Source organism: Cricetulus griseus, chromosome 4 (assembly GCF_003668045.3).
Source record: "Cricetulus griseus strain 17A/GY chromosome 4, alternate assembly CriGri-PICRH-1.0, whole genome shotgun sequence".
Classification (NCBI taxonomy): Eukaryota; Metazoa; Chordata; class Mammalia; order Rodentia; family Cricetidae; genus Cricetulus; species Cricetulus griseus.
Window position 1 is genome coordinate 207,630,544 of NC_048597.1, and position 143,284 is coordinate 207,773,827.

At 43.3% G+C, this 143,284-nt stretch overlaps 4 protein-coding genes, 1 long non-coding RNA gene and 1 pseudogene across 7 annotated transcripts in view; 3 read left to right on the forward strand and 3 right to left on the reverse strand.

Annotated features, from left to right (window-relative positions):
- The first annotated feature begins 2,735 nt into the window (after positions 1–2,735).
- Positions 2,736–3,519, forward strand: LOC100767372 (60S ribosomal protein L28). The gene is made up of 2 exons (XM_027414756.1): positions 2,736–2,867; positions 3,286–3,519. Exons 1-2 carry the CDS (start codon positions 2,736–2,738, stop codon positions 3,517–3,519), a joined length of 366 nt encoding a protein of 121 aa, XP_027270557.1.
- Positions 3,520–34,941: 31,422 nt separating this feature from the next.
- On the reverse strand, positions 34,942–45,214 carry Faim (Fas apoptotic inhibitory molecule). The gene is made up of 4 exons (XM_027414757.1): positions 45,089–45,214; positions 43,388–43,616; positions 39,316–39,365; positions 34,942–35,091 (listed from the first exon to the last, which is right to left on the reverse strand). Exons 1-4 carry the CDS (start codon positions 45,197–45,199, stop codon positions 34,942–34,944), a joined length of 540 nt encoding a protein of 179 aa, XP_027270558.1. The 5' UTR covers positions 45,200–45,214.
- A 9,747-nt stretch (positions 45,215–54,961) lies between these two features.
- On the forward strand, positions 54,962–99,811 carry Cep70 (centrosomal protein 70). 3 transcript variants are annotated; one of them, XM_027414262.2, is made up of 18 exons: positions 54,962–55,058; positions 56,657–56,758; positions 57,854–57,976; positions 61,060–61,150; positions 61,344–61,467; positions 62,315–62,495; positions 68,623–68,792; positions 70,290–70,346; positions 72,611–72,698; positions 72,790–72,878; positions 76,270–76,344; positions 87,201–87,306; positions 92,232–92,402; positions 95,988–96,134; positions 96,226–96,394; positions 96,801–96,915; positions 97,911–97,990; positions 99,169–99,811. In XM_027414262.2, exons 2-18 carry the CDS (start codon positions 56,750–56,752, stop codon positions 99,228–99,230), a joined length of 1,857 nt encoding a protein of 618 aa, XP_027270063.1. In that variant the 5' UTR covers positions 54,962–55,058; positions 56,657–56,749; the 3' UTR covers positions 99,231–99,811. The 3 variants fall into 3 exon arrangements, with proteins under 3 accessions (XP_027270063.1, XP_027270065.1, XP_027270064.1); XM_027414264.2 differs by lacking the exon at positions 95,988–96,134; XM_027414263.2 differs by lacking the exon at positions 76,270–76,344.
- Positions 59,673–60,376, reverse strand: LOC113835529 (annotated as a pseudogene).
- Positions 99,812–107,511: 7,700 nt separating the features above from the next.
- Esyt3 (extended synaptotagmin 3) overlaps positions 107,512–143,284 on the reverse strand; it is a 44,034-nt gene continuing 8,261 nt past the window's right edge. The window contains exons 2-23 of the mRNA XM_027414265.2: positions 133,086–133,127; positions 130,589–130,723; positions 128,630–128,706; positions 127,204–127,270; positions 126,066–126,155; positions 125,121–125,176; positions 123,261–123,381; positions 119,015–119,185; positions 118,313–118,395; positions 116,810–116,858; positions 116,298–116,387; positions 115,837–115,899; positions 115,692–115,754; positions 115,157–115,225; positions 114,736–114,822; positions 113,921–114,070; positions 113,004–113,497; positions 112,283–112,381; positions 111,678–111,809; positions 109,826–109,931; positions 108,634–108,683; positions 107,512–108,374 (exon numbers count right to left, since the gene is read on the reverse strand). Of these exons, the coding sequence (XP_027270066.1) occupies positions 108,338–108,374; positions 108,634–108,683; positions 109,826–109,931; positions 111,678–111,809; positions 112,283–112,381; positions 113,004–113,497; positions 113,921–114,070; positions 114,736–114,822; positions 115,157–115,225; positions 115,692–115,754; positions 115,837–115,899; positions 116,298–116,387; positions 116,810–116,858; positions 118,313–118,395; positions 119,015–119,185; positions 123,261–123,381; positions 125,121–125,176; positions 126,066–126,155; positions 127,204–127,270; positions 128,630–128,706; positions 130,589–130,723; positions 133,086–133,127 (2,331 nt within the window). The 3' untranslated portion in view covers positions 107,512–108,337. The remainder of the gene's footprint in view (positions 108,375–108,633; positions 108,684–109,825; positions 109,932–111,677; positions 111,810–112,282; positions 112,382–113,003; positions 113,498–113,920; positions 114,071–114,735; positions 114,823–115,156; positions 115,226–115,691; positions 115,755–115,836; positions 115,900–116,297; positions 116,388–116,809; positions 116,859–118,312; positions 118,396–119,014; positions 119,186–123,260; positions 123,382–125,120; positions 125,177–126,065; positions 126,156–127,203; positions 127,271–128,629; positions 128,707–130,588; positions 130,724–133,085; positions 133,128–143,284) is intronic.
- On the forward strand, positions 111,038–115,202 carry LOC118238708. Its single transcript, XR_004769728.1, has 2 exons — positions 111,038–112,713; positions 113,861–115,202. It is a non-coding gene; the product is annotated as an uncharacterized LOC118238708 (long non-coding RNA).

Genomic DNA, 143,284 nt, shown 5'->3' on the forward strand with positions numbered 1-143,284 from the left:
AGATGCGTTACATTTAGTTATGCCATGCAACATTTATTTAATGATGCAAAGATGTGTTGCATTCTTTTTTTTTTTTTTAATGTACATTGGTGTTTGACCTGCATCTATGTTTGTGTGGAGTTGTCAGATCCCCTGGAACTGGAGTTAGTGAGTGCTGAGTCTTCTGGAAGAGCAGCCAGTGATCGTAACCATTGAGCCATCTCCCCAGCCCTGTGTTGCATTCTTTTATATCACATTTGTTTAACTCTGCAAAGCTGTGTTACCTTGCCTGTTTAAAACATCTGTTTGGGGCTGGAGAGATGGCTCAGAGGTTAAGAGCACTGGCTGCTCTTTCAGAGGTCTTGAATTCAATTCCCAGCAACCACATGGTGGCTCACAACCATCTATAATGAGATCTGGTGCCTCTTTTCTGGGCAGAACACTGTATACATAATAAATAAATAAACCTTAGAAACGCCTGATTGGTTTAATAAGGAGCTGAACGGTCAATAGCTAGGCAAGAGAGGGATAGGTGGGTCTGGCAGGCAGACAGAATAAATAGAAAAAGAAAACTGCTAGGAGTGAGAAAAGAGGACAGCAAGATGTCAGGGGCCAGCTACACAGTCACACAGTGGGCCATGGAGTAAGAAGGAAAGTAAAATATATAGAATAAAGAGAGGTAGAAAACCCAGAGGGAAAACATGGTTAAAGGGAAACAGGATAATTTAAATTTTAAAAGTTGACTAGAAACAAGCCAAACTAAGGCCAGACATTCCTAAGTAAGAATAAATCTCCATGTATTTATTTGGGAGCTGTGTGGCAGGCCCCCAAAGAGTTAAAAAAAAAAAAAAACAATAAAATAAAATTAACTACAGACCTGAACCTGAAATTTTCTGGGAATCTCACACAAATATAATTTTTTAAAACAGCAAAAATGTATCAACTCCCCATGCAAACCATAAAGCTTGAATTTATCCTACTTTATGACCCACCCTATGATCTCATTTAAATTCCTCATTAGGGGCCGGCAGGATAGCTTAGTGAATGAAAATGCTTGCTGTGTAAATATGATGATGAGTTTCTTTCACGGAACCCATGGGGGGAGGAAAGTACAGACTCAAAACCTTAAAGCTGGTTCTGACCTCCCCATGTGTATCCTCTGACATGCGTGCACCTGCACACGATTTAAATTCCTTAGCAACCCCTTTGAGATGTTACTCCGGATGCTATCAGGTTCGATATAGCTATTGTAAAGACACTTAAGGGAGACAGACTCTTTGGAGACGTCCACACCCACAATCTTGGGTGTGTGCTCTCCTCTTAAGGTCCTCTGTGTTAACCCTAATGCTTAATCCACATTAAAGTGCTTCTCAATAAACCCCAGTTCTGCATCACATTAACTTCCCTGTAACTCTTTTACTGTGGGACAGCCAAAAATCCAGACTTCACCCAAGTGGCAGCCTCCGAAAAGAACTCAGGTCCTACACTTGGCAGACAGTGAGAAACTGTGTCTCTGGTTCCTGCTTGCCCCAACCTCTAGGATGCTGGGGGTTGTAAGCTTGTGCCACTTTGTCTAGTTGAATTTTTCTCATCACTTCTTGTCCCGAGCGATTGTCTCGCCAGCAAGAACAACACAGGACACTCGATCCTTCTGCAGTAAAGCTTTTATGCGTCTTGAGAGAGAGAGCATAAGCTTACAAAAGCGGAGACCCCGAGCCAAGAATCCTGTCCCCTAATAAAGGCTGGCAACCGCCGCCTGGGACATGTCACCCTATGATTGGCTGCAGCTCATCGGACCATATGACGCCACGGAATAGGCAGAGATCAAGGAATGGAAAGTTACCCAGCGCCTGTGCGCATTAACTTTACATTCGGTGCCTGCCGGGTGCAGGTGCCATCTTGTAATGGAGAATGCAGGGATGGCTCCCTACAACTTCTGGTTACCCCCCCCCATTCCAAGTCTTACCTCTGTTGCTAAAGTTCCATCCCAACAGGAGACATAAACAATAGCTACCCCTCCTCCTCCTGAGGTCCCAAGGACAAACAGAAACACAATCTCAGCAGAGTTCACTCTGGGGAACCAGTAAGTTTATTAGGCTTACTTACAGAGCCTAGATGAGGGGTTACCTAGGGTGTGTGGATGCACCTACCTCAAAAGGCCTTACTAGAACCTTTACCCAGTGGGGATGAGGGCTTTCCCATAGCTGCATTGTCTTCCTATAGCTGCATAGTCTTTCCATAGCTGTATAGTTGTAGAATCCCCAGTCTTCCCCAGCCTATACACCAGCCCTTCCCATTGGCCACATGCAGTTAGGGCAGAGTTGCCTATCACAGGTGTAAAGGATTAGCAGGTGAGGGTCTTATGTCTCTCCCTACTCCTCTATGAAGGGATGTAAATAGTCAATAAGCTCATCTAGGATGTTTAGCAAGTAGGCACAGCTGAACACCCAAAGATGGCAGTTGCTTCACTCAGAGGATAGTCCTGGATAGTCCTGCATAACCTCTCCTTTGGGTGACTGCACTAACATGCTTAAGAATCACATCCTTGGGCTGGAGAGATCGCTCAGAGGTTAAGAGCACCGGCTGTTCTTCCAGAGGTCCTGAGTTCAATTCCCAGCAACCACATAGTGGCTCACAACCATCCATAATGAGATCTGGTGCCCTCTTCTGGTGTGCAGATATACATGGAAGCAGAATGTTGCATACATTAAAAAAAAAAAAATCACATCCTGGTCCTCTTTCCGTCTCCGGCAGCCATGTCTGTGCATCTGCAACGGATGGTCGTTCAGAATTGCTCCAGTTTCCTGATCAAGAGGAATAAACAGACCTTCAGCACCGAACCCAATAATCCGAAGGTCCGCAACTTCTTCCTCTACAACCTCGAGACCGTGGTAGTGGAGCAGGGTGTTGGTGGCTCACGCCTTTAATCACAGCACTCGGGAGGCAGAGGCAGGCAGATCTCTGTAAGTTCGAGGCCAGCCTGGTCTACAAAGAGCTAGTTCCAGGACAGTCTCCAAAGCCACAGAGAAACCCTGTCTCGAAAAAAGCAAACAAACAAACAAACAAAAAACAAAAAAATACTATTTTTGTAGGCAATCGGGCAAGGTTTCTTTATTCAGATACATCAGCCAAGAGCAGGCCAAAGCGAGGAGGAGGGAGCCGGGACCAGGGCCAGAAGAAGGGGGAAGAGAGGGACCTTTAAGGGTCCTTTAAGAAGCCTTTTCTAGTCACCTTAGACTTCCCCTCACCCTGCCCTCACACAGCTGTCCAGATTACCTGGGGCGGGGCTAGAGTATCTCCCCACAGAAGACTGTGGGAGTGGAGCCCGTGGCCAACTGCAAAGGGGTCGTGGTGGTCATGAAATGCAGATCCTGTCAGCGAAAACCAGCCACCCTCAGCAGTATCGGGCACCTGATCCGGAAGAACAAGTATCGCCTGGATCTGCACATGGAGGCCATCCGCAGGAGCAGTGCCATCCTGCAAAGCCAGAAGCCCGTGGTGGTGAAGAGGAAACACACCCATCCCACCAAGAGCTCCTGAGCCCTACAACCCAGAAGCAATAGAGTTCATTGACTTTTTCGACCAGAAAAAAAAAAAAAATCACATCCTGTAGGAGCACAAAGAAAATGAATGAATGACTGAGTGCATGAATGAATGAAAAACATGAAGGAATACCAAGGCAAGGCTATGACTGGCTTGTGGTTAAGCTGAAGAAATCATGTCTTATTTTGGGAAAGAATAGGGAAGGAAATGTTGTTTGGGGGCATGAAATACTGTGGTAGTGAGGATGTGTGACAATCTAGGAGAGGTTAGTAGAATGTTGATTCTGGTTAGGTCTTTTTCTTAGGCATCATGCCATAACCATGAGGAAGTGACAAAGGGATAACTCTTTGTCATCCTATCATCCCATTCCTCAACAATATAATTCACTTACTTAATATATATTTTATTATATATCTAATCATTTATTTATTTTTGTTTTTCGAGATAGGGTTTCTCTGTGTAGACCTGGCTGTCCTGGAACACTCCCTAAAAACCAGGCTGGCCTCAAAGTCACAGAGATCCGCCTGCCTCTGTCTCCTGAGTGCTTGGATTAAAGGCATGCGCCACCACCACCCAGCATGTGTTTTATTTTTTAAAGATTTATCCATTTTATGTGAGTGTTTTGTCTGTGTGTATGTATGTGCACCACATACATGCCTGGTGCCCTTGGAGGTCAGAAGAGGGCATCAGATTACCTGGAACTGGAGTCCCACATGGCTGAGAGCCACCAAGTAGATTCTGGGAATCAAATCCAGGTCCTCTGCAAGAGTAGCAAGCACTCTTAACCTGAGTCATCCCTCCAACCCCTCAATATTTTCACCCCTTCTCAGTTGCTAGACTTGATTTTCCAGCATTTGTTGTACATCTTACTAGTTGATGGGCTTTCACTTTAGGGTTTACATTTCCTCCTTAAACAGCCAAAGCCCCTGAGCTAATTTCAATTGAATTTCTCCATTGTGTTATTAAGAAAACTAAAGTTGACAGAGGCCATATTAGCTTTGTGTGTGTGTGTGTGTGTGTGTGTGTGTGTGTGTGTGTGTGTGTGAGTGTGTGTGGCTGCTTTCATGAAATACCACAAGGCTAATGGCTTAAAACAATATAACCTTATTATCTTACAGTTATGGAGGCCAGAAGTTTGAAATGGGTCTCTTTGGACTGAAATCTAGTGAAGGTGGAATTGATCTTTTGAGGGGAGGTGGGGATGTCTTGGGGTTTTTTAGAGGAATCAGGCGTGTGTGTGTGTGTTGTTGTTGTTGTTGTTGTATGTGTGTTGGCTTAGAGTGATTGGAAGATAGGCAGCCCAGCCATGGCTGTTGAATGCTAGAGAGCCAGAGAACAGGAAGCTTCTCAGTATGAGAAGACTAGACTGGAAAATTCAGAGCAAGTGGGACCTGTGGTGCAGCCCTAGCCCAAGGCTGCCTGGAGAAGTGCTACCCTGAGCTTGTTTTGATTGGCTGAGGAAACTGGAGCCTGATACTCACATATGATGAGAGCACTGATAGACGCACCCAGGAAGCACAGATATTGCATCCACAGTTTCTCCTTTTTTTTTTTTTTTTTTTTTTTTTTTTTTTTTTTTTTTTTTTTGTCTATTGTATCATCTGGGCCCTGAAGCCTCAGTCTACTGAAGGGTGCTACACACACTCAGGATGAGACTTCCCTCAACAGCTGCTCTCACTGGTGGCCATCTTCTCCTTAATGACCTCACAGACACACCGGGGAAGTGGACTTTTCTGATGCCCTTAGAATCGCTCAATCTAGCCAGGTTGACAATCAAGATTAATTACTGCAGGGACTGGAGGTGGCTCAGCCATTAAGAACACTTGCTGATGACTCACGCCTTTAATTCCAGCACCCAGGAGGCAGAGGCAGGTGGGTCTCTGAGTTTGAGGCCAGCCTGGATGACACAGTGAGTTCTAGGACAGCCACAGCAAGTTCCAGGACAGATGGAGAAACCCTGTTTTGAAAAACAAAACAACAAAACAAACAAACAGAAAATAAAGAATACTTGCTGATTTTGTAGAGGACTTGGGTTCAGTTTTCAGTACCCACATCCATCTGTAACTCTAGTTCCAGGGGATTCAGACACCCTCTTGTGGCCTCCAAGCATGTACATTGCACATCGGCACACACACACACACACACACACACACACACACACACACACACACACACACACACACACACTTTATAAATATAGCCATGAAGTGGCAGCATAGCCTTTAAGCCTTTAATCCCAGCACTCGGGAGGCAGAGGCAGTCGGATCACTGAGTTCAAAGACAGCTTGGTCTACAAAGTGAGTTCCAGGATGGCCAGGACTACATAGAGAAACCCTGTCTCAAATAGATAGGTAGGTAAGTAGGTAGACAGACAGACACACAGGCAGGCAGGCAGGCAGGCAGACAGACAGACAGACAGACAGACAGACAGACAGACAGATCTTTTAAAAAAGAAGATACACTATCACAGGCAGGCATGTAGAAAATTTTCCTCACCTTTTCTAGGTTTTAGAGTCCACTTGTATTCCTTGGCTCATGCCTTCTTCCATCTTCAAAGCCTCAATAACAGGTCTTCTCACATAGGCTCACTCTGATATTTCTTCCATTGTAACAGTTTCTTCTCTGACTCGGGTCTCTTATACCACACCACCCTTCTTTTGAGACATCGTTTTCCTATATAGCCTAAGCTACTCTCAAAACTTTCATTACTCTTGCCTTAGCGTTCTGGGTTCTAGTTTTACGTGTGTGTCACCATAGTTAAATTCCACTCCTTGTCAAGGACTCTGACTGTGTTGGGTCTAGGAGATAACCAGGAACAATCTCCCTTTGTTAAAGTAGTCAATCAACTATCTTAATCCCAACCATAATTTGCCTTTGCTGTGGAACCTAATACACTCATAGATGCCAGGGGTCAGAGCAGGGTATCATTGACAGGGGAAGGGGTGGGGGACACGGACAGACGGACGGATGGACCCTCGGGAGGGACAGGGTAATTTATTCTGGCATCACAGTGAATTAGTAGCAGAGCCAGGGGAGCATGGGTCAGGCAGTTCCTCTAGCATACATACACATACACAGTTTGCTTCCAGCATATATACACATACATACATACACAAGTATGTGTGTGTATGTGTAGGGGGGAGGTCATGTGTCCTAGAATGGTCTCAAACTTGATAGGGCTTGATGACTTTGAACTTCTGGTCCTTCTATCTTCATCTCCTCAGTTCTGGGTTACAGACACAAACCACCATACCAATTTTATGTAGTGATGGCGATCAAACACAGGACTTCATGCAAGCTAGCCACATGCTCTACCAATTGAGCTACATAATAACCTATTTTATTTTATTCTTTATTTTTTTTTAATTCTTAGAATTTTTACATATATGGGCATTTTGTTTGTATTGTGTCTGTGTATTATGTGTGTGCCTGGTGCAGAGGCCAGAAGAGTGTGTCAGATCCCCTGGAACTAGACAGTTATGAGCAGTCATGTAGGTGCTGGGAATTGAACCCAGGTTCTCTGGAAGAACAGCCAGTGCTCTTAACTTCTGAGTCATCTTTCCAGCTCCATGTTATTCTATTTTCTGAGACACGATCTTACTCTTTATCTTAGACTGGGTAGGTTGTTTATGTAGCCTAAAACTTGTAGCAATCCTCCCGCCTCTGCCTCCAAGAGGCAAACCACTATGCCCAAATACAGCACATATTTTTACATCCCCATTCTGTGCTTCCTGTACATATGACTATGAAATGGTGTTTGAGTAACTTACTAATAATTTATTATCATTATGGCTTACACAAGACACCCCCTAGTTTCCCTCTACCCTTCATTTCACAAGCTATCATAAAATTCTCTATTACAATTTGGCTTCTCTTCAATATGCTGCTGAATCTAGAGTCTGAGGCCAGTTGGCTTGACTTCAGACCCCAGAAAAACTATTCATTTGCAGTATGGTTTGGGGATTCTTTTAAAGACAGGATCTTCTATGTAGCTCTGGCTGGCCGGGAGCACTCTATGTAGAGCAGATTGGCCTCCAGATCTCCTGCTCTGTTTCCTGAGAGATGAGACTAAAGGTCTATGTCACCACACTTGGCTTGGGTAAGTTATTGAAGGTCCTTGTGCTTCTGTTCCCATAGCTGTGATGTGAGGAAAATAAATAGTATATTATAAAGATGAAAAGTCATTGTAATAGAATCGAATAACCATACCTACCCAGATTGTTGCTCTTTCTCTCTGTCTCTCTGTGTCTCTATCTCTTTTTCTCTATTTTTCCCTTCTTCCCTTCTCTCTCCCATCCTTCCTGCTTTACTCTCATTTCTTTCTTGGGTTTTTGGAGCCAGGGTATCACTGTGTAGCCCTGCTTGCCCTGGAACTTGCTGAGTCCATGCTGGACTAAAACTTGGGGCAATTCTTACGTGTTTGGATCCCAAGCATGAGCCACTGTTGTGCCCAGACCAATTTGCCCTCCTCCCGCCCCCGCCACATTTTGGGTGTAGTTCTTGGTGTCGAGAAAAATGCCCCCAAATTCTGGTTTCCACATGCGCCTGTGGAGCTCAGCCTGGGACCAGTCTTCCATAGGTGGGCCAGGCCAAGTACAGATAAAGGGAACAGAATTTGCAAACGTGATCTTTAGCGCTTAGGCTATGATGACCCTGCAAAGGGGAAGCTGCTCAATGAGGCCCCATTCAGGTCCCTGTAGCCCACTCTGAAGGTCATGTCCCCAGTTTCACAATTCAATCTAAGCTATAGTGAAACCACCAAACTAGACCACTCCATGTGTAGAAAAAGTTTATTTGAGTAATCAAACTCCTGGAACAATGGGTAGCTGGAAGAGCCTGTCACCTTGTCAGTTTTATGGGGACGGGAAGCAGCAGAAGGAGAGGAGCAGCTAGGATGGCCTCGGAGTTAGTGCTGGCTGCTCAGGTTAATAGGGAACTAGAGGCTTTTGCCTGAGGTAGCTGACATTTGCGGCAGATAAGGGAAGTAGTGGCTTTCCTCTTAAACAGAAACCTGCCTTAGGAGAGGCATGCTGGGTTTAGGTTTCTGTTTACACACTAACAACTTTCTGTTTATCCAATCAGACTCCTTCTGTTAAGGAGTCACTAGCACTGCCTTTTTGGGGGCTTGCTTTGTACCCAACTGATACCATTGCAGATCTGCCTTCAGGGAACAGTGACAAGACTTTTAACCTCCTCTTCATTCATGGTCACCTGGTGAGGATGTCACGTAGGAAACATTCCTGTCACAAGGAATACAAAAGTTCAGCAGATGAAAGTGTCCCATGGCTACAACATTGACAGAAAGGTCCAGTGTTGTATTTTCACAATCAACTTGACCCTTTAAAAAGTTGTGTTCAATTTTATAATAATTTTGGAGAATATGACATCTTTGTAGCTTCAGTATGTCTCATTTTTTAAAAAGACATTAGGGCAGGATGGGCAGCAGCGGGTACCTTTAATCCCAACACTCAGAAAGGCAACTCTGTGAGTTCCAGAACAACCGTGAGTTTTAGAACAGCTGGAGCTACATGGTGAGACTGTCTCAAGAAAAACAAGAAAAGAATAGAAAAAAGAGCTTGGAGCTGGAGAGTGAAGACCAGAGGCTTTCTTCTCTTCCTTCCTTCCTTCCTTCCTTCCTTCCTTCCTTTTTTTTTTTGAGGCAGGATTTCTTTGGAGTCTGACCTGGAACTCACTCTCAAACTCACAGAGATCTGCCTGCCTCTTCCTCTTGAGTGCTGGGATTAAAGGAATGCATCACTACTGCCCAGCTTAGTTTTGGTTTTTCAAGACAGGGTTTCCTCTTTGTAGCCCTGGCTTTCCTGGAACTCAATCTGTAAACCAGGCTGGCCTGGAACTCAGAGAGCTGCCAGCACCACCTGCTAAAACTAGAACAAAGGCCTAATCCATCAAAGTTCATAATTCTGGGAAAGTCCCTAAATGTACTAGCCTTGCTTTTTGGCTTCTGTAGTTCTGTTTCTGGCTAACTGTTCTTGCTAACTGAGGTGTGTCCATCTGGGTGTTTGTGCTTAAAAGTTCACCCTGAGAAAGGCTCAGGATTGCACTTGGGTCTACACACAGTGTAGTCGATGGCCAGATAATAAAGACTGTCTGAGTGGTCTTTTCTGGTGGATACCTCACAACATTGTGAGGTATAGATAGCGAGACCAAAAGTTCAAGGTATAACAAACATGGGGCCAGCTCAGGCTACAGTATACCCTGTCTTAAAAACAAACCTCCAAGCAAACAACAAGTTACTTTCCCCATAGTTCCAGCCCACCTTTAGGGATACTGTAGTTTCTCATGGCTGTGGTAACAAGATGTCACACTGGTGGTAAATTTGTTCTCACGGTTCTAAACATAGATGGAACCCTTTCAAACCCACCCCTATTTAAAACAAAAACAAAAACAAAGGTGCTGGAGAGATGGCTCAGTGGTTGAGAGTACTGACTGCTATTCCAGAGTACTTGGGTTTAATTCCCAGAACCCGCATGACAGCTCACAAATGTCTGTAATTTCAGTTCCAAGGGACCCAACGCACATGGCAAAACACCAATGCATATAAAATAAAAACAAAAAATTGAAAAAAAAAACCGAATTTTTTCCCTTTAATTTTGAAATGTTTGCATATTGTTGACATTTTCCATCATTTGTTTCACAACTGAATTATTTTATTTTATTTTGAGACAGTATTCTCACTGTGTAGTTTTGGCTACCTCTGTAGACCGGAACTCACTATGTAAACCAGGCTGGCCTTAAACTTGTATAGGTGTTTTGATCGAATGTATGTCTGTGTACCATAAGCATACCTGATACCTGTGGAGTCAGAAGAAGGTGTCTGGCCTCCCCGACAGTTATAGAATGTTGTTAGTTGCCATGGGGGTGCTGTGTCCTCTGGAAGATTGGTCAGTGTTCTTAACTTGCTGAGCCATCCCTCTAGCCCCTTCAATTGAATTACTTAAAAAAGATTTATTTTTAATTTTGTGTGGGTATGTGCATTGTGAGTGCAGGTGCTCGTGGAGGCTAGAATGGTGTGTTATCAGCGGTTGTGAGCCGGCCAACATGGGTATTGGAAAGCAAAATCCGTATTCAGAATACAAGCTCTTAACCACTGAGCAATCTCTCCAAGCTCCTGAATTTTTTGTTTGTTTTTGTTTTTGTTTTTAAGATTTTATTTATTTATATTTTTTTATTATGTATACAGTGTTCTGTCTGCATGCCAGAAGAGGGCACCATATCTCATACAGATGGTTGTGAGCCACCATGTGGTTGCTGGGAATTGAACTCAGGACCTCTGGAAGAGCAGTCAGTGCTCTCAACCTCATCTCTCCAGCCCTTGTTTTTGTTTTTGGAGACAGGTTTTTTTCTATGTTACAGATCTAGCTGTCCTGAAACTCCCTTTGTTTTTGTTTTTGTTTTTGTTTTTTGAGTCTGGCATATCTTTATTTTTATTTTTTCTCCATTCTTTATTTAAATTAGAAACAAGATTGCAGATTGTTTTACATGTCAATCAAAGTTCCCTCTTCCCCTGTTCCCCCCCCCCAACTAACACCTTACCTATCCCATACCCTTTCTGCTCCCCAGGGAGGGTGAGGCCTTCTACAGGGTGTCTTCAGAGTCTGTTATATCCTTTGGGATAGGGTCTAGGCCCACCCCCGTGTGTCTAGACTGACAGAGTATCCCTCTATGTGGAATGGGCTCCCAAAGTCCATTACTATGCTAGGGAAAAGACTGATCTACTACAAGAGGCCCCATAGATTTCCGAGGCCTCCTCACTGACACCCAGGTTCATGGGGTCTGGATCAGTCCCATGCTGGTTTCCCAGCTATCAGTCTGGGGACCAAGAGCTCCCCCTTGTTCAGGTCAGCTGTTTCTGTGGGTTCTGGAACTCCCTTTGTAGAGCAAGCTGACTTCCAACTCACAGTTTTCTGCCTGCCTTTGCCTCCTGAGAGCTGGGCCACCACCGCCCGGCTCTCGGCTCTCGTTCCTTTTTTATTAGCTATTTTTTTTCCCTGTTTACACACTTTAGTTTTCTGTTTCTTAGCTTGAGTAGAAGATTTTCACCAATGCTGCATGTGTAAATGACAGTGACCAGAATCTTTGTCTTTTTTGGCTGTCAGTTAAGCTACTGGCAGTTCAGCTTGCCTGTTTTGAAATCTGCTTTAGTTTTTCTTTGGCTATGGCAGGAGCAACTCCTACTGAAGGTATAATTTAGCTCTCTTACCAAACTTTACAGTAGAAGCCCTCTGGCTCCAAGTCTCCACAGACTAGGCACAGCCAGTTAGCCTAACACACAATTAAAGAGATGAGCAGTGGTGAAGGAAACAGAAAGGAGGTAGAGTTAGTGTGCCCATGCTGGGAAGAACAGTTAAAGCAACTTGGTGACCTCATGTCTGTCCTCAAGGGATTGCCAGGAACTTTGTGAGCTCTAAGATATGTCAAATAAAGGAGGTGGGCGGGACATGACCAGGTGACAGACCTGGAGATTGCTGAGCTTCTAGTTCAGAAACAAGTGTTGAAGCTATGTGCTCATGAGAAACTGCAACCTGGCTATCATGGCAACTATGCCTGTGGAGTGGGTGGGAATCTGTCTTGCAGCTCTCACTGATGTTTGGGGGGAGTTTTGGTCCCTGGTTATAAACACGTTCATCCACGAGTTCTGTTGCTCAAGGAATCCAAGGTAAATGCAGCAGAGAGTGACTCAGTGTCTTATTTTTCTTGTTGCTGTGACAACATTTCTCACAAAAGCAACTCAGGCAAGGAAGGGTTCATTCTGTCTTACAGTTTGCAGGTGCACCTATCATGTCGGGGACAAGCATCCGGTCACGCTTGCATCTACAGTCAGGAGGCGGTGAGAGATGGGCACTGGCGCTAAATTTTGCTTTCTCCTTTTCCTTCAGTTTAGGACCCAGACTACATTTAGTATGTGTCTTCCCATCTCAACTAATCCAGGTTGCAAACATCATGGAGCTGCCCAGAGGTCTATGACTATGGTAACTCTTATAAGAAAATAGTTAGTTGTTGAAGGGGCTCCCTTACAGTTTCCGAGGTTCAGTCCCTTATCGTCATGGCGGAAGCATGGTGGCATGCAGGCAGATGTGGTGCTGGGAGTCCTACATCTTGCCGGAAACAGGAAGTTAACTGACACACTGGGTGGTATCCTGAGCATAAGAAACCTCAAAGCCCCGCCCCCACAGTGATACACTTCCTGCAACAAGGCCATGCCCACCCCAACATAGCCACACCTCCTAATAGTGCCACTCTCTATGAGATTGTGGGGCCAATTACATTGAAACTACCACACCCAGGAAGAAAATGTGGGCCAAAACAGAGCTGGAGATGCTAGGTGTGGTACGTGCCGGTAGTTTCAGTATCTAGAAAGCAGAAGATCACCACAAGTTCAAGGTCAGCCTGCTCTACAAAACTAGTAATTAAGTACAAAACTAGGAATTACATGTAGGGGAAGAGGTTGGCCTTTACTAGGGGAAGATTAAAATTCTCCGAATTTGGGACTTGGGTGATTAGTGAGCTTACTTGTTTCAGCTTTTTTCTCTTCCTCCTTCTCCTTCAATGCTTCTCTAAGACAGTCTCTCCAGGAGACTGCGTCGCTCCCCCAAACCCTCCCCAGGCTTGCAGATCTTCAGCGTCACCCCTAAACACTCTTATCTTCTCCCCATCTTACCTATGTGTGGAAATGATCAGCTGGCTTCTTCTGTCACAGCATGCCCTACCTGAGTAGTCTCCCTCTACAGGCCTGGGTTCAGTAATTCAGAAAGTAAGCCTTTCACAACCTCCTTTATTTTCCTTTTCATTCATCAATTAACTCCCCTCCTTCTCTTTCTAGTTGAGACAGTTTTGCTATCTAGCCCAAGCTAGCTGCCTCCCAAGTGCTGGAGTCACAAGCATGTACCACACACTATCACAAGGTTTTAGTGTTTTCTAATTTTAATCTGCACATAGTAACTGGGCATGCTTTTTTTTTTTTTTTTGGTTTTTCGAGACAGGGTTTCTCTGTGTAGCTTTGTAGCCTATCCTGGTGCTCGCTCTGAAGTACAGGATGGCCTCGAACTCACAGAGATCCACCTGCCTCTGCCTCCCGAGTGCTGGGATTAAAGGCGTGCGCCACTAACGCCCGGTGTAACTCGGCATGCTTATGGAGTGTGGTGTGACATTTCAATACAATGAGTAATAATCCGGTTAGAATAACTGACATTTCCATCACTTCACATGCCACACTTGTTTGTTGGGACATTCAGAATCCTCTCTATTTAAAATTCTTAGCTGTTTTAGGTAAAAACTTGTTAATTCTCTTTGCAATATTGCTGAGAGTAGTGACAAGAATTCTGGCCTGTTTTACCATTATCCAGATAAAGGTACACATGACCCTATTACCTGTCAGTTTTCAAAGTAGCTGCATTCAAAGAAGTACGTACCTATGTGAACCAGGAAATAAGTGACAAATACAGCCATTTCCCTTGCCATCGCCTCAGACTAGAAATGCTGTGTGTCCCATGGGAGAAAGGATGTAGAAATTACAGGATGTTCATAAAACAGTGTATTGTACGATGCTGACAACGAATGACAACAGCAACTACACCTCATGGCTAAACCTTGGATGTGTTGGATTCAGTGAAAGAAGACTGTCCCCCAAACTAGGCAACATCTTTCTAACATAAGGAAATAGATGGCTGACCAGAGAAGGGGGAAGAGGGAGGAGGTCCTGACCAACAGAGGGACATGTAGGGATACTCATGTGTGGACAATGTTTTGAATGTATGCTCTAGTTACATGAGTGTTTGTACTAGAATACATTGCTATTTATATGTTGTTAGTGGTTTGTGCACTTGGTGCCATCTGCTATTTTTCACAACAGAAAAAGTGTACTTGGTGAGTTCCAAGCCAGATAGAGGTATATTTTGAGAGTCTGTCTCGAAAAAACAACCCAAGCCAGAAAGTGGTGTCTTTAATCCAAGCACTGGGGAGGCAGAGACAGGAGGATATCTAAGTTGGAGCTTAGTCCACAGAGTAAGTTCCACGACAGCCAAGGCTACACAGGGAAACCCTGTCTGGAAAATCAAAGGGCAGGAGAAACCCCTTAAAGCCTGCAATCATTTAGTTCTTTCAGGGTGTGTAGTGAATTAATTTCTGTTTCCCTGATATATGAGTTACTTTTCTATTACTGTGATAAATACCATTTCCACAGCTACATCCAGAAGAAAAAGTTTATTTGAGCTTAAGGTTCCAGAGGGATAGGAGTCCGTCAGGTAGGGGAAGCATGGTGGCAGGAAGGCATGGTGATTGGAACAGGAAGGTGATGGGCCACATGTCAACCACAGAGCAGAGAGAGCAAGCTGGAAGTGGGGGAGTTTCCAAGCTCTCAAAGCCCACCCCCATCGATAACTTCCTCAGCAAGAACCGCCTCCACCTCCCCAGACAGCACCACCAACTGCTCAGAAACCACAAGCCCATGGGGGACATTTCTCATTTAGACTATCACATCTAATTAGTAGTAATTAGCTTTTCATATTTGTCTTTATCAACTTGGATTTTCTCCCTTCTGAAATGTCTCCTTAACTATTTTGTCCATTTATTTACTGGATTACCTGTCACTTTGGTGGTTTTAATGCTTGTTTTGAGGAAGGTCGGTCGGTCTCTCTCTCTCTCTCTCTCTCTCTCTCTCTCTCTCTCTCTCTGTGTGTGTGTGTGTGTGTGTGTGAGAGAGAGAGAGAGAGGGGGGATGAGGGTCTCAGGAATCATAGGCTAGCCTCAAACGTGGTATATAGCAAAGGATAAATTTAAACTTATGATCCTTCTGCCTTCACCTTCCTGGTGATGAGATGACAGGTGTGTGTCACCATGCCTAGCATGTGAAGTGTTAAGAATACAAATCCAGGGCTTTTTCTTTCAAGGCAAACTCTCTACCAATTGAGCTTCATCTTCAGCCCCTAATTATGACATCACAACACGGGCATAATGTATACTTTGCTCATATTTATCCTCCCACACTACCTACCCTCTTAGTTCTGTTTTCTCCTCTTCTGTTAGACAACCCCAATAACATGCTTTCCACTTTTCATGTCCCAGGATGTCACTATGTAGCCTTTGGCTGGCCTAGAACTCAGAGATCTGCCTCTGTAAGACTCTATGGGTCCTCCTGAGTGCATGGTTTTAGATTTAAATATGTGTTTATACTAAATTCCATATGTGATATTTGTCTTATGGCTTATTTCATTTAGCATGGTAATTTCTATTTCCAGCCACTTTCCTGATAATTACCCAATTTCACTTTTTTTTTCATTTTTATTTTTGTTTAGGTAGACAAGATCTCTCTATGTAGCCATGACTGGTCTAAATTTTTCTATGTAAACTAAGTTGATCTTGATCTTAGGATGATCTTCCTGCCTCTCCATTTTAAGTGCTAGAATTATAGGTGTGATCTGCCATGCCTAGTATAATACTGCTCTCTGTCTCTGTCTGTCTGTCTTTTTGATACAGGGTTTGTCTGTGTAGCCCTGGCTGTTCTAGAACTCACCCTGTAGATCAGGCTGGCCTATACCTCAGAGATCTGCCTGCCTCTGCCTCTTGAGTGCTGGGGTTAAAGGCGTGCATCACCACCACCTGGCAAATACTGCTATTCTTTATGATTAAATAAAACTTTATTATGTATGTCTGTGTGTCTCTCACATTCTTTATGTATGCATGTGTTGATAAATACCTAGTTTGGTTCCATATACTGGCTGTTTTGAATAGTGAAGCATTAAACATTGATGCACAGGTATCTCTGGTATGTTGATATGCTGGGTAGTTTTATGTCAACTTGACACAAGCTAAAGTCATATGAGAGGAGGGAACCTCAATTGAGAAAATGACCCCATAAGATCTGGTTGTAGGCAAGTCTGTAGAGCATTTTCTTAATTAGTGATTGATGTGGGAGGACCCAGCCCATTGTGGGTGGTGCTATCCCTGGCTGATGGTCCTGGGTGCTATAAGAAAGTTGGCTGATGAAGCCATGAGGAGTGAGCCAGTAAGCCGCACTCCTTCATGGCCTCTTTAATCAGCTCCTGCCTCCAGGTTCCTACAAGGTTTGAGTTCCTTCCTTGGCTTCCTTCAATGGACTGTGACTCAAGATATGTAAGCCAAATAAGCCCTTTCCTCCCCAAGTTGCTTTTGATCATGGTGTTTCATCATAGCAATAATAACCTTAACTAAGACAAGTTGATTTAGAGCCCTTTAGATATATACTGAAGTGGCACAACTGGCATGTGAGAATTCTGTTTTTAGATTTTTGAGTAATCTGTGCTAACTATATTCTTGCCAGCTGTGTGAAAGGCTTTTTGCATCCTCCACAGTATATTTCTCCCATGCTGGGATGTGAACCTAGGGCCTCATGCATGCTAGGCAATTGCTCTACCACCAAATTATATTCTCAGCCCATTTGACAGTATTTTTTTTTCCCTGATGATAGCCATTCTGACTAAAACCCAATGTCACTTTGATTTGCAATTCCCTGATAGCTAAGAATGCTTAACCTTGTTTTTTAATCATTTTTTATTTGAATTAGAAAGAAGATTGATTTACATGACAATCCCAGTTCCCTTTTCCCTCCCGTCCTCCCCTACCACCCCCCTCCAGCTAAAACCCTACCTATCACATACCCTTTCTTCTAATCTACACCTGATTCAACCTTTCTGCTCCCTCATGACCTCTGCATCCTTCCTCTTCTTCCCTTCTCATTCTTGTAGCTCCCTCCCCCCTCTTCCCGTGCTCCCAATTTGCTCAGGGGATCCTGACCCTTTCCCCTTCTCCAGGGGACCATGTATGTCTCTCTTAGGGTCCTCCTTGTTTACTAGCTTCTCTGGCAGTGTGGATTGTAGGCTGGTAATCCTTTACTCTAGAACATTTTTTTTTTTCATCTATATGTAGACCACTTCTACTTCTTGTGAGGCTATCTGTTCAAGCCATGAGCCCCTTAATGGATGCTTTTTTGAAGTTTAATCTTAATTTTTTGTATATTCTAGATATTAGTTCCTGTCAGACAGTATCTTGGTTTTGTTTCCTGTTGCTGTGATAGCATAGTCTGAGAAAATATTAATTTAATCTCCCAGTTCCAGGTTACGGGTAAGTCACAGCAGCAGGAACTTGAGATGACTGGTGACATCTTAACCTTGGTTGAGAAGCAGAGAGGAGGAGATTCATGCATGCATGATTGTGTTGAAGGGACCTGCTCCCTTTTGGCAGCCATAACGGCAGAACACGTGCTTCTATGACCTTGTCCTAGACACTAGAAAGTCAGATGCCTGCCTCGTGACAAGGAACCAATCAGAAGTTAGCTGGTGGCGCTATGCTTTACGACCCTGGGCGTGCTTTACGGACAAGTGCACAGCAATGACGCACAAAGTATAGCAACCACCCTGGGAGGACCTATGGGCCATAACAACCAGTTGGCCAATCAACACAGGGCAAGCCCCCAAGCCTGGAGGCACACCAATCGTGAGCCTGTGCATACCCCTAGACACTCCCCTTAGGCTGTCCTATAAGATCTCTCGGGAGCCCCTAGGAGCCGTCTTTTGCTAGCCATCCACCATGGCGGGTGGGTGAAAGACCCGAGCTAACATGGGGTTAGCTCGTTAAATTACAATAAAGCCTCGTGCAGTTTGCAGCAAGCTCTCGAATCCGCCTGGTGATTGGGGTGATCGCGAACGTGGCCTGGGACCCCGGGTACTTGAGTTTTCCAGGGGTCTAACAGTGTTCCATCCACCCATTCTCAACACTTATGCAGTTCAGGGTCTCATCACTGGTGCCACCCGAAGTGGTTGAGTCTTCTCACTTCAGTTAATAAATATAATTGAGATAACTCCTGGCAGACATGCCCACAGGCCAGCCTGATCTATCAGTCCCTCATTAAGACTCTCTCCTCAGGTGACTCCAGATTGTGTCAAGGTGACAATCACAATGGATAGCTGGAAGAATTTTCTCCCATTCTGTAGCCTGTGTTCTTTCTAATCAAAATTGCTTTAGACACCTGGAGTCTTTTATGGGTCCATATGAATTTTAGATTTTTTTCTTTTCCTAAGGAGAATGCCATTGAACTTTTATTGTTTTTATTTTTGTTTATCTTTTAAAATTATATAATTATTATACATTTTATTATTGCTATTATTATTGTTATTATTATTGGGGTGGTTTTTTTGTTATTTTTTCGAGACAGGTTTTTCTGTGTGACTTTGGCTGTCCTGGAACTTGCTCTGTAAATCAGGCTAGCCTCGAACTCACAAAGATCTGCCTGCCTCTGCCTCCTGCATGCTGGGATTAAAGGCATGAGCTACTACTGCCTGGCTAAAATTGTATTTTTAGACAAAGTCTCATGTACCCCAAGGAGGACTTGAACTCACTGTGTAGTCAAAGATGACCCTGAGCTTTTGATCCTCCTGCCTCTATCTCCTGAGTGCTGGGATTGCAGGCATGCACCGCCAAGCCCAGTTTGTGCTGTTTTGGAGACTGAACAGGACAGTGTGCATTTCAGACAAGCACTCTGTGAACTGAACTCTATCCCCGGCTCCTCCTATATTACCTCTGATAATACAGTAACTTTCACAATATCCATTCTGCTGATTCATAAACAGACACAGATATTTCCATCTTTTAGTGTCTTGTTTGATGTCTTCACCAATTATTTAAAGTTTTCATTTAGAGGCTGTTCATCTCCTGAGACAGGATTAACCCCAGGTATTTCTTCTTGAGGCTTTTGTGAATAGGAAGGCTTTTCTGATTTTTTTTTTTTTTTTTTTTTGAGACTGGGTCTCTCTATATAGCCCCAGCTGGCCTAGAACTCTCTTTGTAGATGGAGATCCACCTGCCTCGGCAACCCTAGTGCTGAGATCAAAGGTGTGTGCTAATATACCAGGCTTATACTCATGCTTTTAACTATGGGCCTTCCTTTGTTGTATTTAAGGTTCCTTTAAATGTCTCTGCAGAGCTGGCTTAGTGACCACAAGTCACTTCAGTATGTGGTTCTCTTGGGTGCTTTTTATTTGCCTATCAATTTCACAACATACTTTTGCCAGACATAGTAATATTGTGGGGGCAGTTACTCAGTTTCAGGGCATGACATATCTCATTCCGTGTGTTCTGGGCTTTAAGATTTTTGGAGAGAAGTCTAATGTTCTTCAGAGGTTGCCTCTGTGCGTTTAAAAATGCCTTTTGAAATATTATTCATTGTATTTTTAAGTCACATCACTTTAAGTATAAGGTGATTTTTGAGTATAAAGTTGTATGTAAAGTTCTCTTTTGTTTGTGTATATTTGGGACATCTGTGTCTCTTGCATTTGGATGTCCATGTCTTCCCCCAAGTTTGAACAATTTTCTGCTATAATTTCTCTAATTGTCTGTGCCTCTGGTTTGTATCCTAGCACCTCTTGTAGACTTCTTAGGTCTTTTGACTGTGTTCCCAGGGGTTTGAAAGATATGTTCATATTTGCTTACCCCCTTAATGATTTGTTCTCAATATAAATTTTCTCAGTTTCATCGTCCATCTGTAATCCACATTCCTCTGCTTGGTCTAGCCCACTGGTGATGCTCACTGCTTTGTTTTTATTTGATGAAGGTTTTCTCTTCCCAAATGTATTTTGTTTTTCAAAATATGGATTTCATTCATGCTAATGAAATTCTCATCCATGTTGCTGATTCGACATCTATTTTATCAATTGACTCCTTTACTTCATTTTTCTTTGCTTTTTGAGTCCGGTTCTTATGTAGCCTAAGCTGGCCTTGGACTCCTTATATGTAAAGTTCAAGGTAAGGGTGACCTTGAATTTATGATTCGCCTGCTCTCATCCTCTGAGTCCTGGATTACAGGCATATAGCACCATGTGTTTTTATATGGTACTGAGGCTGGAACACGAAAGCTTTGTGTGAGCCAAGCAAGCATTTAACTAACTGAGCCACATTCCAGGCTGTCAACTGGGCGTCTTAATCCTCTTTGAAGCCATTGATCATTTTGAAAACTAGTTGTTTATTTTGTGGGTATCTTGAGATAAGATCTCACTATGTCTCTGGCTTTGAATTTGTAGCAGTCCTTGTTCTGGGATTATACAACTAGACTTTTAGGTTTTTGTTTGCCACGTCTACAATTTCATTATCTTTGAATTGATGCTGTGACAGATTTTAGGCCTAGTCTCTACCGAATCCACACCAACATGCTGCTTTTCACTAAAAAACAAAACTGAAACATGAGTCACCCATTAAATCAAAACTACATTCCCACAGTGTGAGCGCAGGGAGATGTAATCAAACTGTCCTCCTGGTGTGTGCTGAGTTGCATGAGACTTGGGGGAAAGAAATCACAGGCTTTGATTCTAATAGCTAGAGTTCAACATAAAAATGTTTTTGTGGGTTTTTTTTTAATTGTTGTTTGGAATGTGAGGCAAAACACTTTTGTACCAGATAAAATATGGCCATTAAAAGAGAAAATATAAACAAGCCACAACATCCAAACACTTGAAAACAAATGCAAGTGAGTTTAATGTCACTCAGCATTGAACTTTGTTGTTCTCCTGGTTTCCAGGGGCAGAGAAGCAAAGGGAATAGCAGTTGGTTTTCTCAGTAAATTTGTTTGTTTGAGACAGGTTTGCATGTAGCCCAGGCTGTCCTTAATATATAGCCAAGGATAGCCTTTAAGTCCTGATCCTCCTGCCTCTACCTCTAGAATACTGGGGCTATAGGCCTGTGCCACAATGCTTAGCTTGGTAAATATAGATGTTTTTAGTGTAAGAGGAGGTATGTGAATGTGCCAGGACAAGTGTGTGTGTGTGTGTGTGTGTGTGTGTGTGTGTGAGTGTGTGTGTGTGTGAGTGTGTATGAGTGTGTGTGTGTGTGTGTGTGTGTGTGTGTGTGTGTGTTCTCGAATGTGTGTATTAAGATCAGAAGACAAGTTCAGGTGTCATCCTCAGGAACACTGTCTGCCTCCCTTGAGACTTGGTGTCTCATTGCCCTGGAACTCACCAATTAAGTTAGACTGGCTGTCTAATGAGCCCCAGGGAACCTCCCGCCTCCATCTCTCCAGCACTAGGATTTCAAGTGTGCCAGCACACTGACTGTGAGGGCTAATTTTAGTTGTCAGCTTGACTACATAGGGAATAAAACCCAAGCTGCTAAACATACCTGTGAAGGATATTCTCCCTTCCTTACTTCCTTCCTTCCTTCCTTCCTTCCTTCCTCCCTTCTTTTTTTCTTCCTTCTTCCTTTTTCTTCTTTTTTTTTGTTTTGTTTTTTTTGGATTTTGAGACAGGGTCTCACTGTCTTTATAGGTTTGGCTGTCTTGTAACTCACTTTGTAGATCAGGCTGTCCTGGAACACACAGAGATCTGACTGCCTCTGCCTAGGACTAAAGGCATACACCACCATACCAAGCAATGAGGGATTTTCTCTTTCTTTTTCTTCTTTCTTTCTTCCATTATTTTTTTTATGTACATTGGTGTTTCGCCTGCATGTATGTCTGTGTGAGGGTGTCAGATCTTGGAGTTATAGACAGTTGTTAGCTGCCATGTAGGTGCTAGGACTAGAACCTGGGTCCTCTGGAAGGGCAGTCAGTGCTCTTAACTGCTGAGGTCCACCCTCCGACTTCCATTCTTTTTTAAAATTTATTTATTTATTTTTGTTTGTTTGTTTTGCATGAGTGCTGTTTTCATGAACACCAGAAGAGGCCATCAGATCCCATTACAGATGGTCGTGAACCACCATGTGGTGGTTGGGAATTGAATTTAGGACCTTTGGAAGAGCAGCCAATGCTCTTACCCACTGAGCCATCTCTCCAACCTGAGGGATTTTCTTAATCATATTATTTGAAGCAGGAAGACCCACCCTAAATCTGAGCCACATCTGGTTGCAGCCCACATAAAAGAAGGACATGAAAGAAACTTAGCTTTTTTCCTGCTGCCTTTACTTTCTCTGGCAAGTTCATCTACCCTGTTCCTGCGGCCAGTGTTAAACAAAGCTTCTCCATGTTCTCAACACAGACTGAAGACCAACAGCTCTCCAGGAACCCTCCAAGACTCTAGTGTCCAATTGAGGAAGCTGAGACATCCAGCTCTGTGGCCCAAACAACCATGGAATTAATTCTAAGTCTTTCTATTGTCAACTGTTGCTAGACCACCCAGATCACGTCCTATAAAACAGTCTAATGAATCTCTCTCTCTCTCTCTCTCTCTCTCTCTCTCTCTCTCTCTCTCTCTCACACACACACAGTTGTGAAGACATCAAAATAAATGATGTTAGAGAAACAAGCAGTAAAGGCTCTTCACGTGTTCCTTTTCATCGTGTCCTGTCCAAGCAACCATCATCCTCACTTGTCTTCTGACTCTCACTTCCTCCTTCCTGGTGTTGGAATTTCTGTCTGCCTCATGTCTGCCCAGTCTCTCTTGGAACGATGTTAGTTCACTATAAAGTATTAAATGGTGTGGGTGGTAATGTCTGGAAACCCTGAGTTGCCACCCTCCTGGACAGTACTGAGCAACCCCCGAAGCCTGAGGCAGTGTCTGGACAGGCACTGTCCAGCAGAACTTGGGGTGGTGATTGGCCTCGTCTGCAGCTGCATCATCCACACACCTGGCCGCAGGTGACTGCTGAGTACCCGGAATGTGGCCAGAGTTGCTAACTAGATTCCTTTTCTTTTTAATTAGCATACAAAGTAACGGGTTTTATTACAGCATTTTTTTTTGTTTATAAATTGCCTGATCTTTGTTTTTTTTTAATTTATTTATTAGTTCTAGTTAGGGAACAAGCTTGTTTCACATGTAAGTCCCTTCTCCCTCTCCCTCCCCTCGCCCCCATCCCTCCTCTCCCCCACCCCATCCACCCACCACTCCCCAGGCAGGGTAGGGCCCTCAACGGGGGCTCTGCAAAGTTCACCAAATCTTCCTGTGCTGGTCCTGGGCCCTTCCCCATGTGTCCAGGGCCAGAGTGTATCCCTTCATGTGGGATGGGCTCTCAAAGTCCCTTCTTGCACCAGGGAAAAATACTAATCCACCACCAGAGGCTCCCTGGAGTGCAGAGGCCTCCTTATTGACATCCATGTTCAGGGGTCTGGATCAGTCTTGTACTGGCCTCCCCGACAGCATCTGGGGTCGATGTGCTCTCCCTTGTTCAGGCCAACTGTTCCTGTGGGTTTCTCCAACCTGGTACAGACCCCTTCGTTCTTCATTCCTCCCTCTCTTCAACTAAATTCCAGATTACAGCTCAGTGTATATCTGTGAATGTCTGTCTCTGCTTCCATCAGCCACTGGGTGAGGGCTCTAGGATGGCATAAAGAGAAGTCATCAATCTCATTTTAGGGGAAGGGCTTTTGGGTTATCCTCTCCACCATTGCCTGGATTGTCAGATCATGTCATTCTTGTAGGACTCTGGAGACCTCCCTGGTTCCAGATCTCTTCTCGGACCTATAGTGGCTCCCTCTGATATGGTATCTCTCATCCTGCTCTCTTTCCTCTATTCTTCCCCCAACTCAATATTTCTGCCCCTCCATTTCCTCTCCTCTACTCCTCTTCTCTTGCTCTTATTGTAGCATCTCCTTCCCCCCTACCCTCATGCTCCCAATTAGTTCAGGAGTTCATGCCACTTCCATTCCTGGGGACCATTTATCCCTTAGAGTCCTTCATGTTTCCTAGTTTCTTTGGTGAAGAGGATTATAGGCTGGTAATCCTTTGCTCTATGTCTAAAATTCATATATCAGTGAGTACATACCATGTTTGTCTTTTTGTGACTGGGTTACCTCACTCAGGATGGTTTCTTCTAGTTCCATCCATTTGCCTGCGAATTTCAAGATTCCATTGCTTTTTTCTGCTGAGTAGTACTCCATTGTATAAATTTTCTCAACCCATTCTTCAGTTGAGGGGCATCTAGTTGCTTCCAGGTTCTGGATATTACAAACAATGCTGCTATGAACATGGTTGAACATATGTCCTTGTTGTATGATCATGCACTATTTGGGTATATACCCAAGAGAGGAATGGTTGGATCTTGAGGTAGACTGATTCCCATTTTTCTGAGCAACCACCATACTGATTTCCAGAGTGGTCTTACAAGTTTGCACTCCCACCAGCAATGGAGGAGTGTTCCTTTTTCTCCACATCCTCTCCAGCATAGATTGTCATTGGTATTTTTTATTTTAGCCATTCTGACAGGTGTGAGGTGGTATCTCAGAGTTGTTTTGAGTTGCATTTCTCTGATGGCCAATGATTTTGAGCACTTTCTTAAGTGTCTTTCAGCCATTTCAGATTCCTCTGTTGAGAATTCTCTATTTAGTTCTGCACCCCACTTTTTAATTTCATTGTTTGGTGTTTTGGTGGCTAGCTTCTTGAGCTCCTTATATATTTTGGAAATCAGTCCTCTGTCAGATGTGGGATCGGTGAAGATCTTTTCCCATTCTGTGGGTGGTCATTTTGTCCTACTGACTGTGTTTCCTTTGCCTTGCAGAAGCTTCTCAGTTTCAGGAGGTCCCATTTATTAACTGCAGACCTCAATGTCTGTGCTACTAGCGGAATGTTCAGGAAGCGGTCTCCTGTGCCAATTTGTTCAAGGGTAATTCCCACTTTCTCTTCTAGAAGATTCAGTGTGGCTGGATTTATGCTGAGATCTTTGATCCATTTGCACTTAAGTTTTGTGCATGGTGACAGGTATGGATCTATCTGCAATTTTCTGCATGTCCGAATCCAATTGTACCAGCACCATTTGTTAAAGATGCTATCTTTTTTCCATTGTATAGATTTAGCACCTTTGTAAAAAATAAGGTATTCGAAGGTGCATGGGTCAATATCAGGGTTTTCAATTTGATTCCATTGGTCTATCTGTATTTTTGTGCCAATACCAAGCTGTTTTCAGAACTATGACTCTATAGTAGAGCTTGAACTCGGGGATGCTGATGCCTCCAGAAGATCCTTTATTGTAAAGAGTTGTTTTGGCTATCCTGGATTTTTTATTTTTCCATATAAAGTTGAGTATTGTTCTTTCAATGTCTGTGAAAAACTGTGTTGGGATTTTGATGGGGATTGCATTGAATCTGTAGATTGCTTTTGGCAGGATTGCCATTTTTACTATGTTAATTCTACCTATCCAAGAGCATGGGAGATCTTTCCATTTTCTGGTATCTTCTTTAATTTCTTTCTTTAAAGTCTCAAAGTTCTTATTGTACAGGTCTTTCACTTTTTTGGTTAGTGTTACCCCAAGATATTTTATGTTGCTTGTGGATATTGTGAAAGGTGATGTTTCCCTGATTTCTTTCTCATTGGATTTATCATCTGTATATAGTAGGGCTACTGATTTTTTTGAGTTAATTTTGTATCCTGCTACCTTGCTGAAGGTGTTTATCAGCCGTAGGAGTTCCCTGGTAGAGTTTTTCTGGTCACTAATGTAGACTATCATGTCGTCTGCAAATAGTGAAAGTTTGACTTCATCCTTTCCAATTTGTATCCCTTTGATCCCCTTTTCTTGTCTTATTGCTATAGCCAGAACTTCAAGTACAATATTGAAGAGATATGGAGAGAGTGGACAGCCTTGTCTTGTTCCTGATTTTAGAGGAAACACTTTGAGTTTCTCTCCATTTAGTTTGATGTTGGCTATTGGTTTGGTGTATATTGCGTTATCATGTTTAGATATGTTCCTGTTATTCCTGTTCTCTCCGAGATCTTTATCATGAAGGGATGTTGGATTTTGTCAAAGGCTTTTTCAGTGTCTAGTGAGATGATCATGTTGTTTTTCTTTTTCAGTTTGTTTATATGGTGGATTGCATTGATGGATTTTCGTATGTTGAACCATCCTTGCATCCCTGGATGAAGCCTACTTGATCATGGTGGATGATTTTTCTGATATGTTCTTGGATTTGGTTTGCCAATATTTTATTGAGTATTTTAGCATCGATGTTCATGAGGGTTATCTGTCTTTCTTAGTCATATCTTTGTGTGGCTTGGGTATCAAAGTGATTGTAGCCTCATAAAAAGAGTTTGGCAATATCCCATCTGCTTCTATTGTGCAGAACAGTTTGAGGAGTACTGGAATTAGCTTTTGTTTGAATTTCTGGTAGAATTTCTGCAGTGAAGCCATCTGGCCCTGGGCTTTTTTTGGTTGGGAGGCTTTTGATGACTGCTTCTATTTCATTGGGGGTTATAGGTCGATTTAAACTGTTTATCTGATCTTGATTTAATTTTTGTAAGTGATATTTATCCAGAAAGCTGTCCATTTCCTTTAGATTTTCGAATTTTGTGGAGTACAGGTTTTCAAAGTATGACCTGAAGATTCTCTGGATTTCCTCAGTGTCCGTTGTTATATCCCCTTTTCATTTCTGATTTTGTTAATTAGCATGCTCTCTCTCTGCCTTTTGGTTAGTTTGGCTAGAGGTTTGTCTATCTTATTGATCTTCTCAAAGAACCAACTCTTTGTTTCATTGATTCTTTGTACTGTTTTCCTAGTTTCTACTTTGTTGATTTTGGCTCTCAGGTTGATTATTTCCTGGCGTCTACTACTCCTTGGTGTGTTTGTTTCTTTTTGCTCTAAAGCTTTCAGTTGTTCTGTCAATTCTCTAATGTGACTTTCCTCCAGTTTCTTCCTGTGGGCACTAAGTGCTATGAACGTCCCTCTTAGCACTGCTTTCAGAGTGTCCCATAAGTTTGGGTATGGTGTGTCTACATTCTCATTAAATTCTAGGAAATCTTTAATTTCTTCCTCAACCCAGGAATGGTGCAATTGGGTGTTATTCATTTTCCATGCGAATGTAGATTTTCTGCAATTCGTATTGCTGTTAATTCTAGCTTTAATGCATGGTGGTCTCATAAGATACAGGGGATTATTTCAATTCTTTTGTAACTGTTGAGGTTTGCTTTGCTGCCAACTATGTGGTCAATATAGGTCGATTTAAACTGTTTATCTGATCTTGATTTAATTTTTGTAAGTGATATTTATCCAGAAAGCTGTCAATTTCCTTTAGATTTTCGAATTTTGTGGAGTACAAGGTTCCATGTGGCGCTGAGAAGAAGGTATATTCTTTTGTGTTTGGATGGAATGTTCTATAGATATCTGTTAAACCCAGTTGGGTCATAACTTCTGTCAGATCCTTTGTTTCTTTGTTAAGTTTCTGTCTGGTGGTCCTGTCAAGTGGTGTAAGGGGGGTGTTGAAGTCTCCTACTATAAGTGTGTGTGGTTTTATGTGTGGTTTGAACTTTAGTAATGTTTCTTTTACAAATGTGGGTGCTTTCGTATTAGGGGCATAGATATTCAGGATTGAGACTTCATATTGATGGACTTTTCCTGTGATGAGTATGAAATGCCCTTCTTCATCTCTTTTGATTGCTTTCAGTTTAAAGTTTGTTAGATATTAGGATTGCTACACCCACCAGCTTGTTTCTTGAGCTCATTTGACTGGAAAATTTTTTCCCATCCTTTTACTCTGAGGTATCGCTTGTCTTTGAAATTGAGGTGTGTTTCTTGTAAACAGCAGAAGGATGGATTCTGTCTTCGTATCCATTCTGTTAGCCTATATCTTTTTATGGGTAAGTTAAGACCATTGACATTTAGGGATATTAATGTCCATTGTTCATTGGTTCTTCTTTGTTTTGGATTTATTGTTGGTGGTGTCATTTGTAAGGAGCCGTCCCTGCATTCTCCATTACAAGATGGCGCCGGCATCCTGCGGACACCGAATGGTAAACAAGTTAGTGCGCAGGCGCTGGGTAACTTTCTATCCCTTGGTCTCTGCCTCTCCCGTGGCGTCATGTGGTCCGATGAGCTGCAGCCAGTCAGAGGGTGACACGTCCTAGGCGGCGGCTGCCAGCCTATATAAGGGTTGGGTTTTGGGTGTTCGGGGTCTCCGCTCTGTAAGCTTATGCTCTCCCTCTCAAGATGCATTAAAGCTTTACTGCAGAAGGATCCTGAGTGTGCCACGTCGTTCTTGCTGGCGAGACGGTAGCGCGGGACAGTCATTGCGTGTGGATTTTGCCCTCCTGTTTCTTTTTGTTTTTGGTAAAATTAGATTATCTATTGCCAGTGTTTTTATGAGTGTATTTATGTTCATTGGGTTGGAGTTTTCCTCCCAGAACCTTCTGTAGTGCTGGATTTGTGGATATGTATTGTTTAAATCTGTTTTTGTCATGGAATATCTTGTTTTCTCCATCTATAGTGATTGAAAGTTTTGCTGGGTACAGTAGTCTGGGTTGACATCCATGCTCCCTTAGTGCTTGTAGGGTATCTATCCAAGACCTTCTGGCTTTCAGAGTTTCCATTGAGAAGTCGGGTGTGATTCTGATTGGTTTGCCTTTATATGTTACTTGGCCTTTTTCCTTTGCTGCTCTTAATATTTTCTCTTTATTCTGTAGATTTGGTGTTTTGATTATTATGTGTCAGGGGGACTTCTTTTTGTGGTCCAGTCTGTTTGGTGTCCTGTAAGCTTCTTGTACTTTCATAGGCATATCCTTCTGTAGGTTGGGGAAGTTTTCTTCTATGATTTTGTTGAATATGTTTTCTGTACCTTTGAGCAGTGTTTCTTCACCTTCTTCTACACCTATTATTCTTAGGTTTGGTCTTTTTACGGTGTCCCATATTTCCTGGATATTTTGTTACAGATTTGTTGGACTTGAGGTTTTTTTGATTGATGAATGTATATCCTCTAGCGAGTCTTCAGTAGCTGAGATTCTCTCTTCCATCTCTTGAATTCTATTGGTTATACTCACATCTTTAGTTCCTGATCGTTTATCCAGCCTTTCCATTTCCAGCATGGCCTCATTCTGTGTTTTCTTTATTGTGTCTCTTTCAGCTTTCATGCTTTGAACTGTTTCAAGAGCTTCCTTCACTTGTTTGGATGTTTTTTCTTGGCCTTCTTTAGATTCTTTAAGAGATTTGTTTATTTCTTGAATTTTTTGGTTTGTCTTTTCCTCCATTTCGTTTAATTTTTTGTTTGCTTTTTCTTCTATTTCTTTAAGGGATTTTCTTGTTTCCTCTTTAAAGGTCTCTATCATCTTGCTGAGAAAATCTCATCTTCATGTTCTGTGTTGGGCTTTTCAGATCTTGCTGGAGTGGAGTCCCTAGATTCTGGTGGTGTCATATTGGTCTTTCTGTTGTTGAGTGAAATCTTATTCTGTCTTCTTCCCATATCTTCTTTTAGTGGGTGCAGGTGGGCTCTCTCTATCTCCTCTTGTGACCCAGTGGTGTGTGGGAGCCAGGAATTCAATGTCCACAACTCTGGATGGTCTTGCCTCTCCTGGTAGTCTCCTCACTAGTTCCTGGTTCGGTCAGCGGAATGGAAGAGTGGGGTGCTAGCAGATTCAGGGAGCAGGGAGCTCCTCCCTGCATGGGTGTGTCTACCCCAAGCCCAAAGGCACAGGCGGAGGGGGGGGTGTTCTGGGTGAGTGATGATTTGGGCGGGAGTTGGGTAAGGGCAGAGACTCACCTAGTGTAGGGAGCTGTCCCTGCATTCTCCATTACAAGATGGCACCTGCATCCGGCAGGCACCAAATGTAAACAAGTTATTGCGCAGGCGCTGGGTAATTTTCCATTCCTTGGTCTCTGCCTCTTCCGTGGCGTCATATGGTCCGATGAGCTACAGCCAATCATGGGGTGACACTTCTGAGGCGGCGGTTGCCAGCCTTTATTAGGGGACGGGATTCTTGGCTCAGGGTCTCCGCTCTGGTAAGCTTATGCTCTCCTCTCAAGACGCATTAAAGCTTTACTGCAGAAGGATCCGAATGTCCTGTGTGGTTCTTGCCGGCAAGACTCTCGCGAGGGACATCTGGTGCCGAAACCCGGGAACTTGTTAACATCGCCGGCACTGCGGAGACCCCTCAGACGGGGCGGATTCAGAACTGCTGGGTGGTAAGTTCGGAAAGGTATGCTTTATTCTGACACCTTCTTTTTTGACTTTGTTTTTAATTTGTCACCACTATGGGATGGATCAGTAAAAGCCTTAATTCTAGTCTTTATTACATTGGTCTTATATTGTGCCCACCGTGGCTGGTGTTCCAGTTCGCGACCAAGCTTACCCCAGGTAGCCTCCAGCATAATGGGCTCTTCAAAACAGAGAGACCTAATTAAAAACTGTCTAGAGATTGAGGCTTGCCGTCCCATGGTAGCAGAGAGTCAAAAAACGCTTAAAGAGGTACAGGATAATATATCAGAAACCGAACGAGATGAGAGATTAGGAGCTCAAAAAAGGAAGGACATGTCTAAGGAAAAAGGCCCTCCCCAGGATACAAAAAAAGGGGGAGAGAAAATAGGGAATAACCGGTCACACCCCGGTAAATTTAAGAGAAATAAAGACTCAAAACCTAGCCTCTACCCTACCGTGAAACTAGAGGCCTTGGAGCTGAGCAACTCAGACTCTGAGATTTTAGATCGGCTGCCAAAAGTGAAAGCAAATATGAGGCCACTGCCTGTTAATCCAGCGGGTGTACTTCCATCAGCACCCCCATTATATGAGTCACAACAAAAATTTGGTACCGACTCCTTTTTACCATTAGAGGAGCGGAGGAAACTGCAGATGGCTTTCCCAGTCTTTGACAGGGGAAAACCAAACAAAAGGAGGGAATGGGAGCATCCTTACCCTCGGTGCCAAGAGTTGCAATATCCATGGCACTCTTTACCCTTAATTTTCTAAACATTGACGCTCAGGGCCATACTGCGGCCAAGCGTCACACCTCAGAACCTGAAAGGCCAAAGGAAATGGTAAAATGGAAAGATATCTTAACTGGTCTTTGGAGAGGCCCGGATCCTATTCTCATAAGATCCAGGGGAGCTATATGTGTTTTTCCACAGGATGAAGAGAATCCCCTGTGGATCCTGGAAAGACTCACCTGAAGAGCCCCTTTAGACCTTCAAAAGTCGGAACTCCACCCTCTCCCCGGGAGTTGAGAGCCGATATTATCCAGATTAACTCCTGTCCTTGACAGAGGGATTGTCATCATGGATCGCTTCAGCTGTCTCCTATTTTAAGGAATAGGTGGGGATGGGATTGTTTGGTGCAGCCATTTGCTGCGGATTGGTGTTGCTTCTCTGGCTGGTCTGTAGGCTCAGGGCTCAAACTAAGAGAGACAAGGTGGTTATCGCCCAAGCGCTTGTAGCTTTGGAACAAGGGGCTTCCACTGATATTTGGCTAACTATGCTTAAGCAATAGGCCGCCGGCCAGACAGCTCTTGCACACCCGGAGCCTAGGCTCATTGCACAGGGTAGAATGTCTGGCTTGAGCAGCCCATGAGGGATGTCGAGCAAGGCATCACACAGAGAGTTGCCCAGTATGCAGGCTTCTCTGGGAGGCATGTTGTCCTGCATAAGGGTTGCCTGCCCTAGTCTCCCTTTCCCAGAAAAACGGCAGAGGACAGGTCGAGAGCGCTTCGGGTCAAGCTAACAGCCTGATGGCGACTCTTGTACACAGTCTTAATGTTTGATTGGGAAGGTACAACCTCTGCCTCTATCCCTCAACATTTGGGTGACCTATTTGCTTGTAAAAATATAAAGCCTTATCATTAATTAATAAAAAAGGGGGAGATGTAGGGAGCCGTCCCTGCATTCTCCATTACAAGATGGTGCCTGCATCCGGCAGGCACCGAATGTAAACAAGTTATTGCGCAGGCGCTGGGTAATTTTCCATTCCTTGGTCTCTGCCTCTTCTGTGGCGTCATATGGTCCGATGAGCTACAGCCAATCATGGAGTAACACGTCCAAGGCGGCGGTTGCCAGCCTTTATTAGGGGACGGGATTCTTGGCTCGGGGTCTCCGCTCTGGTAAGCTTATGCTCTCCTCTCAAGACGCATTAAAGCTTTGCTGCAGAAGGATCCGAATGTCCTGTGTGGTTCTTGCCGGCAAGACTATCGCGCGAGACAACCTAGTTCCTGAGTCGGTCTCGGAAAGGCTATCACAGCATTTTTACGCATAAATGTCATTCTACTTGGTTCTCATTTGCTTCCCCCATTTCCCTGTTACACCCCCACACCCTGCCATCACTTCTTTTCCCAAACCTCCCCCCCACCCACCCCACCGATTTCTTCTTATCTTTTTATCTATCTTCTCCTCTGCCACTCCTTATGCAGTCCTGACTGGCCTAGAACTTGCTATAATAACCCAGGCTGGCCTCAAACTCACTGAGACCCACATGCCTCTGCCTCCTGAGTCCTGGGATCAAAGGCACCACCACCTCCCGATTGCGATCCCACTTCTTAAATGTCTATATAAAATGTTTAAGGTTGCATTGGTTGTACTGTGTATAAGTAATCTCATGCTCCTATATGTGACTTTTACAGGCAGAGGGTGATTCATTTGAGCCATATAAATTTAGTTTTAAAAACATTTAAATAGGACTATGAAATAATTTAAAAAATTGGTACAAAAATTATTTTTAAAAACAAAACAACGAAAAAAAATACCTGAAGTCTAATTCCATAGACTCCATTTGAAATTCTCAGTGGTTTGAGCGTTGAAGTTGGGAGAAACAGGCAGTGAACACAATCCACTTAGCAAGAAACTGATTCTTCAACCCAGAAATTCCCTGACATTACAAAGAGGTGTGTGAGGGTCATTCCATTCATGTCTGGGCCTCACACAATGCTCTGCAGAGTTCAACACATCTGTAGCCAAGCTAAATGCTCTTACCAGGGCTTCTTGGTGGAGGTGCAGTTAATTTCCACTGTCCACTTGTCTGTGTAGAGGCTGTGCTATGCCTGCCTATAACTGTTCTTAAGAAACTAAGCATGCGACCAAGAACATCTCTCCATAACAGTGTCTTCTCCTGTAAGGAGACTCAAGAATAAAACCCCGTGTTCCGGCTCCCAAGCACCTGAAAGACTTGCAAAGAATGGGAGGGAAACAAACCATGCTGGAGCACTTATCACACTGCCTCTTCAGGAGTTTGCCTTGGGGGGGGCTCCACTCTGTCACAGGGACACCCATCCTGCTGCTGAGCTGACAGATGGGTAAGTGCTGACTTTGAAACCCCACCTAAAGATGCATCCTGTCTGATGTAGACTGGGGTTTTTGCAGTATAGCTAGTGTGTGTGTGTGTGTGTGTGTGTGTGTGAGAGAGAGAGAGAGAGAGAGAGAGAGAGAGAGAGAGAGAGATGGCCATTGTGAAGCCAAGTGGCTGTGGTCACCTACACGGTCTCTTGGTTGGAAGTCATGGTGATGAAAACAATAAGCAAGCAGTTAGAGTCAGATCTACAGCATTGGCAATGGGGGTGGTTAACATTCCTTTGTAGAAGAAATGAGGAAGTGTCAGAAGACTCTCATCTGAGATTCCAGCTGTGCTTGTCTCCTGATTCACTGTGCTATAAGGCACTAGAGCAGAAGAAGTGGTGGGCTTACCAGGGAGCCAGGACACCCGTGATGTAGTAACTTTGGAGTCACCCCGGTCCTGCAGGTAATGTCAATAAGCTCTTAGGCTCATTCAGCTGACCTCGAATGGAATCATTCCTTTGGTCTGTTGATGTGCTACATCAGGTAAATGGGTATTTCTTTATCTCCCCTCCCCCGCCCCCCAGGAAAGGTAACAGGTGTAAACAGGCTTGCCATTTTTCTTCTTGTATTTTTGTCATGGCATTAATTAAACAATGACAATTTTAGAAGCATAGTTTTAAATGAAATTGTTATGTGACACTATTTGATGTTTTCAGACAGAAAATGACATCTTTTCCAGTTAAATTGGATATATCAGCCAGGCGGTGGTGGCATACACCCTTAATCTCGACATGTAAGAAACAGAGGCAGGGGACTCTCTGAGTTTGAGGCCAGCCTTGTCTACAGAGTGAGTTTCAGGACAACCAGGGCTACAAAGAGAAAATCTGTTTTTAAAAATCAGAACAACAACAAACCCCTGGACATATCATTATGAACCACCTGCTTTAATGTTGAAGCAACCTGTCTACACAGGAGAAAAGGTACACAGACAAGTTCATTTTAGAAACACATGGGGTACAACATAGGTTTTATTTTACAAGGCACACTCCAGTGAAGATTACTGATGTGCAATGTCTTTCATTTAGATCTCTTTATTATTTTCCATTTAAATTTAAAACATGTTTACATCACTTAAAAGATGAAGTATGGGGCCTCAGTTATGGGAAACTTGCTGCTGAGCCTGACAACCTAAGTTCAACCCTCAGAACCCACATGGTGGAGGAGAGAACCAACTCCAGATAGCTGTTCTCTGACCTCCATACATGCATTGTGGTATGCAAGCATGTATTCAAATACAATAGAAATAAAAATTTTAAAACTGTAACTTTTAAGATTCCGTGTATTTTTTCTGACCATTGGAATATTACAGTTTCAAGTAACAAAAGATAAAGATAAAAACATTTCAGACTAAATTTACTGATATGTATACAGTGAACCCATTTAATTACCACAGCCATTAGCAAGTCCTGATGTCTCCTCTTCAGCTCAGAACCCACTAACAAGCAGTCACTGGATAATCTCTGGGATCTCTCTGTTATCCACAATGAGTGTGTGGATAATCCCTTCTCTTCTCTTCCCGCTGCTGACAGCTTTTATGTAACAGTCATGGTTCCCAACACTGAAGTGTGTTTCAGTTCCATCATCTACAAACTCGCCCTAGGACAGCAAGGGAGGAAGCATCAGTGGTCCAGAAATCTCTCTGTCGGGGCACTAGCATCATCTAAAAAGTACTGGTGGTATAATGAAATAATACGTTTGTAAAATGTTAAGGGTTGCAGACTCAGAGTTTGAAGTTTGTGTTTACATACCTTTATGATTCTGTTACAAACTGAGTTTCTTCCTTTCCTCATATTCATTAATTATTTTGATTTTTGAAATATTACTGTGTAGCCAAGTTTACGTTAAGCCAGAGCTCACTGCATTAATCTCCTGATCCTCTTGCCTCCACTTAATTTTATCATTACAATGATCACCATAAAAGTATGTCCACTTGACAGACAAGAAAACAGAGGCAGATGACTTGAAAGTGCCACTCTTCAAGGAGACTACTCTCAACCACTTCAAAATTCTGCTTCCTTTGGGTTATAAGGTAATTTGTAATAAAATACACGCTTAGTAATGAAAACCAGACCACTAAATTTATTGAGTACTTGAAATGTGTCTACTTAGAAATGAAATCCATACCTTAAGTTTAAAATACATACCTGATCTGAAACTATACCTGATCTGAAACCTATAAATGTATATAACTCACTAATAAATTCCTTTGTTGATTACATGTTAAATTATAATTCCTTCTGTGGTGATGTATTATTTATGATTTGTTAAAGCTTGCATGACGATTCAGAAAGCAAAGTCAGCCTCAAGCTATAGAGACCAAGCAGTGGCGCTCCACACCTTTAATCCCAGAACTCAAGATTAAGAGGTACATGGATCTCTGTTAGTTCAAAGTCACAATGACAACACCGGCTTGCTCCAGTCATAAAAAAAAAAAAAAAAAAAAATAGCTCACACAAAGATGATCTCAGCACTTGGGATCACACACCTTTAATCCCAACACTAGGGAGGTGGAGACAGGAGTGATATGGCTGGGCAGAGAAAGGAGTATAAGCAAGAGGAGACAGGAAGAGCTTTTGCCTCTGAGGATTCGTGGAGACAGGATTGCTATTTCAGCTTGGTAGAGGTAAGATCTACTGGCTTGGCTGCTTTGCTTTTCTGATCTTCAGTTTGAAGCTTGAACCTCAAAATCTGTCTCTAGGTCTTTTATTTATCGTGCTACACCTTTCCTTTTTTTTGTTTGTTTTGTTTTGTTTTGTTTTTTGAAATAGAATCCTATTCTATGGTTATGAAGTAGCAACAGAAATAATTTTATGGTTGGTGGTCAGCACCATTTGAGGAAATGCATTTAAAGGGCTGAAGCTAAATAAATAAATAAATAAATAAATAAATGGGGCTGGAGAGATGGCTCAGTGGTTAAGAGCACTGACTGTTCTTCCAGAGGTCCTGAGTTCAATTCCCGGCAACCACATGGTGGCTCACAACCACCTTTAATGAGATCTGGTGCTCTCTGCTGGCATGCGGGCAGAAGACTGTATACATAATAAATAAATAAAATCTTAAAAAAAAAAAGGGGCTAAAGCATTAGGAAGGTTGAGGAGGCCTTACAGGGTAGATGGAAATCAATGAAACCATAACCAATGCCTTGACACTTGTCTGTAGACAGGCTGGGAGCTCACTTAGCAGTCATAACACACTGTGTTTGGTCTCAGCACTGAAAAATCAAACAAACAAAATACACACGCACCCTCCTCCACCCCCATCCACACTCCTTGACTATGAGCATAACAGAGGCCAAGCAGATAGAGCTCTTGAAGGGAAGAGATATGTACTGAACATTGACTCACCCACATCTTTGAGTGCAGAGATCTCTGCCCCATTTATACTGACTGAGCTTTGGAAAAGCCTTTGAAGGCACAATCCCTGTAAATTGCTTCTTGGCTACTTGACAAGCATAATTTTGGTGATACTTCTTAGGGATCAAAATGCAAAGGAGAGTCGGGTCGTGGTGGCTTATACCCAGCACTCAGGAGGCAGAGACAGGCGGATCTCTGTGAGTTCAAGACCAGCCTGGTCTACAAGAGCTAGTTCCAGGAAAACCTCCAAAGCCACAGAGAAACCCTGTCTTGAAAACCCCATAAAAAAAAATGCAAAGGAGAAACCAGCAGGCAACTGGAGCATTTTGTTGCAGGGATGTACATACTGGGATAGGCTGCTGGGTTAGCTAGCTCAGTATCCTCTCTGCTCTGCAGCCAGCCTATAGTTACCAGGAGGAGACAACTGGATTACAAAGGACTGTTTTCCACACCGGTTTCCTGTCAGTTAGTAAGGAACAAAGACATGGAGGGGCGAACATGATTTTTACCTTATTTAAAACCGCTTTTCCCTCAGTGGGAGGTATGGAACCCTGAAGCTCACATGTGTTAGGTGAGTGCTGTACTCAAGCACTGCAGGCCCAGCTCTTAAAAACACATCCTTAATGCCATAAAACAACCTTCTTTTCAGTTGTTCTAGAGAAACCTTGAGAGTGGAGGAAATGTGGTTGCAAAGTGCTGACTACCTAGAGACTTACACGGAGAAGAATGAACACTAGGTCTGGTATAGTTAGCACACAGTAGGTACCTGACCACATGCATGGTAATGACTGCTTTTCTACAGGTGCCTTACAGCCTGCAGAGCTCTCTGGACCTCTGCATAAGAAGGCTTCTCTCAGCAGGTTTATTCCAGGGAATGTCCCTCAGAGACAAAGCCCAGGAGACTAGGTTACATCTGCCAGGCTTAAGAAATGAAAATAACCTGCAGGGCATTGGTGGCGCACGCCCTTATCCCAGCACTTGGGAGGCAGAGGAAGGCAGATCTCTGTGAGTTTGAAGCCAGTCTGATCTAGAGTGAGTTCCAGGGCAGACTCCAAAGCTACAGAGAAACCCTGTCTAGAACCTCCTACCCCCTTCTCCCAAAAGAAATGAAAATGCATCCATCTTTGTAACTGGATTCCTACCTCCTCAGACAGGCAGTTATGAGATCGAGTAGATTCGAGGTGATCAACTGAGTAGTTACCCCCAAAGCAACCTTTCTTCTCAGCGCCTTAACTCGCCTTCCTACACCTGTAATGGGAGCAACTACACTCTCCAACAAGAGCAGAGCAGAGAGCTAGCTGCTCACCATTGCCAACCTGGGCCTTCCTCCCTAGAGCACAAACATGGGCAGTAGGGACAACACTTCCAGAAGACCCCAAGACACAGAGTTTCTTCCCAGTGACTTCAGCTCCTGGTCCCGCATTCCCTGTGCCACCATGTTAATTCATTTCTGTTTGAAATTCACTCCTATATTCGTTTCCCTCCAAGTCACAAGGATCCCAATCCCTGAGGGCAAAGCCTGCATGGCTTTTGCAGGATGCTTGGCATCTGTGTGTGGGGAGTGTCTTCTCTCCTACCTTGACAATACTAGTTTACAAATTCCACCTGTCTTCTGGCTTTTGTGACAATGCCCTTTGCTGTTTACCTTCATGTCATCTGACACTGTGAACATCACTACGTCTTTAAAAATCAAACAACAGCCGGGCGTTGGTGGCGCATGCCTTTAATCCCAGCACTCAGGAGGCAGAGGCAGGTGGATCTCTGTGAAGTCGAGACCAACCTGGTCTACAAGAGCTAGTTCCAGGACAGCCTCCAAAGCCACAGAGAAACCCTGTCTCAAAATAAATAAATAAATAAATAAATAAATAAATAAATAAATACCAAACAACAACAAAGAAGTCCTTACTTTTAGGAAAGTACCCTGTGGTTCTGAGGATATGTGCAAAGCGTTCCTGCCCACGTGTGATCTTCCTGCAGCAGCATTGACAGAGGTCTGAAAGCTAGAGTTCTCATATAATCAGCTTCTAGGGGAAGGCTACACTTGATTTCTAGAGGAGCAAATCCAGGAAGACAGCAGCTCTTGGGGAAGGAACTTTTTAATGTGAACATGGCTCAGGGTAAAAGTCTAGCCAGGAGAGGCAAGGTGGAGTGTGTGGCTGTGCCAGCTTAGACTGCAGATAGTCTCCAATAGCCCCAGGGAATGTCTGGCAAAGATTTTTCAGAACTTGGAGTAAAAGACAATTCCTATGCTTTTTGGTTTTACTAAGATTACCTTGGTTAATTATATAATCACCAGACACAGAGCTCAGTTGTGGTGGTTCCCACTTGCAACCCCAATATTGAGTAGGCTGAGGCAAGAGGATTGAATTTGAGGTTAGCCTAGGCTACACAGGACAAAAGAAGTTTTAGAATGAGGAAATGCAGTCACTTATACGCATGCACTAGGAAGAGATAAAGGCTGACTTACCGCTGACTCTATTATTTTACCGTTGCACCATATATCCATAGTGTTTTTTTCTGTAAAAGTAATAACATTTAAATGTTATAATTCTGCATTCAAAGTTAACTTTTTGTATTTGTTTTCATTTGTATGCGTAAGGGTGTTCTGCTTGCACATATGTCTGTGTGTGCCACTTGTGTGCCAAGTGCCCACAGAGGCCAGAAGAGGGTGTCAGATTCTGCCCCCCCCAACTATATAACCCAAATAAGAAAAACCTGGGTATGATGGTACGTGCCTGTAACTCCAGCTCTCAGGAGGCAAGGAAGGGCTGGATGATGACTTTGAAATTCAGATCCTCTTGTCTATACCTCTCTGAGATTACAGCCATGTACAATAATAAAGGTTTATTAATGTGTGTGGTAGAACTTGGGGCTCCCTGAACTCTAGGCATGTACTCTGCCAAATGAACTACATTTCCAGGACATCCCTCCCCCTCCCCTCCATTTACTCTGTAGTATAGGCTTCCTGGAGCTCACTATGTAGATCAAGCCGACCTTGAACTTGCAGTCAATACTTCTACTTCAAACTCTTTAGTAGTATGATTATAGGCTCAATAAACTTTTTTCATTAAATAAATAAAAAAGCTGCTTTGTTAATGCATGCCTTTAATCCCAGCACTTGGGAGGTAGAGACCAGTTTGATTTGTTGTTGTTGTTGTTTTTGTTGTTGTTTTGTTTTTTTTGAGACAGGGTTTCTCTGCAGCTTTGGAGCCTGTCCTGGAACTCACTTTGTAGACCAGGCTGGTCTAGAACTTACAGAGATTCACCTGCCTCTGCCTCCCAAGTGCTGGGATTAAAGGTCTGTGCCACCACCACCCAGCCAGAGACCAGTTTGAATCTCTTAAATCTCTATGAGTTTGAAGTCAGTCAGGACTATACAGTGGGACCCTGCCTCAAAGGGGTAGGGGTGGGGCACTGAAGAGAAGTTAAGAATACTTGCTGCTATTGTAGAGTACCCAGGTTTATTGCCCAGCACCCACATAGTGGCTTATAACTCTAGTTCCAGGAGATCTGGTGTCCTCTTCTGGTCTCAACAGGCACCAGGCATGCAAGAAACACACACATACATACATACATACATACATACATACATACATAGTTACTCACACATAAACATAAAATAAAAAAGAATAAATAAGCTTTTTAAAAAGTCACTTTGTTCAGCCAGGTCATGGTGATGGCACACACTTTTAATCCCAGTATTGGGGAGGCAGAGGCAGACAGAGGTCTGTGAGTTCAAGGCCAGCCTGGTCTACATAGTGAGTTCCTGGACAGCCAGGCTTGTTATCCAGGGAAACCCTATCTCAAAGCCAAACAAACAAACCAAACAAACAAACAAACAAAAAATCCAAACCAAACAAACAAACAAAAAGTCACAATGATATCTAATATTTTGTATGCTAATCTAAAAGTTTTTTAAAAATCAACTAATAAAAGCTATCAGTTAGCATTCAAATTCACAACAGAATGGAAAGGCCTGGACATTTCTGTATTCTCAGTACCTGATTCTGGTACACTGTTATTTTTGAGATAGTTAATAAATATTATTAAATAAATGAGTCAGAGAATTAACATGACTGTAACAAATTTGATTTAGCAATGGGAGCAGGAAGTAGTAAGGCTAACTAGAAGTGAGGAGGCTAGTTTTAAAAAACCCACTGGGTGGGAGAGAAGGATCAGCAAGCAAAACAATTGCCAGGCAAGCATGAGAACAGGAGTTGGAATCCCTGGAACCCACATAAAGCTCCCATGGGTGTCTTGGACCTGTAATCTCCATCTTTCTATGGTAAGATGGAAGTCAGAGCCAGGAGAATCTCCTAAAGCTTTCGGACTGTCTTACCTGCTGTATCAGTAGCAAACAATAAAGAGACGTGTCTCAAATAAGGTGGAAGGCCAGGCTCAATAGCTGAGGTTGTCCTCTGACCTCTACATGGCAGCATAGAGTGCTCACACACAATGTACACGTGTTACACATACATCATACACACAATACAGATGACATATAAACATTTGTCCTAGTTAGCGTCAGCTGCCAAGTTGACATAACCTTAGTCATCTGAGGGAGCCTCAGTTAAAGAATTTCCTAGGTCAGACTGGCCTATGGCCATGTCTGTGACAGAATGTCTTGCTTTTTGGTACAAGTGGAAGAAAGGATCTGAGGGAGCAAGCCTGCAAGCTGTGTTCTTCCATGATTCCTACCCTCTACGGTCCTGTCTTGAGTTCTTGGCATGACTTTTCTCAAGGTAGACTGTACCTGCAAGCTAAAAGAAACCCTTACTTCCTCATGTGGCTTTCGGTCACAGTTTTTTTCACAACAGGAAAGAAAATAGGATAACATTTTTTAAAAAATCCTTCAGCTGGAATTTATGGTTCTCATCTAATGAAGCCATATACTCATCACCTACAAAGAAAGCTTACCTTATTAATAACTTTAAATAACTTTTAAAACTTTTTTATTTCTCAAGATACGACCTGGGTGTCCTGGAACTCTCTATGTATACCAACCTGGCTTTGAACTCACAGAGATCCTCCTGCCTCTGCCTCCTGAGTGCTGGGATTAAAGGTGCACCACCAGGCCTGGATGTTATTTTCTTTTTAAAGATTTAAAAATGTTTTTCATTATGTGTATTTGTATGTCGCATGAGTAAAGTACCCTCAGAAGCCAGATGAGGGTGGTGTATCCCTAGAGCTGGAGGTACAGGTGGTTGTGAGCTACCAGATGTGGGTGCTGGGATCTAAGCTCCGAGAGAGCAGTGTGTGCTCTTAACTGCCGAGCCACCGCTCTGGTCCTGGTTCTTGCTGTTCTGTGCTCGAATCCCCTTTACTGCTGCCTCCACCTTGTAGCTTGGAGATGGTTCACAATTGTATACTAATGATAGTACTGAAACTAACTTTTGTCCATAGAAATGCAAATGGATCTTGCCTGCAAGGGGGGTTACCTCTCTGCTGACATCCAACAGTTTCCCATCTATTTGCAACCCCATTTCAGCATTTCTGAGCACCCAAGCATACAGGTACAAATATAATTGCATGTGTACATATATACGTAAGCACTACCGCCTGTGTGTATGTGTTGAGTTTTGTTCTGATTTTTGTTTTTATGAGGGTTGATGGAATATTGAATGGTGACCTGCTCACATGGATGCATGAGGAAAACATGACTCTTGAATTTTTTCAAACCCCCCACTTAACTCTTTGGAGGAAACAATTAAATAATCGCTATAAAAAAATCTAATATGGATTGCATACCCTATTGTAAACCAGATGGGGTTACAGAACTGAGAAGGGGAAGTGAACACAATGTCCCATTCCCTAAACAGGAAGTGATTTCCAACTGACAACTACTTGCAAAGAAAAAAAAAAATCAGTCTTCTCCCAATGGAGTCTCACTGGCTATATAAACCACACTTATGGATAGGCCCCATACCCAGCACTAGGTGACCAACACAAAACACACTCAGTAGTGTTTTTATAGATTTGCTGCCTCATATTTCTTTCTCTCATTTTTTTTTTAAATCTTACAGGCTTTTTTTTTTTTTTTGGCTTGTATATTATGGTTTCCAATTTTGTGTTCTTACTGATTTTGTTTGTGTGTCTGTGTGTGTGTTTCTTTTGATTTTTCCAATTTTATATTCTGCTTTGTGTGCTTTTTCTAAAAAAAAAAAATACCTGTTTGTTTTCTAAAGAGATAAAGAAAGCATGGAGTTGGGTGGGTGGCAAGGTGGGGAGGCTCTGGGATAAGATGGGGGAGGGGAAACCGTGACCAGAATATACTGCAGAATATATCTTATGAATTTTTAATTAAAAAAAATCTGGGGGCTGGAGAGATGGCTTAGAAGTTAACAGCACTGGCTGTTTTCCAGGGGTCCTGAGTTCAATTCCCAGCACCCACATGATAACTCACAACCATCTGCAATGAGATCTGGTCCCCTCTTCTGGTGTGTGCAGGGATACATGCAGGCAGAACACTGTATGCATAATAAATAAATAAATCTTTTTTAAAAAATCCATCCCATTCCTCACAAACAGCCCTGACTCACCCAAAACAATTCTAAAGTTCTTGCCGTCCAAGCGCAGTATCCAGGTGTTGGTGGTCTTTGATCTATTCTCCACATACTTCCTGAAGCTTTTCCCCTCAATTTCCAGGATATATTTAAAAACAAAACCTTTGCCAGACAGTATACGTATGGCGGCTTTGGTTTTTCTTGCTCCAACGAAGAAGGTTTCTTTGCCCACTAAATTGAACATCCAGTCCTTTCTTATCTCTTCCTAGATGATAAAATAGAATAGGTTAAAACGTACAAATGGAGGGAATTTTAATATTTAACATTTAAGAAATAAAAACGTCAAGGTGCTTGTTTGTTTGTTTTTGTTTTTCGAGACAGGGTTTCTCTGTAGGACGGTCCTGGCTGTCCTGGAATTTGATTTGTAGATCAGGTTGGCTTCAAACTCACAGAGATCCACCCGCCTCTGCCTCCCAAGTGCTGGGACTAAAGGTGTGTGCCACCACTGCCTGCTTGATTGTGATGGTTTGAATAAGAATGGCCCCCATAGGCTCATATATTTCAAAGTTTGGTGCCCCACGGAGTGGTGCTATTTGAAAAGATTAGAAGAATTAGCAAGTGTTGTCTTGTTGAAGGAAGTATAATCACTGGGGGTGGGGCTTTGAGGTTTCGAAAGCCCATGCCAGGCCCAGTGGTTCACTCTCTCTTCCTGCTGCCTGTGGATCTCAGCTCCTTCTCTAGCACCATTTCTGCCATGCTTCCTGCCATGTTGACAATGGACTAAACTTCTGATATTATAAGCAATCTCTAATTAAACACTTTCTTTTATAATAGTTGTCTTGGTCATGATGCCTCTTCACAACGATAAAACACTAAGACAGTGATTAAAATCCAATGTTATTTGTGCTTTATGAATTCATTATATCAAGATTTTTCTTAAAAATCATTTTTCTATATGTGGAGGCACATAACTTTAATCCCAGCCCTTGGGAGACAGATGAAGGTAGATCTCTGTGACTTTGAGGCCAGCCTGGGCTACTTAGACCCTGTTTGAAAATTCAAAGTCGTTTTAAATTTAAATACCAGATTTCATATTCTTGTTGTTTGTAGTTGAGACAGGGTTTCTCTGTGAAGATTTCATGTTCTTTTATGTAATTATTCTTCTGTAACTTCACTAGATTGCTTTATACAGAAAAAAAATAGATGAAAAAGAATAACCATTGTGAGAAAAAAAGCCCTGACTTTATATGTGGAGATGCTATGCTGATAAAACCAAGCTTCAGGGCTAGAGACATGGCTCAGAGGTTAAGAGCACTGGCTGCTCTTCCTAAGGACCCAAGTTCAATACCCATCACCCACACGGTGGCTCACAACTGTCTATAATTGCAGGCTCAGGGGATCTGATACCCTCTTGTGTCCTCAGAGGACCCCAGACACACATGTGGTACACATGCATGCATAAGGCGAAACACCCTTACACATACAAATAAATAAATAAATAAATAGAAATGCTTAGGAAAGCAAGCTGGGGTAGTCTTGCATGCTTTTACTTCCATCACTGGGGAGACAGAGACAGGAGGTTCTCTATGAGGTCTAGACCAGTCTTGTCTATGTAGCAAGTTACAGGACACCCAGAGAGAGACCCTGTCTCAAAGAGAGAGGGAGGGAGAGAGGGAGAGATGAAGGAACGTGAGCTTCTCTGTGGCATATTTTAAAGGTCACATTACGTTTTCCTACCTTCCCATCCACATATACAACTCGTTTTCCTGATGTGGTCCCATGTTCAAATTCAATCTTGTGGGCTCCATCACTTAAAATAACATCCCAAATAGCTACAATGTCTGTCATTTTCCCCAGGCTATAAAGAGGGCAAAGGAAATAAAGATGAAACCATTAAAATGGGCTAAAACAGTAACGAATATCCAATTAATCCTCTCAAGATGAAAATAACAGATGATTAGATGATTTCTTTTTCTTTGCTTTTTTTTTTTTTTTTTTTTTTTTTTGGACAGGGTGCTGTGTATTTCAGGCTGGCGTCAACTTACTTTGCAAGCCTGATGATCGGAGTTTGATCCACGTAAGTGTGGAAGGAGAGAAATGACTCCACAAAGTTGTCCTCTGTCTTCCACACTTGCTTCATAATACACACACCAACACACTTGTTCACAGATCATTAAAAAACAAAAACAAAAACATGAGTCTGTGGTTTTGTGGGCTCTGCAGTGGCTGTGTTCTTTATTTGTTCAAAGCCATGGACTTTCCCTATAAATGTCAGGCTTCAGCTTTTCAAGTCACTGTTTATTTGAACCTGTTTTCAAAGGATACTGTCCTAGGTAGCCATGGTGGCACATACCTGCAATTCCAGCATTTGGGAGGTAGAGGCGGGAGGATATCAGGAGTTCAAGATCATCTTCTGATACAGTGACACCACCAGAGACCCAGTGTAAACCAAATCAACCAAACCAAACCACAACATAGCACAGTCAGTGGATTCACTGAAAAGTAGTAGTGTGTTGGTGATGACTGATGTAGTAGCTGATGGCCCTGCCCTCCATGGCAGGGAAGACCTAAAATTACTGTGCGGAGTGACATCCCTGAGACTGTTGCTTGGCATCTGGTACAGCCTCCCTACCACGCATGAGAGGGAAGAATGCTCCAAGCCCAGCCCAAGTGCCCTGGCTCCTGTTGAGTGGGATCTGCAGACCTTAAAACAGGAGGAGTGCTAGGTTCTCTCAGTGTCCTCTGTCCTGCGCATATCCCAGTGTTCTGTTTGTTTCTTCTACATTCAGATACACTGCTACTCGGGAATGAGCAACTAAGAGGCCTTTGGGAACCTACCTGACTCACTGGCCACAAAGTTGACTGGGACTACAAGTGGCTTCAGGTACAGGAAGGAAGGAATCCATCCTGACCTGTACTATCCCCAGCACACCAGTTTTAACACCAGGAACGAAAAAAGAGTCCAGCTGTAACCCACTACCCTTTCCCCTGGCTGATGCCAATAATACAGGACCAAAAGGAAGCTGTTGTTTGTCACCCTTCAAAATTTTTTTTCTAAAGTCCATCCTTTAAGTGCATTTATTTCAAGTATATTTTAGGCCCCACCCCCTTTAAAATATAATAATTAAAACAACAAGGGCCTTGTGCATGTCAGGCAAGCACTCTTCTACTAAGGCAAATCCCTATCACTTTTCGGGGTAAGTGTTTGAGGTAGTCTGTCTCACTTGCTTTCAGGGTTTTTTGTTTGTTTGTTTGTTTGTTTCCTAGACAAGTTTCACTTACAGTCCAGGCTAGCCTCAGCTTCCTGAGCTAATTGGAAGCCGCCATTCCTGGCTTGGTTTTTCTTTTTTTTTCAGTCTTTTATGTTTTCATTTTATTATTTATCTTGCTTACCTTTTGTTTTTTTCATATCTTTTAAAAGATTTGTCCATATGGTGTTGCATGTGCATAAGTGTGTGTGGGCCTGTGTGGAATACATTTTCTTCTCAGTAGCCCTTAGAATTTCTTTAAAATATCATTTTTTAAGGCCACAAGTCTTAACAAATACAACAAAATTAAAGTAATTTCTTTTTATTATATCAGACTACAATGGACTAAAACTAGGAATAAGCAGCAAGGCAACTGCAGAAATTACAGGAGTACACGGAGATGAGCAATATACATGCGTTTTGGAGACGAGATCTTACTCTGTAGCCCAGGCTGCCCTAGAATTTACCATGTAGCATTCTTCCTGACTCAGTCTCTACATGCTGGGATTACAGGCATGAGCTAACACATGCACATAAGTATTTAAGACTACCATAAATACAGCCTTGAATATGTAGTGGGTCACTGATGAACTCAAGAAAGAAGACATAAGTTCAGCATGCCTGGAATCCTGCCACTCACAAGGCAGTTAAGAGCATTTGCTGCTCTTGCAGAGGACCCGGATTTCATTCCCAGCACTCACATGGAATCTCACAACCATCTGATACCCTCTTCTGACTTCTGTGGGCACCAGGCATGAACATCTGTGCACAGACATACATACAGGCAAAAGACTCACACGCAAAAGAAATCTAAGTAAAAGTTTTAAAAAGAATTGACAAATGGAATTTTGTGCTATTAAAAAGCTCTGCACAGCAAATGATGCGGCAGGCGAAAGAGGCAGCATATAGACTGGGGAGAATATTTATCAGAACTTGACCCAACAGAGGATTAATATTCAGAATATATCAAGTTTTCAAAAACAATCTAAAAGAACAAATAATCCAACCTGTAAAGGGGAAAACTAGACAATTATCAAAAGACAAGATCGGGTGGTGCATGCTTTTAATCCCAGCACTTGGGAGGCAGAGGCAGGCGGATCTCTGTGAGTTCGAGACCAGCCTGGTCTACAAGAGCTAGTTCCAGGACAGCCTCCAAAGCCACAGAGAAACCCTGTCTCAAAAACCAAAACAAACAAACAAACAAACAAAAAACCAAAAAACAAAAGACAAGATCTAAAAAGTATTTAATAGGGCCAGGCCTGGTGCCGAACACCTTTATGATTAGTGCTAGCCAGGCCGGCTACAGACTGAGACTATCTGAGAGAGGGAGGATAAGGAGGGAGGGAGGGAAAGGGAGAGAGAGAGGGAACTGATATGGAATGTCCTTCTGTATGCTATGTATATGTGTTTCTATTATTGGTTGATGAATAAAGCTGTTTCAGCCAATGGCCAGGCAGAATATACCTAGGTGGGAATACCAAACAAAAGATAGAGAAGGAAGGTCGGTGGGTAGAAGAGACACCATGTAGCTGCCAGAGAAGCAAGATGCCAGGGCCTCAAAAACAAAACAAAACAAAAACCAAAATAACAAAAACTATGTGTACCTAATTATATGCCTGAAGGACTCTAACTCAGCATATGCTAGACCTACCTATACACCCATATTTATTTGGGCACTTTGTGCAATAGCCAATATATGGAATAAGCCCAAGTGCCAATCAACATGTAAATGGATAAAGAAAACGAAGTCTATATAAACACAGCGGAGTATTATTTATCCATGAAGAAGAATGCAATCATGCTGTTACTGGACGATGGATAGAACTGAAAATCAACATGCTGAGGCACAGGAACCACACCCAGAAAGGCGGATGTTACATGCCGAAACTAAATTAAAACAAAGAAACAAACAAAAACCCAAAGCAAAACAGACCAAAAAAGAACAAAGCGTGAAAGCAGAGACCAGTTGGAAAAAGGAAGGGGACCAGCAGAAGTCTTGTTAATGGGTGGGGGTGGAGGGTTTGTGGGGAGGGATGGTCAAAGCTTTGTCTACTGCTGGAGCCTCTTGAGTAGGGTATCATAAAACCACAGGGAGGCAAGTTTCCTGGCCCCAGGGTCAGATGCTACTGAGGGGTGGGCATGGCCACCATAGATGGACGGTTTTAAGCTGTCTTCTGTCCAGCAATCTGGGCTGTGGTCTCACCTGTGCAATTGTTTCCTATGGACCACTTTGCAAAGCAGCGTGCTGGGTCTGACTCTAGACCGCACAGCCTTGTTCCTACAGCCAGCTTGGGGACTGGAAGCTCTGGGAGCATGCGCGTGGAACAGTACAGGCTGCCTCTTGCCGCCCTGTGTTCTTGACCTTTCCGGTGTGGCTGTCTACTCTAATGCCTTGCTCTCTGCACAGCTTTTCTCAGCCTATACCCCAGACATCATCAAGTCCCACCCTGTGAGCAACGCCCAAAAACAAACGTTGCTAAGAGCCATCTTCACAGGGTGCCTGGCTCCGTTGCTGGGGTGAAGATAGTGGGCAAAATCCTAGGACCGGTGCTGCTTTGAAGCCCGAGGAAGGTAAATCTGTTCGTGACATTGGTTCTCAAAAACCACCTTCCGGCATCCCTCTCCTTTTCTCCCCATCGTGATACTGGAGATTGGGCCGATGTTCGATGTCTCATAAATCGCCTACATTGGCCTTGAACTCACTCTGTAACCCAGACAGATCTCAAACTTGCAATTCTCCAGCGTTCATCCTTTGTTTCTTTAAAGACTCGGACTCCTTAAGGTGGATTTTCATCTCTGAAGAAGAACCTTTGCCTTCTCTTTATTCCCATCCTTAAGGAGGCAGGCAGGGTACTTGTTGCTAGACAATTACTCTTCCCTCTGCTCCGATGCATCTTTTCATCCCTTTCCTAAACTTCCACTGTTGTCAGCTTTGTTTTTCTAATGTCTTTTATTTATTTTTAATTTTTAAAATTGAGTCTTGCTGTGTAATCCATTGTGGCTTGTAACTCACTATAACACAGGTTGGCTCGGATTCATGATCATCCTGCCTTAGCCTCCCCAACCTTAGGATTACATCTGAATGAAGAATAGGCTTGGGTAGTACTAGAGCTCAGAACATACCACCCCTAAAATATTACTGTAGGAGAGTAGGACATTCTGAAGATGTTTTGGCATATTTGGAGCTGATTTTTATGTTTTTTTTTTTTTCAAACCTAGATAGCCACCTTACAAAAGTAACGAGTGGTCTCAGACAGAAGGCCCAATAACAGAATAGAGACATTCGAAGATGTTGAGGGCTTCTGAGGGCCTAGAAGATTTGAGAGCCATGCTCATCTTAGTGCTGGTGTCCTTTCAAAATCTGTGTGTTGAAACCTGGCTTCCAACCCAAGTATTAAGAGGTGTGGCCTTTAGGAGGTGATTAGGTCACAAGGGCTGTGCCTTCATGAATGGGATTAGTGCCTTTATAAAAGAAATGTGACAGGTTCCATTTGCCTCTTCTACTGGGTGTATGTTTTGGAACCAGGTCCTGTTCTGCTCGGCTCAAAATATGCCCATCACCGAGATGGGTTTTGTCAAAGAGAGATGATTCTAGAGGTGTGTGAAGATGAGGAGGCAAATTTTACGTCTGCCTCCTCAAGTATGTTAGTGACCAAAGTGATACATACAATTTATAGGAAGGACTGTTGACTTTGGCTCAGGAGTCCATAGTTGGCAGCAGGGTTGGCATGGTGGGTGGAGCACTTTCAAAAACATTTTTAAAATTTATTAATTTATTTTTTACATTCCGATCCCAGTTCCTCCTCCGGCTCTCTCCACACACACTTCTGCTCCTCAGAGAGGGTAAGGCCTCCCCCTAGGAAATCTACTAAGTCTGCCCTATCATCTCATTGAGGCAGGACCAAGGCACCACCCCCCATGTCTAGGCTGAGCAAGTTATCTCTCCATATGGAATGGGCACCACTAAGTCAGTTTGTGCATTGGAGTTAGATATTGGACCCACTGCCAGTGGATTCCTCATGGATTGCTCCAGCCGCACCATTGTTACCTATATTCAGAGAGTCTAGTTCGGTCTTATTCAGGTACCTGAGTCAATGATCTCTCTCTAGCTCAGGTCAGCTGATTCTTTGGGTTTCCCCATCATGGTCTTGACTCCTTACTCCAGGAACTTGGCCCAATGGTTAGTTGTAGATTTCTGCATCTACTTCCGTTTCTGGAAGAGGGTTCTAGCTTCTCTGGGGTTGTGGATTGTAGGCTGGGTATCTTTTGCTTTATGTCTGGTATCCACTTATGAGTGAGTACATACTATGGGTGGAGCACTTTACACCTTGGTCCCCAGGAAGCAGAGCTGACAGCTCACGTTAAAACAGACTGGAGGCAGAGAAAAGAGGGCACAGGAAGAGGCCAGAGCAAGACAGCATCAAAGGACATGCTCCCAGTGACTTATTTCCTCCATCTAGGCTCCATTTCTTGCTTTCCAGCGCTTACTGATAAAGCCATAATAGACTGAATCATAAAGGGATTATTCCATTTGTTAGGTCAGAGTCTTCATGATCTATTCTGGAACCCATTATCACACCGAGAATTGCCTCACTAATTCTCCAGGCATTTCTCAATTCAGTCAAGCTGACAGTGAAGATTATAACCCTCACAGAGAAGACAGGTTTTAGGAATATTTATGGACTAGGCCATGGAGAGAAGAGATTAAGGGCTAGTTTGGGCATTCGTGATCAAACTTTAACAATGACAATGACCCAAATGTCAGCTCTGAAACTGGTGATTTGTAAAACCAGCTAAAAGCAGGCAGCCAGGAGTACATGAAGCAGGTTAAGCCTGGAATTGAGAGTATGTAGAACAGGTTAGGTATGAAGAATTTGTTCAGGTTTTCTTTGGTTTCACGTGGAGGCAGGAAGAAGGTACCATCTTTGAAATGGGCAAAACAAGCCCTCTCTAGACTCCCAGTCTTTGGGCACTTTGGTCTTGGACTTCTCAGCCAGAAGAGAAAGCATCAAATTTCTGTGGTTTAGGGATTATCTAGTCAAAGGTATTTTGTTATAGGAGTGGGAACAGGTCCCATCTTACAGTTTATTTCTGCAATGGGTGATAATGTAAGGAAAGATTGTTCCATCATTGGGATTGGTATGGTGGATAAAGTTTCGAGGTGCCAAGCAAGTACAGTCTGGGAGAGAAACAGTTGACCAGAGGAAACGACCTATTGATTAGGTAACAGATCTTGAAAGTGATATGACTGAATTCCTCAGCAAATTGTGCTGCAGAGATTCTGCTAGAAGAGCAATGCTTTGCATTGAAAGATTCCTAAAGAGGAAGACTTCACTGTAGCCTTTTCCTTGTTATGTTTTTATTCAAAATAAATGATTCCTGAAAGAATGAAGAGGGGTGGTGGTGAAGTTTCCAGAGCTGGGACAAGTTTGGCTGACCCCCCCCATACTTAGTTGTCCCCTTCTGAATTCCTTTTCCTCAAGTCCTTAATTCTGAAAATCAACTCTGAGTTGGGAGAACCAGGAAACCCTAGTGGGGTCACAGCTCACAGCTTTGTGAAGGAAAATATTTTCTCATAAAACTCAAGGAATCTAGCTATCTTTTGTAAGACTAATAAAACAATCTATGAAGTTCTTGCTATATGCCTCTAGTTCTTACAACAACCCAGTAATTATATTTATTCTATTTTACACAGGGACCCAAAAGCCCTTTAGAAGTTATAGGCTTTATATTTGGAGTTAGGCACATCGGATTTGAAATGTTTATGTTAAGAGAACACATTTCTAGAAAAACATTGTGCTTGAAGAAAAACTTGGGCTTAATGTTTGGGGTTCATTCCCCAAGGTACACTGAAACTGGCACTGGAATTGGACAAGGTGACCTGTGATTCCTCAGCTGGCTGTTGTCTCTCTCTCCATAGTTTCTGGTATACTGGATTTGAAGAATTGTTTGTATCTGTTCCACAGAGGGAGGACACCCATGGGGAGAACAGTCATTTCTTACCTGCCAGGCTATATGGCAGGAAATCATGTCTGAACAAAGCACCATGAAAGGTCTTGAACTTACACAAAACATTCTTGTTGGGGATCATTGAGCTTTTGCCTTTGCTCTGAGTCTCAGATTGCTTCCTTGTTTCTCAGAAGGCACTCAAGGGCTCTTCAGATTCAGAAGCTGCCTCTCACCAAGGTGCTCACGGATGCTATTGCCTTAAAAGAGCAGCTGGAAATACTTCCATCACAATGGGATATGCTTTGTTTGGGGCCTCCATTTGAAACAGGTTGACTGATTTTTTTCCAATGTATTTTTTTTTAAGAATGGACAATAAAATAAAAGGAAAATATATCGGATCCCAGATATTTTAATTTTTCCTGTCTTTCTCCCAATATTGGCTATGGACTTGAGGAAGAAACATTGCCACTTTGGAAACCACTTACAATTATGGTGCCCTCCTGCCGGCTTCCTTTCTGGAACTCAGGCTTGTGCATCTCCTAAGCAATTACTGGTCAGGAGGCGTGGTGTATCTGCAGATCTGTCTCAACAAAACAAACAAAAAGCAAAATCGAGAAGTTTCTGACGGAAGAGGAAGTATGTGGTTCTGGTTGCTCCTCATGTCAGATGGAAACTCATTTTAGTTTGAATTTATCATGTTTACAACAGCACAGACTAATAGCAACTGGACCCTTTGAAACGTATTGAACCACTTAATTAACCAATCTTTAAGTCCACTGCCTCTGGGATTTCTGTTTTGTGAACTAATCAATTGCTTTATTGTTTAAGACAGTTTGAATTAGGTTTTCTGTTACAGGCATCCGAAATAATTATAACCCAGGGATGCTTAGCCTGTGGATGCAATTAGAACAGCTGGACTCAGAAGGATGGTAAAGTCACCCTATTGTTCAGGAAAAGGCAAGAAGTAAGACCGCATTAGGGAGTGGAAAATGAAAATCTGCCAGCCTTTGTTAGTGTGAATACCCTGATGTAGAAAGGCTTGGGGATGGGAGTAGGAGGAGGATAGAGGGAGTTGTTTGCCCAGAGCAGATATGGTTCAGACTCAACAGTGGTTTCACCAGGCTCGAGAGCAGTATTCTTTAAGAGCTGGGCCCTTGGACCTCCTGGTGAGAGTCACCTTAGTTGATGCCTTAGGTCCAAGGAGGCCCTGATGGGACTTGAATTTCCACAGACCTTTTAGAAAGGCCTGTTGTCAATAGCGACACCACGTGGCTACAAGGTGCAAGCACAACTACGGTAGATCCCAGAAACTTGAGGTCTTCATTCAGGTTTATGGAAGGTGGATTTTCTCTTAAATATTTTGGATTTCTTAACCCTCTATTAGTGGAGAGGGACCCTAGTTTTACTTTTTCTTTGAGACAAGGCCTCATGTAGCTCCAGTGGCCTTGACTTTTGCTATGTATGTACTCCTGATCTCCTGCCTCTCCCTCCTAAATACTTGGATGACAAGCATGTGCCACCACGCCTGTCTCAGGCGGTGTTGAGGCTCAAACCCAAAGGCTTCGTGCATGCTAGGCATTCTACCAACTGAATTATATCCCCAGTTCCTGTTCCCCGCCAGGTTCAGAACCGGTCTTAATTACATCTCAGTGAGCACTTCTCCCTCTTAGCTATACATTAGAATCACTTGGAGGAATCTTACAGACTCTGGACACGTGGGCCCCCACTCTAGAGATTCTGATTTAATTAACCTGGAGGCCCGCAGATCAAGTTTTCAAAGCTTTTCAGCCGTTCAAACGGCTGTGCCCTCTCACGTAATCGTCCTTTGCTCTCCGTAGCTGCAAACGCTTTACTAAACACGCTTATCAGTGTCTAACAGGAGTCCACCTCACATTTTCAGTCGGGCATGTAAATAGACATTTAACAATGTTTGAGGAGAAGATGAAATGTCATCAAGAAACGCTGATGGTGGTCCATATATAATATATATAAATATATAATATATATATAAATATGTATATTTATATACACATTATATATAGTTTCTTAGCCAGGTCTGGAGAGCGTGCAGACAGTTCCCGGTAAAGCTCGCAGATCTGGCTTGGGAGGAGCTGTAGTGAGGGCAACCATCCAGTGATGGCGAGGCAGCCCGAGCCTCACTTTCACTTGCGACCGCACTGTGTATTTCTAGCTTCTCGCGGATCAAAGAGACTCCACGTTGGTGACAGAGCGTCTACCCGACCCGGCGTCCCGGGGGTGTCAGAGTGCCTACGAAGGACCTGCGCCCGCAAGTCTGTGTGGGTGGGAAGCCCCGCCTCCGTGGGCGGGGCCAATAATAGAGCGCGGCGCGGACCCCGCCTCCCTGGCGCTCCCGGATGGGTCTCCCGCCCCGCGGGGAGGCCATCGACTGCTTCGGCTCGATTGGTCAGCCTGGCCGCGCCAACGGTCGAGGGGGCGGGGCTCAGGCGGAGGGGCGGGCGCGCTGCAAGCTGCAGGCTGCTGCGGTTGAGGTGAGTGGCTCTTGGGGTCCCCGAGGGCGTCGCGGGGGTCCCTTCTCAAGAGCACGCCCGAAGGTGTCCTCTTTGGGGGTTCCCGAAGGTCTACACTGACCGACCAGGGCCTCCAGGGCGGAGTCGCCCCGGCTGCTAAGGTGCGAGCTGGGAACCGCGCGTGCGGGGGCGAGCGTGGACCACCCTACGCCTGACACTTTGTGCAGCTCGCTTCCCACTCAGCCCCCGAGCTCCGGCTCCTATTCGAGTGAATAAGGGGAGCGACCTGGTAGAGGAGGCAGGAAACTGGAGCTTAGAGTCGTACGTGGCACCGGCTGGGTTTGGGGTTTGTTGTAGGTCCTGGGGGCTGATTTTCCTCCAGCTCTCAGGTGACAGAGGTTTGGAGCGCAGTGCGAGATCTCGGGAGGAAGGGTAGAGGATTGATTCTTTCTCTCTCCTGTCAGACACATTGCAAATTCGGGGAAACTCCGCCTTTATGTAGAGTCCACGTTGATTATAATGTGAAAAATACCATAAAGCCCAATCAAGGTTCCCATTACTATGAACCAGAGAGAACAGAGGACAACCTCAAGTGTAGGTCCTTGCCTTCCTTCCACCTTGTTTGGGAGAAGGCCTTTTGTTTTTCTGCATCCTACTCGGACTAGCGAGGAGAGCTGCAGTATCCTCCTTCTATCTGCCCACGGGAGTGCTGGAATTACAGAATTCCCCGTTTCCGTGGATTCAGGGGATGTGTCTCAAGCTTTCTTGCCTATACCAACTGAGCTGTTTGTAACCGTACCTTTTAGCGCTGCAGACGTTGGTTTCAGCCTTCTGTGTTGCGTGGACTTTTTGTCTTAATTTTCCAATACACCTGCTCCCCCAGCTTCCCTTGGGAAAGGAATTTGATGAGAGTTTTTGCTGCTTTCTGTGTTGGTTGATGAGGCAGGGTAGGAAGGCGTTTTATTGGCAGTTTTTTCTTCAGCCCAGGACAGGTCAATTCTGGCCTTTCTTGTCATCTGGGATGGAATGATGATGATCTGTAGGCCTAACTCCCCTTTTACTTGCAGAACAGTAACTCAATACTGGAGGGAAGGTTGATCACAGGTGCAGGCGAGTATCGTTCTGCCTGGTTTTACTTGAGTGTTCTCAATACACGTGCAAATAAAAATAACCACCCTTGAAGCCACAAATCAGAATGGTATATTTGGATATCCAGCACGTTTCAACAAAGCAATGGGAGGAAGGATAAGAGAAAAAGAAAAGGGGAGGCTCTTTGATGGAGAGCTTTGGACCATTCTTGTTGCTGCAGTTTTTTTTTTTTTTTTTCGTTTATTTTTGTCTTCGAGACAGAGTTTCTCTGTGTAGCTTTGGAGCCTATCCTGGCACTCGCTCTGGAGACCAGGCTGGCCTCGAACTCACAGAGACCCGCCTGCCTCTGCCTCCTGAGTGCTGGGATTAAAGGCATGCATCACCAACGGGCGGCATTGCTGCAGTTTTTTTTAGGCTTTGATTCCATGGTTATCTGCACCATAGATTCCTGCCTTGTTATAACTCAAGATCATTTTTAGTGAACAGGCTGAACATTTTAAGGCTTTGGCTTGTATCTTTTTGAAACCTAGATCAAGATCCAGTTTTGGACATGAGACTCATTGGGTGATCATTTTATTGAGATCAGATTGGATGACCAGGTGTAAACTGCAACAGGAATCACTATGACTGAGGTATGTATGATATAATGGATGATTCTATTTTTTTCCAATTTAGGGAGATAGCAAACAAAATTTACTGGATATTGTGTTAGATGATAGATACGTTTACATGTTTTTTTTTTCCTTTTGACTACCTGATAATTCTCAGTAAGTAAAGCTCAATAAGAAAGTGGAAGTCCAATGAGTTCAATAGATAGAGACTCTGTCATGCTGTGAGGCTAGCATACTCCATGCTCTTCGAGTATTTATTCTTCCAATCTTTGCAGGACTTTTGTGAGCTAAGTACTTTTCCTCCTCCTGCTCTTCTATGAAGAAATCAAAGCACAGAGGAATTAGTATCCCCTGGTTGTGTGGCAGAATCCCCAGGCAGTTTGGTTATATGCTAGTTTTCTTTTGGTTAGTATTGCATTAAACATTTTTTGCTGTTATGATTTGAAAAACCTGTCTCAAGTGGCTGGCTGGGAGCTTATATAGAAATCTTGGATAGGGAGAAGCAGTTCCTTGGTGTTGATAGCCTTGAGTTTGAGCCCTGGACTCTAAGTCTTGAGGCTAGAGGCTTAGGGCTCGACACTTTCAAAGCCTTAGAATGCCAACCCTGAGCAGCTACAGGTACAGCTCTTAAGCTATGACTCTTTAACCTGTGCTCTTGAACAATTCTCATATATAACCCTAGTTGTCCTGGAACTAACTATGTGGACCAGGAAGGCCTTAAACTCACAGAGATCCTCTTTTCTGCCTCCTAAGGGTTTGGATTAAAAGTGTGGCACTATGCCCAGTAAATATAGAGTGTAAGCATGAGGATTAAGAAGGAAAAAGGCACTCAGGAAAAAATAGGATATACCTAAGAACATAGGGGTGGTTTTGTCTAAGAGAGTGTGGCCCTACATGTAATTCCTTTAACTTCGGTATTTAAGAATGTCTTTGAAGTTCCGCTTCTCCTGCCTCCCCATCCCAAGTCCTTGGATTATAGGTGTGTACCACACTAGTTTTATGTAGATTTGGAGGATGAACGCAGCACTGTATTTATGGTAGACAGGCACTCTACCAGCTGAACTATCTCCCCAGACTTCTTAAACTTCTATTGCAATTTCTCCTTTTTTCACTTAGGGAACTCAAATTTTTTTATTGCCCATCTCTACTTTGGAGTCTACAAAAGAAACGATGCCTCCAGCAGCCCCTAAAGCCCAGGACACCCATCAGTTATCAGACAAACTCCTGATTGAAAAACAGGTAAGCTTAAAATATTTTGTCACTGTTTCTCAAAGTATATGACAAAAGAATGACAAGTATACAAATAGAAAACTCTGACATATTTTCTTTTTGCATTTTCTTTTGCATTTATTTATTTTTGTATGTGGTGTGCATGAGGTCAAAGGAAACCTTGCAGGAATTAAGATTTTCTTCTTCCACCATGAGAGTCTCAGGACCAAACTTGGATTGTCAGGCTTGGTGACAAGCATTTTTACTTACTGAACTTTTTTCTGGCCTGAAATTCTGACTTTAAAAAGATTGTTTGTTGGGATTGTGAGATGACTCAGTGGCTAAGAGGGTATACTGCTGGAGCTGACAGTGATGGTGCACACCTTTAATCCCAGCACTCACGAGGCAGAGGCAGGCGGATCTCTGAGTTTGAGGCCAGCCTGGTCTATAGAACTCGTTCCAGGATAGCCTGGGCTGTTATGTAGAGAAACCCTGTCTCAAAAAAAGAGTATATACTGCTCTTGTAGACCTGAGTTCTAGTCCCAGCACCCACATCATACAGCTCCCAACTACTTGTAAGTTCAGTTCCAGGTAGTTACACTCACCTGAAAATACTATCCGTCACTCTGCCTGACCCCCAAACTCATACACAAGTACATGTAATTAAAAATGAATCTCCTGGGGCTGGAGAGATGACTCAGCAGTTAAGAGCACTCGATGTTCTTCCAGAGGTCCTGAGTTCAATTCCCAGCAACCATATGGTGGCTCACAGCCATCCATACTGAAATCTGGTGCCCTCTTCTGGCCTGCAGGTATATATGCAGACAGAATAAATAAAAATGAATCTTTTAAAAAATGGATAAATTACTTAAGGATTCTGGGTTAAAGACTGTCAAGTATCTTTATTTCTTTAGCTTCCCCAATTTTATCAGTCTCCAGAAGATTTGACATATGGTTCCTTCAGGAGCCAGAGGCATCGAATCCCCTCTGGAGCTAGAGTAACAATCCTAGTGCCCATATTGTCCCTCGATGCTGCATACACAGCTCCCTATGGTGCCCAGTTTGGTGGCTGAGGGTGTGGAGGCAGAGACGGCTGCTGGGTCTTTCTGTCTTGCTTTTCAGGGTTGAGGTGATGGTGATTGGGGCAGGTTCTGGCAGCTGTGGCTCCTCTGGGAGTATGATGATAAGGAGACTGGAGGCCTCGGTGTGGCTGCTCAGGGGTTAACAGCTGTTATTGATAGCAATGGTTGGTCAGTTGACAGAGGACATATATCAAACACCACAGGGCTTGAGGGCATTGAGTGACTGCATGCTGTGTTCACAAATGCCTTCTTTACTTGCTCTGGGACTTTGAGGATGACACCTTCAAATCAAGCACAGGGACTTCCAGAGGTGGTCCAGGCTTGTCTGAATTCATAGTAAGCAAGATGATTTCCAGGAACTATCCATGAAGTTTGTCACTATCATAGTCTAGTGAGGTACAGAACATTAAGGCACAGGTTGTGGGAGAAGATAGGACAGCATCATGGTGGCTCCTTCCAGTTGTGCTTGTTAAGTGGGCAAGGGCTGGGGGGCAGGGCTCAGCTGAGCCCCTTCTGTCAATTCAGAGGATTACTCTGAGATTAAATTGTAGTGAAGACAAAATGGACTAAAAAGTCAATGTTATTCCATGTTGGTGGAAATAGGAGGAAGGAATGAGTCCCCTGAAGCAGGAAGGGGGGGACAGCTAGGCACAGTTCTGTGACTGTGACCCAGCTGGCCACTCATGCTCCATTTTTACTTTCAGTGACCCCAGGAAGGTCTGATTCTTTGTTTTCTTCCCTTTGGGATTTGCTTGCAGATTTCACCAGCTGTCTACTGACCATCTCTACTTTTCTTCCGCCTCTGCTTTGTGCACGTCTTTGGCATCTCTTCTTTCATGTCCAGTTTAGCAAATGGCTTCATGGTTTGTTTGTATAATGGTTGTTTGAACAGTTCAGGGTCATCCTCTACTTTCCTTCCTTACCCCTGCCTCTTAACAATTTGTTCTTTTCTGCCTGAATCACATCCAGGGCCTCTTCTGTTCCCGTGGCAGTAGCCTACTTGTAAGTTTTGTCCACAGCTTCAAAAGCCTTTTGTGCACCACCAGTAGCATCTTGATTTTTGTCAGGATGTACTAGTGTTATATAGCGGCTGAAACCTCTCTTTTATTTCTTTTTCTGTCACTTCAGGAATAGCTGGAAAATCTCAAATGAGTTCACATTAAAGAGGAACCTGGACAGGTCAATCTTTCAGTCTGATTTTTGGATGTGGAGCTTCTATTTGTTTAGCCTCCCTGAAGAAGATCATAAAGGCCTCCTCTCTGCCACCTGCCCAGGACCCTGGCCCTTTGGAAGCTGCTATTTCCCAAGTCCAGCCCTCACATGACCCTTGATTTTCTTTTTTCATCATTGTTAAAGAGATACTTATTTCAGAGTGGCTAGTTTTAGTTTTCAGTTGTGTCATTTGAGTATGGCCTGACCTTATTCAATTAGACTTACCTGTTTCACTGAAATCACAAGTTTTGTTTTAATTTGCCCATTAAGGGGCCTACATGTGGTTATTTTGTGTAATATAACAATTTACTCATTTGCATACTTCTGTTGCTGATTTTAGTAAAGACTAAACCTTTGTAAATTATAATTTGATACATAAAATTTCATATTAAAACTAGGCATGCCAAACATCTTTCATTTCAGCACTTGGGAAGCAGAGGCAATTACACCTTTTAAGTTCAAGGCTGGTCTGGTTTACATTGATAGTTCCAGTCCAGCCAGGGCTACATAGTGAGACCCTGTCTAAAAATTGTAAGACCATTTAAGCACTTGCTGGTCTTCACGGGACCCTAGTTCAGTTCACAGCATCCATGTCATGTGGCTCACAACTGCCTCAAACCCCAGGGGCTGACACCTTTTTCTGGTTTCTGCTGCACTGGAACTTCACGAGTTCATACCCTCATATAGATGAACAAATACATACATCTAAAAATCAGACACCTTTGGAGGAAAGGTTCTGTTCTGAAAACATAGGATGCTATATAAAAGGTTTTTCTTCACATCTTTAAGTTGTTCCTTTTTTCTCTACTGTGATTGTAGCAGGAGGAAGCAGAATGGGAAAGCGTAAATGGGCTGTTGATGACGCATGGCTTCAAACCTTTGTGTCTAGTCAAAAGAACTGACCTCAAAGGTAACTAGATGCTGTTCTTGTTCTGTTAGGAACAAAGCTTTTTCTTTCTTTAAAAAGTGTTTATCTTAAAATGACTTTACCTTCTCTTTGTTTTTTCATGGCATATATATGTGTGTGTATGTATATGTATTATGTATTATATATACATATATATGTATATATATATTATATATATGTATGTATATCAATGTAGAGCTCATCGTTTTTGACAAACAATCATCACAAAGAATGAGGCAGACTTTGAAAATGTTGATAGAAGAAACAACACGTCAGCAGAGCATGATCCGGGACCTCATAGAGACCAACCAGCAGCTTAAGTAAGACAGCGGGCTTGTTTGCATGCATTCTAAGCACAACTCCCTGGGGAGGATCCTGAAATGTCTTCATTGTACTTATTTTTTTTTTAAAGATTTTATTTATTTATTATGTATACAACATTCTGCTTCAATGTATATCTGCACACCAGAAGAGGGCACCAGATCTCATAACGGATGGTTGTGAGCCACCATGTGGTTGCTGGGAATTGAACTCAGGACCTCTGGAAGAGCAGTCAGTGCTCTTAACCTCTGAGCCATCTCTCCAGCCCCTCATTGTACTTTTTTAAAATTTATTTTATTTCTGTCAACAATGTACATAATGTACCATGTGGGTACTTGAATCCAGAGTTCAGAAGAGTACATCAGATCCCCTGGAACTAGAGTTATGAATGATTGTGAACCACCATGTAGGGGTTGGGAACTGAACCTGGGTCCTCTGGAAAAGTAGCTAATGCTCTTATCTGCTGAACCATCTCTCTAGCCCCCTGAAATTTCATTTTTATTAAATGTAAAGCAAAATTGCTTTTACAAATAAATGGGCAAAAATTAAGTAAACGACTTTCAGTAGAACTTAGCATCAATATGTAATGGTACCCTCTATCCTATTTACTTTCTCTTATAGATGAGATTGGGTATGTCAGGAAGCATGGTTATACTCCTGTTACAAGATAGAAGTGTTGAGGCTGGGGTACAGCTCAGTACTAATTATGCTAATCTTTGATTTTCAGCAATAAAAAAGGTAAAAAATGTTAAGAATGTAGAGATATTTTGGAAAGTAGTCTGTTATATGTCATGTACAATCTGATTTATTTTAACACTGAGGGAAGGAAGTGTCTCTCTTGATTAGAAGTGAACTTCAGCTGGAACAGAACCGAGCAACACACCAGGAACAGCGAGCCAATGACCTGGAGCAGATTATGGACAGTGTGAAATCCAAAATTGGTGAATTAGAAGATCAGTCCATAAGCAGAGTTTTTCAGCAACAACAAAGAATGCAAGATCTTCAAAAAGAGCATAAAGTATTACAGGTATTGTATTGACATATCTTTTCTTATTTGATGGTTAATATTGAAAGTTCTTCATAGTCCCAGGTAATTTCCATGTCACTTCCAGGGTGTATGTATGTCTGTGGCTAAGGTCAAGGAAATCCAAATGCTTGAAGTGTGTGTAAAGATTGTTAAAGGAAAGCAGTTTACATTGGCATAGGTTAATAATGTTAATAGGTGATCTTTTCTACTTAGCACCTCATTTTGAGATTCATCTATGAGGCTGCATGTTATAGTTTCATGAATATCCCTAAAAGATGCATGTGTGTATCTATATGAGTATATGCCACATATGTATGGGTATCTTTGGAGGCCAGAAGAGGGTGCTAGGTCCCCTGGAACTGGGGTAGTAACAACAGGAGCTTGTGAGCTTCAGATGTGGATGCTGGGAACTGAATCCACATCTTTTGGAAGAGCCGGAAGTGCTCTTAACCACTGAGTCCTTTGGCATCTCATACTGCACTGTTGCATAGCTCATTGAGCCTGCACAGGGATTTCCCTACACTTGTAAATGTCTAGCAGTCTACCTGATAGCAACCATAGTGCCATGTTTAGAGACATAGTGTCCTGTATATATGTGACAATTTCTGAATAGATCTCATATTGCCCTGCAATGAGGTCAGATTTCATTGTAAATGCCTCATAATCTCCATGTACATCCCATAATGAATATTGTAGAAAGTCATAGTTATCTACAAAGAAATCCTAGTACAATATTTTTTATAATGTCATAATACCTTGTTGCCCGTATTAAGCATATATTCCCATGTACACAGCTCATAGTGCTTTAATGTAGCCCATAATGCTCTGCTTCGAGTTTATGGTGTTCTATATAGATCTCATAGTGTACCTGTATGTGGGGCATTTTCTTAACTACTGATTGATGTGGGAGACCCCATCCCATTATGGGTAAGGCCACCCTTGGGCAGGTGATCCTAGGTAAGAAACCAGGCTGGAAGCCGGGTGGTGGTGGCACACGCCTTTAATCCCAGCACTCAGCAGGCAGAGGCAGGCAGATCTCTGTGAGTTTGAGGCTAGCCTGGTCTACAAATCTAGTTCCAGGACAGGCTCCAAACTACACAGAGAAACTCTGTCTCGAAAAACAAAAAAACAAAAAAACAAAACAAAAAACAAAAAACCAGGAAGAAACCAGGTTGGGTCTCGAAAAACAATAAAAACAAAACAAAACAAAAAACAAAAAGCCAGGAAGAAACCAGGTTGGGCCAGCCATGGGGACAAGCTAGTAAGCAGAACCCCTACATGACCTCTGCATCAGTTCCTATCTGCAGGTTCCTGCCCTATTTGATTTCCTGTCCTGACTTCCTTCAATGATAGATTGTGATGTGAGACTATGAGTCAAATAAACCCTTTCCTCTTCAACTTGTTTTTGGTCATGATGTTTTATCACAACAATAGTTACCCCAACTAAGACAATAGAGCTTATTGAATCCTATATAGATCTCATAATTCACTGCTGGAGCTTTGAGTGCCCTATATAAAGTGCATAGTGCCATGTAGAACCCATAGTGCACTTCTATTGAGTATATTGTGTGCTCCAGCTTGAGTTCATATTACAACTGTATGAAGTTCAGAGTATACCTTTTTTAATATCCATACTACCTTATTTAGCCATCATAGGACATGTGGAGAGCTCCTGAGGTTCTCTGTAGAACTCATAGTTCACTTTTGTAGAACTCCAAGTTCAGACCTCATCTTGTACATAAAGAATTTTTAGTATTCTTTTTTGGTTTGGTTTGGTTTGGTTTTTTTCGAGACAGGGTTTCTCTGTGTAACTTTGGAGCCTGTCCTGGAACTCGCTCTGTAGACCAGGCTAGCTTCAAACTCAGAGATCTATCTATGTCTGCCTCCCAAATGCTGGGACTAAGGGTGTGCCTCACCACTGCCTGGCAGAATTCTCTTTATAGTCTTTAAAGATCATTATAGATCTCATAGTACTCTGTATGGAACTAGGACAGCCTTTTTCAAAGTGCCTTGTGTATTTCTCAGTGTGAACTTGTTTAGAGCTCCATGCCATGATAGTGACTTGTGTACATTTTACAGTGTATCTCCACTGAGTTCACATCACACATGAATAGAACTCATAAAGCACTTGTTTAGACTTCATATTCCCAAGTACATACCTTGAAGTGCACACACAACCACCCCTCTGTGTGTGTTTGACAGTTATATTGAACTCACAGTGTATCTGTGTAACTCACAATGTCCTTTATGAAGCTCATCATGCACCTCTGTATAGCTTAAGGTGCTCTTGATTAAAGGACATAATGATATCCGTGAGCTCACAGTGTCCTTTATGGACTCCAGGTACCCTAACAGAGTACTCAGTGCCTATTTTATAGAGCTCACAGTGACCTGAATAGAGCTCACAGTGCACATGATTTAGAGCCCATACTGAAGTAGTACAGATCATAATACACGTTTATATAAGCTTGTAATGTTCTGCACAGACTTCACAGTCTCATCTGTATAGCTCATAGTGCACTTACACACAGCTTACAGAAGTCTCATATTGCATGTATGTTGATCTCATAGGGTACTTTAAAGAGGTCATATGTCTTTCATATAATTCATGGTGTCTTACATATCGATTACAGTACTCTGGGAACATCCCATGCTACCCTGTTTATAGAGCTCAGTGTCCTATACAGAGTTCATCATGCTTTATATCAAGTCATAATGCTCATGAATGGAGATCTTTTCCACCCATTGAAAGCTCAAATTGGAAATTTTTTGAATCCGTGATAGAGATCATAGTGCTCATTATGGATCTCAGTGTCCTATGTAGAGGTTTAAGTGGCCTGCATAGATATTTCTTTTATGTGGTTTTTTTGCCTTATACTATGTATAATAAAGCTGTGAGAGCAGATAGTAATGAATTCTGTACAGAGAATAGGTTATCTGGCCTGTGAGTCTCTGGGGTTCTTCTGTCTCTGTTTCCCATTTTGCCATACGAATGGCTGAAATATAGATGAGTGCTGTTGCTCTTGGCTCTATGTGGGTTTGGGGAATCCAAATGCAGGTCCTCCTGCTTTCTTCGCACATACTTTACCCACTGAGCCCTCTCCTCAGCCATCCAGTGAAAACTAAAACACTGAAAAAAGAAATTGAAGAATACATTAGATGATAGAAAAACTTTCTGTTCAGTTTATGGATTATTAGAACTAGAAAGTAGGTATATTACCAAAGCAATTTCTGTATCACCATCAAGATTCTAATGACAGTCTTCACAGAATTGAATAAACAGTCCTAATATGCATATGGTAGTACAAAAGGCCCTTGATAGTGAAAGCAATTCTGCAATTAATAATGCTACAAAACTGTAGTAACAAAAAGTTTGGTACTATCACAAAAATATGTATATCAATGAAATATAATAGACAACCCAGAAATGAACACTTATCATATACCCAATTGAATTTTGGCTTTACATACGTCAGAGAAAGAGACAATTTCTTCAACATAGTACAGGGAAACATGATATCCATATGTAGAAGAATGAAACTAGATCCTTATCTCTTACTCCATATAAAAATCAATTCAAAATGAACCAAATACTTCAGTAATCTAAATTGTAACCATTAGAAAAAAAAAAGAAACCTCTTAAAAGTATAGACATAGGCAGGAACTTTCTGAAAAGGACTCCAATAGCTTAGGAAATTGTCCCCACCCGAGGCACGTCAACCTGGGGCAAGAGAGTCAGGGATAGGGAATGGGGACAAGAGACGCAGAAAGAACGGCCACAAGACAGGATTCTGATCAAGTGGCAAACTTTATTTTTTCTCAGGCTAGCTTTATATAGTCAGCAGAGCAGGATACGGGGAGGGGTAGAATGGGTTGTTTGTATGCCAGGTGTTAGTGTAGGCAGGATATTAGGAAACCACAAAGAGAGAATGTTTGGCAGGGTAAAGAGTTCATGAGTAAGAGGTCCAGGAAGGGTTGCCTAGGTGACTGAGCCTGTGGTTGGAACATAAGGTGGGGGACTGGGTCAAGTTGTTTATTTTCTTGAGCTGAGGTTCTAAGGAGCTGCTATGTAAAGGTTAATATATAACTATGTGGCTGGCCAAGCATGGCCTAGGATCTCAAGTCAAGCCCTGAGATCTTTGACTTCCAACAGGAAATAATAGCAAGAATTGACAAGTAGCATTGCATGACTTTTAAAAGCTTCTGTACAGGAAAGGAACCAACCAACAGGATGAAGAGACAACCAATAGAAGGGGAGAAAACTGTACTACCTGTGAATTACTATCTAGAATATATAAGGACTCAGGAAAGACTGGTGTCACACATCTTTAACCCCAGCATTCAAGAGGCAGCAACAGGAGGGTCTTTGTGAGTTCCAGGTTGACCAAGGCTATATAGTGAGATCCTGTCTCAGAAAAGCAAAACAAAAACTAAGCCCAAACAGTCTAATGAATCAGTTGATAAACAGGCTAATTAATGAACAAACTGTTCTCAAAAAATTGAAGTAAGTACCAGTGACTCATAAATAGACAAATAATGGTCAACACTCTTAGCAAGCAGGAAAATACAAATTAAAACTACATTGAGATTCTGTCTCACCCTAGTCACAATGCCTATCATTAAGACAAAAGGTAACAACAAATGATAATAAGGATTTTGGAAAAAAGAGAACTCATACTGAAGGGAGTATAAATTAGTCCAGCCACTGTAGAAATCAGTGCGGAGGTTTCCTAAAAAAATAGTGAAACTAGAACTATCTTATGACCCAATTCTACTCTTCCTGAGTATATACTCCAAAGACTAGGTTATTGATCACAGAGACGCTTGCACATCTGTGCTTACTGCAGTAAGACTGATAGTCAAGTTATGGAATCAGTCAAAGTGTCCAAGAGACAAGTGAACTAAAAGTGTGTGTGTGTGTGTGTGTGTGTGTGTGTGTGTGTGCGCGCGCGCACACACACACTGGTGTATACATGTACATGCATCTTGAAATTTGAAGCCCGACTGGGGAATAAAGAACAGCAGGGAAGAGGAAAAATAAAGATACAGAGGTGAGCATGGTCAAAAAATACATGGTATTCAAAAATGTTCTTGTGTGTAATGAATATATACCAAAGAAAAACCTCAATGATTGCTTCTAGTTTTTGGCTAACTTACATATTGAGGGGAGACTGGCACCCTCATCACTTAGCTGTAGAGGCCGTGCCTAGTTTCATGGAAGGCCAAGGCAGATGGTGGATTACTGCATATTTCATGTTCACTAGGAGATGGTATGCTACCAGAAACTAAGACTATTTCCCCTTTGATGGTTGTTAAGTTTCAGTAAATTTGACATTTTGGACAGATGGCCATGTGCTTATGAGTGTTATGTTTTGAAAGTGGAATCTTTTTTATAAATCTAAGGCACATACTGGTTATGGACCTATCCTTAATTTATGGTCTTCCCCATTGCCTGGATGTCCAAACTGACTACATCATTTGCAATTCATAAATCATTAAAAAAACCTTAATTTTCATTTGTGGTTCTCTCTCTCTGGTATTTTGAGACAAGGTTTTTCTGTGTAATAGTCCTTGTTTTCCCAAAACTCACTCTGTAGACCTGGCTGGCCTTGAACTCACAGAGATTCACCTGCTTCTGCCTCCTGAGTGCTGGAATTAAAGGCATGTGCCACCACCCAGCTGTTTTGTGGTTCTTTTAAAAGATTTAAATATATAATTCTCTTCCTGATTATTAGTTTTATCTCAACTTAAATAAAAGGTAGGCATGGTAGTACACACCTGTAACTCCAGCAATTAGGTGGCTGATAAAATAGGATTGCAAGCTGGAAATCAGCCTGGGCTATGTGGAAACCTAGTCTCATAAAACCATTGAAATATAAAATTATATTGGCTTTATAGAGATTCTTAAGATCCTTATTATGAAATCTTACATGCATGTAATTGTCATAGTTTCCTCATTTTATAGGTTTTCACTTTTGTGAAATATTAATATTGCTTGCATCAGTTTTAAACAGTATTGATGGGATTGTTGAATGAAGCAGCTGAGTGGAGATGGTGACATCGGTATTAACAGAGCACTATGTCTTACATGTATAAATATAATTATGGATTTACAATTTTCTTACAGATGAAATGCCAGCATTATAAGAAAAAACGAATGGAGCAAGAAGAGACCATCGCTTCTTTGCAAAAGGATATCTACAGATTAACCCAGGAGGAAGAAGAACGTATTATCACTCAAAACAGAGTGTTTGCCTATCTCTGCAAGAGAGTCCCTCATACAGTCTTGGATAAACAGTAATGCTTAGTACATAGGATGATAATGGAACTAGGTTGATTATTTTTCAGCTGATTTTATCTTGACACTGATTATATCTTTTGCTAGAGAAGTCCCTTTTTGTCTTTTTTTCCCCAGTTCATCATTGTGTGTGTGTGTGTGTGTGTGTGTGTGTTTCAGAGTATTTTGAGGAACTTATTTATTTATTTATGTATGTATGTATGTATTTTTCAAGACAGGGTTTCTCTTTGTGACTGCCCTGGCTGTCTAGAACTCACTTTGTAGACCAGGCTAGCCTGGAACTCAGTGATCCACCTGCTTCTGTCTCTTGAGTGCTGGGATTAAAGGTGTGCACTACCACTGCCTGGCTAAACTTAACTCTTTTTTATTTTAAATTCTTTATTATTTTAATTATGTGGGGGTGGGGTGGGAATATGTTCATTTGAATACAAGTGCCCATAGAGGTCAGAGATATGAGATCCTGCTGGAGCTGGGGTTACAGGCAGTTGTAAACCACCTGATGTGGGTGCTGGGTATTGAACTCAGGTTCTTAGGAAGAGCAGTATGTGCTCTTAACTGCTGAGCCATTTCTCTAGTCCTAAACTTTAAATTTTGTTTTATGTGTACGGGTGTTGTGTCTGCATGAATATATGTGCACCACATGTGTGCCTGGTACTGATATGGTGCCATATCTGCAGTGGACAGAGAGGAGGGTGTCAGACACCCCTGGAGCTGGAGTTACAGACAGCTGAGCCATCATGTGGGTGCTGAGAATCAAACCCATGTCCTCTGAAAGACCAACCAGTGCACTTAACCACTGACCCATCTCTTCAGCTCCCTGATGAATGAGTTTAGACATTTATTTTAAAAATATTAACCATGAATGTGGCATATGCTTTTATTCCCAACACTTGAGAGGCAGAGACAGGTAGATCTTTGAGTTCTGGGCCATCCAGAGCCATTACAGTGAGACTCTCCTCCTCTTCCTCTTTCTCTTCCTCCTCCTCCTCCTCCTCCTTCTTTCTTATTATTTCTTCTCAGGGTTTCTCTGTTGTAGCCTTTGCTGTCTTAGAACTCACTCTGTAGACCAGGCTGACCTCAAATTTACATAGATTTGCCTGCCTCTGCCTCCCGAGTGCTGGGATTAAAGGTGTGCGTCACCATACCTGGCTTATCTTTGAAGTTTTTCTATGTATGAGTGATTTGCCTATATGTATGTGCATTACCATATGTGAGCCTGGTGCCTGTGGAGGCAGTCAGAACAGTGTTTGATCTCCTGGGATGGAGTCATGGATGATTGTAAGCCACCATATAGGTACTGGAAATCAAACCTGGGTCCAAGAGCAGCCACTGCCCTTAACCATTGAGCAATCTCTTCAGCCCTACAGTATGCACTGTTAACTGCTAAGCTATCTCTCTATACCGAGCATGTGCTTACTTTTATCATTATAATTAGAAATTATGTAAAAAAAATAGTAGATACTACCTTTTGAAAATAACGTATTTTTGTTTTCTAGATTGCTTTGTCTAATTGATTACTATGAATCTAAACTTCGAAAACTCCATACACAAAGGTATAAATAATACAATTTTTCTTTTGGTTTTTGAGACAGGGTTTCTCTGTCCTGGAACTCACTCTGTAGACCAGGTTGGGCTCGAACTCACAGATATCTGTCTGCCTCTGCCTCTCAAATGCTGAGATTAAAGGCGTGTGCCCACCACTACATGGCAAATAATATAATTTTAAAGTAATCTAGGATGAATATTATCCAGGAACAAATTAAGTTCCTGTAGCTTTTGAGACTTTATGTTCTGGAAGTCTGAATATCATTATGAAATTCTTTTTCAAATACAGTATTTTTTATCCTCCGACAAATTCATACATGCATACTTGTTATGATAAATCTTTTCCGCCAAAAGCCACCAAAAGCCGCTGAGCCCCACCGCCACGTGTGTGCTTTACACTAGCCACCCGCCTGAGTTAAAGCCCAAATTAATACACAGAAACTTGTATTAGGTTCAAATGCTGCTTGGCCAATGACTAGGATTCTCATCTGTTAGCTCAGTCTTAATTATCATAAATCTATATATTTTATATGACTTACCTTATAGAGGATGCCTTCTGCTGGCGCCTTCTCTTGCCGGTGGCTCACATTGCGCTGCTCGAGGAGGCGCCTAGGGGAAAAGGGGACACTTCCTGTTCCTCCTTTCTTAAATATGAGTCTCCTTGCTATGTCACTTCCTGCCTGGATCACCACTTCTCTACTACATTTCCCAGATCCTCTTTGACTCCTAGTCCTGCCTAACTTGCTGCCATTGGCCAAACAGTATTTTATTCATCAATAAGATAAACATACACAGAAGTACTTTCCCCATCACATACTCTTAGGGTTTCTGTTGCTGTGAAGCGGCATCATGACCATGGCAACTCATATATAGGAAACATTTAACTGTGGTGACTGCTTATGGTTTCAGAGGTTCAGTCCATTATCATCGTGGTGGGGAACATGGCAGTGTGCAGGCAGACATGGTACTTACTGGCTACATCTTGATCAGAAGACAACAGGAAAGGAAATAAGATTGTGACAGTGGAGTATCTTGAGCATAGGAGAACTCAAAGGCTCACCCCCACAGTGACACACTTCCTCCTACAAGGTCACACCTATTCTATCAAGGCCACAAGAAGTGCTACCATCCATACAGTGTATATATATATTTTGTATATGGTGTATTTTGGAAATATTTACCCTCCATTTCTCCCCGACAAATTTTGGTTCCCTCTCACATCTTCCTCACAACTTCATGTTGAAATTCGTTTAATCAAGATCTATAAGACTGTATTTTAATGTTTAGGTAAACAATGTAAGGGTTATTTCCTTTTAATTTGTTGAAGTATTATGTTATTTAGCCACTGGATACTAAGTATATTCATAAAGTATATGGACATACGGTACATTGGCTGTGGGGCAATATTATGAAAGGTTAAATATACAAAAGATAGAATGTCAGTGAAATTTGTCATATAGCTGTTTGTGGAAGTTCATGCCTATATTCCTAGCTCCCTGTAGCCTGAGGTAGAGGCTGTAACATTGAGGAAGTGAAGGGAAGATGATAGCCACAGGTTTGAAGCTGCCTGGGCTACATAGTCCCCAGCTGGCTTGAATTAGAATGAGACCCTGTCATGGTAATGTACTTAGGAAGATGTGTCTCAATACTCATGTAAGTAAATGGAAGACGTAGTGGTGTGTACTATAACTGTGACGCAGGTGGGACAGTGTGTGTGGCAAGAAGAGAGGAGTGAAAGGTAGAGGAATGGGTAGGCTTTGCATATAGACTGTAGAGTTTTCAAGACAGATAAAGGTTTTTTTTTTTTCAGTTAGAGGAATACACAGCAGGGAGAGTGAATGTATTTAGGAATTTTAAGTAATCTAAGAAGTCTGAAGCACAGGGTAGGTCAGGTGTGCTATGCACTGTGTATTGTTACACTTGACACCTTTTCTTGATTTTTTTTATGAATTGAAAGTACTGGAAGGAATAAACAGTATGCACACAGTGTATTTTTTAAGACCAGAAATGTGTTTGTTCATTCAAGAAGTATTTTTCATTCCCTCTGTGTCCTTTGACAAAATTTTCTGGTGCTTACACATTTTAAGTAAAATAATAAATAGAACACTCTAAGATTAGGCAGTGTTGTGCTGATACTATTCACTGAAGAATGAGCAGGAAATTGGGATTTTTAATTCATGTTTAAAATTTTAAGCCCTTATTAGATTGGCTTAATTTTTGCTAGCTAAATATCTTCTTTAAGGGTATATAAGATATGTTTGTCTCCTCTCAGACAGAGTAAGGAAGATGACAGTCAATCAGAAGAAGAAACAAACCACAGAAACCTGGATGCCTCACCAAGTTATAAAGGCCTTTTGATGGTATGGAAACCAGAGAACTGATAAATACCTTTTTATAAAGCAAAATAATCCCCTAGGAGAGTTACTTATTTTACTGTGAAATGCATTGCAGTCGTTACAGAATCAACTCAAGGAAGCAAAATTCAAGATTGATGTACTGTTAGGTGAAAAGCTGAACCTCCAAAAAGATCTGGAGAGCAGGTAAGGGAAACTTAATTTTTCTTTACCTTTTAGAATGTTAGATGAATCATTCTTGACACTCTTATACTCCTTTTGGTTGGTTGTATTCAGGCAAGCAAGGGAAATGAGAAAATAGGAATCCATGTTGATGATAAAACTGGGTAAGAACTTGGAGGAGATTCAGAGTTTCCTTTCCTCTCTCTCTCTCTCTTTTGTTTTGCTTTTTGAGACAGGGTTTCTCTGTGGCTTTGGAGGCTGTCTTGGAATTAGCTCTTGTAGACCAGGCTTGTGTTTGTATGTTTAAATGTGTGGGTGCAAATGTTTGTGCTCATCTGTGCTCGTGCATATGGAAACAAGAGTAAGCCTCAGATGTCATTCCTCAGTATCTGTCCACCTTGTTTTATGAGACAGGATCTCTCCTTGAGACCTGCCTGGAGCGTGTCAATTAGGCTGCCTCGCCAGTGAGCCTGAGGGATCTACCTGTCTTCAGCACCCCCTTCCCAGTGCTGGGATAATAAGTGTGCACTCCCATGTCTTTTTAGGTTATTGGGGTTGACCTCTGGTCTTCATGTTTGCATGCCAAGCACTTTACCAGACTTAGCTGTCTCCCCAAGCCCAGCTTCAGTCTTTGTTTTGTTTTTCTTTTAAAATTAAATATAGTGAGGGCAGAGGGCTGCTATTGATATATAACAAGGCTCCTTTGGAAAACTGCCTGCTATGCAAGCATGTGAGGACTTGAGTTCAGATCCCCAGAACTCATGTATAAAGCCAGCCAGTTGTAGCAGTGTTTATCTGTAATTGCAGCATTGGGAGAAAGTGTGAAGACTGGCAGATTCCTGGAGCTCACTGGCTGGCCATCCAGCATAGACAGTTGATGAACTCTAAGTCCAGTGAGAGAACCTATCTCAAAAATGAGAATTTAGCAGCATGTTTGGGAATAATGAACTATATGATTTAGGATAGTAGTTACCTGTGGTATGAGAGAAACAGGAATGATACTAATGAGGATGTCTTAGCTAGGGTTTCAATTGCTGTATTAAAACACTTGTCCAATGGATCAAAGACCTCAACATAAACCCAGCCACACTGAACCTACTAGAAGATAAAGTGGGAAATACCCTTGAATTAATTGGTACAGGAGACTGCTTCCTGAACATAACACCAGTAGCACAGACACTGAGGTCAACAATTGATAAATGGGACCTCCTGAAACTGAGAAGCTTCTGTAAGGCAAAGGACACAGTCAGCAAGACAAAACGACAGCCCACAGACTGGGAAAAGATATTCACCAACCCCACATCTGACAGAGGGCTGATCTCCAAAATATACAAAGAACTCAAGAAGCTATTCTCGAAAACACCAAACAATCCAATTAAAAAATGGGGTACAGAACTAAATAGACAATTCTCAATAGAGGAATCTAAAATGGCTGAAAGACACATCAGAGAAAATGTTCAACATCCTTAGCCATCAGGGAAATACAAATCAAAACAACTCTAAGATACCATGTTACTCCTGTCAGAATGGCTAAAATCAAAAGTACCAATGACAGTTTATGCTGGAGAGGATGCGGAGAAAAAGGAACACTCCTCCACTGCTGGTGGGAGTGCCAACTTGTACAGCCACTTTGGAAATCAGTATGGCACTCCTCAAGAAAATGGGAATGAGTCTATCACAAGATCCAGCAATTCCACTCCTAGGCATATACCCAAAAGAAGCACATTCATATAACAAGGACATCTGTTCAACCATGTTCATAGCAGCATTATTTGTAATAGCCAGAAACTGGAAGCAGCCTAGATGCCCCTCAACTGAAGAATGGATAGAGAAAATGTGGTACATTTACACAATGGAGTACTACTCAGCAGAAAAAAACAAAAACAAAAACAATGGAATCTTGAAATTTGCAGGAAAATGGATGGAACTTGAAGAAACCATTCTGAGTGAGGTAACCCAATCACAAAAAGACAAACATGATATGTACTCACTCATATGTGGACCTGCTTTATGAAACATAGTAGTGACTGTGCTTTATCAGAGCTGTTTTTAATGATATTGCTCAGAATGGTTTCCTTCCAGATGATTGAGAAGCTAATTTAAAAAAAAAAAATGGTGACAGGTACCACAAGAGTAACAGAACTGTGCTGTTTTTCTGGGATTTTGTTTTTTACTTTTTTTTTTTTAATGGAGTGTGCTGGATGTCTCTACAATTTTGTTCAAATGACTGCAGAACCTGGAAAAGCTGTTGCTGCTATTGATGCATAACATACTGCCATTATTGGTCATATATATATATATATATATATATATATATATATATATTTAAACTACACTTAAGAATAAATTGGTTATAAAATTCACATTTACTTGGATGAAATCCTGATGTAAAGCGTTGATGAAACAGAAATTTCTATGTTAGATGAGTCAGTTTCCACATTTAGTTGCTCATGTGGAGACTAGTTTTTTATTTTCTTTTATAAATTCTAAGATTAGGAAGAATTTGTCAGTGGTTGTTTATTTTCATTTCTGTCTATAAAGTTTTCTGGGGATGTGATAATCTCAGTATCACTAGTACTTAATAAGCATGCAATTTTGTTCCTTAATAAAAAAAAACTATAGAAAAAAAAAAAAAAACACTTGGCCAAAAGCAACTTGGGGAGGAAAGGATTAGTTTCATTTCACAGCTTATAGTCCATCATCCAGGGAATTCAGGGCAGGAACCTTGGGGGAGGGACTGAAGTAGAGGCCATGGAGTGATGTACTTACTCGTTTGTTCCTATTGGCTTGCTTAGACTGCCTTCTTATACCATCGAGGACCTTGGGCCCAGATATGGGCTGGGCCCCCTCATATCAATCATTAACCAAGACAGTACTCTAAAGTCTTGACTACAGGCCAATTTTAATGAGGCATTTTCTCATTTAAGATTCCATCTTCCCAGTATGTCTAAGTTTGTGTCAAGTTAACAAAAACCATCCATTACGTAGGATGGTGTATTCACCAGAAACAGATTACATAATAGCGCAAAAGTGAATAAAGACTTTAAATAAGAAATTATACAGAATAAATCAAATTCCTAGTAAACACCTAAGAATTAAGGTTTTAATAAGGGGCTGGGGATGGCTCAGCAGATAAGAACATTGGCTACTTTCCAAAGGACCAGGGTTTGATTCCCAGAACCCACATGCTGGCTCACAACCATCTGGACTCCAGTTTCAGGGGTTCCAGTGCTACCTTCTGGCATCTACAGGCACTAGACACACATATATATGCAGGCAGAATATCCATACACATAAAATTTAATTTAAAAATAATTATAATTATATATTATTGATAATACAAGATATATTTTTGCTGCTAAGTATTTTCTCCTTTGTTGAATTTAATGTATTCAACATAATTTTTTTTTTACAGGCCCACAGAACATGAGTTAAGACTTTATAAACAACAGGTGAAGAAACTGGAAAAAGCCCTTAAGAAAAACATCAAGTAATTACATTTTGTCAAAGTTATAGCTTATAGTTGGGTCCCATAGTTTATTATTTGTTTTATATCTTATCAGCTATTGTGTATTATAATACAGCAAGCTTGGCTTGGAATTACCAGGTCGATGAGAGATGTGACATTACAAGTGTTTTGAGCCAGACATGCTAACATGAACCTATAAATCCCAGCACTGTGGAGGTTGGGCAGGAGGATCACAAATACGAGGCTAGGCTGGGCTATATTTTTTTATTTTATATATTCTTGAGAATTTCATGCATTCAGATAATGAGATATGATTATGTACATCATTTCTCCTTTATAACTCCTTAACTAACTTTGTGCTTAAAAAAAAAAAAAAAAAAAAAAACCCTCTAAGTCCAGTTGGTGCTACCCATATATGTGCATGGATCTGGTTTGTCCTCTGAAGCATGGGAATCTTGTTGGTGTCCACATCCTCAAAAGGAGTGATTTTCTCCCCCAGAAACTTAACTGCCAGTAGCAGAAAGAGTGGGGCTTGGATGGTCTATGCTGGAATCTTATCTGGCTTAATTCTATAACCACAGTGCTGTGGGTTCATGACTGCTATTGTTATGTCCCAAATACAGAATTTCACAGCAGCCCTCTATCATTGCCTGGCTCTTCTGTTCTTTCTGCATTGGTCCTGGAGTGTGGGGTGAGATAAAGCTGAGCATTTGGCCCCCTATTCTCAGCACTTTGACCAATTGTTTTTCTCTCCATTGACTGCTGCCTACTGCCCAAAGAAACTACTTTGATCAAAACTGAGAGCATCCCAGGTTTATAGGTATTAACATAGATATTTAGACAGCATTTGCATCAAAATGACAATGGCAGGTTCTACCCTAAGGCCTATGACTCCTGAGTCATGGGCTTTTGACAAGGACTAAAGGACCAGGCATGAAATTCCCTCTTGGGGAACAGTCCTCAAGCCCAACCACAAAGCTGTTATCCCATGCCACTGTTGAACCAGCAGGCTTATCTTGCCTGGTAGGTCAGTGCTGCAGCATTCAGGGTCCAGCACTGGTTAGAACATTGATGTCTTTTCTCCTTCAGAAGCCTACATAGCACCTCTAACACTATGAAAGGTAGCCAGCATTAGGAAGTTTCCTGGTTGGTTTGAGATATACTTCTGTATGTATGTCCTACAGCCAGAGTGTCTTCATCAATAGGGTTTATAGAGTCTTGCCTAATAGTTGGGTGGGTAACCAGGGGCTATGAGAATGGCCTGTGTTGTTTTGGAGACCTCTAGGGCATCCCTGACCATTAATTCCTAGAAAGTATCTCACATTTCACACCCATGTATTCTAGGAGTGGCATGTCCACCCATGCAGAGTATTTTCATTAAAAAATATTTTTAAGTTGTAATGTCAAACCATCTTTCCATAAGGCTTTTTCACACAGCTTTAGTTTTTTAATTAATAGGTTCTCTCTTTAACCCTACCCACCCCCACCTGACCCGTTAACACTCAGTATTCGTTTCTTATTAATATATAATTCTTCTTTCCCTCCAATTTTAAAAACCAGGTTGTAAGATAGTAGACATCCATATGGATTTTCATGTAACTTTTCCTTGGGTCAGCCTTCCTCTCCTCCTCCTTGGTACTCTCATACTGTGTGCCTCTTCCTGATTAAGCCTGTATGCCCCCATTATTCCACCTTGCTACTTTCATTTCACCTATGATCTACTGTCCTCTTTCCTTTAATGTGTTACCTTCATAAGGCATCTTTCTAGTTTTCTGCCTCCCACATATGTTCCAAGTTACATACACAAATGATTTGAAGTTAGGAACAGAGCATATAACATTTGTCTTTCTGGGCCTGGAGTTGGCTTGATACTCATCTCAATTGAATAAAGAAATAAGAATAGGAAGAAAAGACAAGAAAAAAGATTTTAATGGAAAATTATCTCTAGAAATGGAAGAATTGCAAGAGAAGCAATGAAATTGTAGATACCAGATCCTGTATTTTTTATTGTAGCTAGTCATGATTTGAAAATATTTAATTATTGTGCTAGGGTCTTGAGCATACTAGGGTAAATGCTGTACTGCTGATGATCTGAAAAGTTTAGTAAATTTTGTTATTTAAAACCTAAAAGTGCCAGAAAACACACAGTGAGCCAGTCTTATCTACCACCTTTAACTCCTTCCCATGCTTTGAGAACTGAGGTCTCTGGAGGTATTTTAAAGTGATGATTTCAGGTAGTAATGTTACTTTCTTAAGATTATCTATGTGTATTCTTTGATACAAAAGGCTAGGGCTTGAGAAAGTAATTTGTGAAGCTTTGGGATGAATTATTTTGAAAACAGCATATGCATTAGATATATTAATTCACTTGCGTCATTAGTATATATTGTTTCCGTTTTCAGTGATCATTGCTCTTTCTCCTCCCCATGGTAACACGTCACAGTGAAAGGGCAGACAAGGACTAGGAGGTACTTGTTGTGTATCTGCTTACCTTAAGGTTGGGGAGAAAAACTAAATGGAGAAGTCTAGGGGAAAGTTAGGAAAGGTTGCATTTAATCAGTAAATATCCCTTCCTTGTATTGCTGGGCTATCTGGCTTTCCAGGAGTACTTCCTAGTATCTATGTGGCATTCTAGACACTGGGGTTGCAATGATAAGCCAAATAGAAAAGGTTCCTGGCCTCGTAGAGATGGCATGAAGGGAGGAGGATCATGAAAGAATAGATAAGACAATTTCAATGTGGCATAAATACAATAATAATGGTGATGATGGTAAGGGATAGCGGATGAATCAGTAGGCAGAAGCGCCACAAACCTTATTGCAGTGTGTAGTGGTCGAGTTCTTTTTCCACCAATTAAATAATTAAAAGGCAGTAAAGGATTCAAAGTATAGCAGTGCTAATGTTTTAATCAAAGCAAAAGTAGTAGTTGAGAACAGACTCTTGGAAAGGAGAGGTCCTGGAGTTTGGAGTCTGCAGGTTATCTTTGGGCAGTGTTTTTTATATTGAGCCAATTAGCACCTCCATTACCAGTTTAACTAGGAAGTCTCTTACAACACAAGATGTATTCAGGGATTGAATGATGGACTTCCGTTAGTTGGGGCTCTGGATCCATGAGGTATTGAAACTTTGTTCATGTGCCTTATCCTCTCTGCACATGTCTTTACAAGTACCTGTTCTCTGATGTGAGGTATGCTGGAATAGAAAAGTTATTTTTTGGCTGTGGGCCCTCCTCTATAATGTCCAACATCCATTTAGTATACACCAATTTAACATTATTCAAGGCTCCTCTTCCTTCACTATCTACCTAACATGGGATCTAACTACCTAACTCCTACTTTCTTTCTTTCTTTTTTTTTTTTTTTTTTTTTTTTTTTTTTTTTTTTTTTTTTTTTTTTGGTTTTTCGAGACAGGGTCTCTCTGTGTAGCTTTGGAGCCTATCCTGGCACTCACTCCGGAGACCAGGCTGGCCTCGAACTCACAGAGATCCACCTGCCTCTGCCTCCCAAGTGCTGGGATTAAAGGCATGCACCACCAACACCTGGCTGGCCTGTCATTTTAGTTCCTGGTGATGATAGATTTCTTTCATTGCCCTATGTTCCTGGTATTTGTGGTGTCATCTAAACCATATATTAAATAAGATTAAGAGCAGTATAATGAAGGTGGTGAAGAGGAGTGTCTATTGCATCTCAAGTAAGGCTATTGATGAGGGAAAAATACATGATAGCCAGCCACAAACTTTGGCATGTTTGGCTATAGGTGTTTGTAGCAATAAGTCTGCAAAAGCGCCCGAGTTCTACTGGCCACGTGGGTCCCAAGTAACACACAGAGACTTATGTTAGGTACAAATGCTGCTTGGCCAACAACTAGGATTTCTTATCTGTTACTCAGTCTTAATTATCATAAATCTATATATTTTATTATAAAACTTATCAGACACGACTTCTTCTTGCCCTTGCTTATATATGAGTCTCCCTGCTATGTCACTTCCTGCCTGGATCACCACTTCTTAACTACATTTCCCAGAATCCTCCTTGACTTCTAGTCCTGCCTAACTTGCTGCCTCACTGGCCAAACAGTACTTTATTTATCATCCAATAAGACAAACACATACACAGAAGCACTTACCCAATCAGGTGTTAGCAAGTTCAAGAATGTCATTTCCTCCCTTGTCCACTCTTAAGTGTATCTTGTAGAGTATTCTATTGTCTTCTCTAAGAAATTTGATTTCCTTATTATTTGCCAAATCTAATTGAGTCTTAGGCCATTGTGCATTCATGATTTTAATGTCATAGGATGTGTTTTGTTTTTAGCTCTAGAGATAATGTTTCTTGGGCATCAAGGTTATCATAGGTCTTATTAGTAGACTTTAAGTAGATCTGTTTTATTTCTTTGGTGATGCACCAAATTCCAGTGTAAGGGAGTGTGTGATTTGTCTTCTTACAGGAGAAGTCTGATAACATGACAGTTTCATTAGGTATTCCCTCCCAGCAAAATATTCCTTTTCCCATGTATCAAACATTATTCCTAGTTGGAACTGAGACTAAGGGCCAGGCCTGAGAAAAATCAGAAGTCCATTTCTTTTGGGTACATAGCTAGATACCACCTTTTTGTTCACACTCAGAGAGAGAAATAAAGTTCAACTGAGATTCATTTTGGAGGACTGCCCACCTTTGTCCAATGGGTATTATGTGAATATCCTCTTCAATTTCCCCTAGCCCAGTTAATTGCAATAGGATACTTTGTTGATTCATTTAACCTAGGAACCTGGACAGAGTGCAATGACTCATGTTGCATTTATTAGTTATTTTCCAGAGCCTGAGTTCCCCATGGTTTTTCCATAGGTTTTTGGTGTGTGCTTCTGCATTAAGAATGGTTGGCCATTGTCCCATAGCTAATTCTGAATCCATTTGCATCAGCATACTTAATAGTCCCTGTTGAGTTAGGGTGTAGGCCCTCTCCCAGTTTTGGGTCAGAGAGTAATTTTGTAAGGCCTGCTTAATATAAGTTAGCCAATCTGTTGAGCTTGAATTTTCATTTGGAAGTGTCTCCCATCCCCCAGTTTCCTCCTGAAATAGTAACTCTACCTTGTGTCCTAATCTGGAGAGAGAGTCTTTTTCTAGAGAACGTCTCCCTTTTGTTGTGGCCCATTCAACTTGTTCCGTGAGTCCAGTGCCTAGTTACCAAAAAGATCTCCTTTCTTTTGAATTGTAAGCCAATTCTGGGAAGTACACTGGGGCTATTGGCTCCATCGAAGTGCAGTAGCTTGAGTAGAGTTAGGGTAATGGGTATGGATCCAAAATCTCAAGATGTCCCAGTATAGGGTTAGCCTGGTAGAAGTAACTCCCAGGTAGGCTGAGGTATGAGTGTGCCATAAAGGTTCCCAGAGCCTTCCAGGCCTAAGGATGACATTAGTACTTGTTGGGATGTGGGTCCACCATGTCACTCCCAACAAGCTGAGACTTTGTGTCACTGGGAATTGAATAATCCATCCACAGCTACAGGGTAGGGAATTTGGTGGGCAGTGTGTGGCAGAACAGTGGACCTTGCATACTTTTGCCCAGTCCTTGAAGGGCTTCTTAGAGACCTCGGGTGGAATGTTAACAGCAACACAGTGGTGAGATTGCTGTCTGATAAGGATTTCCCCTGTTTCTCCCATAGCAGAAGAGAAAGAACCAGATATTTTATTTTGGGGATTCCCAAAAGGTATTGCTTTATCGATTGGAGTTCCAGGTATGAAGTAAAGGATCCCCGAGATATCGTCCCCTTTATAAAGATGTAGAGTAGTTCCCTTCCACTCCAAAACTTGGGGGCAGTCCTGTATTTGATTCAAATTGGATAATGTAGGAACTTCCATTTTTGGAGGGTGATGAAAACTCTTGTTTTTTTCCAGGTCTGTGAACTTGGTTCAAAAATACTAGGTTCCTGGGTGGGACATTGGAATATGGGGAGAGTGGGTGTTAGAGTAGTTAAAAAATCATCTGGAGGTACAACAGAGTCATCCTGAATTATGGGGAAAGTGACACCACAAACTACAGTAGGCACAACACAAGTGAGATATAAATTAAAAGCCACAGCAATAGTGGTGCCAATACATGCTGCTACTTTGCACTCATATGAACTTATCTTTAGTTGGAAGATGTTGTTTGAAGAGCAGCTTAAGGTCTTTCCCCCTCCCCCAGTGGCTCACAAGAGTAACTGGAATGAGCTGGTCTTGGTCTCAGGATCCACACTGATAGCTTAGGAGTATCAGGAGCAGTCTAAGGCTTGAAGCTAGTGTGATGGATCCACTGTTGTTTCTCTTGAGAAAACCCAGCTTATTTTCTGGAATTTTGCTAATTGGTTAACATGGGAAATTTGCCTGGCCATTTCTGGGTCCAGCATCAAATCACTGGTAAGAAATGGCCTGCCATGTAGTACCTCAAAGAGGATTAGGCCCTGATAGGGGTATTTCTAAGCCTGACTAAAGCTAGGAGTATTTAGTCTAAGGAGATCTGGTTTCCTGAATGAGCTCCTTTAAATAAATGCCTCTTTAAAGTTTATTAGCCTCTCCAGCTTGCCTGACAATTGAAGACATGAGGTTCAATGTAGGTGAAACTGAATTCTTAAAGTTTTAAGTTAGGCTTTCAGTGGCTTCTGCCCCAAAGGCATCTGTTGTCACTTGGAGGCATTTAGAAAGCCCAAATCAAGGGGTTATTTCTATAAGTAAAATCTTAACCATATCTGATGCCCTTTGTGTTTTGCATGGAAAAGCCTATCCAGATCATGTAGGTATTGACTAAAACTAAAGGACATAGAATTAGGCCTTCCCTGCATTTGAATGAAGTAAAATTGCTAGTCTCCTTCTAGATATAAAGTCCTTGTCTTTGGGTCCTGGGGACTGAAAGTTGAAAGTGCCTGTTTGGTGGGTTAATCTTTTGGCATCTTTCACATCTTTGTGCCACCTATTGGATTGCTTCCTTGAGACCTTGGCCTAAAATACCTTCTGGCTAGAAAAGTGTTTTCCTTCCTAAGTGATAACATCTGAAGGGATGTTTAAGCTTTCTGTAGAAGAGATTTTGGTAATAGCAACTGGTCAGTGGGAGAGAGCCACCGTCTTTAGTCAAAATGACAACCAAAGGCTATTTTCTCAGTGGAATATTTGGATCTTTTAGGAGGTAGTAAGGATTCCTCCCAAAGAATAGGGCATTCCTCCTAAGACTCAGTGTAGCTCTCTCAGCTTCTGAATCTGCTCCCTTAGCTAGACGATCCTCTCCTTTTTGATGCCTAGAATAGTAGTTTATAAACAAGATACCAGGGAGGGCAAGAGGATTGCACCAAGAAGCTTAAGGCTCTCTCTTGAGACTGACTGATGGGGTTCTCTTCTGTCTTCAGTAGTCCCCCTTCTCTCCATATTGTTGTGTGAGCATGAAGAATCAAGGAAGTACTTGGAGTCTATATATATACTGACTCTCTTTCTCGTGTTAATTCTAATGCTTTGGTAAGGGCTATCAATTCAGCAAGCCAAGCATCAAAGTCCTGGGGGCAGTCACTGAGTAAAAATGCCAAAACCAGTAGGTATTGTATACCCTGCATATCTTTAGTGCTGGATCTCTTATCTGTATAGAGTACCAAGTCAGGAGTTGTAAAGGTTGATCTATGAGATCAGCTGGGCTGTATAGCTTTCTGTTAGGACCTCTTTGCTTGAATGAAGTGATACCCTTTCCCCTTCTGGCAGTAAAGTTGGCAGAGGTAAGCTTTTTTTTTCTCTGCATATCCTAAGAATACTATCTGATCTGTCCACCATAAGGGCTGAGTATATCAGCTATCAGATAGCCCTAAGTTCCCTTTAGAATTCAAATGTCCCAATTCATTCAGAGTGTGGACTATGTGGGGATATCCAAAGATAAACTTTTGAGCCTTGGTGCTTAGAAGTCCTACTAAGGCTACAACCTGAAGAGAGCTAGGCCATCTATTGGCTCTTTGTAGTTCTTGTTGTGTCCTACTGGTTAGGGTGAGGGACCTTGAAATTGTGTTATTGCCCCTAATGCTGTCTCTTTTTATAACTAGAGGTGAAAACTGGTCGGGTGAGCAGTCCCAGAGTGGGTTAAGGCCTCCTTTCTTTGGAAAAGCCTGCATGGATTCAGAGGTCCATTCAGCCTTGGGTTTGAGTTTTCTTGAAACTCATTTCACCATATCTTGGGATTCAAAGTGTATGCTATCCTGTGACTACTAGGAAGGCCCTCCCATGCTGCCTTGTAGCCCCTTTCAGCAAAAAGGTTAAAGAGAGGTCCTGAAGCCCAGACCATAATCTCCTTGGAGAACATCTATGTATTGGAATAGTGTGGCCTATTATGGGCTCGTTCCATTAAATCTTGGAAGAGGGCTGGCCCAAAAAGGTGTGGACAATCCTGAAACCTTTGCAGGAGTATAGTCCATGTGGCCTGTCCAGCCCTTCAAAGGATCATCAAAGGCAGAGCTGGGTGCATGGAAATGAAAGTAAAGTTTCTTTACTAATACAGAGTTATAAATGGTGCAGGGAGGAATCTGAATCAGGAGAGTACTGAGATTGGGAATTACAGAGTAAAGAGAACAACTGCTCCCTTGAGGAGTCTTAAGATCTGAGCTAATCTCTTGTTGGATTCCCCTCTTTACTTTCAAGATAGGGGTATTATGTGGATTTGATCATTGAATTAATGATTCCTATTTATTTAATGTTTTAATTACAGTGATGAGCCTGTCCCTAACTTCTGGTATTAAAGGATATTGTCTCTGATGTGTAAATTGGAAAGAATCTTTAAAATGAAAGAACATAGGGATGATGGTCCTAGCCTTCCCTTTTAATTTCCCATTTGCCCATGCAGTTTGAACAATTTGGATTCTATTAGCAGCAGACAATAATGTTGTTTTAGAGAAAGAAATTTTACTTTGAGTTTGGCCAAGAGATATTTTTTTCCAAAGAGTGGCAGGAGTTTGGGGGAATCACCAAAAAGAAGTGGCAAAGATAGAGATTTACCCATTAACAGGAAAGAAGCTGGGTAAATAATGCTCAATGAGCCCCAGATGATAGCCTTTGGGGGATCAGAGACAGGGGAGAATGGGAGGACTAAGAATTGGGTTCCTGTGTTGATGAGGAAATTGATGTGACTTTCCTTCATTGTAAAGACATCTCAGGACTCCTCAAGCTGGATTGATCCTCATTGAGTTGGGAGATCATCCAATCTTTTAGAGATCACCCTTACAAAGAGGGAAGGGTCCTGGGGAAGGCATTTGTCTCACCTGAAATAGCCTTCCTGCCTGCATAAGAAATGCATTCCGATAATCCTAATTGTGTTTCTTGAGGATTCACCTGTGTGGCTATCTGCAGTTTCCATGACATTTATCCTTTTATCTATCCTCCTGGGCCCAGTTATAAAAGATCAATGTAGTAGTTTGGATTAAATTATCCAATGGCTTGCCTGGTTCAGTCACCAATTTTTGGAGTTATATACATGGCTAATCAAGTCGGGCATTTATCATGTTGTATGATCTCTTCCTATGACCCTGGTTCTATATTAGTATATATTTTACAGCCTCTTGATATCTTTGGTAGCATATCATGGAAATCTCCTTACCTTCTGACTTACTGTTGTCAGTTGGGCATCGTTTAAGGGCTTAATTGCTGACTTTCTGAGACCTTCTAGGTTGCAGTAAAGGAGTACCCCAAATCCATCCTTTCCCTTGATCTTCTGGATTGAATTTGGGATTGGATTAGAACTGCCTCTTTACCAGTGGGAAGTTGGGGGATACCTTTATTTCCCTGGAAGTGTAAAAGTCATTTCCATCATGGATGTCCTAACGTATCACTTACCTTTCTAGAAGTGTTAGAGTTTATTCTAACAACAGCATGTGAAATCACAAAGTTGGCTTGCTCTCCAAAGGTTTGGACATACCCAACTGGGCTGCCAATAAAGCTCCCCAGGTCTCTTTTTTAGTATAGACAGAGAAAGGAGCCATGCACATAGGTTGTCCCAGACTCCATTCTGGAGATCTGCCTAATTGAAAACATGTCTTGTGGAAGAAAAGGGGGCACATCTGGGGACAGCGTTTCCACACTGGGAAGAGGTCTGCTCTGTCTAAAGGGCTGCAGATTGGGATGGATAGCCAGAAGACTTACAGGGGTGGAAACAGTCATGTTGGGCAGTTCATGAATTTGGGGATTTGGATACTTTGTAGGATTTGAAGACTTGTTCTTGCCTGCTGACTCGTTTTTTTAGATGAGATCATATCACAGCCAAAGTATAGGGGTACATTTTACATACTTGGGCCAATTAAGGGTGATCCTTCAAGTAAAAGGACAAATTGAATATATGGGATAGCAGTCCATTTTCCCTCTTGCTTGCAAAGCAGATTGAGCGGAATGATGGTATTGTAGTTTAAATTGCTCCTAGAGGCCAAGATTTCCAATCACTTAGTGGGCGTTCTGGCCAGCCCTGGATAGGGAGAAAAGAACCTTTTCCTTATGACTCTGAGGGTCCGTCTTACTTAGTTTTCTAAGAAGTAGAGCAGAGGATTTGATGTGATCTTGGTTAGGGTCAAATCCATCTGACCCTGTCTAGTAAATGGAAGCATTCCTTGGAGAGACACCTCTCTCCTTACTCTTCCCTGGGCCCAAAGGGATGCCTCTGATCTGGGAGAGCCCTCGTGTTTAGAGATTACTTCTTACTTGTGATGTATTGGAACTTTTCCAGGGGCCGTATGGTTTACACTTTACATACATACATACATAAAGTTTGCACATGGGTGCACACACACATATAAATAAAAAAAAACAAGGTTTTGGGGGAGGCCAGCTCTGTCATTGACTTAGTTATTTTAATCTTCTAAGAAAACATTTTTATTGACTTTTCCTCCTCCTTTAGATTACAAGCGCTTACTGGTCAAAAAAAGACTGATTACACGGAGAAAAAAGATGAGCCCAGCAAAGACAGCCATCAACAGGTTCTAGTTGACCAGAGATACTTTCAGGTATTGAATAGCTGATGAAAAGACTGGTGTTTGTGAAGATCCTTGGTTTTATGCAGTATAATTTGTTGCCACTTGGTAAGGAATGTTTGTATACAGACAGCTCTAGGTATCTGTGGGGGCTTGGTTCTGGGATACTTGTGGATGCCTAAATCTGCAAAATCCCATATATAATGGCATTGTGTTGTGACTTGAATGGGAAATGCCCCCTATAGGTTCATGTGTTTGAACATGTGATCTCCAGCCATTTAGAAATGTTTGGTGTTTGTTTGTTTAAGACAGGTCTCTCTCTGAAGTTCTGGGCTGTCCTGAAACTTGCTATGTAGACCAGGCTAGCCTCAAATTTATAGAGATCCATCTTCCTCTGCCTCCCAAATGCTGAGATTAAAGTTTTATATATTTTAAATTTAGTTTAGGTGTATTTCTTGTCAGGTTTATTTTCTAGGTATTTAATGACTCTCATTGCTGTTGTGAATAAGATCTAGGCAACTTTATGAGAATTTTATTTTAGCTGTTTCTCTGTGAGTATGTAACTGGGACTCTTTCATTTGCTTGCATGGGCTTAGTATGAGAGCCTGTGTGTGTGGAGACCAGCTCTTATTTCACTCTTACTGTTGGCATCTTACTGCTTTTCATATACTTGGTTTCCTGCTCTACTCTTTGGTTTTCTTTTCTTTTTCTGGCATTTGCTAGATTGACAGATGTTTCTTTGTCCTTTTTAATTTTGTTTTGTTTCTGCCTTAAAAGAAAAGCAGTAATTCATGTCATTCAGAGAGCTCACTGACACTGATAAACTCCCTGTGTTGTTGTTGTTTAAAGCAATCTAAAGGTGATCAGAGAACAGGAAAAGCTAAGATGAATTTAATTAATTAATTAAGCAATGGAATTTTCTTAAAGGCTTTTCCTGTTCTTTTAAAAATTCTTATCTCTGCGGGAATTGCTTTAAGTTACTTTATGGTTTCTACATTGTTACTATATCTTTTACTGCTAATTATCAAAAAGGTAGTTAATTCATACAGGACAATGTAAATTGTCACCTGTAAAAATTCTGATGGAATTAATTCTTCCATTAAAATCATGAGTTTATATATAATTGAAATTAAATATTGAAATATATATTTTTAAATAATTTATTTAACTTTATTTTATGTGCATTGGTATGATGGTGTCAGATCCCCTGGAACAATAGTTAGAGTTACAACTGAAAATTGCTGAAAATTGAACCCAGGTCCTCTGGAAGAGCAACTAGTGTTCTTAACTGCTGAGCCATCTTTCCAGCCCCCTGAAATATATTTTCATGAAAACTAAAAGCCTTCTAAATAACCTCTGAAGTCATATTACCAGGAGACCCATTAGTTGCAGCTTGAAGTATGCACAGGACAGAAATTCAAGATAAAATGCTGATCTCATCGTCACGATTCGTGTGTGTGTGTGTGTGTGTGTGTGTGTGTGTGTGTGTGTGTGTGTACGCTTGTGTGTGTTTGTGCATGCATGGGTTCCTGGTGTACATGTGGAGGTTAGAGAACAACTTGTGGGTGGACCATGTGGGTTCTGGGGACGGAACTCAGCTTGGTGGTAAGCAAGCCATGTCACTGGCCCTCATCTTCATACTTGATGATGATTTCTTAAATAGGATAGACTTCATGTTGATAAATGGGGAATTACTTTTATTATGTGTGTTTTGTTTTTTAAATACCACGCAAGGTGTTAAGAAAGGGCAGAGACAGGGGGCAGGTAATACCTAAACTCAGGCCATCTGACAGACCTGGGACCTCATTAAAACACTTTCTAAAAGGCTCTGAAGTTAATTAAAGAGGTAAAATAAGAGAGAAAACAAACAAGGTTGAAAGAATGATCTATTTTACCTGTCTTTGGGTGGTCCCTATTGTAGTGCTCATCATCACATCTAGAGAGTCAAATAGTATACATAATAAGATATTAAAACTTCAGCTCAGATATCAGTGATATTAAGGAGTTGTCAGTTTTCTTCAGTGTGACAGTGGCACTATATTGTATAGACTATACCAGCTTTTAAGAGATGCATGCTTTACTATTTGAGGGTAAAGAATGATGATAGCTTGATTTAGCTGACCCTGCAGACAGAGTGAGCCAAGCTAGGAAAATGTTAACAGTTACTGGATTTAGGTAGTGATTATGTTGAGTGCTAATTTTATGTGTCGGCTTGATTGGGCTTTACATTGCCCAGATGCTTGGTTAAACAGTGTACTTGTGGGTGAATGAATGGCAGACAAATACATTGTACTCCTGTGGTAGGTGGATCTCATCCAGTCACTTACAGAACAAAAAGACCCAGGGGGAATTTCTAATGCATGCTTTTAACATACTTTGTTTGGTTTTGGTTAGTTCTCCTACCTTTAGGTTTGATCCAAAGTGTCAGCCTTCTAGGGCTTTGGAACTACAATTCTGGGTCTCTTCTCAAATTGCTAACTGATAGTCATGGGATTCCATTAATTGCATGAGCCAATTCCTTATAGTAAATCTTTCTTTTTAAAATATGATCTCTCTCTCACGTGTGTGTGTGTGTGTGTGTGTGAGATATTCTAGCCTTCAAGTGATTATACAAGGCCCACTTATATATACACACAAATACATTTCCTGTTGGTGTTGTTTCTCTTGCAAAGCCTGAAACACTGTTTAACACACATTAGTTTTTGTTTGTTTAAAATATTGGTGGTTGTTTGTTTAATTTTGTTTTGAGACAGGATCTTGCTGTGTTGTCCTGGCTGGTTTGGAACTTGCCAGCCAAGCTAGCCTTGAATTCCCAAAGATCCTCTTGCCTCTGTCTCTGTAGTGTTATGATTAAAGGCATGTGACACCATGCCAGGTTTGTTTTAATGTTTTATTTTATTATTATTATTATTATTATTATTATTATTATTATTATTATTTGGGTTTTCAAGACAGGGTTTGTCTGTGTAGCTTTGGATCCTATCCTGGCACTCGTTCTGGAGACCAGGCTGGCCTCGAACTCACAGAGATCCACCTGCCTCTGCCTCCTGAGTGCTGGGATTAAAGGCGTGCGCCACCAATACCTGGCTGTTTTAATGTTTTATAATGAAAAGTTGGGCAATTTAAAATAATCCATTCAAACCTCAGTCAAAAAATATTCTAGCTCATACCTGACCTGTTCTACCATGTGGTCAATGGGTGTGTTCTCCTTGCTCCATTGTTTCTTCTGGTCCCCAAAGTTTGGCATTTCCAGGAATGATAGTAAAGGGTGGATGATGGGTGAGAAGAGAGAATGAGGGTGGCATCTTTCTTTCTGGTGCTGCTGTATTATAGCACTGGTGCCCTTGGTGGGGATGATGTCCAAATATAGCCTGCTTTTCTTCATGGAGTGTGTGTGTGTGCACACATGCACATGTTTAGTTTTGTCCTTTCTCCTAAATGGGGACCTTTAACAACACAGCATTTATTTTGTGGGCAGTGCATTTTACCACTAACTTCATATGAACTCTTCTCCCACCCTTAGGTGCTGTACTGCTGTGGCCCTCCAGCCGTAGACAGCTTTTTGTTGTTGTTGTTTTCATGTTTTTAATCTCTCGTCCAGTATTTCTAATTGGCCAGAGTATATTCTTACCCTATCACAAGACAAAGGGGCAGGCTTCTCTTGCTGCCCATTTCTTCTTCTCCACTGTGATGTTCACATATGGCCCAGTTCATCTTTGCTATGTGACAGACATCTTCTAAAACTTAGTGACTTAAAGTACCCTTTAATAGCATCATGCTTGGACAGTATATAGATCTGCTGATATTGGCCATAAGTTGATAGTGTGTCACTAGAGCTCTTCTTGTGGAAGATGAGTGAACTATAAGCGATGGGGATGAATGGGCTTGCACAGTTCTACCTGGAATTGGCCATGTGGTGGCAGCAGAGTGTAAACAGTGATCTAGACCACTTAAGAACTATTTCCCCCTCTGCCTAGGCATGGTGGTGCTCACTTTTAATCTCAGCACTAAGGACACATAGGCAGGCAGATCTCTTTGATTTCAAAGCCAGCCAGGGCTGTTATACAGAGAATGCCTGTCTTGAAAAAATAAAAACAAAACAAGCAAACTTTTTTTTTTTTTTTAAAGACTCAAACTGGCATGACATTTTTTTTAGTAAATTCTGTGAACCAAAGATAGACCCTAAACCAGCTCAAGTTCAAAGGGTAAAAAAAAATCTCTCCATTTTGGTGGGAGAAGCTGCTTCCTGACATTTGGTGTCAGGGGAAAGAAGGCTGTCTCCCTGCTTTGATTCATAACTTGGAGGAAAATGTTTTTTTCAATTAATTGACATTAATAGATGAGTTTTTAATAGAAGTGAAATGTTGAAACACAAATGAATCCAAAACAAAAACTTGCTTATGAACAAGCATTAGAAGTCAGATTCTCAGCACCTGTTTGCTGTAGCTTGCTCTGGCCAGATGAGAAGAGCAGTGTTTGCTCCTAGCTCTAGAAACCCTGTGCAGATACTCTGAGAGCCCTATCTCAGGGTTTTATAGCATTTGTTGAGAATTATTGGACTGGCTCGTCAGGACTTCTCTGTAGAATGAGTGGGGTTTAATTAGTAACTATCTTTACTTGAAATTTCAACTGAAATTGTGAAACAAATAGAAAGATCCCCTTAATATCATATTTAGCTTAAATATGAGGAGACAGAGTTAGGGAATCATTCAGGGTTAGATAAGGATGTCTAGATGGTTATTAATCTGTGGGATTATAATAGATGCTAACCGCTTTCAAATCTAAATTAATTTATTTAGTTTTCTTTAGAATTTGTATATCTATGCTGATGAGACTTCATTACCACAATATTTACAAATGTCTGAAAATGATGCCATGTTGACATCTGTGCACGCCTTTCCCATCCTCACTGTGTCAGACTCAGATATTTTAACTACAAACACTGTCTGTGTTTACAGGTGCTGTGCAGCATCAATTCAATTATCCACAATCCTCGAACTCCAGTAATTATTTATAAGCAGAGAAAGGGAGGAGCCCAAAACTTGAATAAAGATACTGTTCAGGACTGTGGATTTGAACATCTTATTCCTATAATAGAAACGTGGGCAGATGAACTGACATCCTTAAAGGTAAATAGCTGAATATTCTTTACATGTTTTGAAAATCTGTTGGACTTGGGCTTTTGTTGTTGTTTAACTGTAAAGCTAACAGTACTTTGCTAAAATTGGAATGTTGCTGCCACTTACATATTTTATTTTATTTTATTTTTTTTGAGACAGAGTTTAACTCTGTAGTCCTGGCTGGGCTGGAACTCTGTATATAGACTAGGCTGTCTTTGAACTCACAAATAGCCACCCGTTTCTGCCTCCTGAGCACTGTAATTAAAGGCATGTGCTACCATACCCAGACTTACGCATTTCTAATCCTGTAAATTTGTTGTTATTGTTAAGCTTGCCTCCTCTAAAGCTCTACCATAGAGGATTTTTAGACTTCACCTCCCTGAGACTCTGGATCCCTCTCTGTACATCCAAGCTCTTCCATGCTCTCCCTCTCCCTCCTGCTGATACCTTTGCTGCACATGTCCTGACCTTCGCACGGGCTCAGATGTAGTGTCTTATCCTTATTTTAATCTTCACTGGACTATTTTTCCTGTCTTCACATTTTATATTTCTTTCTCAGAACTGAGTTTATTTTTGTGTTTGTCTAATCACTAGAGCAGGTGATGGTCAACAGTTTGATTTATAGATCATTGTTTATTCTTTATTGTGTAACTTGAGTTTTTTGCATTTTCTTGATTGGTTTATTGAGAAGTGATTTGCTATAAAGTTAATAGTATTGCATTTCTGTGCCTTTTAAACCTTAGATTTCTTTCAGTAACTAATGTACAAAATCCTGCTCTAGTTAATGAAGATATGATTTAGTGACAGTATTTGTCAGCATTTTGTCCTAATATCTGAAGAACCTTGTTAAGAATGAGTGACCTTCTTGGGAACAAAAAGCTTTATTTGTTCTTATATGCCTCAAAGATCTTCGTGATGCATGAGTGCTCAATTAATATTTATCCAAATTATCCAGAATAACTATAGTCCCAAACAACTGGAGGTATTTTTCATTTATTTGTTTTGTTTTTTTTTAAATATTTTGTTATTGTCTTCTTTTCGTTCTTTCTTCTTTCTTTTCTTTCTTTCTAGTTTCTTGAGACATGGTTTCTCTGTATAACCACTGTGGCTGTTCTGGAACTCACTTTGTAGACCAGGCTGGCCTCAAACTCACAGAGATACACCTGCCTCTGCCTCCCAAGAGCTGGGATTACAGGTGTGCACCACCACACCAGGCTTGACGTTTTTGTTTTTGTTTAATTTATAAAATTTTATCTTTATACAGTTCATGAAAGAATCTTGGCAGTCAGCCTAACTTTTATTTCCTTTTTTCTTTAGGGCTTAGACAAAGCTACATAATATATAAGCATTTTTGATTGACAGTGCTGGATTAATATATATGGCTGAGTTTCTCTAGTTTATTTCTCAGGAAAGGGTGAAATAGAGATGACTTGTGGAAACTGGAAATTCCCACTCACTGCTTGGCAGAGTTCTCTCTGTAGGAGATAACAGGGCTAATTACTTTCTCCCTTTCAGAAGAGTTAGCATAGGAACATCTCTTGCCTTTCCAAAAGAAGGGAAAGACAAGATGAGAAAGCTTTATAGTTAGAATGTTTATTGTAAAGACACTTGAGGAAATTAGCTAGAATTAGTTTCTTCTGCCATTGAAGTAGCTCACGGCCTTTAGTATTGCTTCTAATATTTACAGTACAGATTCAGGATCCACCTTGGAAAGAAATGAAGTCCTATGATGCTTCATATGGAGAGTTCTTTATAATGTAGAACTTTGTACTTTGGGACAGACATCTCCCCGGTTACTATTTTTTCCTTAGGTCTGATTTATGACTTAAAAGAGAATGACCAGTTTGAGAGATGAATGGAAAAGAGAAATGTAGCAATACATATTATAGAATCCTACATGTTTGCCTATTTATTTTTTGAGTCAGGCCTCCTTATACAAGTCTGGCTGGCCTGGAACGCCATGTAGACCAGGCTGACCTTAAATTCACAAAGTCCCACCTGCTTCTGCCGCCTGATTTTGGGATTAAAGGCATGTGCCACTTGGCCTTATTATATGTTTTATTTTCAATTAACATATAACCATGCATATGTGTGACATTTCAGTGAGTAGATCAGTGTTAAGAGCATGAAAAATTCCCAGCCATTTTAAAATAGTGAATTTTGTGAGCTTTAGTTACTCTACTGTGGTATAGAACATTACAAATGACTTCTCTTATCCAACTGCACCCTGTGACTGTTAACCATCCTGTCTCCATTCTTTTGTACTCAAACCATTCTCAGGCTTTAGGAACTACTATTAGACTAACCTTTGAAACTTTTACCTATGAGTAAGAACATGTGGTATTTGTGTCTATTTTATAGACTTAACATGATGTCTTTCAGTTGGATCCATGTTTCAGTAAATGACAGATGGCATCCTCTTTATGGCCAGTATTCTTTGTATACATGTACATGTTTGTATGCACACATACGCACACTGTTTGTGTTTATCCATTCATCTGTCATCAGACACCTACAGTGGTCCCATGCCTTGGCAATTCTGAATGGCGCTGCAGTAAACATGTGGGAGCTGGCGTCTTTTTGACATGTTAGAATTTCATTTTATTTGAATATATACCCAGATGTAGGATTGTAGGCGGTGTGGCAGTTTTATCTTTAGGTTTTGTTTTGTTTTTTTTGTTTTTTGTTTTTTGTTTTTGAGGAACCTCTATGTACTGTTTTACATGATGGCTGTACAATTTTTATTCCCACCAATAATAAATGCAGGCAGTTCTCAAAAGAAGTCAGTCCCATGTGGTTACTTGTATAATTTCATTTACATAAAACACCAAGTGTAGGCAAATCCATAGCAGCAGGAAGTTAGTGGTTATAGCAGGGTTAGTAGTTGGAGAGGCTGGAGAAGAATAGAAAAGGACTTTGAGTGGGTGTGGCATTTCTTTTTTTATTTTAAATTTTTATGTGTATGAACATTTTGCCTGCATATGTGTTTATATACCACATGCTTGTCTGGTTCCTGTGGAGGTCAGAAAAGGGTGTCAGATCCTCTGGACTGGAGTTATGAATGGTTGGGAACCATCATGTGGGTGCTGGGAACTGAACCTGGGTGTTCTGAAGACCAACAAGCGCTCTTAGTGTTGAGTCCTTTCTCCAGCCCTGGGTGTGGGAGTTCTTTTTGGAAGATAGATAGGTTCTGAAATTAGACAGTGGTGGTGTTTTGTACCACTGTGAAAAGATGAAAACCATCAAATTATGTGCTAGTAAAAGTATTTTGGAATGTAAATTTTTACCTCAAAGGTGCTCCAAAAATATTTAAAGCCTAGGCTAGTGATATGGTTCAGGGGTAAAGTATTTGCCTTGTATTTGTGAGGGAGGGCCTGGGCTATTTCCAGCACTGATAAAAAATAATTTTAAAAATAATATAACTACTTAAATAATATAATGCTTAAAGCATCCAGACTTGTTTTAAATTGTCAATGGTATTAAAATATACTGATGATGATCATAGGGCTATGTATTTTTGGACCACCTTATTACTGTGTTGTTAGTTGGACCATTTTATAAACAATAACACATGTAGTTTCTTTTATTGTAAAGGATTTGTATAAGTCCTTAAAAATACTGTCTGCAGCACTGGTACCTTGGCATAATTTAAAGAAACCGGATGAAAATGATGGTGTCAAAGTAGAAGATCTGTTGTGTATGGTAGATACCATGTTGGAAGAGGTTGAAAACAAGAAAGAGGTAATACTTGACAGTTCCATTTTAAAGGTTGATATTAAATATTTAATATTATTTCAAGTTGTGAACTATCTTTTTCACCTTCTCCTTATAGAGCAGCAACATGCTAAACTTTCAAACTTTGCAAGCTATTGTTTCTCACTTCCAAAAGCTATTTGATGTTCATTCTCTAAATGGAGTCTATCCCCGAATGAATGAAGTGTATACCAGGCTTGGAGAAATGAACAACGCTGTGAGAAACCTCCAGGAGCTCTTAGAACTAGGTGATGACCCTTGTCATTTTGGGCACTGATTTAAGAACTATTCCTAATAAACTAACAGAAATTAGGTGTGGGCTCTCGGGTGGTTTGGCTGAAAGATTTATTGTTACACACTGGCTTCCAGCCTAGCTAAGAAACTGTGAACTCCAGGCTCAAGGAGATAGTGTGTCTTAAAGAAACAGGCAAAGGGTGATAGAGGAGGATACTAAATGCTTTCTTTTGGCCTCTGCCTTTCAGAGGTACACACACCCAAATACTTACACAGACATATAATAAAAATAAATCTTAATTCCTTTCCCACCAAAAATAAAATGAGTAACTGAAGCAGGAAATGTTAGATGAGTGTAATGATTTTGGAAAATCTTGAATATATATATATATCCATCCTATATTTTCATTTCTCTTGCAGACAGTTCATCCTCGCTGTGTGTGGTGGTCAGCACAGTTGGAAAATTGTGTAAGATTATCAATGAGGATGTGAATGATCAGGTTAAACAAGTATTAGGGCCTGAAGACCTACAAAGGTATATGTTAAAAGTATATTCAAAATACTTGAAGTGATAAAAAGTAAAGACTTTCAAAGCTTTATAAGTTACTTATCAGGAGTGATAATTTTTTTTTGAGGGAGGGTCTCAGAGTCTTGAAACTCTGTGTGGACCAGGGTGGCCTTGAACACAAAGAGATCTGCCTATCTTTGCCTCTTGGGGGAGTTATATGTAGGGAAATTAAAATCTTTATAATCAGTTCTTGAGTTGTATTATAACATATAACCTATTTCTAGGATACTACCAAAACTACTGAGTAATTACTAATCATATATTTTTTGTTTAGAATATAAATAATAAATATTAAAAAAAACTAGGCACCACTAATATAAAACCTGATATTTAAAATATACATGTTATGGGGCTAAGGTTGATGTATAGCTCAGTGGTAGAGCTTGTGTTTACCATGCATGAAACTCTGGTTCTCTATCCAGTAACCCCTACTCCAAAATAACCTCCTGAGATATTGTAGCTTTCAGCAACATTCAGCAAACTAATTTTATACTGCAGAATATAGTGAAACACACACACACACACACACACACACACACACACACACACACACACACACACACACACACACCTCTCACATCGTCCATATATTCTGCAAGTTTTCCTGGAAGAACCCTTATGTAATCTGGCAGTTGAGTCTTCATATTTAGTGCTTTTCACTATTGGTCTCTCCCCTCCTTTTCACTGTTTTACTGACTACTAGTACTTAATGTTTAATGGCATACTGGGTAGAGAAGCCTATTTTTAGTAAGTGTTCTAAATAATACGCTTTTTTAAAAAAGGAAAATTAGATGAATTAAGATCATAAAACGAAAGTATTGCTGTAATTGAACATTAAGTTTATCTTCAATTTAGCAAGACAGTTTCTTCTCACTTTGAAAATGTACTGTCTACAATTACCTGTCAACAATCAAATGCAAAAACCCTAAGTTGGAAACTTTCGTAAACTATTTTTTAAACAGCATTATCAACAAATTGGAAGAACATGAGGAATTTTTTCCAGCATTTCAAGCTTTTACAAGTGATCTCCTTGAAATCTTAGGTAAGATTTGTTGATAGTGGCTAAATTTCCATCTTAAGATGTCAGTGAGTTTGAGAGAAGGGTGTTTCTTAGATACTGACTTCATGTTTTACCTTTGGTGTTTGGTGGAAAGTGTCTAGAAACTATTAACTGCTTTGCAGGAAAAAGTTGGTTAGGATTAATTCACAGAATAGAAAAAGACAGTCTATAAAGAGATAGGAACTATCTTTTTCTTTTCTTTTGAAATATTTTATTTATGTGTGTGAGTGTGCCTGCATTGTATGTATGGGCAGATGACTGAGGAGGCCAGATGAGGTGGTCAGGTCCCCGGGAACTAGAGTTACAGACAGTTAGATCTTGTTGGTGCTGGGAACTGAACCCAGGTCCTCTTACAGTAGCAGCAAGTGCTTTTAACCGCTGAGTCATCTCTCCAGCCCTGTGAGACTATCTTGTTTTGGGTTGTTCTCATGAGAAATGGCAATTCTGTGAGACTTTTGGCTCTGTCTTTGTTTATAAACAATGACCAAGCAAAATAATGCAGACCCTTCCACTTGGAACCTGCTAGTAGGGATGGTATCTGGATAAGGGAGAGTATTGCTTCCTCAGTGAGTAAGGAGCTGTAGAAAGTGAACGCTGGCTGAGGCTCACTGAAATCTGATGCCTTAGAAAAAGAGCAAACTCAGAAAGAAGCTGCTGAAGAACCTGAACTGCTTTGTCTAAAAATGTAGATAAGCCTTGTCCCTGGGTTCGGTTCTCGTGTGCCACACATCTCTAACTGAACAGACCTCCCAAAAGAAGGTCTGAGAGCACTCCACTCTGAGAATAAAAGGATCAGGAAAGAATGCTGTGTTCTTTAAGAAATCAATTCCCAAAACCTCAGATGAAGACCACGCATGTTGGGACCCACATTGGCTTACCCATTTAAGAGGTACCAATGTATCATAAACGTGGTCAATTGGATGTGCTACCAAGACCATGCTGCTGATAAAGTTAAAGGGACATCACAGATGCCCTATGGCACACCTGTACAAGGCAGTAGTAGTCCCCAGCTAGCTGCTCTTGGAGAAGACTCCATGTGCATAAGAATACTCACTGCCATTCCTGCCCTAGGGTTGGAATTTTGCCTGTAGAGAGTTTATTTTTATGAGCTTTTCACTAGAAAACATTACTGTTTATAATTCTTATTTTTTCTATTACAGAAATTGATGATTTGGATGCCATTGTACCTGCAGTAAAGAAATTAAAAGTACTTTCATACTGAAAACAAATCAAATCATTTTTACTGTGTAAATTGTATTCTTAACATTTTAAGTATTTTGGAGGACTGATCCTGAGTCAAGATTCTAAAATGTATCAGCTCTCAGAATTCAGCCTCTGACCATTGGATCATTTTCAATCATATAAGTTTTAGTTTTGATTATTTAATAGAAAGCAGCTACTAAGTTATTAAAATAGTAAATTCACTTTAGATCTCTTAATCATTTCCTAAGTAATGCTTGAGTGTTTTAAATGTAATGGTTATTTTAAGGAAAAGATTACAAATTATAGAAAGTGTCATTTAAGTTCAAGGTTTTAATGACCTTTTGGTCAGAGAAAGAAAAATGCCAATTGCTTTCTAAGCCCAACCAATAGGAAGCCACTGCTTTCCCACCAGGACTAATGGGCATATTCTATTAAGATGCCTTTCAAAGCAGAAAGAAAAAGTTTTGTCTTTGTGTAAAGATAGGAAGTTGATCATGAGGTGAAATAGATGATTAGGCAGAAGTCTATCAGAAAATGTGTCTATTTGCAATACTGATGTACTGTACTTCTATAAAATAAAATTTTTATAAAGTTTACAAATGTAAGTGTTCTTAGTGACTTACTTGTATTGCTCACAAATAATGAGTCATAGTATCTTCCTAGGCTGAGTCTTGCTTGGGTCATGGATTCCTCCTCACTGCATTTTACCTAAGAGTCCTACTCTTACTGCTTTCTCCTTACTCTCTATGCTGTCTGTTCATATGATGGGGCAGGCGGTGTTCTGCATGACATCCATGAACACAAGCTGCTCTGGGCTACCCCACACCCTCCTTTAAAAATGCTTGTGAAGTGTTTCTGGGAAGCAGCACGGTAGTATGGAGAGTGCCAAAAAACAGGCATCCAGACCCTTAGGGTTGAGACTTCAATGGCATAAAATAATACCTCAGGTTCTTTTAACTTGTAGTTAAATTTCTAAATACTAGCCCAGTGGTTCTCAACCCTCCTAATGCTGCAACCCTTTCATACAGTTCCTCATGCTGTGCTCACCCCCACCATAAAATTATTTTCATTGCTATTTCACAACTGTAATTTTGCTACTGTTATGGATCATAATGTAATCATCTGTGTTTTCTAATGCTCTTAGGCAACCCCTGTGAAAGGGTTATTTAACCCCCCAAAGGGAGCATGACTCACAGGTTGAGAAAGCAATGTAACTAACCCATAATCTATAGAATGTTTTGATGGCTTCATTAGAAAAGCATTTGGTTATTCATTCTAATTTGGTAAAATTACTCAAGAAATTTCTGTGAGGAGGTTTGGAAGGGTTTTTTTGTTTGTTTGTTTGTTTGTTTGTTTTGGTTGTTTTTTTGGTTTTTCGAGACAGGGTTTCTCTTTGGCTTTGGAGGCTGTCCTGGAACTAGCTCTGTAGACCAGGCTGGTCTTGAACTCACAGAGGTCCGCCTGCCTCTGCCTCTCAAGTGCTGGGATTAAAGGTGTATGCCACCACTGCTCAGCTGGAAGTCTTTTTTATCTCAAAGGATTTACTCTCATTTTTACAAAGTGTGTCTGTGTGTTTGTGTGCACGTGTATATGCGTGCATTGAGTGCAAGTGCCCCTGGAGTCCAGAAAAGGATGCTGGATCCCCTGGAGCTGGAGTTACCTACAGTTGTGAACAGCCCAGTGTGGGTACTAGAAACTGAACTCTGGTCCTCTGCAAGAGCACTATGCACTCTTAACCACTGAGCCATCTCTCTAGCCCAAAGGTTGGAAGTCTTGACAATGTGTGTAAAGTCTATGTGTGTACATGCACATGTTTCAGATGGGTTGTCCTGTATTCCAGGTTGGCTTTGAGTCCACTATAGCCAAGGCTAACTTTGAACTCCTGGACCTTTTTCCATCACTCCTAAGTGCTAATATAGTAGGCATGTGCCACCACACCTGGCCTTAACAATATTTGGGAATAAAAGAAGAAATACAATTAAAAGATTATAGTGGGGGCTACAGAGATGACTCAGCAGTGTTTATTCTTGGCCTGTGATGGTACAATCCCAGCACTCAGGAGGCAGAGACAGGTGGATCTCTGTGAATTTGAGGTCAGGCTGATCTACAGAGTGAGTTTCAGGACAGGCAAGCCAGGACAGGCAAGACTACATAGAGAAACCCTGTCTCGGAAAAACAAAACAAAAAAGCTTATTCTTGCAGAGGACCCTAGTTTGGTGCCCAGCACCCATGTTGGGTGACTCACAATTGCCTGCACCTCCAGCTCTAAGGGAATCCAGTGCCTCCTGCCTCAGGCTTCAGGAGCACCTGTATTCATATAATAAAAAATTTAAAAGATTATAATTTTGGTGGCTAGTTTTAATCTCATAGTTAACTCAGTTTAAAACAGAAGTTTCTAAATCCTTTACCAGAGGACACCTCAAGGGCCAGTCACACTAATGCAAATCTTGTTACCATGTCTACCTCTATCTGATTTTAACTGTTTAAAACTATAAAAGTACTATAGTTGTTTCTGGTTCATATATATAGAACTATCTAAATATAAGCATTCAAAACATGCATTTGCTTGAAAACAATTTTGATGTGTAATTAACAAAAACTATGCATGAAGTGTAAAATTTGCTAAGTTCTGGTGCATGTCTGTTTGCAGTGCTGCAGTGGTTTGAATGAGAGCATCCACCATAGGCTTAGCTATTAACACTTGATCCCCATTTGGCGTCACTGCTTGGGGCGGTTGGGGAACCTTTGGGAGGTAGAACCTTAGTGAAAAAGTACATCACTAGCAGGCTTTGAGTATTTATAATCGTGTTCCACTTCCTGTTCAGTCTCTCTGCTTGTGCTTGCGTTTTGTGATCTGAACTCACAACACCCTGCTTCTTGTCGTCATGACTGCTGCTGGCTGCTGTGTTTCCCCGCCATGATGGACTCATTTTCTGCTAGAACCGTAAGCCCAAATAAACTTTCTTCTATAAGTCAGCTTGTTCGTGTGTTTTATTACAGCAACAGAATATGGTCTTTTGCTATTGAGCCTTTAGAATTTGTTCAGACTTTGTGATTAGAGATGAAGTTTAATATATTCCACATACTATTTTAAAAATTGAATCTCAAAAACGAATATTATGGTTACATTTTGCTATTGTGTTATTGAGACTCATAGTCCTACCATTTTTTTTTGTCTGCTTGATTTGTTAGTTTCTAGGAGATACTAAAATTTCTATAATGTTGCCAAATTTTATCCTATGTATTTTGAACCATTTTCTACATATATGTAAATATAACTGGTATGCTATCTTAGTGTCCCTCTTTGTTGCTATTCATGTTCACTGCCTTGAATGTAATTTTGTTCTTTTTTATTTTCATCTATCATTATTATTATCATTATTACAGTTTTGTTTTGTTTGAGACAGGAGCTCACTATGTAGCCCTGACTGGCTTGGAACTCAGCGATCCACTCGCATCTGTCTCTTGGGTGCTGGGATTAAAGATATGCACTATCCTGCCCGTCTTTCTTCATTTTTAAATTACAAACTTTTTTAGTTTGTGTTATGTGTGTGTGTATGTGCGCACACGTGTGCCTCAACATGAATGTAGAGGTCCGAGGACAACTGTCTTCAATTCTCTCCTCCTAACGTGGGTTCTAGGGACCGAACTCAACCTTTCCAACTGAGCCATCTCGATAGCCTGATTTTATTGTAGTATCGACTATTTTATTTTACTAAGTTTTAAAATATGTATAAATTATAAATGCCATGTGTAATTAAATGGTTATAAAATCAACACCCATGTAATAGAGCACATGGATGGCTCTCTCACACCTTTTAAGTTCCTAGAGGTCACTGTCATCCTGACTTTTATGTCAATCACTTCCTTAGTATTTTAAAGAAATGGGAGATTTTCATGAGCAAGCCAGAACCAATATTTGCCTCTTTTTATAAAAATGTAATTATACATGCGATTTTTAATGTTCCTTTTGTTCAATGTTATGCTTTGTTTTCATTGCTATAGAGTATCCATCTACCTTCCCGTTGTGCTGAGCATTGGCATTTGAGTGGTTTCCAGGTCTTGGCTATGGAGAACTGCTGCTGTCAGCACGTGTCCTTACACACACATGCAAGTTTTCTAGTGTGTATATCCCAAACCAAAAATGCTGGGTCTCAGTGGCAGTTGCTTCTATGTACATAGAAAAAAATCAGTATCTACTCTGAACTCTATACAGCTCCAAAATTAGGCTGCATGCTTTCTTGCTCTTGTTGGTGTGAAAAGGGGAACTCCTTGAACTGGGTTAATCAGTGAGATATACTCAGTTTAAAAGGCGGGGCTGGGGGGTATATGTAATCTGCTTTAGAAGCTAATGGTAAGACACAAAGGCATGCAGACACATAGAAATGCCTAGACCTTTACCATAAAGGAATGTGCTGTTCATCCCAGGCTCAGGCCCTACTTTGCACTAGCCAGCCTCTGCTTCTTTCATATTGTCAGTTTCTGAGTTTTGAGGATGGGGAAGTGTGGTTCAGGAACTTCCTGTGAGTGAATGGTTTAAAAATTCCCTTTAAAAAAATACTTGAGAGAAACCAAGTACTGTACTGTGTGGTACCCAACCCTTTTGACTCACCCTAAGATTATTCTGAGGAAGGAAGAGAAAGGATGTTGGTAGTGGAGGCCTCCTCACTTTCTTCCACAGCTCTTGTGTGTACTATGTTGGACTTGGAGGCTGCAATGACCCCATGGCCAGGCTGAAGAACAACACAGAAGTTTCCAGTGGACATCTAGCCTGGGGCTAATTGGGAAATGAGGCTCAAGAAACCCCGAAGACCAGTAGGAGAGACATCTGGGATGGCTCTCTTCTGACCACTGGTACCTGGTAACTCAGAACCAAATGTCATATGATATGGAACTCCGGGTGTCTTGGGAGATTCTTATGCTGGCATCTCTCCCACTCTGATGTCATAGACTTTTTCATTCATCAGTACAAAGGAAGTGATCTTGAGGCCCAACATGCTTTGTTACTCCAAAGTCTCCTTCCTCCGCAGGGTGCAGTCTATTACCCTTGGCACAGTGTCCAGCTCTCAAGTGCCCAGTGCCCAAACCTCTGAAGCTTTCCTTGACATCAGCTATGTGCTACGCACCACAGTAGTCACTGCCCGATTGAGATCCTCTTTCACACTGCATAGCAACTCATTCCCTAGCCAATCTGGCACATTCACTACTGTTTATTTCATTTCGTATTTCTTCTGCCTTTCAGGTAGCTGACAGGGTCGAAAGCTGTCTATGAAATCCTGACAACCTCCTCAGTCCAGTATGATTTTTATCAGGATAAACCATCATTGGCAACTGCCTATAGGTTTTCTTTGGTTCATTATTTGATGCCATGACTTCAGTACCCTGCAAGAGTTTAGTTCATCCTCAGGGACCTCAGCCATGGGCAAGAATCAAACCATCTATTCTCCAGGTGGGCTGGCAGTAGCACCCACTAGCTTACGTGTGCATTAGGCTGTTGATGTGTTTTCTACTTGACCCACTGAACTAACCTTACAGCTTGCTGTTGCTCAGCAGAGTTAAGCAATTCTGCAAGGCTGAAGAACCAGCCTGACTCGTCAGCCATCCCTCCAGAAACTACCAATGAAACTATAGACAACTCCAAAAGAGAGTCGGAGCTAGGAGCAGAAATGTACCCACCTCCTTAGAAAATGGATAAGTAGCCTTGCCTCACTGTGAAAGTCCTTGATTAGAAATTGGAATATCATCTAGGTCCAGCTGCCCAGTCTCTATGCTTAGACCCCCACTGAAACTCAGAAAAAGTCTTTCAGCTTCATGCATGTATACATGAGATGGTCACGAGTATCACATATTCAGTCAGCCACCAGAAGCCTGCCTGTCCAAACTGACACAGTTCCTCTCCTCTCCACAGTCCCAGGCCTCTGCACTTAGCTGCCTGATTTGGTTTCCAGCCCAGCTGATGTCAAACAGGAACCTGATATGTCTGTGTCTGTCCTCCTTGGGTGGAAAATGGTAATTATTCTAGGAAGCAATTTCTTTTCTACTAGACTGAAAAATCACTGAGGAATTTTGGAAGTACCCACCTGTAGCACAAATAATAAAAACCATAAGCGTGAATTTGTGCTTGGTTAACAAGGCTCCACAGGGGGTAGCAGGTTCTAAATCAATTTTCTAGTTTGGGGTGGTGTTTTTACACCAGCTTGGCTCTGTATACTGTCAGATCCTACACTCCAGTAGCAGAGATTAGCTGTTCTACATGCTGCTAACTGGTCCTCTTCTCACATGGTACCTTTCCTCTGATGTATACCAAGATTTAGCTTTCAGTTGTCACCTCCTTTAATTCCTGAACACTGCTTCAGTTTTTCTCTATATCATCACTAGAAACTTCACCTGTGGTACTTTTGAATTAACCATGTTCGTTATTTAACTAGATGTACATGTTTGAATGAGAATGTCCCCCATAGGCTTAGATGTTTAAACTCTTGGTCACCAGTTGGTGATGCTGTTTGGGAGGTTTAGGAGGTGCAGCCTTGTTGAAGAAAGTACTTCACTGGGATACAGCTTTGGGAGCTAAAGGGCTTAACCTGCTTGTAGTTCATTGCTTCTGTTTGTGCTTTCAGTTCAAGAGGTGAATTATTTCTTGTTCCTCCCACCCATGCCTGCTGCCTGCAGCCATGCTACAGCCTGTCATTGTAGAACTCCCTAGAACCATTAGCTAAAATGCACACACAAGTTGCTCTCATCATGGTGATTTATCACAGCAAAGTAAGTAATATTCTAGTTCTTCCTGGGTTTGGGGGAATGGTAAGTTTTCCCCTGTCAGCCACCATCAGTTTTAGAGTGGTTAATATTTATATGGTCCGTCCCTTTCTCTTTCTCTTTGGTGCTTTTCCATTTTCATGATACTTGTCTGTTTAGGAAGAAATAACAATGTCATCATGAGGTAAGGTGGTTATCAATTGCCATATTTTATTGAGAGAATTTGTTATTTAAAATAGAAATATCAGGCTGAGGAGTTGGCTCAGTTATAAAAGTGTGTGTCTTATAAATAAAAGGATCTGAGTTTGAGCCTCAGAACTCAATGCTAATAAACATAACAATAATAATGAAAACAAAAATAGGTTTGGTGGTACATCTTGTGTTCCCAGCACTGGAGAGGTTGGGGATTTGGATCCCTAGGATTCACTAGCCAGCCAATCTAGCCTATTTGATGAGTTCCTGGCCAATGAGAGATCCTATATCAAAGAAAAACAGGGAGAGGGGCATCCTCTAGTCTCTCTTTTTCACACATATACATAACACACACACGAAATATCTGCAAAAACTTTATTATGCATCAAGTAATCTATGGTGCAATTGAGATATAAATGAAAACAAATATTGTAGTTGCTTAGCATGTGACCTAGTAGAGAGCTTGTAAACAACACTGAGAATTATTCAAATGGAAAGTGCTACGCAGGAAGAGGCCATTGCAGTATGGATTGGCCATTGGAAAAGATGACACAGTATCTGTACTACTCTGTTCTCAGGTTGCTGCTGGACACATCTGCACAGGAGTACAGTAGGAGAAACCAAAGACCAGGCTATCTCACATTTGATAGGTGTGTTAGAGCCATGACAATTACACACTATAATGACGATTATACACTATAATAACAACCTACAAGCTAGAATACACAAACACTATCATTTTCTTTTGTTGAGACAGAATCTTGTTATTTAACCCAGGTGCTAGGATTACAGGTGTGAGCCACCATGCCCAGTTGGATTTTTTTGTTTTTTTGAGATAGGGTTTCTCTGTGTAGCTTTGGAGCCTATCCTGGCACTCGCTCTAGAGACCAGGCTGGCCTTGAACTCACAGAGATCCGCCTGCGTCTGCCTCCCAAGTGCTAGGATTAAAGGCATGTGCCACCAAGACCGGGAGTTTTTTTGTTGTTGTTTTTTTTTTTTTTTTGTGTGACACAGTCTCACTTTGTAGCCTTAGCTAGCCTGGAATTTACTATGTAGACCAGGCTGGCCTTAAATGCACAGGTCTGCCTCCCAGTGCTGGGACAAAACACATGTGCCGCCATACCCAACTCTGTTTCCATTCTTTTAGAAGAAGGGCCCGTGAGATGGCTCAGTGGGTAAAGGTGCTTTGTTGTGCAAGCCTGACTCGAACTTATATAAAGGTGTTAACAAAGTTGTCCTTTAATTACCACATGTGTGCCATGATACATGGCACCCCATGCTCACAGCATATACAGAATAATAATAAATAAAAGAGAAAAGCATCATTGAAGACAACAGGAACACGGCAGGGAGTGTTGCCTGAGTGGATGAAAGATGAAGGTGTAACCTTGACAATTACCCAAGAAACATAAGAGAGAACAAAAAGTCTGGTCTTACAAACTGAAATGTGTAAAAGGCACTTGTTTAAATATACAATTTACATATTTTCCTTTTAACATGTATATTTGGGTGACCCAGTCATCTATTAGGACAGCAGAACTAAGTCTCAAAATTGTCTAAGAGAAGTACAAAAAGCTCCTTTTATACCTGGGAAGTGACTGTTCTGCAGCCTCCAGTACCCAGAGTTCACATGTAGACCTGGGTTTGGGGCTAGGATTACATTTTCCTATGGAAATAACACCATATGCCAGAGGTTTGTCCCTAGGCCTTCCCAGAGCATTTAATTTGGGATAGTTAAGGAGATCAATTGCTCTAACACGGTTGCCCCTAGGAAATACACTGTAGCTCCAAGTCAGAACCAGAGGCAAACGTCTGGGCTCACAAGCATCACAGGCAGCGGCCAAAAGGGCTTTGATAGTGTTAGCTCTGGGCAGTTTTGAGTTTGGTCAGAACTGCCCAGGAATGCTGGTAGCTGCTGTTTGAACAGCTACCCCACCCTGGTGTTGGGGACGGGGCACTGTCTCTTGCATACTACCTTCAAGCAAGTCCTAAATGAGATGTGAACAATTTCTGGTTTTGAACTAATGGAATTATCAGAAATATTTCTTTTACACAATCTTCCCCTTTACTATCCAGTCATGTAGAGTTCATTCAATATATACCTTCATCAAATAAATGTTCTTTAAATAACAAAATACACCCATACACCTTCTAACATTTGGTGATAACAGTTCTTCGTCAGCTTCTGGGCTGTCCATCTGGAGTCAGCTCATACCTGTAAGACAGTCACGTTTGGACTTGTGTTAGTCATGAGAAGGTGGGGCTGCTACAACACAAGCAGCATAGTCTCTGGAGACGGCCGAACCCAACTAGTTGTCTGGGAGCTGCTGGCCAGGATTAGTTCTCCATTTACAGAGGGCTGCAGGCAGACCAACAGTCTGCAATACTGAAAAGGAGAGAAGTCTGGAGAGCAGGGCAGCAGCCTGAGACAGTGTCCTCTCTAGTTAACAGTGATGATGAAAAGGCACACTTACCACTGTGAAAAGCCCTTGATTAGATCTTCTTTTGATAAGTCAATCAGTACCTACACAATCACAAATATTAGCACCGTGTTAAATGGGAACACTCTGGGACAAACTGGGCTGAGAGTGAAGGGTCGCAGCTTTCAGCTGGGTATTTTCTTTTTTAAAAAATGTATCCTTTAAGAATTTCATACACATATATAATTAAAAATATTCGTATCCACACATGTCCCCATTTCCTCCTCCAGCTCCCACTAGAGCCACATCCCAACTTTATGTCTTTTTTTTTTTTTTAATAACCCACTAAATCCAATTAGTGCTGTTCATATGTGCATAGTATGGAGCAAAGGAGACCTACCAGTGGCCATGCCCCAAAAGAAGAATGGTCCCCCTCCTATTGACTGCCAATAGCTCCTCAGCTGTGGGTGGGGCTCCCTGAACCCTCCCCCATCCATCCATCAGGGTATTTCCCCTTCATCCTGGAGCCTTTCCAGAGAAAATGCAAACATCAGCCTCAGTGTTCTAGAACTATTTCTACCCAGCACTCAGGAGGCCAACCAAGGCAGGTGGAACTCTGTGAAGTTTGAGACCAGCCAGGGCTATGTAGTTAGTTACACGTAACTGTCTCAAAAACAAAAGCTGTTCCTGTTTGGAATACAATTTGAGATATTCAAAGAATATCTTCATGAATTACAATACTTAATTTTCAAGTTTATTTATGAAAACTTACCCATAAAAATGAGCATAATACCATCTGCTTCATAGGCAGAAAATACTGGCAGTTTTATAGAAGTAGGCGGTACAGAGATGAGTGCAGAAGGTAATTATTAAGATAAAATTACAGTAGTGCACGAATGCTATGGCAGAGTCTTCTTGGTACACTCCTGGGATTATATTTCCTCTAAGTAAAATTCTGTTAACACAGAAACCTTGATCTAATTCAATCTAAGTTTTTTTTTAATGATCTATTTATAAAAGTAATAGATAATACCAGAGTAGATGCCACATACTTACAGAATATGGAATTTGGATAGTCTCAGGGTTGTTAAAGTCTATACACGAGTTTATATTTCTATATTAGGTCTGAAGAATATGAAACAAACAGTCCTTTCAAGGAGGCTGTCCCTCCTTCCACGTTCTGCTCTAATAAGAGCTGGACTGGTTCCATCAGGTGTTAGGATTCAAGGAAATGACAACTACTTACTTTTCCCAATTCCTTTCTTCTGTGTGAGCCAAGAGGCCTACTGTTTTTCACTGCAACATCCAGTGATCTCTTCTGTACTTCTTCCATGGGAACAAAAAATTCAAATCTTTAAAAGTCAAAACATTAAAAATTAGATTTATATGTAATCACCTTTGTTGAAAACAGTGTTTCTTCCACTTCCCACTAAAACAAAAACTGTCAATTTTTAAAAGTGACAGAATCAGCACTGGCTCCTAGGTTCACAGGTAACGGTGTCACCTAAATCTACTAAGTGTCAAGAGACCGCCTGTGATAAGCCTCTCAGATGGCTGCTGTCTGGGGTGTGTTGCATCCTGACTCTACACTGCCTGCAATTTCATTGCTATCCTCATCTGGACCCACCCAGAGGAACATCCCCCTGTTCTGACAGCAGAAGGCCAGGATGCTCAGGAGGTAGGCTTGCTGGAGATTCATAGAAAATAATGACTGAGTCCCTCAGAGGTCTGTGTCATAATCAGCCTCATCAGAGAGCCACCTGGAACCTTACTTCTAGGTTTCTATTTAGGGTGAGGTTTGCTCAGTCTGCCTTCAGATAACCCTAGCTTTTATCTCGTAATTTTTAGAAAGAATGTCTAACAGATTGTCTTGATAATCAGTTGTTCCCTCCTGTGTTCTTTTGTGTCCATTTTAACATATTTGTATAATTGTGTCAGAGTTATTCTTCAAGACAGGGTACACTTTGTGGCTGTGGTTGGTGTGCCTGTCATAGGGTTCAGTGAATGTTCGATGGGCTTTCTTGCAGTCATTCTTGATAAGGATATACATAGACCAAAGAGGACTTGGTTCCAGCCTTTTAGTTATGATTAATTAAAATAAGAGGAAAAGAAAAATCATGTTTCCAACCTGGCTAGAAATGTTTTGTCTTAGGACTGCAAACCAGAGGAGGATACCAAGAATACAGTGACCTAGTGGTTAAGAACACTTGCTGCTTGAAAGAAAATAGCCCCCAAAGGGAATGGTACTATTAGAAGGAGGTGTGGGTTTGTTGGAAGAAGTGTGTCACTGTAGGTGGTGGGCTTTGAGGTCTCCTATGCTCAAGCTATATCTAGTGAGACAGACCACTTCCTGTTCCCTGTGGATCAAGATATAGGACTCTTAGCTCATTCTCCAGCACCATGTCTGCCTGCACACCATGGTTTTGCACCATGATGGTAATGGACTAAACCTCTGAAAATGTAAGCCACCCCAATTAAATGTTCTCCTTTATAAGAGTTCCTGTGATCACAGTGTCTCTTCACAGCAATAGAAACCCTAAGACACTGCTCTTGCATAGGATTTTAGCTCAATTCTCAGTACCCACATCAGGTGCTTCAAGACCATTAACTGCAGCTGCAGAGGATCAAACACCCTCTTCTGGACTCTGAAGGCACTACTACAGACGTGGAATACACATAAGAAAAAAAATTTAGGGACTTGTTACCACTGGACTCATCATCAAAAGCAAGAATATGCTGAGTCAGCCTGTCTGTAAGTGTTGTTCTCAAAGATGTAGATGAAGAGAAAGGATCTCTTTTACCTGCCAACCTTGTTATGTTTCAGGAGGGAAGAAAGGCCATAGAGCTGGGAGTATGCACTATCCCACCACTGTGAACATTTTATCCTCTTCAGAGCAGCAAATGTGAGCAGCTTGATCGCATTTTTGGATAAACTGCCCTAGCAGCCTTTTCCCCACTAAAAAGTATATAGGTGCTTCATGAGGTCAGCACTTTGCCCTGGTCAGCCCAGGCCCGAGGTTTCCTTCCGCTTGAACCTGCCAGTGTTTGGCACTCAGTTCTATGAAAATAGGTGGTTGGCTAAGCCCTGCTCTACTCACGTTTCATCAAATAGGGGCTCCAGTGTCTTCCTCTTTACTGAGGTCTTCTTGCGACTGGCCCATCTCCTTTCTGGTAATAGGTAGATGCGAACATAGGGATCAGCTCCACTGCTGGTACATGGTGTCAGGTTTCTGATGTGCAGAGAAAAAGAGTCCCTGAGTAGTCATTTGGGAGAAAGCTGTACCACTGGGGATTAGATGGGCTAGAGGATTAAAATTCTCTGTACTCAAACAAAAGGCAAAAGCCTACAGAAGTAAAGGACAAGATATCGACTGAGTTTTTGATTGTACACATTTTTGTGCTGTCTGAGATAGAACCAAGAACTTTGTACCTAAGGAAGTTGGGGTTCCTGCTTAGAAGACCTACTTGCCCTTGGCCACCCCAAGACAGTAGTGAGTCTGAGCAGAGCCCTTGACTCTTGAGCCCATCAGTACCAACAAAGAATGACCACTCAACATGTCCCTTTGAGGATTTTTGCCACCCATGGCCTATAGGTCCTCAAATGTCACTTAGAAGTACATGGCTCTTGTCATCACTCTAAGCACCCCTTCTATATGGTCACCTGATACTTGCAAAAGACTCCATGGTCCCAGAATCTCTTTACCTGCACCCGTTGACTAGCACCCTGAGACAGTGTCGAAGGCACACATAGCGCACTGTGAGCTGAATCTCACCCAGCCGGCGCTGCCTAGGATCCTCATCTCTGTGGGAAAAAAGGGGAGCCTGTCACAGTAAGAACTGTTCCTCTCCCTTCACCTGAAGGTAGAGGAGGATGTCTATGTAAGGAACACAGACTCATCTGGGTCAATAATTCTGGTTCCATCCAGCGTTCAGTAATTATCCTACTTCTCAGCAGAAAGCATAAATAAACCCTAAAATGGATTAGCCCTTATATCCTGATTGCTTGTGGGGCTTGAGGGAATTGGGATTTTATAATGGTCTCTTCTGTCTTGTAGGGTTATAATGAAGATTGAATTAAATCAGATAACTTGCTAAGCCATAGGAAGCACTTAATACATGGCAGCCACTTATTATGTAAGTACATTCTAAACCTTTCATGTTATCCCCCTATATTCAGAATTCAGGAAATGTTTCTATGGAAGGGACTTTTATAACTGAAGTCATTATGTAGCCAGAACTGTAAACCAAGAGTAGGGCTTGCCCCTCACCCCATGTTCTTCCTATTAGTCCAGGCTGCTCTTGTAAAGACATGCTGTGAGAAACCTGGACTCGTGCAGGTCTGTAAGTTCCTATCTACTCCTCCATCCAAGGACCTACTTTCCATGCAGGTTATATTAGAGAAGATCAAGCAGAGAGATGCATACACAATGTTGAGGCTGACATCTGTTAGGTCAAAGCAGGAAGAGGCCAGGGAGTTGAGTGAGGACATGCTGGGAGCCAGCCTTGTGGGTGGCCATACGAATGGGAAGGCAGGGCGGCTCATGGGTCTGGGTGACTTGATGGGCCCAGGGGAGTGGGGGCCTGGGACAGTCAGAAAGATGGTAGCTGGGATCCTCTTCTTCCCCACGGGCTCACAGAGCCCTTTGGCACTGTCCTTGCCTTTGGGCTCCAGGCCTGTCTCTTGGGGCTCAGGCTCAGTGGCTTTAGTAGTAGCACTGCTGGTATCTGTGCTCTTGGAGGCTCCCTTAATGTCAGAGGCAAGATCTGAGGCACTTGTCACATCTGCAGGGCCTTCTCCCTGGGATGGGGTTTTGTGATCCTGGTTGGTGGCCACCTTCTTGATGAACAGAGGGCCTTTCTTTACAGCATCAGGTCCAGTATATGGGCTTCCCAGCTCTCGTTCCTCCACACGTAAGAACTGGAAGCAGATCACAGGGTTGGGAACAGAAGGTAAGGGGAAGTTCTAGAAGGAAGGGTTAGATGAATGAAACGGCAGGGTTTGAAGCAACAAAGAGATGATGGCTGATATATTTTTTGAAAATATCTCCTGGCCCCAAAGAGACTGAGCTTTTGGCAGACCTCACAGCAAAGTTACTAATACCCTTGACAGCATTTAAGACTGTACTTAATTAACCTGCTGTCCTACTGTGCACCCCGCCTGTTGAAGTTTTCATCCCTTAATGCAACATCAAGGAAGCCGCTCTCTGAGTTTATCCTTAATGCATTAACCCAATGAGTAGATGGAGACATAAACCTCTCTCCTGACTTCTGCATTCAACAGATACTCAGGCCTGAGGCCTGTTCCACGCCAGCCCTACCCACTGAGAAAGGAGATATTTACCCGGAGCACCAGCCTCATGGAGATGAGGCTGTCCAGGCCTGAGTGATCCAGCTGGAAGCGCTGCTCAAGGGTGAGGTTGGCACAGGGGAGGATCTGGCACAGGGGAAATTCCAGCACGCCCAGAGCACACTCCAGGTCATCATCCAGCACCTGGGCAGTGGGCCAGTCACAAAGCCAGTGGGTGCCCTAAGCCCACTATGCCACCACTGCCATCTGGCCCTACTGAGTCTGAGCTTACTTCAATAAGTATACACTGCAGAGCAATTAGCATCTGGTGGTATTCTGCGGATGGGATTGGCAACAGACCAGACCTTGTACCTGCCTGGATCTAGGGAAGGGAGTGACTTATGGTGGAGGTGATCCTGGTCTGCATGAGGCCAGTCTGGCATACACCCAGGGCCAGCGGGGCTTTTGGGCCTGCAGTATGGTAGGGTGTTTAGGCTCAATTCAGGGCTCAAAACAATCTCATTCAGCTCTAGCACTTGTAGGCCATGCACACTTGGGCAGATGGTTGCTTTAGCTCTATTTGCTCCTGTCAAAAGGAGGGAACTCGTGCAGATCTTAGCCCAGGACTCTCCCACTGTGAAGATCACTGCAAGGAGAACTAAGGGAATTAATGGTTGGTCTTCCCACATTCTCTTACATGGTGACCTTGGGCACCAGCCTCAAGCGGCTGAGAGTTTGTGGGGCCCCATATCCTCCCACACACTAGGGGGCTGACTACTGGTGGAGCTGCCCAAGGTACACAGAAAACTCTCTCCTGCCCTTGGCCTAGAAAGTTCCCAGCTGTCCCCAGAGCCCAGCTTCCAGCAAACCTTCAGGCAGAGCTGCTCAGCTGTCACACTGTGCACGAAGAAGGAGAACACCTGGCTCCATACAGGGTCCTTGCTGTGGGGACAGGTCTGAGAACAGAAGAGAGATCATTTAAGGGCCGGGTTGGATATGCTCTGCTCTGTGTGACCACCGGCTGCCATGAGGAGCCAGGGGACAGCCAGTGTTACAGGAAAGGCATGGCTTCAGACCATGCCCCAAGATAAACCCTAATTCTGCTGCCCCATCCTTGGTGGAGTCACTTAGCTCTGTAGTTTTTCGATTTTGAATGAAAAAGCCACATAGGGAAGGGATTCCGAAGGCTTTCTAGGCATTCAGTGTGGGAGTTCCCTTCACTGTGCCTTTCCTTAAAAAAGGGGTGGGAGTGCCATTTCCTTACCGCAGGCCTACACAGAACTGTCTTACCTTACTAGTAAATGTCTTCTTGCCTACAGATAGCTTGACATACGAAGAAGGGTCTCTGCTGGCTTTATTCTGTAAGGGGGAAACCCACAATGTTTTTAGGGTGGGCCCAAGACAGCTCACCTTTCCCCATGCTCACTCCTCCCCGTCAGGCATGCTAACGAGTTGTAGGGCAGCTCCTGCTGGTGAAAAATCTGCCTGATGTCCAAGGCTGCACTATGGCATGAGCACTGTGCTAATCCCGAGGAGGAACCCTGAGCTGCAGACCAGAGACAAGAACTACAACAAACATGTCCAGTTCCATCTTCCACTATGCCCAGGCCCTCCACCTTCTGGGTCCGTTTTATAAAATGGCAACCACTCTTGCCCAAAACAAGAAAACCTGGAATACATACATACTATGGGACTCCAGGACAATGAATCATCAAGCCTAGTACCTTGCACAGTAGACCTAGTAAGCCCAGGCTGCGTGACAGACAGGTCCTGGCTGCAGTCACTTCAGGGGAAAGGAGTCAGCTTCTCAGCTATATGCACTTACTTTGGCAAACCTGGAGAGTTTTTTGGCTCGATATTCACCATTCAGGTAGTCAAAAGGGTTTCTCTGCAGCACAAGAATTGGGGTTAAAACAACACATGGGCATTTCGCTGTGACGAGCCTAAGGCAGATGGGTATCATGACTCACCGGCAGGTTGCAGGCATTTTCTAAGAAGACCACGAGGATGGCGGAGGAGTGGCCATCATGGTCCTGCAAACAGACACAGACCTCACTGAGTAGTCCCAGAACCAGGAAGACAGGCAGGCTTTGGAAAAGTCTACACAGGGCAGAAGGAAGCCAGACAGCCCGCCAACTAACAACCAGCTGTATGTTGTCTGAGAGCTCATCTACAGCAGGACATGCTCATGTCAGACACAGGGAGATGTCCCTATGAAACTGGGTGACACAGAGCTCTAAGGACCCCATCTTTCCTGAGGGACGAGGAGCTGCCCTGGTGAAAAGAGCTAGACGGACATGCTCTCTAGGAAAAGAGCAGTAAATGGGGGGCAGGGTCCTGCCTGCCTGGCCTCTACCTGCACACAGTAGGGAGAAGTGGGTCTCCTCCCCTGACAATCCTTTCTGTGACGGAGCCACCGCCACCCACTCACCTCCATCAGGGCTTCCTGGTCAGTGAGCAGGGACAGCCACTCCAAGCGCAGGTGCAGCCTCCCACTGGTTGTGTCGTTCAGGACAAACCACTGTGGGGCAGGAGGAGGAGAGGAAAGCTCAGGGTGGAGATGTGCTACTCAGAGTTTGGGGGCTGCTTAGTTTTCATACTAGGGGAAAGGTTAACCAACCCAAAGAAGGCACAGCAGAGGCTGTGGGACTGGCAGATGGGGGCAGAAGTCTTAAACTCGGGGACAGAAAAACCCAGGTCCAGCCTCCTTCCTCAAGAATTTGACTTCCCTTGCCAAGTTCCCTTAGTCTGTGGACTTCTAACTCCAGCCCTACAGGCCTCCCTGCAGCCATCTGGGCCTCACCCATTGTCCCTGAGAATGAGTACGGGGACAGCCCTGAAGAGAGAGGGCCCATCGCATAGGGGCAGATGGCTGAAGTGGCCTGCTACAGCCATGCACTGAAAGGGGTGTCCCTGGGATCCCCGGGCGGCTGGGTGCGCTACCTCATCCACCACTCTGTTCATCATGACATCTCCGAGGCAGATCTGCAGGCTGGAAGACAGGGAGACCGTAAGAACAACCGTGGCCACTGGGACAGCGTCTCCTCCATCCCAGGTAAACAGTGGAGACCATTTGCAGCTCGAGAGAAGGGAAGGACTAGCTAACCTTATGCTCCATTGGACTTATGCTGTGGGGAGGGAGTGGCTCCCAGCCCCAGAGGGGACAAGCAGAGGTCTGCATTTATCACCTCTGGGTTTTTCAACAACACGGATGTTGGCACGTTGAGTGAGGTGATTCTTCATTGTGCAAAACCGTCCATGCATTGCAGGAATCTGGCTTCCTGGCTGAACCTGTGCCATCTAAATGCCAGAGGTACTTTAACAGTTAAATGCCCCTCTGACTTAAAACTGGTACCAGTGCCCTGCAGGTGGCACTAACTGATGATATATGTGTGAGGAAGCCAGGAAGTCCCATGTCACAATGTTCCCCTAGCATATCATGAGCCAAACCCAACCCGTAGGTCCTGCCAGCCAGAGGGAGGATGCAGTTCCTATGTGACTCAGAAGTGAACATGCATTCACCATGTACCTGAACTCAGCCCTGGAAGGCAAGTGCTGCAAGCCTCACTTCCCACCTACAACACTGTACTGGAGTCTCACCGCGGAGAAACTAGAAATGATGGGTACCCAGCATGAGCAGTGTCTTCTATTTATTTGGTCATGTTTAAACTTGTTATAACTCCATACTCAGGGAAACAAGCTGCATATACAGGGCAGAAGATTCAAGTCACTTCTTCACCTGCCTCCTGCCCTAAGGAATAACCAGCTATGTCACCCCCTCATGCTCCTCTTCTCACTGACACAGGCAAAAGTACATCCCGGCCCCTCTTCTGGAGGCTGGATCCACCTACACTGTGCCTTTCCTTAATCCATAGCATACCACACAAGCTCTATATCCAAACATTCAGCCAGTGTCTTCCTAGATGGAGGAGGAGGTTACATGGCCATAGAGACTTTGACAGTAAGCATTTAAGGTCTAGTGCCTTTATAGGTGGTTCCTCAAGGCAGAACTTGTCTAGACTAAAAGTGAGATTCCATCAAGCAGCCCAGGGGGGTCACTTCAATCCTTCCACAGCCTTGAGTTCTGGGTATCAGCACATGGGGAGTGACCAAGGCTTCTTCAAGTGGAGCACCTAATCATCATGTCACCTTGGTCACTGTTCCAAATGGGACTCTGGGTAAATTCTCAGTGGGGACATGAGCCAGCCCTGGAGTCCACTCTATTACCTTCTCCTCCAGAGCCTAGGTCAGGCTGGAGACACTCGGGGTGGTTTGTAACAGGACTGCACCATACTAGAGCAGATTGCCTAGTACAGTCTGTCACAATGGTCATAGAGTTGAAAGTCACTAAGTAGTGAGGCCTGTGCCCTCTAAATGCCCCAAGGTCCAGCCTTATATACCCCAAGCAGTGAAGAAGCTCCAAAGCCCAGATCCCCACGCCCTCACCTGCCCAGGAAGTCATCCCTGTCGGTATCTTCATCATACAGGCCCACCTCCAGGTCCTGCCCAGGCACTTCATACACCATGAACTGCAAGGAGAGAGAAGCATCTTGCCCTGCAGGTCTTGACTGCTGAATCAGACCTTACAACCCACAGGCAGCCAAAGCCCAGCTTAGGGCCCTGCCTAGAAGGAAGCAGAGCAGCAGATACAGCACAAGCACGCCATAGCATGGTGCCTGGAGGACACTGGCTGCCATCTGCTCTGCCTCGTGCTGTCACACTCTCCTCACCTGGGGGCTGTGGGACATCAGGGAACTAAGCTTCCCTTTCTTATCCTGCTTCCACTGTCTGGGGCCAGATGTAGCAGAGCATGTAGATAGTGTTAAAAGGAAAGGGGCAGCTAGGGGGTGGCCCTGAAACATGACTGACAGGCTGTCGGTTCCACCCCTCCAGAAACAGGCAAGGCTGGAGCCATAGGAACCGCCTGTGCACTGTTCTTTCCCTTCCACTTGGGCACTGAAAACAGGGTCAGAATAGCCTACCTGTGCACCTGCTGGGTGGGGCATACAAAGATCTGCCTGCCCATTAACAAGTCTCTCCCCGAACCCTGGTTTGCCTGTTGGGCCATGAGAGCCACTGTGCTCATCATAGCCCAGTATGACGCCTGGAGACACTAGGACTTCCTAGACAGATCGAAGAGAACCTTACCTCAAACACTTCATTCCAGGTGGGGTCCAGGCTCTTGTAGACAGTCCTGCTCCGGCAGTGCTGCAGGCCAATGCTCACCTTGGCATATGGGTCTGACTTGCCTCCAAGCCCTAGGAAGTTGTCCTTCTGGGCCAGCTTCTCGGCCTCCAGCAAATGGACTCTGATCACCCCCTGAGAAACACCCAAGTCCCGGGTCACAACTGCGTCCTTGACTTGCCAGCCTCAAGTCCAGGATCCCAGGGCCAAAGCCACCAGAGGTCACTGCTGCCCCTTCCACAGTATAGACAAAGATGGCAGCTAGGCAGTGACCTAGCCAAGGCCACACAATAGTTGGTGGCAGGGTCCACTGCTCTGCCCAAGGCTCTGGCACACACTCTTCCAGACTTGACATGAACAGCTGGTTCAGTTGAGGCTGTTTCTGTCCCTCCTTCCTTCATTGTGGTGATATTTTGTAATCTAGTAAACCTTTCTTGAAGATCAGAATGCAGAGCTAAGCCACTAATTAGTGTCCCCCCACCCCCCCTCCACACACACACTAGGCCACTAGTTAACCCTAGAGGACAGGCAGTGGTATCCCCACCTTCAATCCCAGCACTCAGGAGACAGAGGCAGATTGGATCTCTGTGAGTTCAAGGCCACCCTGGAATATGAGTGAATCAGTCTAAAACAGATACAGAGCTCACATCTTTAATCCCAGAACTAGAGAAAATTTAAGGCAGGAGCTCAGTGCAGTCTGAGAGACTTCATTCTGAGGATTTGTGGAGATAGGATCACCCTCTCAGTCTGAGGTAGAGGTAAAAGCTAGTAGCTGGCTGCTTTGCTTATCTGTCCATCAGCTTGAACCCCATTATCTATCTCTGGGTTTTTTTTTATCCGTGCTACACTTCAGCACTACTGTGAAACTTGTCCATAAACTGAACACTAAGGATACTCCAGGCAGCATGCTGTGGGCCTGCCTGCACTGGTGATAGGTCTCTGTGTAAATGCCCCAAGTATCACCCACCACAGGGCAGACCCTTTCCCCACACTCCCACTGTTGAAAAGAAACACAAAGCCATTTGGAAAGTCATCGTTCATGAGTCTCAGGGTATGCCTCTTTCCTAGATGTGTTTTTTTTTTTAAAGATTTATTATGTATATAGTATTCTGTCTGCATGTATCCCTACAGGTCAGAGGAGGGCATCAGATTTCATTGCAGATGGTTGTGAGCCACCATGTGGTTGCTGGGAATTGAACTCGGGACCTCTGGAAGAGCAGCCAGTGCTCTTAACCTCTGAGCCATCTCTCCAGCCCCATCCTAGATGTTTTTTAAAACCAGTTAATACACATTTTCTTTGATCTCCAAAACCACTTTGGGGGATCTATCCATGGGCACACTGGAAAATCATAAAAGAGCCGCACACAGGCTGCTCATTGTACTATTGTTTGTAGCAACAAAGTCCAGACACAACCTGACTATCCATCAACAGGGCTGTGGTGTAGTGACAGTACCTCCCACAGTGAAGCACTTTGCAGCCATCAGCAGGAATGCAGAAGGCTCTATCTGTACTGTGGCATCGGGGTTCTGTGATAGTTTTAGCAATAAAAGCAAGGAAGGGAAATAGTACATTAACACCTATCAAAGAAATGGGGACCATGATAACTACCACTTAAGGCCTTTTCTTCTGTAGAAGCTTCCTAAAGTGTACACACACACACACACACACACACACACAGAGTTACTCTAACAGTAGGGTGACAGTGTTCCCGCTATACTTCACAGGCTAACAAGAACTCAAGTGCCAGGAATAGGTTACCTCTGTTGGAATTGTTGGCTTCACATACTCCCAAACATTACAGTCTATTGTCAATGCTCTTGTTTACTCTCCAGAACTTGGTAAGACCCTTGTGGTGATGTGAAAGAAAATGCCCCCCAAAGGGAATGGCACTATTAGGAGGTGTGGCCTTTTTGGAGGAAGTGTGTCACTGTGGGGACTGGCTTTGAGTTTTCTTTTGCCCAAACTTCCCACAATGTGACTTTCAACTTCCTGTGGCCTGCATATCAAGATGTAACCAGTACCATGTCTGCCTGCACACTGCCATGTTACCCACCATGATAACAGACTGAACCCTGAAACTATGTTTTCTTTATAAGAGTTGCTGTGGTTATGATTTCTCTTCAGAGCAATAAAAACCCTAACTAGCACAGAGAAACCCTGTCTCGAAAAACAAAAAACAAAACAAAACAAAACCTAAGACAACCCTGTTGCTGAAGATATCATATCCTTAAGTCATGGAACTTGGAGAGATCAGGCTGGCATTGACCTGGAGGCTTCATTTTCTACTGGCTAACTTTCATGGTGCTATGCATGTTATTGGAGGAGAAAAGCCATCAACCTTACCTAGCTGTGAACCCTGAAAGCTGCAAGAATGACTGGCCTGGCAATATATGTCCACTGGTACAACAGCAGCAGAAATATAGGAGTAAACAACCACTTTTTGACTGAACTTAAGGCTCACTCCACAAAATGAAATCCATACCTGGGACTCTTACTGGTTTCGAGTCTATAGTTAGACAGTCCAGGGCTTCAGGGGAGAATATACCACTATTTTGCTAAATGAATGCAGTATTAAACTGACTCCCAATGACTTACTGTTATAACCGTATATCAGAGCATCTCTCAGCCCTCACCACAGCAGCTTCTTTTTGCAGTGGGTGGTGATTGGCACAGAGACCCATAACTCACCAAGGTGCAGAAAACAAGAGACTGGAATGCTCAGCCCTAGAGTGGATATATCACAACCTACCTCAGGGATCATTGTGGAAGTGGAAAGACTGTGAGAGTCAGAGGTGTTGGATGGCTACAAAGAAATAGTATTTTCCAGACATAGCAGGGGAGCTGCATATAGGAACTCACAGTGGTTGTGGCAGCATGCCCAAGACCTGTGCAAGCTCAAACAAACAAAGTTCCAGGGAGACGGAAAGTCAGGTTATAGCCGCTGGTAGGTTAGTTCTCCTTCTCCTAGCAACTATCAGTTGCCGGTAGCTCCTTAGCTAATTGGACTGGGCCTCCATGGCCTTTGTGTCCATCTCCCCTCTCCAAAATATACTATATGAAATTCTCAAAGAACTAATCAAGACCTAAAAATAAAAAGACATGGGGATTATGGACATAAACAAAGATGTACACATATGACTGTGTATGTTTATGTGTTCACATTTACTAACACTCACATACAATGGGAAGAAAGCCATTTCTTCTGTGGTGGGGTGGGGGTGGGGGTGGGGGAAAGGAACAAGAAGTAGTGAAGCTCCTTAAGATGCAGTTTGGTATTAGCCTTTAGAAACACACAGCTGTGTTATATAATGACAGAAAATTAAAAGGTAAAGCTTGAGGATAGAGAATGGAATGAAATAGATGTAAATGTTCATGACCGGTTACCAAAAAACGCACAGAAGTTATCTCCCAAAGAGTTCTAAATGTGGCAAATTGTCAGTGCAGCCCTAGTGGGATATGCACATTTGAGAACACCATGCTTTTAGGAATTCTTCCATGCGTGAGATGGTGCTTACATTGTTACGGGGCTGTTGCATATGTACTGTAATGAAAGCCAGTGAGCTGCCATGGGAAGGCTGGGGAGGTCCACGCTGCCTCCCTAGCCAGCCCATATCCCTGAACTTGTGTGCACTACAGTATGTGTCGGGTGGAGCATGAGCAGAAGGACTGAAGCTTTTCACCTGGCAGAGGGTGAAATGGATATGTTTTCCTCTTCCAGGGCCTCTAACTGCAGCCCCTTAGCCAGTGCTACTTTTTTGTAGGGCAATCTCCAGGTGCCTCATGAATGGACCTCAGGAAGTTGGGGGAAGTGGGCTCAGCTCAGGTCCCAAAGAATTCGCATCCTAGTTCAACCACGAACCTTCCTTTTCTGTAGGTGCCAAGGTCCTTTCCACCACTGAACAGAGTCAAGGAGCCCTCCTGAGGGAGGAAGGGGGACCTCGGGGGTCATGGAGTGCCTTCCTACAGTTCAATTGCAAGCTACACTGGGGACAGGAACATGGTACAACTACATGGGTGCTGCCTCTTCCCAGATGGTGACTTTGGGTAAGTCACACACCCTTCCCCGTCTCTGGCCCCTGTGAAATGGGTTGCCATGGCCTCACACTAGAGCATGACGATGACCACCAATGAGCACTGTTCAGAACCCAGCCCTGGCCAGCGTCCCTCCCTCATTGACCTGATGCTCTGGAGCCAGCTGCTGGTACTCACGCAGGGCAGAGGGAAGCGCAGGTTGGTTATATCCAGCCCCTTCTTCACAGGCACAGTCACACGGTTGGGCAGCACCAGGTGGGCAGCAATGAGGTCTTCCAGCAGGCTGTCTGATACATCACTGAAACATCAGGCATGACCAGTTGGGGAGGGGTGGGTGACTGCTTCCCTGAGCCTGTACCATTCCTCAGTGCTGGCACTGAGAGACTAGCCTGGCAGAAGGCTCCACCAGAGGCAACACTTATCTCTTCCTGATCAGCTGCTGGGCATGAAGCGGATATTCATTCTGAGATGTAGACATATTGACCCAAGGAACAGCATCCTGCTTGCACTCCCTATCCCCAATAATAATAATTTAAAAAAGGCCCTGCTTTGTTCCCAGGCAACACAGAGCGCTTTAAGGACCGATCCCAGGCCTAGGTCCAGATTCCCATTCCTTCTCCCTAGCTGCCCTGCCTCAGATGGGTGTCCCTTGACATCAGTGTCCTGACACAGGGCTGCTAATGGCTGCCCCTGGAGTAGAAGTGAAGGGATTGGTGGGTACAGCACCGAGAACAGTGCTGAGGTCATAAGAAGACCTAACAGCCGGCCACTGAAGCCTTTCTCCTCCTTGACCCTGTGACACTCTCCATTCTTTGGCTCACCTTCCCCCACAGGGGGGGCGGTACCCAGAGCAGGACCAGCACACAATAGGTGCTCAAAAAGTCTCCTTTGAATAGCAGTGCATGACTGCTTAAATGGGACATCTTCATCAACGCCCTTACCAAAGTTCACGGACCACCATGGAGCAGGAGGTGGAAGAAGGAAGAGCCAGAGGACAGGTAAGTTACATGCTGGCTCCTGGACATGCCATGGCTATCATGCTCATGAACTCAGAGCAGCTGTGGTTACCTGCACAGGACATACACAAGATCCAAGCAGCCAAAATTTAAGCCTAAATGGGGAGGAGCTCTCTAGGCCTCACCAATAACTGAGAATCCTTTGGCAATGGACAGCTGTTGGTAGAGGGAGAATCATTCCTGGGGGTGTGGCCACTGGTAGATTTTCCATGCTTCAGTAGATGGCCCCACACTCATGCACAGATAGGCAGCATTAATTGGACTTCATGGGTTATTTAAAATAACAATAAGAAGAGGACATGAAGTTGGGAGGAGGGTGTGTTGGGGGCCAGGGAGAGTTAGAAGAGGAAGTGGATGATGAACAGATTTCACTGTATCCATGTTTAAAATTTTCAAAGAATGGAAGGAAAGGTGCAGGACTGGATTCTCTTCATTTAGAATGATGAGATCAAGGGGACCAGCCCAGTGAGCATATGGATGGCCCTCCTTGGGGCCTAGAGAGACAGCCAATAGCTTTCCCGACCAGTTCAGATGACCCTTCCTCCTGGAGAGGCAAATCCAATGATGTTGGCCTCTGCTGGGAAAATGACCCCTTTCTTTCTCTGTGCATGTCAACCATGGTCACAGGAGCCACCCGGGCTTCACACTGCACTGGGGTAGTGAAGGGTGAAAGTGAGGACACTCACCTGTCTTCCACACACAGGATGATTCTACCACATATATGTGCATGTATGTGCTCTGGGAACCTCAAGACAGCCTGGCCCTTCAGTCTAGCATTGAGCAAAGTTCTTAGCAGGAGTGTGTGCACCTGTCCACAGGTTGTTGTCTTCAACAACAACAACAACAACAACAACAACAACACACACACACACACACACACACACACACACACACACACGTGTCCCCCAGTACGTGTCCCCTTTTCCCACTCCTTAAGCAGGGTGGGGTAGAGGGTGTAGCCTCGGTGCTGCTCACAGCACTGTAAGGACTCCAGGGAGCCTGCCCGCCCCCAGGCACTTACTTGATACCTGGCATGTCCAGCAGGTTGGTCAGGCCGGTCCAGTTGATCTGCAGGTGCTGCAGAGGGCAGAGCGAGGGTGCTAGGCTCAAAGAGCTGGGAACCCAGGACTGATATCTTTTTCCAAACTCTTCATACCCCCAAAAGGGAGAAGCCTACTTGCGGGGATGCCCCTGCTGCAGGACTAAGGTAGGGAGGATGTCTCTCAGCCTGCCAAACCTGCCCTGGGGCATGGGAGAGTGTCCTAGCTAGCTTTGTCAACTTGTCACGGCTTAGAGCCAGCTGAGAAGCTTCAACTGAGGGATTTCCCCGATCATACATAGGAGGGCGTCTTGATTGTTAATTGATATAGGAGGGGCCCACCCACCCACTGTGGGTGATACTATTCCCTAGGCAGGAGGGGTCTTGGGCTATATAAGAAAGCTAGGTAAGCATGAGACTAAGTGAGCTAGCAAGTAGATTTCCTCTATGGTGTCTGCCTTAGGTCTCTGCTTGAATTCCTGCCCCGATGTCCCTCAGTGATGGACTGTTAACCATATGCTGAAATAAACCCATTCCTCTCCTAAGTGGCTTCTAGTCAGTGTTTGAATACAACAACAGAATGAAACTAGAACAAGACTCCAAGCCTTAGCTTTGGCTGCGGCTCCATGCCAGGACCACCAGAGAAGGGGGCTGTGCCACACAGCCAGGTTGGCCTGCTCTCAAGAGCCCAGGTTTGTCTCAGCTCCCTTCCTGAGACCTTGTGACCCTCTTCCAGCTCAGGTCCTCATCATGGTCAGAGCTCAGTCTAACCCCTTGAGGTTGCCTTAAGGACCCAATTAGGTTTCCGCCATAAGTGTCCAGCTGTGGTGGGTTGAAGCAATGTCCATTCTCTGGCTAAATCCCAATATGTGAGGTCCGATGTTGGCTCATGGAGAGCACCAGGCCTGTCCCTAGGCTTTAGCTCACCGGCTTTTGGAGGAAGAATATGGTCACAGCTCCCACAAAGGGCTTGTCCACCAGCAGGGGCTCCAGGATGACACGCAGGGTGCCCTGCAACTGGTAGACAGAACTGTGAGGGACCAGACCTCTTTTCATATCTGCCACTCAGGTCAGTCCTCTTATGGCTTCATTGTCACTCATGCCACCCTCCATCCCTGTCAGGGTGACCTACCTCGGTCACTTGCTATCATGAACCCACAGTTCATGTTCAGGGGCCTAGACATAGCTAGGACCCCGCTGCTGGCCACCAAAAGCCATGAACTAACTACACTGTGGTGTGTGGACAGATGGGGTGGCTGGGACACAGAAGTCACTTCCAAATCTGCACACAGCTTAAGAGGGTATGTCCACCTCCCAGGCCTACCTGGGTCTCAGCTATGGCTCTCCCTCACTTTCCTAGGCAGACAAAACCTTTAGAGACTGTACATACAGGTGGCTCAAGAGCCCAAGGTCCAGTAGGTTAGTGAAGCCCAGCACCACTTGCTGACTATGTGACCTCACAGCTGCTCCCATGTCACCAGCCCATGCCTGGTACCATCAGTGTCCTTTACAGCATGTTCCAGTGTTGTGGGAAATTATTTTAAGGTGTACGACTTTTGTTTATGCTGCATTTGTTTAACTCTGTGAAGCTGTGCTACTTTGCCTGTCTAAAACACCTGATGGTCTAATAAAGAGCTGAACGGCCAATAGCAAGGCAGGAGAAAGGATAGGTGAGGCTGTCAGGCAGAGAGAATACATAGGAGGAGAAAACTGGAAGAGAGGAAGGAGCAGCTAAGGAGCAAAGAGAGGAGGACAGTAGGGGTCAGTCACCATGCTAGCCACGGAGTAAGAGTGAAAGTAAGATATACAGAAGTAAGAAAAGGAAAAAAGCCTCAAGGCAAAAGTTAAATGGGATAATTAAAGATAAAAAAAGCTGGCTAGAAACAAGCCAAGATAAGACCAGGCGTTTGTAACTAAGAATATGCCTCTGTGTGTGACTTATTTGGGATCTGGGTGGCGGGCTTCCCCAAAAGAACAAAGAGTAATAGCATCCCAGTGTGAGCTGCTTCTACTTCCCTGAGCCCACTGCAGGGGCTGGAGCAGCCTTCATGGCATCCTCACTCACCTGGATGCCATTCACACCTGCTCGGATCTTCTGAAGCTCCACGCTGATCTCACAGTCCCCAATATAGCTGAAACAGGGAGGGTGAAGAAGAGAGGAAAGGGGGCGGGGCTACTGCTCAGAGCAGGCAGGACACTTGCCCAGAGATATCACAGCCTCAGCCCTTGTTGCTAGCCATCAAGTCTCATGTCACTTTTTCCATAGCCTCAGACTTCCCGGGCCCCTCCCAGACTCCTGCACCTGGTGTCTTAGGCATATCCCCACCTCTGTCTAAGAAAGCAGGGCTTTGTGGTACCACCTAGCTCCAGAGCACCCATGGATGAAAAGGACCAACTTCTGGGAAATATATTGTTCCTGTACCATTTCTGGATCCCTGACCAAAGGGACACACGTGCAACTCCCCCAGGTTCATCCTGCCATCACCCCTAGTTGTTGCTGGAGGTTGAGGTAGGCGATAAAGCCTTGGAGACAGGACCAGCTGGTGGCCCCTGTCAGGTGATGGACACTAAGGAACCCAGAATGGGTGCTTTTAAGGGTAAAAGTCAAGAGAACTGCCAAAGGTCTGAAGGAAGCTAAGGGGAGGTGATTGTCACACACCTGCACACATGGGCATATGAGCCTGTTGATGAAGACCACAGAAATGCTTGGTACCAGGAACAAGCAGAACAGGGTGGCAGGGGTGCCAATTACCACCCAAGAGGCTGAACTATTCATACGAGGGTCTTATGACAAAGCATCTGGGGCCAAGGGCCCTTTATGGGTCTGCCACCATTCCAACACAAAGGAGGCCAGCTCCTAATAGTGGCACCAGAACTAGCATCTGTTTCTGGCGAAGGAATGTGAGACTCTGGAAAGGAATGACAATGCTAGTCCTGTCCTCTAACGCACCTTCAATGCCTCAGCACCTCTGGAGAGACTTACTGCTAAAATCTCCCTTCCTGGCCCAAGCCTGTCATGAGCCTTACAGGAAAGGCAGGCCCACGACCAGTGCAGCATGCAGCCCTCTGAGCAGCCACTCACAGCTGACCCTCCAGTTTTCCTGACATGTCAGAGGCCAGCTCTCCAAACAGCTCCTCATCTCTGTGTTTGAAGGTCCCTGGCCTCAGTACAAGTGCCTGCCTCCTCTTGTCACACCCGCTCCCTCAAGCCATCTCCTTTGCAGAGGCAGCGCTGATGCTCCCAGTGGCCCAGCTGTGACTTGCAAGAAAGCTCTGGCTGTGTTGTTCAGAGCTGCTTGGGGTGCAAGATGAGGCTCAGGCTGAAGAGTGAGCCAGGGTTGGCTATTTGGGGCCAGTCACCCCCATCCACTTTTCTGCACCCTATCTTTTACAAAGACGGGGGTCTCAGCTCAGAGGTGGTGTAGCCCTAGGAAGGCTTCAAGCTGCTGTCTAGAGTTACCCTGCCTGTCCCCAAGACAACCAGGACTCACCAGATCTGCAGATCCAGAGTCACTTTCCTTCGGTTGCATTTGTCAGTGTGTGCCTTGACACCATTCACCTTGGGACACTGGAAAAGATGACAGAAGGGCTATGGGTCCCTTTCTTGTTTTTCCTTCTTATCATAACTATTGACCATTCTGGAGAAGACAAGGGGCAATGGAGACCTAGCTTGGCCTCATATGTCCACAACCTAGCCCCGAGACAGTGGGATGGAAATAAGAAACAGCCACTCTGTTCCCCCCAGGAGGGACTTGGAGGCGGGGCAGATAGCAAGGTCTCCTAAAGAGAGTTTAACAGGTGTGTGGCAATTGGGAAGGAGCTGGCCTCACATGGATATGGTGAAGGCAGGGTCACTGGCTCCAATCCCTTCTGTCTTCATCTCCCCCTCTGCTCACTGTTCTCTTGGGTACTCTAAGACTACTCAAGAGTAAAAACTAAATTTCATTTGCACCTGAACTAGTAACATGCATGCCAAAATGCTGAGGTGAAAAGTTCACACACGTCTGCCATTGAGTTTTGAATGCATTTTAGAGAAAGGTGAATATAGATAGATGTGTAGACATATAATAAATCAAACACAGCACGATATTAACATCTGTACAGTTGAGATAATAGATTTGTGATGTTCACTGAATAATTCATTAAATGTTTTATATGTTTGAAAATTTTCACAGTAAGTTAAATGAAAAAAATTCAACCAGTTCCAAAAGGAGAAGGGATTCCATTAAATTTCTATTCACTCCATGGAAAGGGGCATTTTAAAATGTATTGCTGGGGCTGGAGAGAGGGCTCAGTGGTTAATAGAATATGCTGCTCTCAAAGATTAGGGTTTAGTTGCCAGAACCTGCACAGTGGCTCGGGTCTGTTGCCCTCCCCTTGTTCCCCAGGGTGCCCACTGTATGCCAGGCAGGATAGTCCTGGTTCAGGCTCACAGTTGGTTGCACAAGGGCACCAGACCAGAATGTGGCTTCCACATGCCAGAATTTGTTCACACAGTTGCAGAGGCCACCTGAGGCCTGGCCCGCGGTTCATGCTCACAGCAGCCCTTAGAAATGGGTCCTTTCCTTCTATATGTTAGGAAACTGGAGCTTAGAGAGGGAAGGTCACTGTGGCACAGAGGATGCTAAAGACACTGGCAACTGTGAAAGAAGCGGGTAGGACGAATACATAGGGGCATGCTTGAGCCTGTCAAGGTCCTGGGAGAACGCCACAGTCAGTGGGAGGAGGGAAATGGGAGGACGAGGAACAGAGAGGAGATGGCCAAGGCCAACAACAGAAGGCCTTGAAAGGGCAGGATGGAGAGTGAGACCAGTCAGCTGCAGGGCTAGAACATCTGGTCAACCTCCTCAGGCTCAGTGCCCAAGGGGTGGCCTGGTGGCACAGGCTCTGCTCTAAGCTCAGCAGTGTGAAGTCTCCCTGCTCTGCCTGCTGAATTTTCCAAAAAACAAAAAAAACAAAAACAAAAAAAACAAAAACAAAAACAAACAAAAACAAAAACAAAAGTCAGACATCACTCTTTTGGGATGTCTGTGCTCTCCACAGAATGAGTGTGAGCTCCTAATACCCAGAGCTACTTTGTGGCACTGTCATAAACCACTAGGCAGAGATCACAGCTGACAGACACTTGGAGTTAGCAGTTGCAACTTGTTCATCTTTCTATCCATTTGGCTCCCTCCATGCATGTTTCTAAAATTTCTAGAAAAGGGGGAACTATTTCCCCCAGCTTCTTTCTGCTCTCTGGCCCTGGTTTCCTTGGAGCCTGGAAAGTTGGGTAGGAGGACAGGAGGCAAGACCTGTGCACTGGGGCTGACGAGCTCGGAAACGCAGGCAGAGGCTATGCCTCTCTGAGGCCCAGTGAGGTCCTCATAATGAAGTGACTGTCCTGGGTGGGGAAGGGGGACCAGGAAGAGAGGACAACTCCAGGCTGACCTCACTGAGGGAGCACCAACCTTCTGTCCAAAGTAGAGCTTGGTGAAGGTGAAGGTCCTGAGGTGGACACTCTTCTCCCGGATCTTGGGCTCCAGCTTCTCCCGCACCTTGTTCTCCATGATCATGCTTAGGTAGGGCCAGATCTGCATGATGATCTGCAAGCAGGGGCAGAGCCCTCAGGTCTGTGCCCTGAATGCAATCTGCAGCAGCCTAGATCCTCTGCAGCCTGGTCTCATGGATAGAGTCCACAGTCCTCATGATGCCTGCCCACCCCATCCATCCATTCTGTAACACCTGGGGACAGCAGCAGAGCCCACCTCCAGGCAGAGGGTTAGGTGTAGTTTTCAGGGTACTATGGAAACACACTCAGTTTAATTCAGTAATACAAAGCCATTAGCTCTGCCCCAAACACATCATCTCTCTGTGTTGCAGCTTATACACAGTAACATGCTAATGGTTTAAGAAAAAAAAAAAAACAATAGCAGAAGAGATTGATAAATTGTTTTCTGTGAGTATAATTTCGACAAGCCAGAAAGGTAGACGTTGGTCCAGGATGAGTCATAGGGCTGATCTGAAAGCCATGGGTGGGACCAAGTTCCTCCTGACGCCAAGGCCTCATGTACCCATGCTCTAGTCCTTATGCAAATATCAAATTACTTACACAAGCCCAGATGGTCTAGCCTACTACACACCCAGTTGATTGGTACAGCCTATGGCTCCTAGGCTACAAACCTGCCCAGCAAGTTACTGGATGAATGAATACTGCAAGCAACTATGACACAGTAGGCAGTGTTTGTAAACAGAACCAAGCCTAGAAAAGACATGGCTGAAACACTAGACAGGAAATGTTCATCTCCAGTTACAATCCATGGGGACACTACAGTATTTTGATTCATAGTTGACAAAAGAAAATGATGCTGTGCAGACATAACTATAGCATGATCAAAATTTGTCAAAATGATATTGGCATAACATTTTTATTTTTTTACATTGTGTGTATGTGTGTGCTTGCACGATAGCCCTCACGTGGAGGTCAGAAGACAACTGCAGGAGTCTGTTCTCCCCTACCATGCTGTTGTAGGGCTGGGCAAGCTATCTCACCGGCAAGGCACAATGTTTTTAGCTGACCCCATGGACTGTTGTAGCTTATTTTAGTAATGCCACTTTCTATTATAGCAGGAGTGAAGATGTTGGGTGGCAGGGGCAAGGGACAGTAGTAGCAGGAGCTTTGGGCTTCAGGGTAAAATGCCCCTCCTCCACTCTGCTCCTCCCTAGAAGCACGGCAGAGCCTAAAGCTATATGGGTCCCAGGTGCTTATCGTCTCACTTTCTCGGGGGCCTCCCCAAGCCACCTTCCTGTGTTCTCCAGTGCTTGTGGCATCAGCCTCCCGTACAGGTCCCCCTCCACAGATGCCCCCATCCTCATCCTAACGGCCGCCTTCATGGCCAGGTGGCACTCGGTGGAGATGCAGGCTCTGCAGTGATCAGGGCCTGGCTGGCACACACAGGAAGGGCTCTGCAGAGTGTGTTCCAGAGGCCTGGTACCCAGTTCTTCACCACAGAACCCAGGTCACTCCTAAAGCAGCGAGCTGTTTCCCTCTAAATTCTACCAGGAGGCTGGGACAGTTTTTGATGCACTTGGCAATAGCAGAATGTGAAATATCGACCTTAGAAGAACAACTGTCATGAGTGCTAACACTTGACCTAAGTGAATACGGCTGTGGACCAAGTCTCCTCCCAGGTTTAAGTCAGAGAGTCAGTAGCCTACAGGTGTGGACTGCAGGGAACCCCTCATAGCTCAGACCAGGGGGTGGGACCGAGGCTTCTCATCTAGAAATTCGGGGTTCCTGATGCCGATGGGTCAGAAGGCAGGACATGGAGCAGCTAGCCAGAACAAGGGGAGTCCCCTTAGACAACAAGTCCACCAGTCACAAGAGTGATGTTAGTGAACCCATAGTCACCCTGGGCTTGGGCAGGAATCCTAACCACTCCCATTTTACAGATAAGGAAACTGGCTCAGAGATGTTAGGCAAATTGCCCAAGGTTGCACAGCAGTGGTTTTGTAGGTGGGCTGGGAGGCACATGGAGTCCAGATGTTGTGTCTAACTAGTCTCTTCCTTTACTTATAAAATAATCTTGAGAGGAGGGAAATAAGAGTTGTTCTTTTCTCTATAAATTTTGTGTGTACTAAAACAAAACAAAACAAAACAAAACAAAAAAAACCCAAACCAACAAACAAAAAAACCCTTTTCTCCTCAGTCCAGATACTAATTTAAAACTTACTTAAAGGGAAAAACTTTTAAGAGAAGAAAACTTCTCGGAGGAACCAATGGGAGCTCGGCAGGGGAGGGGCCTCTCTGCCCATCCCTAGCAAGGGAAGTACAGTCTGAGGTTTGGGTCTGCACAGTACTCCCTCTGGGGTTGCTCAGGGACTCTGATGTTGAGTAGTAAAGGGCTGCATGTGGGGACACCCAGGCCTGCAATGAGCCCAGCTCTTCCTGCCCACCAACGGTCTTACCTTATTGGCCCACTCCACACGCTCCACATCTGGGAAGTGTATCTAGAAAAGAGAAACCACAAAAGGAATTTAGGCAAGAGCCACATGCCCCCAGCAAGAGGCTTGGCAAGGCTTGTCCTGCTGCCTGGAAGGTGGCTCAGTGAGTCCTCACCCCTTGCTTCTCTGTAGGTCACAGGGTGTCCTCAGCACCTGGCCCTGCCTACTTGGCTCTCCTAGCCCTGCCTTTCATGTCACAGGAGAAGCCAGCTCCACAGAGCCTGCTAGGCCTGTGGTAGCCTGAGGAAGACTCACTGCAGTTGCTCTCTTCTTTTGGTCACCTGTCCAGCTATGTTGAGCTGTGGAGGGAAGAGCCTGGAGGCTGCTTCTTTGCACTGGACATCCCCAGCTCCCCTGGGCTAGTAAGCAAGTTTGCACCTTATAGATTTCATTTATTCACTTCAAGGAGGCAAGAGATATACTCCGTGTCAATATAAAACCTACAAATGCAAAACTTAGCTAAGCAAAGAGAGATTCAGAAGTTTTTCAGAAAATGTCACCACTCAGAGACAGCCATCTTTAACAGGGTGCCATTTCCGATGGCCACTAGGGGGTGGCTGTCATGAAGTACCTATCCTTTCTCCTTTCCTTACTCTTAGGAGTCCCACACAAGCCTCCGTCTCTCCAGCAAAGAGGACCCTCAGGCCTTGTCACATAGCCACTTAAATTCCTCTAAGTGTCAGCCGTTCTTCCTGCTTCTGGTGAGCCCAAGGAGCCAGCAGGGCTAGTGGGCTGTTCCTGGTGAGCCAGAGGAGCCCGCAGGGCTAGTGGGCCTCAGGTTGCAGGCTAACCTCTGAATGACTTGCCTCCACCCTCAGGATGTCTCCTGGATCTCTTAGTCTAACCACCTACCAAGGTCCTGCACATGCCAGTTCCTGGGGTGTCAAACAGTCCCTCTCACCCATCCCTGTTCTCTTGGACTGCTGTTTGTCTCTTCTAGGTTCCCAAAGTAGAGGGCAGATGTCCCTCTGGGGTGTCTGATGGTTCTCCATTGTAGAACTCAATACACTTTATGACAGCCTATTGGTGTCACCCCTTCTCTCTACCAGCCCGGAAATGTATGGCTCCCTGCTGCAGCCAGGTCCTAGGATAGGAATGTCCCAATAAACACTCGTGGAATGAAATGGCATGGAAGAACCCTGAATGAATGCCTGCAGGCATGAAGGTAAGCTCCTTGTCCTTGGGGGTCAGGCTGATCAAGTAGACAGGTAGAGAACAGACCACCTGGGCCCCTCTGGCTCACCAGGAACAGCCCACTAGCCCTGCTGGCTCCTTGGGCTCACCAGAAGCAGGAAGAATGGGCACAACATCAGGACTGAGACAGGAGGATGGAACCAGAGGAGAGTTCGGCTTCAGTCGGGCCCTTACCGGCACTGCTTCTTTGCTGGATCATTCCCTCTCCTTCCCAAGCTACCATTCTTCCTGCCCTAGCACACTCTAGGTGTGGATCCTTCCACATTCCCAGCCCAGGTGGGTCTCCATCGTTGCGAGCTGAGTTGCTCTGCTTCTAGACCCTGGAGGCCGATCCAGTTTAGCAGGTCCAACGCTGGTCACCCGTGGGAGCTGGTCAAATCAGTTCCTAAGCCTGGCACCTCCTGAATCAGAGTGTGTTGGGGTGGAGCCCTCTGACTTATTTTTAACAAGCCCCTGGGGTGAAGCACAGTCCGGGCTGGCTGGGAGATATCAATGAACAGCCCACGCTTCGTATTAAGGTGACCCACACCCGCCCTGAAAGGGTGGGAGCAAGAAAATGATCAAGCCCGAGTTTCTGAAGTTGCCATGTCTCTCTCAGCTTACCGAGCCTGCCTTTGAGGCTCTCCACAAATGGTTTGAACCCCTGCCGAGAACAGCAAGTCAGTCTAAGAAAACACCACCACCAGGGTATCCAGTTTGGTGCATGCCCACCACCCCCCCCCAGCCTGAATCTCGGCACCTATCTTTACCCTGGAGAGCTGGCACACAGGAGCCACAATGTGCCCAGTGAGCAAGAAGCAGAAGTCTGATACTAGCATGCTCTGATGTGGAAAAGCCAGCCAACCTCTTCCCCCATCACACCTGCCCCTTTCTGAAGAAATACCGCCCATGCCAAATTCTCAAGGCTGTCCTAAGTTTTCATCTGTGGCTTGCAGATTTAGATCTGCGCTCTCCCTGGAATTTTTTAATAGGGCAAGATAAGGATATCGTTCTATGTTTCTCCATCCTACTTCCCCTACGGCAATCTTCCCCGGCCATACAGCAAAGCTCCAGGTGAGTCTGTCTGGAGTGTGTTTCTGGTCAAGTGTCAACCCCATCAGTTTGTTTGCCTGTTCACTACGCAGTCACTATGTCTTTTCAAAATGACCTGCCTGGGGCAGAGATTGTCCTTGTTAGTTTTTCTTTTCCAAATGTATGTAGATAATGGGGATGGGTTGGTTGGCTTTGCAGGGCCGTGATAAAACACCTGGGACACTCAGCTCTATCGCGGAGCTCCAGGATCCCATTTGAGGACACCAGGAATGCACTAACTTCCTTCTGCTAACCCCTCCCCTTACAGGCTTCATCACCTTCCACCCACACCGATGGGGACCAAGCCCTTGCCACAGGGCTTGGGGCAGAGATTCCAGTTCAAACCCCTACAGTAGATTTTTGTTCTCCTAAAAGGGCACTGACACAGTACCACTTGAAATTTTTACCATGGCTTATCACATTTGTGTTTAGGATCATAAAACTTTTTCCATAAAAAGTCTATACATGTTGTCAGATAACTTTGTGGGGTTTGCAGTTAAAAAAAAAAAAAAAAACTGTTTCACTTTCTGAGAAACTTTGCTACAATAGTTCTAATTGTTCCTCCATATTCCTAGGTTATTTGTTGTGCTCTCTCTCTCTCTCTCTCTCTCTCTCTCTCTCTCTCTCTCTCTCTCCTCCCTCCCTCCCTCCCTCTCCTCTCTCTCTCTCTCTCTCTCTCTCTCTCTCTCTCTCTCTCTCTCTCTCTCTCTTCCCCCCCCTCCTGGGCCTGGCACACAGCTACACACTACATCAGGCTTTCTCCTAGGTTGTTTATATATTTTTACCATCTCCAGTAGCATTCTTTCTCTTTCTTCCTTGCTGCCCTCGTCTTTGCATATTTCCTGTGCTTTGCCTAACTAGCCAGGTCCTGTGTTTGATAAGCAGAAGTGGAGAAATGGGGCATCTTTGCCTAGGCTTTGGCCTTCAGGGGAAGCTCCTCGGGTCACTTTTATAAAACACATTTTACTATGGACGAAGGTCAGCACCTGCTGGAGGGGGAGGGTAGGGTCTCTAATCTATGTGCTTTCATTCCACAGGGGCATTTATGATATCCAGTTCCTTCTTATGCCCACTGAGATAATCATCAATGTAGTCAGCTTAAGTGACAGTGCTTTTAAAACAGAGCCAGCTCTCACCCAACAAGCGGGGGACCATGCCTGATACTGGAAACCTAGCTAACTACCTGGGGCTGTGAAGTCATGGACCTTAGAGAAAAACCTGCAACTACAACTTAACTAAACCAACATAATATCTAACTACATTATAAATATCTGTCCTTACACCCGCAGGTACGTGTAGTGCTCACCATTCATCAAGGACACTTCTCTTTGCAACAGATGGAGGCCATTATAGGAAACCAGAGTTATGGATCCTGGTTCCAATGGATGCATGTACCAAACAAGTCCTGCGTCTAAGGCCCCGGGTCATTACAGAAGAGGGAGGGGGAAACTGTAAGAGCCAGAGGACCAGGGAGTTTGCTAAGGGATTGTCTCTCCCAGGAATGTCAAAAGCTACACCCATGAAGTCTCACCAGCATGACTGCACAAACACAAGCTGGACAAGGACAACTCATAGCCATGCTAACTAACCTGGCTGGACAAAGGAAAGCCCATGATGTCTCCACCTTACACAAAGAACTACAGGTAACTAAGGAATGCTGGGAGCTGGGGAGACTGCGAAGAGCACACCCATCAGTTATTCAAATCAACTGGTCATCCCTGAAAATGCAAACATACAAGGAGCATTATACATGTTGTATTTATGTGTTTAGGACTATATACATGTGTGTCTACATACACACACACACACACCACCACCACCACCACCACCAACAACAACAACAACAACAACAACAACAACAACAACAATGAAAGAAAAAGAGGCCATGAATTAGAAAGAATTCAAGGTAGGAGAGGTACATGGGAGGAATTGGAGTTGGAGGAGGAAAGGAACAGGGCAAATGGTGTAATTGTATTACAATCTCCTCAAAAATGTAATTTTTAAGAAAAAATAATTAAGTTTAAAACATTTTTGAAAAACCATTTAACTCTTGGGATAAACTCCATTTGATGTTATATTTTACTTGGACCTTATGTTCATGAGATTCAAAGTGATGCCTAAAACTTTTTCTCTTTGTGTGTGTGTGTGTGTAAGAAGAGACAGAGGGGGGGTGAGTATGTGTGTGTACATGCACATAGAAGCCAGAGGTTAACATCTGGTGTCCTCCTCAATCTCTCTCCACCTTAAATTTCAAGATGGGGGTCTCTCACCGAACCTGCAGCTCACTAATCCAGCTGGATTGTGGGTTCAGTTCCCAGCACCCACACAGTGGCTCCCAGCAGCTCCAGTTCCAGGGGATCTGATGCTCACTTCTGGCCTCCCTGGGTACCAAACACACACATGGTGCACATATATACATTTAAATAAAGCACAAGTAAGATAAAATGAGTAAGTCTAACACAAAATTAAGAATAAAATTTTCCATTATTTCTTGGTGGTATGAACAACGATGAAAGCTGTTGATAACCCCTCTGAGGGCTGGAACACAATTCTGTGACCGTTCCATGGGTGACTGTTACGAATGATGTCTGGCTAATATGTTTTGCCTTGTGTTGACTTTTTGCTTGGCTGGCTATTGTTGAGAGGGGTAGACTAGGATTTCCAAGCCCCACTGCCGGCCCATCAGCTTCATCATGTCAGCTGCGAACTTTGATTTCAGCCTTGCATTGTGAAATCAGTGTGTCCGTGACGGCATCTAATTATCACCCTTCGTGAGCTCGCATCACCCCCCCCCTCTTCAGACTCCAATTAAACTCCACTTCATTTAATATGGCAACAGCTAGTCAAGACTGCTTTTGTTGCCATACCGCTCAGTTGTACCCTTTAAAAAGACTGAGTTGTGTACATGTGTGTGGACGCTGAGGATGCCAGCGGAGAGTTGGGGTTACAGGCATTTGTGGGCCACCCAACGTGGATGCTACAAGCTGAGCTCAGGGCTTCTGCATGCACAGTAACTTCTCGTAATTGTGCGACTCTCGGCCCTCAACCTTTTTTTTTCTTTAAGTTGTTCTTTTATTAGCTTATGAAAAATTAAGTTTGGGGCTGGCAGGATGGCTCAGTGGGTAAAGACACCTGCCACTAAGCCTGATGATCTGAATTCAATCCCTGAAACTCATGGTAGAAGGAGAGAACCAACTCTCCCAAGTTATCTTCCTGCCTCTACACCTGTACACACACACACACACACACACACACACACACACACACACACACACACCACACAGGGCTGGGGAGTGAGTGTAAAAGATAAGTAAATAAAATAGAAATGTAATTTTTAAAAGTCTTTAAAAGCACTTAGGTTTCAGATGGGATTTTTAAAATTGCCTTTGTTGTTTCTCTCTCTGCTTCTCCCACATCCCACTTTCCTTGTGCTCCCCCCCCCCAGCCGCCCTTCCACTTTCCCGTTTGTGCCCTCTCCCCTTGCTTAACCCTCTTGCTCCCCACTCATGGTCTCCTGTCTACTTCCATAGTCTACACCCGCTCTCACGAACCTTCATTTCATTAACTGTCAGGATCCACTCCTGAGGCAGCCTGTGCTTTTTGTCTTCCTGAGACTAGGTCATCTCATTTAATGCCTTCCAGTCTCACCCATTTTACTGAAATTCTAATAATTCCATTTTTCCTAAGACCTGAGTAAAACCCATTCATTGTACATATATGCCATTTAATCATTATCCACCCATCTGTCGATAGGCTAGATGTCTAGCCTGGTTCCATCTCTTTGCTACTGCTCTGCCCTACCAGGAAGCCTTCAGACTAACGATGGGATCTAGCTCTAAACCTGGGTCATCAGGGCTGACCCAGATTCTGGGGGCTGTCTGGGTTCCTGAGATGAACAAGCTTTTGAACCCAGTTGTGATCAGCCTTTGGAGAGCTGGCTTTCCCGGGCAGCTGATGCCAAGGTGTCTGCAGAGCTGCTGGAGGCAGGTTGGCCAGGGAGTGGAGCATTAGCAGCCTGAATGCTCAGGTCACCATGGCAACAGAGAGCAGGGAGCCACAGCCCAGGCTCAAGAGCCACTGAGCACTCTCTTGACAAATTTAGGAGCAGGAGAATCTGACAGGAAAACATCCCTTACCCCAGGGCCTTTTCACAGTAAGGGTTTCATTTGCATCTCCCCTGAGCTCTCTGAAGCACCAGGATAAGGTCTGAAGAGATGGCCCCATAGTTTTCATTCGCGCACGCTCGTGTGTGTGTGTGTGTGTGTGTGTGTGTGTGTGTGTGTGTGTGTGTGTGTGTGTGTGTGTTCTCACAGGTGACATTCACTCCTGCTCCACTCATATAAATGATCCAGGGATACGGAAGTGAGCCTACTTCTAAGTGGGCTAGGGTGCTGGCCTGTTTCTTTCCCAAGAGAAATTTGTGTACTATCCCAGTTGATGTACCATAGGCAAGAATGTGTCCCTAGAACAGGCCTGGCACATGGCCAACTCCCAGGACCATTCCTCGGGCACATACGGAAGTCAGAAGGTCAGAGGACAGCTTGAGGGAGTCAATTCTCTCCTTCCACCAACCATATGGGTCCTGGGAAACAAGTTCATGTCGTCAAGTTTGGCAGCATATGCCTGACCGTAGTCTGCTATTTTTCCAATGACAATTTGACCAGGAACTAGAGGCAACAAGAGCTTGAGGAGAGAAACCAAAGCAAGCTGAGGATCAAGTCAAATCCTCAATCAGACAGAACCCACCTAAGACACTGTGTCCATCTTCATGTGGAGAGCCCTGAAATCTACCTACTAAAGCCTTTAGGAACAATAGCTCCAAAGCAGCAAGAAAACAGCCCAGTGGGACAGTTAAATCCCACCGGACACACTGAAGGTCTGGGTTTGAGGGTATGTGTCACATGGAGCTTTGGGCTACTGCACCCTCTCAGGAGGAGATGCATCACTTAAAGGGCTTCCCCCCCGCCCCTCTCTCTCTCTCTCTCTCACACACACACAGGCTCAAACTGAAGCTGCTACTCCCATGTCCAGATAAGATGAGATCTACATATCTTGGGTACTGTACAGAGATGTCCTGGAAAAGCTGTCCCATCTGGGACTGGAGATTAAACCACAGGAAAGCAATCCTCTATTTTCCTATTTTTCCCATGAGGAATCACAGCCTCCCCTCCCCCTCCCCCTTTGTCAGGAGGCAAATATTTAGCTGTAAAAACTACCCCCATTTTTACCTTTTGTTTTGAGATGGATCTCACTAAGTAGTCCTGGCTGTCCTCCTGCCTCACCCTCTTGAGTCCCAAGATTACAGGTGTGCGACACACCTGCCTGACAACTACTTTTAAATTGCACCTTTCTGCTGTAAATTACCCTGCTAAACATGCTTTCACAGAAATAATTGCTCTGCCAACCTGTCTGGTGCTATCCTGTAATCCACCAGCTCTTAATAACACACCCAGCTAGCAAACTGGTCCAAACCAGCTGGGCCCGACAATAGAAAGACCGATCAGCTGGAGCTCCAATAGTGGCCATCAGTGACCAGATGCCCAGCAGCCTGCCAAAGATAAGTGCTCAGAGCTGGCCACAAAGTGGGTTTTCTCATATGTGATGTGTACATGTTATGTGTGTGCAGGTGTGTGTGCATATGTGTAGGGAGCAGAGGTTAACACTGAGTGTCTTCCCCACCTTTTAAAACCCTTTTCCGGTATTTATTTATATGCACATGTATGTGCCTGAAAGCATATATATGCATAGTGTGCATGCAGCACCCATGGGTCAGGAGAGGCATTGAACACCCTGGAACTAGAGTTGCAGGTGGTTGTAAGCTGCCAGGTGGGTGCTGGCCACCAGCCCAGAGTCCTCTGCAAGAGCAGTAAACACTCTTAACCACTGAGCCATCTCTCCAGCCCCCTCTTTATTTTTGAGACAAGACCTCTCACTCAACCTGGGTCCATCATTTAACTACACGGCAAGCTCCAGGTCTACATGTTCCACCCCTAGCACTCGGGGGACAGACACGCTCAGTTTTTATGTGGGTGCTGAGGCTCTGAGCTCAGGTTCTCATGCTTGCACAGCAAGCACTTTACCGACTGAGCCCTCTCTCCAGCCCCAGAGCAGGTTTCCCAGGAGACCTCAGTGATAGTGGGAGTTGCTATAAAGGTCAATGATCTGGACAGGTTTGATAATACCTAGAGGTTAAGAAATATTATCTTCTTGCTTTATTAAAAGGGCAGAAAATAATAGTCACCGAGGCTGGTGAGGCAACAATGAAGTAGACAAAAGTCTCTTTAAAATGTACGTAAGCTTTACAAGGACACAGTATCAACTGTCTTCCATATATTTATCTTTATACCCATAGCCCAGTAAGATTCTCAGCCCTCATCAGAGAAACTTATTGCGGCAGAGAGCAGTTACTACAGAGGCCTACAACTGGGCCAAATGCAGGGAGAAGTGTTTCGGGAGTGCTCGGCCTTAAATGGGGCATCCACATCATGACCTCTTATTTCCAGGGTTCAGGGAACATCACAGAAGAAGGGCAAAGGGATCCTAAGAGTCAGTGACTGGGGAGAGCTGCTGCAAAACACTGTCTTTTGGACATGACAGGCCCACTGCACTCATGAATGCACAGCCCCTGTAGCAGCCTGAACAAGACCTGCACAAATACAAGCTGTCGAAGCTCCTGCATGGGTGGGGAAGGAGGGGTCACAAACCCTATCTGAGGAGCTATTGGTAGCTGGAAGCTGCTGGAGCAGGCAGAGGTAGTTTCTTCGGGGGTACTGGCATGCTGCTAGTGCAGTAGTTCTCAGCCTGTGGGTCATGACCCCTTGGGGGGGTTGGATGACCCTTTCACAGAGGTCAACTAAGAGCATCAGAAAACACAGATATTTTCATTACAATTCATAACAGTAGCAAAATTACTGTTAGGAAATAGCAATGAAAGTATTTTGTAGTTGGGGGTCAGCACAGCATGAGTCTCGGCGTTAGAAGGCTGAGAAGCACTGCTCTAGTGGATGCTCCAACATCCATGCACATGCAGACAGGCAGCACTAACTAGAGTTCATGGCTCTCACACTCATCAAAGAACCTTCCTTTTACAATAGTCAGAGACTACAAGAGAGATCCACAGCCAGTCAGAATGTAGAGATTAAGTGACCATGAGGTACCCAGCGCCAGGTGGGACATCTATAACACAACCCCACACTTAAGGCCCAGGGAAGACCGTAAAAGGGCAGCACGTGAAAGACTAAGAGCCAGAGGACAAGGACTGCTCCATGACAGTTTCTTCTGAACAGGACAGGGTAGTTGCTTCCACGCCTGTCAGTAAGATGGCTGCCTGCACAAGACCTGCAAAGGACCAACGTGGATACAAGGAAAGGCCTCAGCCCTAGACAGAGAGCTAGAGGTAGTCAATGGCTGCCAACGGAAGGAGAACCAGTTTTGGTTTGTTCCTTTTTTTCTTTCCTCTTTTTTTTTCCCTCAAGAATAAGACCCTAATCCTAAGGGGACAGCGTTAAACACATGCAAATAAGAGCAACACTAATGGGCCTGTGTGTGTGTGTGTGTGTGTGTGTGTGTGTGTGTGTGTGTGTGTGTAACAAAAATACATATAGACAGAGGTCATGAATTCAAGAGGTGTGGGGTTGGGAAAGGACAAGGGAGGGATTGGAGGGACGAGAAGGGCACAGAATGGATGCAATTACAATGTACTGATGTCTAAAACCCTCAAATTAAAAAGAAAACATCCAATTGGGAGGGGTACATGTCAGGGGATCTGGTCTGGGCAGTAGATATTGTACATATGCATGAAATTCTCAAAAGGACAAATAAAACATATGTTTAAAATGTTCATAAGCTTTGATAGGAGTCTACTCTAGGAAACTGAAAGAAATTATAGTCTCAATAGC

What these genes read in the sequence shown, in the direction of transcription:
- Faim (XM_027414757.1), bottom strand. Translation starts at nt 45,199, where the DNA reads ATGACAGACATTGTAGCTATTTGGGATGTTATTTTAAGTGATGGAGCC. An exon ending in GAACTTTAGAATTGTTTTGG is followed by an intron (nt 39,366 to 43,387) that starts GTGAGTCAGGGC and finishes TTACTTTTACAG; the next exon opens with AAAAAAACACTATGGATATA. An exon ending in GTAAAATAATAGAGTCAGCG is followed by an intron (nt 35,092 to 39,315) that starts GTAAGTCAGCCT and finishes TTGCTGTCCTAG; the next exon opens with GGCGAGTTTGTAGATGATGG.
- Cep70 (XM_027414262.2), top strand. An exon ending in GAGACCAACCAGCAGCTTAA is followed by an intron (nt 61,468 to 62,314) that starts GTAAGACAGCGG and finishes TCTCTTGATTAG; the next exon opens with AAGTGAACTTCAGCTGGAAC. An exon ending in GTTATAAAGGCCTTTTGATG is followed by an intron (nt 72,699 to 72,789) that starts GTATGGAAACCA and finishes AATGCATTGCAG; the next exon opens with TCGTTACAGAATCAACTCAA.
- LOC100767372 (XM_027414756.1), top strand. Translation starts at nt 2,736, where the DNA reads ATGTCTGTGCATCTGCAACGGATGGTCGTTCAGAATTGCTCCAGTTTC. An exon ending in TCCTCTACAACCTCGAGACC is followed by an intron (nt 2,868 to 3,285) that starts GTGGTAGTGGAG and finishes ATCTCCCCACAG; the next exon opens with AAGACTGTGGGAGTGGAGCC.